A 112,914-nucleotide genomic window follows, 5' to 3' on the forward strand; every position below is an offset into this window, starting at 1 on the left:
TATATTTTTCTCAAATTTATTAATTATTATATTAATAATATTAAATATAATAAAAATAATTATATTGATAATACAAATAATAATATTTATAATATTAATAATAATGTTAAACTTGTCTGGGCCAAGTTTTTATATTTTTTAATCTCTTCAAATAAAATTTATGGTTTTTCTTTGATAGTAATAATTTTTTTTCTTTGAATTTATTAATGATAATAATAACAATAACAATAATAAAATAATATAATAATAATATTTCCTCTTTACCCTGTGAAAAAAAAATAAGAGAAAAGAAAAACAAATTATAGTATTGGATCCTGTTGGGGGCAGTACCCAACGTTTTTTGATGGGTTTTGCTTGCCGCAGGACCCAAAGCTGATGGGTCGTGCATGACCTAAAGCTGGGTCCTGGAAGACCCACGCTATGGGGACTTGTTGGCAACAAGACCTAATGTCATTGGGTCCTAGTAGCAGCAGGACCCTTCAACCCAACCGAAATTTTTGACTTACAAACAGCAAAGATAAAACGTTTTAATATAGTAAATAATATAATAATAATAATAATAATTCCTCTTTACGTTGTTATTTATGTAATCTTCACAACAATTATATCTTTATTTCTCATTTCTTATTTATCTTCAAGAATCTTTGACTTGTGTAGGACCCAATTGGGTGTTGGGTCCTGTAAGTATTTAATAATATATATAATTTAAAATTACTGTATAAAAAATATAAAGATAATAAAACATTGATAAAACTTTGAATCTCATACATGAATGTTATAAAATTAAAATATCTTCTATTACCCAAAATAAAATCTCTTATATAATACCAAAAATTTATGAAAGTATATGAAGTGAATTTAAAATTTATTGAGAGCTCTATCAACTTTAATATGACAATATTACAGAACAAAATTAAAAATTTTCAAATTTTTTTCAAAGAATTTTTAAAACTATGGGTCAGATGCACTTTTCAAGCCCCAAGTTTCTTGGATCTAAAAGGGGATGTTAGACCCAAGTTAATAATAATAATAATAATTGATATAATAATAATAATAATAATAATAATAATAATTGATTTTACCTTTAAAATCAAAATCTATGTTTTATTTATAATAGTAATATTTATTGTAAATTTAATATTTTTTTCTTGGTTCTCGTTTTGCAGTCAGACACAATCTCAAAATATTTAAAAAACAATACAAAAATATATATATATAAAAAAATAATTTAAAGTGAAGATGAAAATTAAAAATTTTGTCTACACAATATCAATATATATATTTTTTAAAAATATTTAATAAATAATACAAAAACTTCAAAAAATATTAATTTAAAATAAAAAAAATTAAAAATCTTCAAATTTCTTTAGTATGGCTTGTCAAAAGTTAATTCAAAGTAATTCAGAAATTAAAAATTAAGTAAGTTAACATTGTTGGTTCTTGCTGGGAGACAAAACCCAACATTATTGACACTTTTTGGAAGTGTTTTGAGTCTGACATTTTAAGTGAAATTTAATTTTAATTATCATAATAGCTGGTGATAAAATAATTATAAATATTTTGAAGCAAAAGACATGAAATTCATAAAGGTAGTTCAATCCAAGCAGAACAAAAGTACACATAGAAAAATGGACGTCAATGAGCAAGAGATAAGTGTAACAGTAAGCTACAAATTATTCTTAAAGCAATAAATTTGGGTCCTAGCGGATGCAGGACCTAAAATTACCCTGCAGGACCCAAAGCTATTTTGGGTCTTGCACCCGCTGGATCCAACACCCAATTGGGTCCTGCACACATCAGGACCCAAAGCAATTTTATCCAATATTGCATATATTTAATAATATATATAATTTAAAACCACTGTATAAAAAATCTAAAGACAATAAAACATTGATAAAAATTTGAATCTCATACACTAATGTTACAACATTAACGTATCTTCTATTATCCAAAATAAAATAAAATTATAATATTTATAAATTATTTTTTAATGGATTGTAGTGTTAACAAATTCTCTTATATAATACCAAAATTTTATAAAGTATATGATGCGAATTAAAAACATTTTGAGAGCTCTACCAACTTTAATATGACAATATTAGAGAATGAAATTAAAAATAATAAAAATCTTAATTTGAAGTAAAGGGAAAAAAATTATGTCTAAAAGCATTTTTGAAAGTAAAAACAAACATGCTTAAATAAGAAAATCCAACCGAATCTCAAATGAAAAAAAATTCTCATTTGCTATTTTTATGCAAGAAAAGACAAAACGGGATTCGATTTTCATGCATAAGGAAGGAAGGTTAGATACCTTTGATAGGGTTGTATTTTTGGTTGAAATGGGATGGTGTTTAAACTCCTGAAATACAGTCAGCAGGCCTTCCTCTTGACTGATTGGACTGACTCAGGGAAGGGGTGATCTCCTCCGGAGCATGCTGCATACGAAAAAGAAATGAGATTCCCTTACCTAGTTGTGCGTTAACCTATTGCCATTCCGCCCCCTCACAGGCGTTACAGTGGCGTCCACAGTCAGCCATGACCCAACACTATTAATATTTTTTGGAAGTGTTTTGGGTCTGGCTTGTCAATTAGACCCAACAACATTGAGTCCGGCTACTAAAGCTAGACCCAGCGACTTTTGGCAGAGGAGGCCACGCCTCCAGCCGCAATTCTTGACTAAAAACACAGGGAATGAATGCCCCCCAGGGTGCTACAGTGCCGTCCATAGTTAATTGAATCTTGGTCCACAATGCATGTACAAGAAAAAATCCCCATACATTTTAATACATATCAAAGCAACTGTGTAAGTCCACAGTTAATTATATCTTGGTCCATAATGCATGCATGTACAATAAGTCCATAGTGAATTACCTCTTGATCCACAGTGCATTCATGTACAATAGAAATCTCATGCGTTTTAAAGTTTTGTTAATTAATGGTGCACAAGGACAAAGATAACATCGAGGATTTGTAGGAAAAGGCAAATATACTGCATCAGAATAGTTCTATTAATTTATAGACTGGTTCATATCAATTTAAATGTCACTATTATGAAATGCCATATCAAATTTTTATAATGATATATAAAAATATTTTATTTCATAAAAAAATTTAAAATGTATCATTCTACAAAACTTTTAAAATAATTGAGCTAATTTTACAAAAAACTAGATACGTTGTCCGCGCATGGCTGCAGACTACTTTTGAAAATGCGCTCTGCTTTTAATTATAAGATAATTGAAAGAAAAAAAAACCCACTTTCTAAGCATGCAATCAAGAGTTGGTAGCATTAAAAAGTATATGATTTGGCTTTCAAGCAACAGATAAATAACATGCAAAAAACTTGCTTAAACTGTCTCAAATTTCATATAAGAATTAAATTTTAAAATGTAAAGGAACATCAATCTACATAGACATTGTTTGAGCAACTCAAAACAAAAAGTGGCATGATAAACAAAAAGAGTATGGTTTGCTCAACTTTTAAGTGAGAAGTGAAGTCCAAGCAACTGTTAACAAGTAAAGAGTAACAAATATTTATAAAAAAATTTAAAATGTATCATTCTACAAAACTTTTAAAATAATTGAGCTAATTTTACAAAAAACTAGATACGTTGTCCGCGCATGGCTGCAGACTACTTTTGAAAATGCGCGCTGCTTTTAATTATAAGATAATTGAAAGAAAAAAAAACCCACTTTCTAAGCATGCAATCAAGAGTTGGTAGCATTAAAAAGTATATGATTTGGCTTTCAAGCAACAGATAAATAACATGCAAAAAACTTGCTTAAACTGTCTCAAATTTCATATAAGAATTAAATTTTAAAATGTAAAGGAACATCAATCTACATAGATATTGTTTGAGCAACTCAAAACAAAATGTGGCATGATAAACAAAAAGAGTATGGTTTGCTCAACTTTTAAGTGAGAAGTGAAGTCCAAGCAACTGTTAACAAGTAAAGAGTAACAAATATTTATAAAAAAAATTTAAAATGTATCATTCTACAAAACTTTTAAAATAATTGAGCTAATTTTACAAAAAACTAGATACGTTGTCCGCGCATGGCTGCAGACTACTTTTGAAAATGCGCGCTGCTTTTAATTATAAGATAATTGAAAGAAAAAAAAACCCACTTTCTAAGCATGCAATCAAGAGTTGGTAGCATTAAAAAGTATATGATTTGGCTTTCAAGCAACAGATAAATAACATGCAAAAAACTTGCTTAAACTGTCTCAAATTTCATTAAGAATTAAATTTTAAAATGTAAAGGAACATCAATCTACATAGACATTGTTTGAGCAACTCAAAACAAAACGTGGCATGATAAACAAAAAGAGTATGGTTTGCTCAACTTTTAAGTGAGAAGTGAAGTCCAAGCAACTGTTAACAAGTAAAGAGTAACAAATATTTATCATTGGCCAAATAGTTTCCTCCATCAGATTCTGCGCGCGCGTGCGCGCACACACACATATAGCGAAAAAACTCCTAAATATAAACCAAAAAACTTATGCACGTGTCTAATTAAACAACCTAATAACCATTGTGTAAAGTAATGAAAAAAAATATCAACAATAAAAAAAATGAAATTGAGAAAACCAAGCAAAAAATAAAGATCAAGATATTTCACATCGCAACACGGGTAATTTACATGGTCATGTTTAATAAATTCTTCTATCAAAATAAATTTGTAATAGAAAAACACATAAAATTTATAATAGAAACTGACACACACATAAAATTTATTGAACAATAATTATATATATAAAAAACAATGTAAGGCTGCACATAACACATAAAATTTATTGAACAATAATTAAAAAAAACAATACAAGGCTGCACATATAAAAAATCTTATAAAAAAATCATTATAAAAAAATTAATCTATATAAAATTAAAAAAACAACAACAGATGAATCATGCATACCTCTCTAAAAACTAAACACACTCAATATTATTTGAAAATAATCACAATCTAATTAAAATATAAACCAAAAATTTATTTGAAAAAAATATACACAAATAATGCATTATTTTTAAAAAAATTGAAAAAAAAGGAATATATATATAAAAAGAACCAAGCCAAACGCTTATGGGCTTAGTAAGCCAAGCCTAACGCTTGGCCCAATGAAGCAATGGTCTGCACGCGGGCCTGATGTTCTGTAACACCAGGCCCTAACGCGGGTCCTTTTTAAAAGTTTAATAGGACGGACAATGCATCGTCCGCTCCAAATATTTTAAAAAAAATGACGCGTTGCCTACTCCAACCCAAAACGGGGTCTGTCGTTGTTACACTTAAAATCTCATTTTCAACCCAAAACACTTAGAAAACATCCTAGAAACCTTATTAAACCAATCCATAGCCACCAAAAAGCCAACAAACCTTCCCAAACCCTGAAAATCACCCAAAACAAAAATTCTTCTCGAGTTCAGATTTGTTGTTTTAGGTGTTATCAAGGAAAAAACACCTAAACGTAACCCTCCTCATTATATGGAACATTTTGACACAAAAATCAACTATTTTGATGGCTGAAATCTTTCATAATGATCACTTTTTTTCTTTAAGCCGGAATTCAGCGACTCCCTCTCTCTCCTCTCAATAGAAAAGGACCGAAAAAAAAAGAAAATGAATTTAGATACCAAAATGTATTGTCTTGAAATTCAAGGGGCTGTTTTATTATTAAATGAAACAGTTTGACACAAACATCTCTTATTTTAGTGGCCTAAATCAGTGCCAATAACAAGTTTTTTTTTCTACCGTCGGAATCCGGCAACTCTTTTTTCTTTCATTTCTCAATCAAGGATTAAAAAATAATAAAAATAAATTTTTGTATCAAAATGAAATTGAAACAATTTCAAGGGATCAAATTGTAGAATTTGCTTGATAAAATTTGTTAGATTTCGTGCATGTTTTTACATAACATATGCCAAGTACCATATTCTTTATGCTGATTTGCTTTATCCCGACAAAATTGTCTTTGCAAGCTAGGTAAAGGATCATGGTGGGATTTAAGAATAGGTACATGGTAATGGAAGTTTTCTTGGATCCAAATCGAGATCTTGGAGTAGATGATCCTATTATAATAACACAATATAATGTTTCAAAAGCGATTAAAGACAGTATTCTTGTAAACTTTAGGGAGTGTGGTTTGGCTTCATCCCCTGGATCGTTCCAAGGTACGTAATTTGTTGCCAGTTCAAGTTTTCCGCTGCTTGCAAACTTACCTTTACCTCACTGTAAAATCTTCTCTCACCCTTCTATGTCTGGGTTATGTGCAGTCAAGTATGTGAATCCGATTACCAAGCTATATATCATCAGAACCTCACGAGAGGAGTACCAAAAGGTCTGGTCTGCAATTACCATGGTTAGGCGCGTTGGTAACTGCCCAGTTCTATTCAACCTGCTAGATCTAAGTGGTGAGTTTCTTCCTTTTCTTCTCCCCTCTCTCCTTTTTGAGCCGACCTAAGTGGTAAGCTGAAAACTGTTCATTAGCAAATTGATAATGAAGAGAACTAGAACAAAGAAAAAAAATTAGTTAGACCCGCAAACTTCCTGCCATCTGTGATCAATTTGATGTCCATGTGGGTTCATGTGTTTTTGCAACAATATAACCTTTCAGTTAATCCCAAAAATAAACTATTTCCAATTGATCACAATGTTCTAATATGTTTTATTCTGATTTTACTTCCTTTGCGGGCATTGGATCTTTTACTCAGCTTTTCTCTTTAATTTTGCTTGTCCTTGTTGTTCTAGGAAGTATCAAGGCCTGTAAAGTTGCTGCCTTGAAGTGTGATGAAATGAAATTTGAGCACTACAAACTTGCAGCTGGAGCACCTCTCTCTCCTGATGTTAATCAGCACATGCAAAACTGTCTTGAAAAGATCAACATTTTGGAGCACTGAGCCATGTGTTGGTCGTAACCTACTGGCCTGCCAAATTTTGGAGCACTGCTTTGTTTTGCACAACTCATGAACAGTTTCAAACTGGCGATTTCTGATCCATCCCTTTCAGCTTTTCTTTGTCTTTGGGGTTGTTAAATCTCAGATGTTTGAAATCATACTAGCTGACCCATTTTGTTTCAGAGCATCATTTCAAGAACTTGTCCAGGTGAGAGTGCCTGTGAAGAACCTTTGAGATCCTCTGTACCTGGATCTTGTGCATCCTTTATCAAAGCAGCTGCTTTGTGCTTTTTTTTTTTTCATTTTGAACTGGTGTACTTCTTCCATATCGTTTTACATTTTGAAGGTGAAGTTTTATCTGGCCATCATTAGCAAAAGCTGATACACGTTTGGGAGTCCACATCTAATAATGATTATTATGAATGCTACTGAAATGTTATTGACCACAATGTATCAAATCACAGAACAATTTATTCCAAGAGTTCTATCTTTCTTTTGATATACATTCTCTATTCCTAATTTCTGTAAAACAGAAAAAATGAGTGGACAAGGAATGAATATCTCTTCCACTGGTGCTGCGGCATAAATTTGGAGAACTTATTTAGCAGTAAAGAGTCTCATAGATTGCATCTGCATTTGTGTATCTGATGTTATGAAGATGGCTTGATGACCATCACTAAACTGCTGTCAAGTGTGCTTTACAAGTGATGGTAAATATTTTCCTCTGCAGAAAATATTTGGAGAGTTTATCCTTAGTCTCATGAAATTTTTAGAATTTACTTCTGCTATAACAATCATCCATGGATATCACACATGAATAATGATTAGGAGAATTTGCATACTGACTGCTTGTTCAAATTAACGGAACTCAGTTTTCATACAGTTCTACACTTGGTGGAGAGTAAAGACTTGCCCTCAAGTTATTATTTGTGACTATACTGACGCCATGTTTCTTTTCCAAGTGAATTTTCTTTTATTTAGTTTCCCCTGATCCTCGTATCACCGGAGTAAAGAGGGGATTGCTAAGCGTCAGGCAAAGTGACTTTTTATCAGCTGGGCTGATGACCATTGACCTGAAAGTAAAGCAATGGTGTCATGTAGATGCGTAATCAACTGTTTGGTGTTGGTCGTAAAAGGCAACCTTAATTAGAATGCAAGGATCTGCTAACAAGAACAAATAGCCAAGGATGGTCGAGTTGCTGCTCTAAGGATCTAGTCCATTCTTGACAATATTTTTTTTTATTTTTATTTGCTTATGGAAAGAAATGCAAACAACAAATCTTATCAATTTATAAATCCTTAGCTTAATATTCTTACATCAAATAAATACATAATTCTTAGATTACAATGTTGACCTGGTATGATTTATTCCTCGCTGGGATTCTCTTGTTGATAACTGAGATGAACGCCTGCTAGAGAGGGTGATAGGTGGAAGACGGAAGGCAGCTATAAATCATAGGTGGAAAGATGTGTTTGCGTCCGCGTAAGAATCCTATTACTTGCACTATCATAAGGATCGAATGGGGAGAGCAATTCTTGATTACACACTGGTTCCTTTGGGACTTGTTACGATGGTGGCATACCACATATGGCTTCTTTATCGAATCATGAAGCACCCCACCAAGACTGTCATTGGCATCAATGCTATCAATCGCCGCTTCTGGGTTCGAGCCATGATGGAGGTCTTATACATATGCATATATCCCTATTCATTTCTTATTTTTCTTGTTATATATTTCTTGATCATCTTTGTCACGAACAGAAGGAAAGAAGGCACAAACGAGCAAGGGGGAAACTGAAACAGGATTTTGAATTTAAATAAATGGAACCAAACGGCTGCGTTTTGTGCAGCTTCATTTTATATTTTAGTAGGCCAGCTGGTACAGCCACGTAGTGATGCCACGCTGGCATTTACAATATTGTCTTTAAATTCCCTAATCATTGTAACAGAAAGGTGTGGAAAATTATAACAGAATTCTTAGATTCTATTCCCTGTTCTCTCTTTCTCTCAACACGTTCTGAACGTGATAACCTTCTTCTCCCTTCTCAAACCTCTTCCCCCCTTCGTTCTTCCCTTGCTTTATTCAAGGCTTCCAGTTAACCTGCAGCAAATTGGTATCAGAGCCCTCATCTTTGGATTCAACAAATGGCACCAGAAACTAGATCCCAAGATGTAAGAAGAATGGATGATTCTTTGGAAGCTGCTAATCAAAGAGTCAATGGAATAGAAGTCAAGTTGCACGCTCAGTCAGATGACCTAGCCCAGCTGAAAGCCATGATGAAGGAAATGGCAAATCAACAAATCTCTATTAAACAAACTCTGCAAACCTTGGCGGGTGAAGCAAGTTCCTCCCAGCATGTTCGAATGCCCCAACACCCTGCTCCGGCCAGCAACCAAGATTGGACAGGAGAAGGACCACCTACCTACAGGTCACGCAGACCCCGGCGAGATTTCCCTTTTTTGAAGGGGAAGAAGTGCATAAATGGTTGTACAAATGCAACCAGTATTTCGACTTAGAAGAAATTCCTGAGACTGACAAACTGAAACTAGCTTCATATTATTTGGATGGCTTGGCACTTTACTGGCATCAGAATTATACCAGAAACCTAGAAGGACATGAGGTTACATGGGCAGAATATGTGGATGCATTGTGCTGTCGATTTGGAGGTCAAAAGGACCCCTTAGAAGAACTCACTGAGCACAAGCAGGAAGGAGACTTGGAAGGTTATATCAGGGACTTTGATATGCTATGGAATAGAGCACAAATCTCAGAGAAGCAGGCCTTGGTGTTCTTCCTAGGAGGCTTGGAGGTAGAAATCAAGAACCTAGTAAAAATGTTCGAGCCAAAATCACTCAAACAAGCTTACAACCTAGCTAGGTTGCACAACAATACCCTTACATACCGAAAAATCACCCCTCATTACCCAAAACAACATAGCCAGGCAAGTTCCAACTTCCAGCCTGCAAAATTTACATATCCTGCCAACACTTACAAGACCAACCCCAGTCACCCCCTCAATCCTTCAAAACCTTCCCCACCAGCCTTGTTGCCTACTCCTACCAACCCACCCTTCAACAATAATAATGTATACCCTAACCAAAAACCTGCCAGACCTATCAGAACCAAAGAAATGGATGAAAGAAGAGCCAAGGGCCTATGCTTTTGGTGTGATGATAAGTTCGTACCAGGGCATAGATGCAGAAACCGCAAGCTATATTCCCTCTGTATAGTAGAGGATGATGGAGATAATTCATCAGAAGAAGAGGAAACCATGGAGGCAAGGAGTACAGAAAATCTCACCCCTCATCTATCTCTCCAAGCAATCCATGGCACAGCAAGATGTCAAACCATCAAGGTATGGGGAAAGATAGACAAATGTCCCATCTTAATCTTGATTGATTCGGGCAGTACTCATAACTTCATCCATGCTGATCTGATGGACAAACTTGAATGCCCCACGACAACCATAAAGCCTATGGTGGTGGAGGCAGCTAATGGTGGCACCATGTCTTGCACTTCAGTATGTAAGAACCTGCAGTGGAAGATGCAAGGAGTTCAGTTCCAGGCAGACATATATGTTATGAAGTTACAAAACTATGATATGATTTTGGGAATCCAATGGTTGAAGCTGCTAGGAAATGTATTGTCCAACTATGAAGATAGATGAGTATCCTTTTGGTGGCAGAATAGAGAAGTAACTTTAAGAGGAGAAAATCCTAGAATTGCTCAATCTATACGCCTAGAGGAACTAAATGGACTGCTTAGCACTGAAACCTTATTATCTGAAGTCAGGCTTTGCAGCTTGAGAGTGGTGGGAAAGGCTGATTTGGTAAACCCTGCTCAGGGAATACCACATGCTGGGGAAGACAATGAGGACTCACCATTACAGACTCTACTAACAGCCTACTAGCATATTTTTTGTGATCCCCGAGGGTTGCCCCCAGCTAGGAGACATGATCACAAAATACCCCTGAAGGACGAGAGCTAGGCTGTCAATTTGAGATCCTACAGATACTCAGGATTACAAAAGGATACTCTAGAGACTTTAGTGGCTGAAATGCTGGAGGCAGGCATAGTGCAGCCCAGCAACAGTCCATTTGCCTCTCCAGTGGTGCTTGTGAAAAAGAAGGATCAGACTTGGCGATTTTGTGTTGATTTTAGAGCCCTCAACAAGATCACTATCAAAGATAAGTACCCTATTCCTATAATAGATGAACTGCTAGAAGAACTAGAAGGGGCTGCCATCTTTTCGAAAATTGATCTAAGGGCAGGTTACCATCAGATTCGCATGGTCTCAGAAGATGTTTTTAAAACAGCCTTTAGAACACATAATGGCCACTATGAGTTCCTAGTCATGCCCTTTGGCTTATCTAATGCACCGGCCACCTTCCAAAGTTTAATGAATGATATTTTTCGAGATCATTTGAGGAAGTTTATTTTAGTTTTCTTTGATGATATATTAGTTTACAGTAAAACCATGGCCGACCACTTACAACACCTTAGATTGGTATTTGAATTGCTATGTACCCATCAATTAGTAGCCAAGGAAAGTAAGTGTGTGTTTGGGACACGACAGATGGAATACTTGGGACATGTAATCACCAAAGAAGGAGTAGCAACAGACCCACACAAGGTTATTGCTATCTTGCAATGGCCCATACCTACAACCATCAAACAACTTAGAAGTTTCCTAGGCTTAACAGGGTATTATAGAAAGTTTGTGCAAGGTTATGGAACTATTTGCAGACCCCTTACTCAGTTACTACAAAAAGACTCCTTTAAATGGACAAACACAGCCACCTTGGCCTTCAAACAGCTCCAAGCCGCAATGTCCCAACCCCCTGTGCTAGCCCTGCCTAATTTTGACAAAACATTTGTAGTAGAAACCGATGCTTCAGGAGTGGGTATAGGGGGGGTACTGATGCAAGAAGGACACCCCATTGCATTTGTAAGCAAAGCCTTAGGTCCTAGACAGCTAGCCCTGTCCACTTATGAGAGGGAGTTGCTGGCCATTGTTTTTGCTGTTACAAAATGGAAGCACTACCTATGGGGCAGAAGGTTTCTCATCAGGACAGACCACTCCAGCCTCAAATTCCTGCTAGACCAGAAGACTACACATGTTGCCCAACAGGTATGGCTAACTAAGCTATTGGGTTTGATTATGAAATTGAATATAGAAGGGGTAAAGACAATCTAGTTGCAGACGCCCTCTCCAGAATTTCTCACAATGAGTTGGGTGCATTAACCCTTTCATCCATTTCCACCTCTCTCATGGAAGACATTAAGAAGACTTGAGACACTGATCACAACCTGAGACAGCTTATAGCAGACCTCACCAAGGATGCTAGCTCACACTCCAACTACTCATGGGTTAATAACACTCTCATTCGAAAGGGGAAGGTGGTAGTGGGACAAGCACCGAACTTACATCATCAACTTATCAAACTCTATCATGACTCTGCAGTAGGGGGGGCATTCAGGAGCTACGGTTACTTCAAAAAAATTAGGGCAGGTGTTCTATTGGAAGAAACTCCAAAAGCTGGTGAGGCAATACGTTAGGGAATGTCCAGTTTGTCAACAGAACAAGGGGGAAAATGTCAAGCCTCCAGGTCTACTGCAACCATTACCAGTACCACATGCTCCTTTTATAGATATTAGCATGGATTTTATTGATGGACTGCCAAAATCAGAAGGGAAGGAAGTCATTTTTGTGGTGGTCGACAGGTTTAGTAAGTATGCCCATCTTATGGCCCTCATCCCACCCCTACTCTGCCATTACAGTAGCCAAGGTCTTTATGGAAAATGTGTATAAATTGCATGGGATGCCAGCAACAATTGTGAGTGACAGAGACAACATTTTTCTCAGCCAGTTTTGGAAGGAGTTATTCAAACAGCAGGGAGTCAATTTGCAATACTCTACAGCCTATCATCCATAGTCTGATGGACAGACAGAAGTGGTCAATAAATGCATCGAGGGCTACCTAAGATGCATGACAGGAACCATCCCTGCACAATAGGGACGCTGGCTGAGCTCCTGTGAATGGTGGTACAATACAAACTACCACTCCTCTACTAAGAAGACACCCTACGAGATCTTATATGGAATGGGGCCTCCAGTTCACATTCCCTATACGCCTAAGGATTCACCCGTGGAGGCTGTGGACCAGTATTTAACCCAAAGAGAAGACATGTTCAAACTCATCAGGAGCAATTTATTGCAAGCACAAAACCGAATGACACAGCAAGCCAACAAGAAAAGAAGCGAAAGGATGTTTTCTGAGGGTGACTTAGTCTATCTGAAACTACAACCGTATCGACAGAAATCGGTTCACAGGCGACCCTCTTACAAATTATCAGCAAAGTATTATGGCCCCTACACAATCATCAAGAAAATTGGAACAGTGGCATATAAACTACAATTACCTGCTACTGCCGTGATCCACCCCGTCTTTCACGTTTCCCAATTAAAGAAGCATGTAGGCAACCATGTGGTGCAGTCCGATCTCCCTATTGTCTCAGCACAACCCCTGCTACAACCACAGAAAATTGTTGAGAGACGAATGGTCAAAAAGGGAAATACAGCATCAACTCAGTTTTTGATTATATGGAAAAACTTACCCTTGACAGAAGCAACCTGGGAGGATGCTGAGGAGTTTGGGTGGCGATTCCCTCAATTCCACCTTGAGGACAAGGTTGATTTCATGGACGGGGCATTGTCACGAACAGAAGGAAAGAAGGCACAAACGAGCAAGGGGGAAACTGAAACATGATTTTGAATTTAAATAAATGGAACCAAACGGCTGCGTTTTGTGCAGCTTCATTTTATATTTTAGTAGGCCAGCTGGTACAGCCACGTAGTGATGCCACGCTGGCATTTACAATATTGTCTTTAAATTCCCTAATCATTGTAACAGAAAGGTGTGGAAAATTATAACAGAATTCTTAGATTCTATTCCCTGTTCTCTCTTTCTCTCAACACGTTCTGAACGTGATAACCTTCTTCTCCCTTCTCAAACCTCTTCCCCCCTTCGTTCTTCCCTTGCTTTATTCAAGGCTTCCAGTTAACCTGCAGCAATCTTTCAGGATGAAGCAGTACTGACCATCAGGATTTAATTGTAATGGTGCAGGACGTGTCCAAGAATTGAGTTCTCGCAGTGCAGACGCTGAGAAACAATATAATGGCATCCACCGTCTTGGCATCAACAGCCATCATGCTCAGCTCCCTTATTGCCGTTCTCATGACAAGCGGTAGCGGGGACAAGTCAGCCAGGAATTTTGTGTTTGGGGACAGGAGTGAGTTAGGGTTGTCTAGAGTTAGGGTTGTCTATCAAGTTCTTCTCAATACTGGTGTGCTTCCTGGTGGCATTCTTGCTGAATGTGCACTCAATCAGGTACTACAGCCATGCAAGTATCCTCATCAACGTGCCCTTCAAGAAGATGTGCCTTGATCATCGCCATCAGCATCTCAGCACCGAGTATGTGGCTAGGTCCGTGAACAGGGGTAGCTATTTCGGGATAGGGGTGAGAAAAAAAAAATTATTAAACCAAGAAAACTAGAAAAAAAATAATTGAAACAACCGAACCGTGAAAAAAAAATCAAAACCGAACTGAATTGGTTTTTTTACAATTCGATTTTTTTAATTATTTTTTTCGGTTCTTTCAGTTTAATCAGTTTTTCAGTTTTTTTTTTATCCTAGTTAGTTGGTATACGGTAAAAAAGATTTGGATCGTTGTGCAAAGAGAGATCGTAGTGGATTTGGATCACCATGTCTGCTGTATCAATCGAAAAACTCAGAGATTGTCACTGTATGTGATCATAAATTCAAGACAGGTCTGAAAGAGAGGAGCACGCGTCTCCCATGAGTGAAGTGGCGTGCGCGTACGGACTCCACTTTATATACAGCCGCCCATACGGAGGTGTATTTATTTGCTGGAAAGTAATATTTGCTGAAAAGTAGTTTTTGAAAAATTATTTTTTAAATTTTTATGTGTTTATTTATCATTAGAAAAATTGGTCAATAAAAAATACTTTCTGGTCAATAAAAAACACTTTCCAGTCAAAGAAAAATTTAACTTGGTTTCTAGGAAAGTGTTTTCCTTTTATTTTGGACGGAAAACATTTTCTGAAAGTGGTGAAAAATTTAGAAATATTATATTATTTGCTGATTATATCAAATTTGGTTCTCAAACTTTTAATTGTTATATATATATATATATATATATATATATTATTTTGAATATTTATTTTTTAATTTCATCCCTTAGAATTTAATTTTTATATTAACTTTGGTTTTTATTTTTATAATTATTATTTGCTTTTTTCTTATTATTTTTTAATTGAAATTTTTTATCTATCAAATTTGGTTCTGATTCTTTTGATTATTACTTATTTTATTTGAAATAATTTATGAAATGTTAATTATTATTATTTTAATTTTTTTATCTTTTAATTTTTTAATTTTTTAGATTTGATTTCTATTATTTTAATTATTATTTATTTTATTTGAAATAATTTATGAAATTATATATATTTTTTCAATTTCATTCTTATTCAACTTTTTAATTTGTAAGATTTGTTTTTTATTATTTTAATAAACTTAAAAAAAATAAAAAATTAATAAATTATTTTTCAACTCATTTTCCCTAATATAATTAAATATATTTATTTTTTATTATATTGTCAAATATTAAAAAATAATTAATTTTTTTAAAATTTACTTCCAAAAACAACTCTCCAATAATATCATTCTGGAAAGAGAGAGAGCGTTAAATTGGGCATGCCGCCTCAGTTGAACTTGAAAGGTCAAGCAAACAGAAAAAAATAAAGAAAGAAGCAGCTAGTTGAGGCGAGGCGGTGAGAAGAAGCTACTACCAATCGGAAAGCTCTTTATCATTCTCTCTGATCTTAATATTTCTCAAGGTATTCTTCACGGATTCAGCAATTCATTTTTCTTTCATTTAATCGGTAATGTATTATTTTAGGGCTTAGGTTTTGGTCATGGTTGTTTTATCTTTTTCCATGATCTTTTCCCTTCTCTATTTTTCTTTTATTTGCTAGTTGAACCCATTTGTTTGATCTTGTAATCTAGTATTATTTGTTCTTTTTGTCGAATTTCTATGATCCAGGGTTCTTACAGCCGATTAAAATGTTAGCCTTTTATTTTATTTTATTTTATTTACTGATCAGAGCTGTCGATCTTGATTACTTAGTTTCTAAAGATTCATGTAGGTTAATGATGAACAATTAATTTAGGCTTCTGAGGTAGTCCCCTGTTGAACAGTCATTTCTACTGCAGAAAAGTGAACAAATGTCTGTAAAAGGGGAAAAGGAGCGGACTGGGTATATGGGAAATAAACTATTGAGCGGACTGGGTGAATGGGAAATGAACTATCGATTGTTGTTTTAACTTGGCCGAGGAATGTATCGTTCTGGCTTCAGCATTTAGTTTCAATTAATCTATGATGATAGCATTCTTTGTCCCATTTGTAATGGCTATAACCATCACATTTCAGTTTCAAATGTGGTATTTTTTTATTTTTTATTTAATTTAAATGGATAGGGATCATTAGAAGACTTCTTTAATAACTACAATATACAATAATTGGTTTCATTGATTTTCTTGATTCGGCCAGAAATTTATTGAAAGCTGTTGAAGGTTTATGTTCTTGTGTGTACATGTGTATTTGTGCTCAGGAAATGTCTTTCCATGAAAAGAAGAGAAGTACCTACCCCAGTCTTATAGGAATAAACTCTTAGACCAATGGAACAATCTAAGACAATGAAATGAGTCTATCAATGAGTATATAACACAGTTTAACGATTACATGATGAGATGTGCCATGAAAGAGAATGAAGCCATGACTTTGCGTAGATTTTGTAAAGGCTTGAATGATGATCTTAGAAGAGAAGTTGTATTTCGAGGTGTATCTACCCTTGACCAAGGTTGTATCTTAGTTCAAGACTTCAAGTTGGTCACGAAGAATCAGTAGATGAATCATCAGGACCTTATAGTATCCTTACTAGGTCTCAATTCAGAAGTAGTGATTCTTTGTTAGGTGCTCCACCCCACAGACCTAATTCTAGTAGTGCCCAACTTTATAGGAAATTGTTAATAATCTGCTTATTCATTGTCATTTGCATGTGGAGCTTACTGCCATGAGTATTTTTTACCACCAGGTTCTGTGAGCTCTTCAGGTTCACATTTAGAAAGCGTTGCAAGGCTTTTTCTAAATATACTCAAAAGCCTTGTGGTTTGCTTCCTCGTGCTCTTTTCTGGTTGATTTGAAGTGGAGATACTGAAGTTTTTGAAGGTGAGGATACAATTATTTGTTATAAAAAATCTCATCACAAAGCTTTTATGGAGTTAAGATGGAATAATGCCAGGTTTGCCCTTTCTTTTACTTGTGAACTAATGTTTGATCTTAATTAAATATAGTTTAATAGTTTTTGGTGTAGTTTCAAGGTGGTCTATAGATAGTTATTAGATGAATTTTTTTTTTTACTTTTCTTTTGGTTTCGGTGAAGTTAACTTTGCATTTATAAATGCAAATGATGATTGCTGGAATGGTTATATTAAAGTTAGAGATGATGAGTTTGGCTGACAGTTTACTTAATATCTGATTCTCTGTGCATTGCACTGATTTTAAGGTATCGATAACATCAGTGAAGTTCACTGCCTCCTGCTTTAATTGACTTCTGGAATTTTCTTTTTGCTTGTGCATGGAGTGTGATATGCTGTGGCATTTATGTATGTATAGTTGATATCCATGACACATAGCATGTGAATTCGTTTTTGACTTTACATTCCCCCTGGTAGCATTTCTGTGATGATAAAAAATAACTGGATATAACTAACTAGGTCACTAACAACGTAGCTAAAAACTTGGAAGCATCCTTATTTTGATTCTCTCCTCTGGCGAGCACAAGCTTATCATCATTTTTTGAACACCCAGTGCATGTGAGCCGTGTCATCAAGTGCTAATCCTGTTAGACACCTCTTTTTTTCCTTCTACCTGAGCTTTACTTATCAGAAATTTCGATTTCATTAGAGACAGAACTTAAAGGCTCAGAATGGGACTATGTTGCTAGCAATTATGTTTAAATTCAGAGTTGATTGCTTACTTCAATTATATGTTGTTATTTCAGTTTGGGCCTTGGAGTTTCTCCATCCACCTTATTTGGTGATAATACATGTTTCTTATTGACAGAAATTTGGTGCCTTGTTTTATTTTAATTTTATTGGTTCAGGGTTGTGAGTCTACTCATTTACTTTGGTTGTCCAGCCATTCATGGTTTAGTTCATTCACTTCTCACCTAATTTAGTAATTTCTCCTTTTCAGGGTTTAGAATGTTCCGAGTACATGCAAACTAGTCTTTCCCGTGCACAAAGTCCTTCTCAGTGATAAAATTTGTTAGATTTCGTGCATGTTTCATAAAACACATGCCAAGTACCATATTCTTTATGCTGATTTGCTTTATCCTGGCAAAATTGTCTTTGCAAGCTAGGTAAAGGATCATGGTGGGATTTAAGAATCGGTACATGGTAATGGAAGTTTTCTTGGATCCAAATCGAGATCTTGGAGTGGATGATCCTATTATAATAACACAATATAATGTTTCAAAAGCGATTAAAGACAGTATTCTCGTAAACTTTGGGGAGTGTGGTTTGGCTTCATCCCTTGGATCGTTCCAAGGTATGTAATTTGTTGCCAGTTCAAGTTTTCCGCTGCTTGCAAATTTCCCTTAACCTCACTGTAAAATCTTCTCTCGCCCTTCTATATCTGGGTTATGTGCAGTCAAGTATGTGAATCCGATTACCAAGCTATGTATCATCAGAACCTCACGAGAGGAGTACCAAAAGGTCTGGTCTGCAATTACCATGGTTAGGCGCATTGGTAACTGCCCAGTTCTATTCAACCTGCTAGATCTAAGTGGTGAGTATCTTCCTTTTCTTCTCCCCTCTCTCCTTTTGCAACAATATAACCTTTCAGTTGATCCCAAAATTAAACTATTTCCAATTGATCTCAATGTTCCAATATGTTTTATTCTGATTTTACTTCCTTTGCAGGCATTGGAACTTTTACTCAGCTTTTCTCTTTAATTTTGCTTGTCCTTGTTGTTCTAGGAAGTATCAAGGCCTGTAAAGTTGCTGCCTTGAAGTGTGATGAAATGAAATTTGAGCACTACAAACTTGCAGCTGGAGCACCTCTCTCTACTGATGTTAATCAGCACATGCAAAACTGTCTTGAAAAGATCAAGATTTTGGAGCACTGAGCCTTGCGTTGGTTGTAACCTACCGGCCTGCCAAATTTTGGAGCACTACTTTGTTTTGCACAACTCATGAACAGTTTCAAACTGGCGATTTCTGATCCATCCCTTTCAGCAATGGTGTCATGAGTTGTGTTGGTCGTAAAAGACAACCTTAATTAGAATGCAAGGATCAGCTAACAAGAACAAATAGCCAAGGATGGTCGAGTTGCTGCTCCAAGGATCTAGATCCAGGAATCCCATTCTTGACAATTTTTTTTTTTTTTTTATTTGCTTATGGAAAGAAATGCAAACAACAAATCTTATCAATTTATAAATCCTTAGCTTAATAATATTCTTACATCAAATAAATACATATCTTTTTGTCAATATATATATATATATATATATATATATATATATATATATATATATATTATTTTTTTCTTATGGAAAGAAATGCAAATAACAAATCTCATCAATTTATAAATCCTTAGGCAGCTATAAATCATACACAAGTGGAAAGATGTGTTTGCGTCCGCGTAAGAATCCTACTTCTTGCACTATCAATTACTATTTAAAAATAATCCAACAGGTGTCACTCATCCATCCATCCATCCATGTATAAATATCCCTTGAAATCTCTGCCCCGGCCCAGTCTATCTCTCTTAACTGAGTCCACATACAAGCTCCCGTGTTACACTTGGATTCTTTTTATCCCCCCCCTCCTCTCTATTCTGCAGCCCGCATCAACAAAATCAGGGGAAATTAAGGATTGAATGGGGAGAGCAATTCTCGATTACACACTGGTTCCTTTGGGACTTGTTACGATGGTGGCATACCACATATGGCTTCTTTATCGAATCATGAAGCACCCCACCAAGACTGTCATTGGCATCAATGCTATCAATCGCCGCTTCTGGGTTCGAGCCATGATGGAGGTCGACTTATACATATGCATATATCCCTATTCATTTCTTATTTTTCTTGTTATATCTTTCTTGATCATCTTTTCAGGATGAAGCAGTACGTCTGACCATCAGGATTTAATTGTAATGGTGCAGGACGTGTCCAAGAATGGAGTTCTCGCAGTGCAGACGCTGAGAAACAATATAATGGCATCCACCGTCTTGGCATCAACAGCCATCATGCTCAGCTCCCTTATTGCCGTTCTCATGACAAGCGGCAGCGGGGACAAGTCAGCCAGGAATTTTGTGTTTGGGGACAGGAGTGAGTTAGGGTTGTCCATCAAGTTCTTCTCAATACTGGTGTGCTTCCTGGTGGCATTCTTGTTGAATGTGCAGTCAATCAGGTACTACAGCCATGCAAGTATCCTCATCAACGTGCCCTTCAAGAAGATGTGCCCTAATCATCGCCATCAGCATCTCAGCACCGAGTATGTGGCTAGGTCCGTGAACAGGGGTAGCTATTTCTGGTCATTAGGGCTGCGTGCCTTTTATTTCTCGTTCCCACTCTTTTTGTGGATCTTTGGGCCCATTCCAATGTTTTTGTCATGCGTTTTCCTGGTTTCCATGCTCTATTTCCTGGATGTCACCTTGGGAACTGGGTGGGCTGATGGTGACGAGGACGACGATGTCGGCCACAAGAACGTGGGGTCCCAAAGTCAAGTTTGATTTCTCTACTAGAGATGTACTTTATGTGTACTAGACTAAAACAATAACAAATAAAGTTAGGGATCTAGGCGGCGGCAGCAGCAGAAAGAAACAAACTGCAATTCATTTTCAATACCAAAGTTGACTTGAATTGCGTTTCAATTTCTAAAAAACGAAGAGGCCGTATCTGTGTTTTCTATTGTTATTTTGCAGACTATGCTTGTGTGCGCAACAAGTGTTCCATTTTTTCTTCTTGTTTCGACCATAAAAAGTCATAATCGAATCAGTTCACGCAACAATCTTCAGACACAAAGCCCTTCGCATATCTTCGGAGGTTAGTGTCTCTTTTATTATTGTGTGTAGAATGTTGAATTTCGGGCACCACCACAACTTGTTTGTTGGATTGTTGAGGTACTCCATTTCAGGTCTTTGAATTTTTTTAAATACCTTTTAACTTTAAATTATTATTATTTTTTTTGAATTGTTTTGTATACTGTTGTTGATGTTAAAAAAGGATTTTAAAAAGTAAAAATATATTATTTCAATACAAACAACCTGTAACACATTAAAAAAAAAAAGAAAAAAAAGAGGGAAAGGCCGAATAGCCTCTCTAGAACTGTGCAGAACAAAAACAAACACATATCCCATGTAAAATTAAATCCCATTCTTTCCCTCGGGCTATTCTACTTACCCCGAGCACTACGAAAATGGCACGCACGCTTGTCACTCTTGGTTGGCGGAGCAACATTAAAATGGTGAACTAACCTCCACTTTCCAGCTGATTCTGTAGTTGGTGGATTCTTATTAGAAGGAGGTATCTTCTAAAGTGCAGTGGTAGATGCCAAAAGTTCGTTTCTTGCATCAATTTTCAAAGAGCAAGGTCAAGACAAGACTCCTCATCCTGCCCTACTCCACTTTCCAGTACTGTGTGTCGGCCGCACTTTGCAAATCAAGAAAACCTTGTTACTAATGTTTAATCTTTCATTTATAGGATATAAATTCGATGAAGGACACTATTTTACAACCAGCACATGCTTCCCACATTGATTTATTATATGCCATTGTTATATTTTAAATCAGCACGCTCTCTGCTTTTGGCAAACTGCATGTCTTAGCATTGATTTGCAGTACAAGTCTAGATGCATCAAGTTTTGTTAAAAGAAGACGAACTGAACTGCTTATCATAAGAAAACATACAAATTTAGCAAAAAGAGTTTGATGTTTATATTGCTAACAATAATATCTACATGGTAAGTGCTACCCAAATAGGAAAAAAAAGAAAAAGAAATAAAGAATACATCATTAACTCTCTTCACCTTTACAGGTGGGCTGTTAACAATTCCAAGAATATTGATTGCACTCACTGACTTCAAAGTTCCTTCTTTGAATCTCAGTTTCCAACTGCTTCCAGCACTGTCATTAGTCAACTGTTTCCAGCACTGTTAACATTTCCAAGAATATTAATGCCTTTGTACCCCCCCTCTCGCATTCGCACACGGAGGTTTGTGGCACAGCGGTAGAGATAAGATTTTCTTGTCTCGGTTTTTTGAGTTCGAGTCTCAGTATGTATGTCTGTCACCTCTACGATATTTTATCTGCTTACTGGGATTGTAGGGTATTCAGTGAGTTTAGGGATTAGTTGTAGTACGCGTAAACTGGCCCGGACATCCCAAGTTTTTTTAAAAAAAGATAGAATTTATTCGCTAATTCATAGTATTCGACACAGTACAAGTATTAAATTACATACAGGCATACGCGCGTGTGTAACCACTGTTATACTAAGATAATCCACTGTTTCTGAAAAATGACGTAAAGGTAGTTTTTACCACAAGCAGGGAGCAATCTGTGGATTAAGAAGAAATGCTCTAACCCATGATGCACATGCAGTGTGCTTATTTTCTACCATTCAACGCCAATCTCAGTAAATTTCAACTTCAACTTCAACTTCATGTTGCATGGATCCACTCCCAGAACTGTTGCTTTCCTTCCCAGTGAAGAGGTTTTAACCACATCACCAACCTCACGAAGCTTGGTCATTGCTGCTGTGAACATACTAAAGTTCAGGCGTTTTTGCTTAACATAAACGTCTAAGAAAGAACATGCTAGCACTAAGAGCTTCTTCCCAAGGAAACTTATACTTTCCTGAGTTTCGAAAAATATCTGATGGTTGTTTATTAATCTCAATATCTGAAGTACTCGTATATCCAACAGGCTATCCCTTTTTATCTGCTGTAGTAAACCGGCTATCACATGTAGATATTGTTTTTTATCTGCTGTAGCAGAATGAAGAGTTTGTGTTGCATGTGCACGAAGCTGCCCTACTTTCTTGTTCAGTATCATGCTCCCTTACATTCCTTCTGGCAAGCTTTAGTTTCTCATGAAGGTTTCTTGAGAGCCTTAAGATGAAAAAAAGATACTAGATGGAGCATCATCAAATTTACAATCGCTGCTCTTTATTGCCAGGGAGAACCAATATAACCGAGTCTCTAAATTAAAACAAAGAAAAGGAAAAGATGATCCATATTTCTATTGAAGAAAAAAAACCGACTTCACTAAATTTAATGGTAAGGGAAAAACACTCTTTTCTGAAAAACTGGAGGAATAAAACAAGATCTAAAGCAACTTGAAAAGAAAAATTTGCTCGTGGAAAATGGTCTCTGAGCCTTTCTAAATTGGAAGGTATGCAATATTGTTCTTGCGGTGCTTCCATTAATAGCAAGGATTGGGCATCGAGTCATTGCTCTAAATGCATAATATATATTAATTAGCAGGTTCAGATATGGACTAGGAATAACTTGCTCCTTTATCGTCACAAAAGATCTCCGTTGCGCATGAGGATAAACGCTTATTACTGAATCACACTCACAAATGAGGCAACAACTTCATTTATGATAGAAAAATTCATATGAAATAAATTGGTTATACAGACACCCCAGCTTAAAACAAATAAATTGTATGAGCAGAGAGTTTCAGATCTTGCTTATTATTATTTGGATGATTTATGTTCCATATATTTCATAACGCACATCTCAATTGACATCATGAAGAACAATCTTATACGTAGTCTTTAAGCCACATGTTCTCATGACATCAGATGATGCTGTCCCTCGTACAAGAACTCTTGACTATCTCGCTTGAATCTTTCCATATCAATTATGACCTGTAAGATATTGTCCTGTAAAATATACCTCATACAGGATAGTCCATGCTACCTCATTAATCTCTGCACTAGGAGCACCATAAAGATCTTGGGCATCAAAGACAGCTACAGTGGGGAGTCCCGGTTAGTTTTTCAGATATATTGATTGCCTTTGAAGGACCTATACGAAAATCAGAAGCTGTTAAGCTGTGATGTAGAGTGGCAGAAGATACAAACAACAATCCTAACTAGCTGAAAAGTGTTTGTTTTCTGGAGGTATTGAGAAGAAAATTGCATTCAAGTTTTGCAGAGAAAATTGAGAAGAAATTCTTGTGTATTATCTCTTTTTCATTAATGCAGCAAACTCTGCTTTTATACATATATAACTAATTCCACTATTTTAGGAATCAAGATCATCTCATCCATTCATTAATAGAGGGCTACGATTCTTACACATGTAAGAAACGGCTGTAATAGAATTTTACAGAAAAAACTAACTATAACTGCCTCTTTAACTGTTTTAATAGAATTTCTTCCATTTCTTCATTCTTCTCGCTACAGCCTGCAGAGTTTTCTTCTAAGACTTCAAAAACAAGTAATCAGCTTAGCTTTCAACAGCCCCTCCTAAGTTGTTTACTGGTTTAACTCCAAGCTTCAGCCTTAATTGCTTGAATCTATCTTTAAGCAATGCTTTTATGAATATGTCTGGAGTTTTCTTCTAAGACTTCAAAAACAAGTAATCAGCTTAGCTTTCAACAGCCTCTCCTAAGTTGTTTACTGGTTTAACTCCAAGCTTCAGCCTGCAGAGTTTTCTTCTAAGACTTCAAAAACAAGTAATCAGCTTAGCTTTCAACAGCCTCTCCTAAGTTGTTTACTGGTTTAACTCCAAGCTTCAGCCTTAGTTGCTTGAATCTATCTTTAGGCAATGCTTTTATGAATATGTCTGCAAGTTGTTCTTCACTTCTGCAGAATTGCATATTTATCACTCCCTCTTGCAGAGCCTCTCTTATGAAATGATACTTTCTGTTTATGTGTCTAGTTCTTTGATGAAAAACAGGATTTCTGGCCATTGAAATTGCTGACATGTTATCACAAAACAAGAGTGTTGCCTCAGCTTGCATTTCACCAAAATCATCAAGAACAAACCATAACCAAATGGCCTGAGCAGTTGCTTCTGATGCTGAGACATACTCAGCTTCTGCAGTTGATAATGCTACTGTGTTCTGTTTCACAGAGGACCAGGAGAATGCTCCACTTCCAAAGCTGAATGCATAGCCCGAAGTGCTCCTGCTATCATCTTCACTTCCTGCCCAATCTGCATCACAAAATCCAATAAGAGTTGCTAATTGATCCCTTACGTATTCAATCCCATAGCTGAGAATTCCTTGCACATATCTTAGGACTCTTTTTGCAGCTCTCATGTGAATCTTGGTAGGTCCAGTCATGAACCGTGATAGTAAGCTTGCAGCATACATTAGATCAGGTCTTGTTGCTGTCAAATATAGTAAACTCCCTACTATTCTTCTATAAAGTCCTTCATCAGCCAACTCACTCCCATCCACCTTCTTCAGTTTCTCACCAGTGGCCAAGGGAATGGAGACTGGTTTGCAGTCATCAAGTCCAAACTTACTAAGCAAGGATTTGACATATTTGCTTTGATGAATAAATACTCCTTGATCGGTTTGCAGTATTCCCATGCCAAGAAAATGATGAAGGAGCCCAATATCAGACATCTCATACCTCTGCATCATTTCTCTTTTAAATTCACTAAGTAGCCTTTCACTGCTGCCAGTGTAAACAATGTCATCAACATAGATTGAGACAATGATCAAATTACCTTCCAGGTCTGACCTTGTATACAAAGTAACCTCACTTGTGCTCCTTTTGAATTTGCACATAGAGAGGTATGCATCAATTTCACTGTACCAGGCCCTCGGTGCCTGTTTTAGTCCATACAAGGCCTTCTTTAGTTTGTAAACTTTGTGTCCTGTATTCTTTACTTCAAACCCTTCAGGCTGCTCAACATATACTTCTTCTTTGAGGACACCATTTAGGAATGCTGACTTAACATCCAACTGAAACAACTTCCATCCCTTCTATGCTGCAAGTGCAATGAGAGTCCGAATTGTGTCCAGCCTTGCTACTGGTGCAAAGGTTTCATTGTAATCAATTCTGAATTTCTGTGCATATCCTTTTGCTACAAGGCGAGCCTTGTGTTTCTGTACTGTTCCATCAAGATGAAGCTTAGTTTTGTACACCCATTTCACTCCTTTCACAGGTTTATCAATCGGTCTCTCCACCAATTCCCAAGTATTGCTCTTCTCTATCACTTCCAATTCTTCCTTCATAGCCTCCTGCCAGGCTTTATCTCCAAAAGCTTCTTAATAGTTCTCAGGTTCTATGATGCCCATGTGACACCTTGCATATATATCTTGCAAGGTTTTCAATTTTACTGGAGTAGAGCTAGGTGAAGATTGTTGACTGTTATCACTGTCAATATTCTCAGCTAACTCTCCAACTGTAGAATTTTGATGGCAGTGTTCAACATTATCGAGATGAGCTGCTGCAAAGTGTTCTTCAGAATTTTCACATTCAACTTCACCTCCTTCAAGATTGAGAGACAAGTGGTTTTGGTTCATCAGATTTCTTTCCCAATTCCATGCTTTATCTTCACTGAAAATCACACTTCTTGAGAGAACAATCTTCTCAGATTTCAGGTCATATACTATATACCCCTTCTCATAGCTACCATATCCAACAAACACTCCCTTTCCAGCTTTGCTATCCCATTTCTGCCTTAGTGATGATGGGATGTGAGTGTAGCATAAGCAACCGAACACCTTTAGATGCTTGACTCCTGGCTTTCTTCCCGTGAAGGCTTCAAATGGAGTCTTTTCAATGACTGATGTTGTATAACATCTGTTCTGAATATACACAGTTGTATTCACAACTTCTGCCCAGAAGATTACTGGCATTTCTTTCTCTAACAGCATAGACCTTGCCATTTCATAAATTGTTCTGTTTCTCCTCTCTGCAACTCTATTATGTTGAGGGGAGTATGCAACTGTCAGTTGCCTCTCCATTCCTTGTATTGCACAGAATTTTTCGAACTCATTTGAGGTATATTCACCACCTTTGTCACTTCTCAGCTTCTTCAATTTATATCCACTTTGCAGCTCAACAAATGCTTTAAATTTTTTAAACACATTGAGTGCATCAGATTTGTTTCTAAGGAAGTATACCCAGCACATTCTTGAGTAATAGTCAATGAATGTGATGAAGTATCTGTTCCCTCCCACAGATTCATTCTGCATTGGTCCACACAGATCAGTGTGGATTAATTCCAGTGGATAGCTTGCTCTTCACGCTTTTTTTTGTCGAATTTATCCCTGTGATGTTTGCCTGATGCATAGCTTGCACATACATCTTCTACTTCTGTCAGAACAGGAAGTCCACATACCATCTCTTGGTGCTACATCTTCTTCATGCTAGCAAAGTTCAAGTGTCCCAGTCTTCTATGCCATATCCAGGAGTCCTCAGTCACTGAAGCTTTCCTTGCTGCAGGTGTGATGGACTTAAGTGAAAGTGGAAAGCATCGATTTCCTCCCATGATCACTATTGCTATAACATTGTTGAGGCTGTCATCATCAAATATCACTGTTTTGTTACCTCCAAAAAGGATATAATAACCATGCTCCATCATCTGGCCTACACTCAATAGATTTTCATCCAATTCGGGAACAAACAATACCTCTTTTATATATCTTTTTCCATGCTGAGTTTCCACAACCAATGTGCCTTTTCCAGTTGCTTGCACAAGATCTCCAGAGCCCATCTTTACTTTGCAGGTCACTGTTCTATCGATGTTGATTAGTTCAGATTCTTTAGAGGTCATGTGGTTGTTGCAGGCACTATCCACAAACCATAGCTTTCTATCTTGCAAACTTGCAGAATGGCAAGCATAGAACATGGTTCCAGTGGATACTCTCTCTTCTTTTGCATAATTTGTTAGTTGTTTGTGACTGTGACTTTCACAGTCTTTTGCAATATGGCCAAACCGATTGCATCTTCCACATCTTGGTTTTCCTTTGTGTCTACACAATCCAAAGTATTGATTTTCGCAAACTTGACACTGTGGCTTTACACTCGCTTGATTACTTCCCCAAGCAGTGTTGTTCTAGTTAGAATTGTTGTAGTTGTTTAAGTTTCTGTTTGGAAATAAATTTGATCCCCTCCTATCTTGTGATTGCCATCTTTGAGAAGGTCTGCCTTGGAAACCCTTGTGTGAGTTGTAGGCTTGATTGTTTCCAACCTTTAAACTGCTGAAGGCTTTCTCTGTTCCTGTTAGCCTATCCCTATCATCATGTAGATCCTCCCTCTTATCATATACTTTAACAGAAGCAATGCTTCTTCTGCTCTCAGAACATCAAGATCTCGTGTCTCCTTAATAATTGACACAATGGACTTATATCTTCTGCTTAGACTCATTAGCAGTTTCTGCACAATTCTGTTTTCTGATACATCTTCTCTTAACGATTTCAGGTTATTCACAGTTGCAAAGAATTTAGCTAGATATCCATCTAGGCTTTCACTTTCTAACATTCTCAGGTATTCAAAGTCAGCTCTCACTGCTTGAAGTTTTACAGCTCTAACCTTTTTATCTCCTCTGAATTCTCTGCTCAAGATGTCCCAAGCTCCCTTTGCAGTCTTCTCATTTCTTATACGTGGGAAAAGGTTGTCTATTAATGCTCCTTGTATGAGGCTTAATGCCTTTGCATTCTTGATTTTATCTTCTCTGGATGTAGTGGATGTTCGCAATGTAGTTTGTTTAGCTTCACTCTCTTCATCGCCTGATCCATTTGCAACCTCAGGTGATTGATGAGATTGTATTCCAACTTCTATTACGTCCCATAGATCGAATGCTATGAGGATTGTTTCCATCTTTACACCTCAAAAGTTGTAATTTGTGCCATTGAACTGTGGAGTTCTTAAATCTCCTCCAGTAGAATTTGATCTTACCATTTTTGAGTAATTAACAGTTTAATCAATCTATTTTTCACAGTTTACGCCTCTCTTAGGAATCAGTTTATGGGCTCTGATACCATGTTTGTTTTCTGGAGGTATTGAGAAGAAAATTGCATTCAAGTTTTGCAGAGAAGATTGAGAAGAAATTCTTGTGTATTATCTCTTTTTCATTAATACAGCAAACTCTGCTTTTATACACATTGCATGTAACTGATTCCACTATTTTAGGAATCAAGATCATCTCATCCATCCATTAATGGAGGGCTATGATTCTTACACATGTAAGAAACGGTTGTAACAAAATTTAACAGAAAAAACTAACTATAACTGCCTCTTTAACTGTTCTAACAAAATTTCTTCCATTTCTTTATTCTTCTCGCTACAGCCTGCAAAGTCTTCTTCTAAGACTTCAAAAACAAGTAATCAGCTTAGCTTTCAACAAAAAGAGCATCCTAAACAACTTCCAAGCGCAAGGGAAGGGCATGATTAAACCAATGAGCTTTCAAAATCAAACCAGTCCTGTAGCACCCCCACTTCTTAAGTGCATAACTTTCATATCAAAGTCCATAGGTCTAAAATTAATTCACAACCACCTTGCATATCAAATTAAAGCTCCTTAGTCGACTTACACTGGATAAAGAGAGAAGTTTGTGAAATGGAGAAAGGGCGTTACCCTGTGCTATGCTCCTAGTTTGAGATGCAAAGTCACTTTCCCTGTTTGTCAAAAACCTTTTCTTAGGAAAGTGGCAAAAAGATTACAAAATCTTGATTCCCCACCTCTGTACTTGATTTAAATACCATGTATTTGAAGCCCAAATGAGACAGATTAAATAAAAAAAGGGTAACAAATAGCATCTTCAAGGACTATGAATCAAATTATAAGAAATTCACACATCCAATAAAGGTTGCCAACTCATGAACCCAAGAGGAAAACCCGGTTCTCCCCAGAGAATCCTTGAATTGGATGAGCTGCTACACTCATTTATAAAGAGAAGATATCAAATTGAAGGGTGTGTTTTGGTAATCTTTGTCGCACCCGACATCGCGGCGGCCTTAAAATTGTTCATGGAAAAGAACAGATTTCTGGCATCCTGTTCTTTAATGGGGAATGGTTTGTTTTAAGGAGTCGCCACCTAATATTATGGTTACTAGAAACCCTGACTGGTCAGCAGAGATTCTATGGTACGGGACTGGTTACGCAAAAGGGAAGATATTATCACCCCTTAAACGTCCTGCCTGAGGCAGGCTGCATTGCTGGTTTTGTCATAAATTGCTAACATTTTGTTGGTTTATGCTATGATGGTTTGCGTGTAATATTTCGGACTCTGGCGCCAGTGAATATTTAACTACAGATATTTCCAACTCTGGCGTTGATAAATAGTACGTAGCTATAAAATAAATTTAAATCAGTATTTTTTTATTCCTGACTCTGGCGTCAGTGAATAAACAAATCAAATAAATTTATTTTTTACGCATACACATTTTTTTATGTAACTAAATAAAAGTAAAATACAATAAAATAAAATAAATTTACATCAGTATCTTTATTCCTGACTCTGGCGTCAGTGAATAAACCAATAAATTTACTTTATTTTATTTTATTTTTGCATGCATTTTTTTTATTTTTATGTAATTTAAATAAAATACAATGAAATAAATTTGAATTAATATTTTTATTCTGACTCTGGCGTCAATGAATAAAAACAATAAATTCATATTTATTTTTTTATTTATACATACACACATCTTTTTCTTTTTTTTTTTTACTTTTTACTTTTCTATTTTTTGGGCTGGGCCCAGCTCAGCCCAATGGGCTGGGCTAGACCCAGCCAGCCCAGCCCGGCCCGGCCCGGTCACTGGCCCAAGCCAGTGACCCGGCTGCCTGAGGCACGCATGCGTGAATTATTCACGCATGCTGTGCACAGTGGGAAGGTAATTAAAATTACCTTCTCACTGTACTTATGTAACTAAAAATGAAAGGGAGCGAGAGGCTTACCTGGACGCGTAGGAACGAAGACGATGACGAAGGCGTGGTGGCTGGATGTTCTCTTCTCTTTTTGATTTTTTGGTTTGTTTCTGTTCGTTCACGCCCTGTATAATCTTTGTCTATTTTCTCCTTCCTCCTCCTGTTCGTTCGTCTCCTCTCTGCTTCTGCCTGTCCGTATGCTTTATTCTTTCAGCTGCTCCTGAGATGATGATGAAGGTGCCGGCTTTCTGTTATTGTCTTGGGTGTGTTTTTTTTTGTGCAGGGATGTCTGCAGAGATGAAGGTAATGGCGATGACAATTCTCTATGTATGCTGGATTTCTTTCCTCTCCTTCTCTCTGTGTATTATTTCTTTGCTCTGGTTTTTTTTTGCTCTGTTTTCTCTTTCCCTTTGGGTTAATTTTTTCCTTCTTTTATAGACTCCCCAGCCACTTTCTCTAACCAGTCCTGTCTTTGCAGGACTGTTATCTTCCCCGACGAGATCGTGGGCGAGAGACGTGGTCCACGATTGGATCTTCAGCCTGTTGAATCGGGATGGAGAAGACGAACACGACTGTTCCACCAGCAACGGCGACGTTTCGGCAGCAATGGATTCTTTCATTTTGACCCCTGAACTTTGGAAATTCGGCAATTGGACCCCTAAGCAATTAAAAATTTTAATTTTGCCCCTTTTGGATTAATTTCAAATAAATCCCTAATTGGTACACTGTTTACAAAACAGTCCTTAATTCCTGGATTATTCAATTTGGTCCTTAATTAATTCTTTTAAATTTTGCCCTTTTGGATTATTTTCAATTAAATCCCTAGATTATAACACTGGTTACAAAACAGTCCTTAATTTCTAGATTGTTCAATTTGACCCTTAATTAAATCTTTAACTTTTAATTCTTTCAAAATTGATCCATTAACTCTCAAATTTTATAATTACATCATCAAATTTCAAATTTTATGTTATCTTAACCCCATTGTCAACTATATTTAATTTTTGTTATTTGTTCAAAAATTGAGTTATGATAATCTCCAAGGCGTACTTGTTGCACAACGTGCAAGTTTATTAACAATATGCGATCAGTTTGAAAAACCTCAAGTTGACTGATAATATGTGTTGGGATTTGCCATTAATGGACAACAACTTGTGCAGCCTATCCTAAGAAAAAGGGAAGCCATTGTCAAAAGGCTATAATGGTAGTTGCACCAACCATTGACAAAATGGTGCAACCCATGTGCTGACACCATTAATGCAGCCACCATACTTGTCTATAAATAGGCACAAAGAAAGCCAAGAACGTGAGAGAGCAGAGAGATTGTGAGTGCAGTAGAGAACAAGAGAGAAAGAGGGGCTGCAATGGCAGCAGCCTTGCTGCCATTGCAGCAAGAGAGCTGGGAGTTGAGTTTGAGTGAAGTGATCCTCCTCCTCCATGTATTGTGTTGTAATCCTTTCTCTATCTCTAATAATATGGAACTCTCCCGTGGATGTAGGCGGTTTTGCCGAACCACGTTAAATATTGTGTCTCAGTGTGCTTAGCCTCCAATGGACAACTATCAGTACACCACCGGTCCGCGCATTGGGGAGTTGAAATCCCCAACAATATGCAAGTTACAAGACAATTGCATTAAGAGAGAGGTTCCTATTCAAAGTAAGAAATGTTGTCAGCAATTTATAGTGCTCTAGCCTGCATATCCATCACTCTAAAGAATTAACAAAATGAATGAGATTCGAATTCGTGACCGCTCGGTCATCAAGACTCTAATACTATGTCAAAAAATCATTTCAACACAATAATTTAAGTTGTTAGATAAAATTTCAGAATATAATTTATATTATTTTCTAACATATCCTTACACTCGTATATTTTAAGTGGCGGGAGGAGGTAGATAAAGATTGGGACTCAACATCAGTATCAGCAAAAACAAATCAAACCAAGGAATTTGTACAGATTCAGATGACAAACCATGCATGAAGAATACATGCATTAGAAAATTGTAATTTTTCATCAAAGAAATACCTGTAAACACTTTAAGAATCATTGGAAAATGATTTTTAACACCCACCCACACTCTGAAAATTACGCAGTTACATGCATTTCTAAGGATCAAAGATCTAAATCTGGATTTACTTTCCATGTCCATAATCTCCTTCCAGTTTTATCTTGAAACAGAAAAAAATGCAAGCCATTAGAATGACTTCAACATTAACACCACATTTTAAATTACTTATGTAGCAGATGTCCATTCCAGGAGGGAAAAATGAAAGAGAACATTCCCAACTAGCAGAACTTTCTTTTACTTGGACCAAAAGGAAAAAAACTGCCCTCGTTAGCCCGGTATAACTTGCATCAGTAGCCTTACTGGCATCCTAATTACAGATTCCAGGCTTCATGATCAGAATCCTTGCTTATAATCCTCATTTTATACTGTTTGCAACCATAATTGTGACCGTAATACAATTTATAGAGAATATTCCTGTTGGGTTTCTGTAGCACTTACAAACTCTAGGACATATTAAAGCATTCCCATAACAGGAACTAAACCAATTCTTGAACTATACAAACTATATCTCCTGCTACCAAGGTTCCATAACTAAAACATATTATTTGAAACAGAGGGATGAGCAAATATATATACAGTAATGCGATGATTTGATTTTTAGTTAAGATTTTTATAAATAAAAACCTTCTTAAATAAAATGGGTTTAACAAATATGTTAGATCCAAAATATTTGAGTTTAATGGTTAACCAAGCTGAAGGTAATACGGGTCTGGCAAACATGTCAGATCCAAAAGAACTTGGACGTGGTAGTAAGTTAAGTTCAAAAAAATGTAAGTCTGGTGAACATGTCAAACTTAAAATACTTGGACATTACCAAGTTTTAAGACTATATGTCTAATCCTGAATGATTCTTTATAATATAAATATTTAAAACATGATAAACCATCGACATCATACCTCTCTATCTAGAACAATCGTTCATATTAAGGTAATAATTTCTTTATACTTGTTGGTGTATACAAGGTCTCTTAAGTGACCTACCATACTTACTATCTCATTAATAATATGTAAGATATATTTGTCTCTTATTAATGTCGTTGAAAACAAAGAACTTTCCAGTCTTTCCATTCTCTTAAAACAACAAGGTTTGGGGGGTATAAATACCAACTAAACCATTCAAGTAAAAGATTCATAACTTTTCATCTTTTAAGATAAAAATATATAGATTTTAAAGCATTAACCAACTTAAAACTCAAGAACAAATATTTTTATTCCTTGAATTTAAAATTCTTTTAAATCATCTATTATCTTAAATCATTTTATACATTTCCTATAAATATATTGATTTTATCATTGGAGAGTCTTTAAGTTCCTAAATTAGGATTGTTTTTGCAGGTATTCAAGCTTCTATTTTTAGTTTGGAGTTCTTTAGATTAAGAAAAAAAATTCTAAGCACTTGAATATATTGATAAATTACTATCTCAAACACTAAATAACCTTTTAATTATATATATATATATATATATATATATATATATATATATATATATATATATATATATATATATATATATATATCATCGTAATAAATCACCTAAAAAACCTTAATGGAAATGGCTGGGTCCTGCGTCAGGACCCAATTCTTACGGGTCCTCTGACATAAACCAAGGGTGATGGGTCCTGCGTTAGCACCCAAGGTTCTAGGGTCTTAAGTTTCTAAATATTATTATTTATATTGTAAATATTGTTATTTTTATTATAATTAAAAGTATTAATATAAAAAATATTATTATTTGTGTTGTAAATATTATTATTTTTATTATAATTAAAAGTATTAATATTAAAAATAGTATTATTTGGGTTGCAAATATTATTATTTTTATTATAATTAATAGTATTAATATTAAAAATATTATTATTTTTCTTTAAATATTATTATTTTTATTATTATAATATTATTAATAATAAAATAATTAATAAATTTGAAAAAAAATTATTATCAATATTGAAAAACAACCATATATTTGATTTGAAGGATAAAATTAAAAATTATTATTATTGTTATTGTTATTGTTATTGTTATTATTATCATTAATAAATTTTTTAAAAATATATTATTATTACTACCGAAGAAAAACCATAATTTTTTAAGGCATTAGCCTTAGGTCCGGATGTGAATTGGGTCTTGACCCGAAATTCATTAGTCTTGGGTCCGGATGCAGATGCATTATCAATGGTTCTGGACCCAGGGGAGCGGGTCTGCAGACCTAGGCGTGTAGGTCTGCAGACCCAAGCGAGCGAGTTTGCAGACCCTAGACGTGCGGGTCTGGCCCTAGCGCCATGGCATGACAACCTCAACGCCAGGTGTCTACAGCCTGGGGCACAACCCACCCCCTGCAGTATATGGAATTCTCTATGGCAGGGCATGACAACCCCAATATCAGTTGTCCGCAACCTGGGGTCTGCAGCTCCACCATGCCCAACTAAAATTTGCACTGATTTTTTTCCCCAAATCATCCCTTTAATACCAAATGCATCCCAATGAAAAGACAACCCTACCCTCCCCCTACAGTCTTTGCAACTCTATGTGGCAATGAAAACTCTGTCATTATATTTCTCCAGTCCACAAAACCATAAATCTTGATGAATAGGATTTTTGTTAACATTGTTCCATTTCATAGTGCAATGAGATTTGATGAACATAACTTTTCTTATATAATTTAACTCTATTGAATAAAATAAAAAGAAAAAAGGAATAACATGTAAGGCTACACATATTAAGAATATCATTTAAAAATAAATATTTTTTATTTTCAAAAAACATAGTTTGTCTATATAAAAGATAAAAACAAAACCATATATAAACTAGAAAAATCACTCCAACAATTAAACACATAACAAAAAAATTAATATTTTTTAAAAGAGATTTTAGAACAAAATAAAAGAGAGGAGGTTTTGTCTTCTTTTTTTTTTTTTAGTTTTTTAATAGGTCACGCCACTTTATTTCTTTTCAATTGCATTATTTAAAGTTATATTCTCATGGCAAACATAGTTATCAAACCCAGCCTAGGAGTTAACTCGGCCAAGGGGTAGGGTCTCGGGTTACATGAGTTCACTCGAGTCAACGTGAAAAAATTAAAAAACAAATATGAGGTTTTAATATTTTATATGAAAAAATTAAGAAATAATCTATGTGGATATATGGTATACATGTTGCAAACAATTAAGTTTAAAAGATTATTTCAAAAGATTTTTTATCCTACATTGGAAAGATACTATCTTATTCTTCTAAGTTGAAGTATTTAAACCAAAATGATTTTTTTATCCCACATTGAAAAAAACATAATTTTTTTCTTGTGAATATAGAGTATATATACTAAAGGGTTTCATTTCCCACATTGTTCTTCATGTATTTATATAGTGAACTTTGAAATGAGTTAGTAACCAACTGAAAAATATGAAAAAGAAGGGGTCTCTGGATAGGAGAAAAAACACATTTGAAAAAAAAATGGTCTCTACCCAACAGGTGGATTGATTTACTATGGGTTAATTGTAGGCCCAAATTTTGAATGAAACAGACCCGACCAAGGCCACGGGTCACCCAGAAAAATTTTTAAAAAATATTTGATGTTTTAATATTTTATATGAAAAAATTAAAAAACAATCCATGTGGATATAAGGTATACATGTTGTAAATAATTAAGTTTAAAAGATTATTTTAAAAGGTTTTTTTATCTCACATTGGAAAGATACTATCTTATTCTTTTAAGTTGAAATATTTAAACCAAAATAATTTTTTATCCCACATTGAAAAAAATATAATTTTTTTCTTGTGAACATAGAGTATATATACTAAAGGGTTTCATATCCCACATTGAAAAAATAAAACATTCTTCATGTATTTATATAGTGAACTTTGAAATGAGTTAGTAATTAACTGAAAAATATGAAAAAAAAGGTCTCTAGGTGAGAGAAAAAACACATTTTAAAAAAAAAAGGTCTCTACTAGGTTTTTGTTGGGTCACCTGAGTTCAAGGTTAACCCGACAAGTCGACTAGTTTATTATGGGCCAATTGCAGACCTATATTTTGAATGAAAAAGACTCGGTCAATGCTATTAGGTCCTGCTGGCAGTAGGGCCCACCATTATTGGGTCTTGGTGGGGGCAAGGTTCATTGTTAATTGGCCTCGCTACCAGCAAGACCCATCGCTATTTGGTTATGCTGGGAAGCGAGACTCAAAGCTGATGGGTCGTGCTGGGCAGCAGGATGCATCGATGATGGGCCCTGCTGAAGTAGGACCCTAGCATTATTAGGTCCTGCCTCCAGCAAAACCCATCACTGATGGGTTATATATATATAATTCAAAACTATTGAGTAAAAAATCTAAGCTAATGGGTTCTGCTGGGTAGCTGAACCCAAAGCTATTGGGTCTTGCTTGGCAACAAGACCCAACGCTGCTAGGCATCCGAACTCAAAGCTATCTGGTCCTCCTTGGCAGGAGGACACACCGCTACTAGGCAGTAGAACCAACTTTCTTATCTTCACTCCCCTTCTCGTTTAGCTTCTGTGTTTTCAGTCTACATCTACCCCTCTTTTTAACATTCGTAAACTCCATTATAAAATCACAATCGAATATAACCAAACCCTAAATCCTTAAAAATCCAGTGCAAAATGTCACTAATTTTCCACTAAAATAAAAACAAACATGCAATAGCACACTCCATGTATCTCCTCGTGGATCAAAAACTCATTCAGGTCTCTAAAAAATCAGGAATGAAAGCTGCTCTGCTATGTATTATTGATGGTTCCATTGTAGAAAATACTTTATTTGAAGATGGTGATAGTGCAAATACATTCCGTACTTTTAACCCAACTCAAACATTTTTAATTTTTTTAAAAAAAAATTGTTCTTGACCCGCTGCGGAGAGAGGGCCAATATGCTAGCATTTATATTATTACGTAATGGTAATTTTTTAAAATACTTTTTTTTGTAAAATATATTGAGATATTTTTATTTTTTAAAATTGATATTTTTATATCATCACATCAAAATAATACAAAAACATGAAAAAAATATTAATTTGAATTAAATTTTTTTTTTTAAAAGATGGTGCTTCTGTAGAAAATACTTTATTTGAAGATGGTAATGGTGCAAATACATTCAATGCTTTTAACCCAACTCAAATATTTTTAAATTTGAAAAAAAAAATTGTTATTGACCCGCTGTGGAGCGTGGACCAATATGCTAGATATTATATTATTACGTAATGGTTATTTTTTAAAATATTGTTTTTAAAAAATATATTGAGATAATATTTTTTATTTTTTAAAATTGATTTTTTTATATCATCACATCAAAATAATACAAAAACATAAAAACATATTAATTTGAATTAAAGAAAAAATATTAACTGATTTTTTTTGTCCAATCTCCTTGGCTCTGGCTGGGCAGCTAGACCCAATGCTTTTGGGTTTGCCTTTGGGTCTGGTTGTTGGGTCCTGCTGACAGCATGGCCCAACGTTATTTGGTCATGCTGGCAGCAAAATCCAACTCTATTGAGTCCTGCTGACAATATAAAATGTCCCATCAATTTAAGAGAAAAGAAATTCAACCAACTCAACCTCAAATAAATAAAAATTATCATCACCTAACTTTTGTACAATATAAAAAAAAGACCAATCAATTTATTATCTCTTTACCATATGAAAAAAAAATAAAAGGTAAAAAATGAAGAGGTAAAAAATAAAATTTGACATATCTAGGTCTGGTTGAAATTGCTGAATCCAATAGTGGTTGGTCTTGCTGCGGAGCGAGACCTAGCACTTATTGGAAGCAATTTTGGTTTGGCTACAGAGCCAGACGTCCCAATGCTATTGGGTTTGGTTGCGGAGACAAACCCAACAGTAATTTTTAACTAAATATAGAAGAAAACAACGCCACCCACAGGTACTACAATGCTGTTTACAATGCAAATACTTTACATTTATAATATCATTCACAGTACAATGAATTTATACACACACACGAAGATACCTCCTTCAAGCTGTGGTGGTGCCTGAAATTCAACATTCTACACACAATAATAACGTCCGAAGATACGCGAAGGTGTACGTGAAGGGATTTGTCTGAAGATTGTTGCGTAAACTGATTCGATTATGACTTTTTATGGTCGAAACAACAAAAAAAGATGGAACACTTGTTGCGCACACAGGCATAGACTGCAAAATAACAATAGAAAACACAGATACAGCTTTTTTTTGGAAATTGAAACGCAATTCAAGTCAACTTTGGTATTGAAAATAAATTGCACTTTGTCTATTTCTGCTGCTGCCTAGATTCTTAACTTTAGTCTAGTACACATCAAGTGCATCTCTTGTAGCGAAATCAAACTTGACTTTGGGACCCCACGTCCTTGTGGCCACCATCGTCGTCCTCGCCACCTACAGCCCACCCAATTTCCAAGGTGACATCCAGGAAATAGAGCATGGAAACCAGGAAAAAGCATGACAATAACATTGGAATGGGCCCAAAGATCCACAAAAGGAGTGGGAACGAGAAATAAAAGGCACGCAGCCCTAATGACCAGAAATAGCTACCCCTGTTCACGGACCTAGCCACATACTCGGTGCTGAGATGCTGATGGCGATGATTAGGGCACATCTTCTTGAAGGGCACGTTGATGAGGATACTTGCATGGCTGTAGTACCTGATTGACTGCACATTCAGCAAGAATGCCACCAGGAAGCACACCAGTATTGAGAAGAACTTGATAGACAACCCTAACTCACTCCTGTCCCCAAACACAAAATTCCTGGCTGACTTGTCCCCGCTGCCGCTTGTCATGAGAACGGCAATAAGGGAGCTGAGCATGATGGCTGTTGATGCCAAGACGGTGGATGCCATTATATTGTTTCTCAGCGTCTGCACTGCGAGAACTCCATTCTTGGACACGTCCTGCACCATTACAATTACATCCTGATGGTCAGACGTACAGCTTCATCCTGAAAAGATGATCAAGAAAGATATAACAAGAAAAATAAGAAATGAATAGGGATATATGCATATGTATAAGACCTCCATCATGGCTCGAACCCAGAAGCGGCGATTGATAGCATTGATGCCAATGACAGTCTTGGTGGGGTGCTTCATGATTCGATAAAGAAGCCATATGTGGTATGCCACCATCGTAACAAGTCCCAAAGGAACCAGTGTGTAATCAAGAATTGCTCTCCCCATTCGATCCTTAATGTCCCCTGATTTTGTTGATGCGGGCTGCAGAATAGAGAGGAGGGGGGGTAAAAAGAATCGAAGTGTACGTAACACGGGAGCTTGTATGTGGACTCAGCTAAGAGAGATAGACTGGGCCGGGGCAGAGATTTCATGGGATATTTATGGATGGATGAGTGACACCTGTGAGACTAATTTTAAATAGTAATTGACTAGTTAGGTTGTTCGCATTATATCTTGTTATTTTCTAACAAAAAAATCAAACAAATATAAAATTAAAAGTATTAAGTCTAGCTGTAACACCAGACTCAATGATAATATTTATAATATAAATTATAATATTTAACTTATCTGATCAAATTCTTATATTTTTTAATCTTTAAAAAAAATTGGTTTTTCTTCAATAGTAATAATAGTATTTTTTAAAAACTTTTTTAATAATAATAATAATAATAATAATAATAATTTTTAATTTTACCTTTCAAATCAAATCTAAGGATGTTTTTCAATATTGATAATAATTGTTTTTCAAATTTATTAATTATTTTATAAATAATATTAATTATAATAATAATATTTATAACATAAATAATAATATTTTTTATATTAATATTTTTAATTATAAAAAAATAACAATATTTATAACATAAATAATAATATTTAGAAACCTAAGACCCTAGAACATTGGGTCTTGACGTTGGACCCAAGAGAATTGGGTCCGGAGAGACAGAACCCAAGAGAAATGGATCCTCACACAAGACTCATTAACCTTGGGTCCTGATACATGATCCATCACCCTTGGTCCTGATGCTCAACCCAAGAAAATTGGATCCTGATGCCGTACCCAAGAGAATTGGGTCTGGAGGCAGGACCAAAATGAAATGGGTCGTGACGCAGGACCCATTAACCTTGGGTCTTGAGGCATGATCTATTACCTTTGAGTCCTGACGCAGTACTCAGTAGCCTTGGGTCCTGATGCAGGACACGATAATCTGGGGTACTGACACAAGACGCAAGAGAATTGGGTCCGGACCTAGTGCTTTTGGGTCCCCAAACTTATTTAGTTATGTTAAACAGTCGGACCCAAAGCTATTTTGGGTCCTGCCCCCAACAGGACCCAACTCTAATGAGTCCTACTGCAGGCAGGACTCAACACATAATTTATTTATGTATTTAATAATACATATAATTCAAAACTATTGAATAAAAAATCTAAAGACAATAAAAACTTTCAATCTCATACACTAATGTTATAAAATTAAAAGATCTTCTATTACCCAAAATAATATTATATTATAATATTTATAAATTATTTTTTAATGGATTTTATTGTTCAAAAATTCTCTTATATAATACAAATATTTAAAGTATATGATGTGAATCTAAAAATTATTGAGAGCTCCATCAACTTTAATATGATAATATAAGAGAAAGAAATTAAAAATTTTCAAATTTTTTTCAAAGAATTTTTGAAACGCAAAAATAAGCATGCTTTAATAAGAAAATTCAACAAAACCTCGAATGAAAAGAAAATTACGATCACCCAACTTTTAAACAATATAAAAAAAAACTCTCATCAATTTATTTTCTCTTTATTGTATGGAAAAAAAAATGACATGAGAAAAAAGAAAAAAATTGAAAGCATTGGGTCTTGCTAGGGGCAGGACCCAATGCTAATAGGTTCTGCTAGGGACAGGACCCACGCTGATAGGTCTTGCTCGCAGCAGGAGCCAAAGGTGATGGGTCTAAACTAGGCAGGACCCAAAGCTATTTTAGATCCAACTAGGCAGGACCCAACTTAGTATATTCTTCTTGGATCTGGCTGTGCAGCCAGACCCAATCTCAATATATTTAAAAAAATACAAAAACATCAAAAATATTAATTTGAAGTAAAGAAAACAATAAAAAAATTAAAAAAAAATTTCAAAGCATTTTCAAAACACAAAAACAAACATGCTTTAGTAAGAAAATTAAACCCAGCCTGAAATGAAAAAACAATTATCATCACCCAACTTTTGTATAATATAAAAAAAAAGTCACATTAATTTATTTCCTCTTTACAGTATAAAAAAAAAATCAATAAGAGAAAAGAAAAAAAATCAAGAGGAAAAAAAATAAAATTGGAAATATCTTAAAATATGTTTAAAAAAATATATTGAGATAATAATTTTTATTTTTTAAAAATATATTTTTTATATAATCACATCAAAATAATACAAAAACATCTTAATATGAATTAAGGAAAAAAATAAAAAATTATCAAATTTTTTTCAAAGCATTTTTGAAAAACAAAAACAAACATGCTTTAATAAGAAAATTCAACACAACCTGAAACAAAAAAAACCTTATCATCACCTAATTTTTGTAGAATATAAAAAAAGTCTCATTAATTTATTTCCTCTTTATTGTATGAATAATAAATTTAAATTACAGAAAAGAGCAAAAAATCTCAGACCTAATATCCTTTGGTCTGGCTGCGGAGCCCGACCCAATATCCTTGGGTGTGGCTATGCAGCAACACCCAAGATCGATGGGTCTGGCTGGGCAGTCACACCCAACACCTTTTTGAAGTGTTTTGGATCTGGTTTGGCAATCACACCCAACAACGCTGGGTCCAGCTGTCAAGCCAGATCAGGCAGCTTTTGAAAGAGAAGGCAACTCCTCCAGGTGCGCGGGCTGCAGAATCGCTCGCCTGAGTTTGTAGTCAGGCATGCCTGTCCAGCCCTAGCATCCATGGCATGGCAGCCCTAGCGCTAGGTATCTGCAGCCCGGCCGGGACTTGCAACCCCACCATGCCCCACCAAAATTGAAACTAACCATTTTCTCCCCAACCATCTCTTCAATGTCAAATGCATACCTATAAAAAGACAACCCCATCCTCCCCCTCCCCCTCCAGTCTTTCCAACTCTCTATGACAAGGGCAGCTCTATCATTACACTGCTCCAATCCATAGTCCTTCGTGTCTAGGTAAACAGTAACAGGGTACTACTTCCTTTTAATATATTGTACTAGTTAGGTGGTCGCGCTACGTCGCGGGCTCACCTTTTATTTTAATAAAAAAAATATCATAAAAATCTAAAACCCAAAAGAATTGGATATGGCTGCAACGCCAAACCCAACAATAATATTTATAATATTAATAATAATATTTAACTTATCTGTCAAAATTTTTATTTTTTTTAATCTTTCAAAACAAATTATGGTTTTTCTTCGATAGTAATAATAGCTTTTTAAAATTTATCAATAATGATGATGATGATAACAACAACAACAACAACAACAATAATAATAAATTTAAACTTCAAATCAAATCTATGGTTGTTTTTCAATATTGATAATATTTTTTTTTCAAATTTATTAATTATTTTATTAATAATATTTATAACGCAAATAATACTATTTTTAATATTAATACTTTCAATTATAATAAAAATAATAATATTTATAACACCAATAATACTATTTTTTATATTAATACTTTTAATTATAATAAAAAATAATATTTTTAATACAAATAATAATAATTTTAATATTAATAATATTTATAATACAAATGATATTATCCTTAGGTATGGCTGCGCGGTCAGACTCAGCTCCTTTTTGAAGTGTTTTGGATTTGGCTGAGCCAGACCCAATACTATTGACTATTGAGTCCTACTGTGCAATATGACCTAACAATGTTGGCTCCTTGTGGAATTATTTTGGGCCTGACTTGGTAGCCAGACCCAATAGCGTTGGGTTCAGCTGCCAAGTCAGGCCTAACAGCTTTTGGCAGAGGAGGCAATGCCTCCAGCCATGGCCTAAAATAGGACACATTAGCCTTGAGTCCTAACACAGGACCCATTAGCCTTGGATACCGGCGTCGGACCCAGGAGAATTGGATCCTAACGCAAGACTCATAGTCTTGAATCAAGCGGGGCTGCAAATCCCAAGGGATTTGTGTAAAACCATGGCCTATTATAACTATTATAATGAGGATAACCAAGAAACATGATGAAAATTTTGATGCATAGAGATTTCATTATACATATTAAAGTAAAAATATTTATGGTTATTGAATGAAGAAAAATAAATGATAAAATATTTGCACCTGAAGTTAGCTTGGAAATGTTAAATCTTCAGTCACAAAACAGTACAAAAACACTGAGAAATAAATGGAAATGACTAGAAACCTAGAGGCGCTAATAAAATTGGCCACCGAGAACTCCACATTATAAACTTACTAGTTTGGAAACTAATGATGATTAATATTTGTACCAAATGTTTGGGTGAGGAATTATAAATTCGGTCCTTCAACAGTACAAAAAAATAATGGAATATAAGTTGGCATGCAACCACACATGACTTATGGTTAATTAAGGGGGTATAAATGCTTTGAGTAAAAAAGGAGAAGGACCCTTCCTCTTCCCTCTAGGGCCGACCATAATCAACAAAAATACCCTCCTCCTTCTTGAAATTTCTTCACCAAAACTCTTGCATGTCCTTAGAAAATCATACTTGGATGGATAATGAGTGAGTGGGAGGATGAAAACCATCATTTAGAGGTATATAGAGAGAGAAAAGTTCGATCAAGGAAGAAGAAACTTGAAGGGGGCTAAGTTAGGGAGAAGAAAAGGAAGAGAAAAATCAGCAAGAACACACTAGGCTTGTTTAAATTCGTGAGGTAAGAAAATTTTCCTTGTCTCCACCCCTGTTTGAATGGATATTGTTAGAAGGAATGAAACCCCCAAATGTATAGCTCTAGGGTTTTGAAATATACTGATTTTGGGAACCTAATGAAACAAAGAAAAGATATATTAGATGAAAAAGTTGATTTAGCTATTAAAAGAATGCATGGAAAATTCTTCTTTAATTGTAAAGCTTAGGAATTCAAGTCTGGACAGAATTGCTATCTGACTTTCAATTATGTTTGAGAGCTGCTATTGATGTATTTTTATGCATATTCCTTATGGATATTGTGTATAAACATGTTACCTTACAATAGAAATAAAGTTTGCTTTATTTAGAGTTATGGAACTCCAATTATGAACAAAATACTAAGGTAAGGTCATGCTGGAAACTACTGGACAAAATTGTTGTCTGACTTTCAATTATGTTTGAGAGTTGCTATTGATGTATTTTGATGCATATTCCTCATGGATATTGTGTATAAACATGTTACCTTACAAAAGAAACAAAGTTTGTTATATTTGGAGTTATAGAACTACAAATATAAACAAAATACTAAGGTAAGGTCATGTTGGAAACTATTAGACAGAATTGTTGTCTGATTTCCAACTGGGTTTGAGATTTGATATTGGTAACTTTTGATACATGTTCCTTATGGGAATTATATGTAGCTGTGTTAGCTTTAAATTGAAATAAGTTTCCCTCTATTTGGATTTATGGAACATCAAATATAGAAGAAATGCTAAAAAAGGGTTAGGCGATAGGCCATAGGACAGAATTGTCGATTAACTTCTAGATGAATTTAAGGTTAATGAATGAAATAATTTTTAGCAGCCATATTCCTGAAAGTTATGCTTGAAGGTGCTAACTTTCACTAGTAATTGACCCCTCTTGAATTAAAGCTTGAGAACTTCAGTTAGGGACTAGAAACCGCAGATAGGCCATGTTGCAAAGCGATGGACAAATTTGTATGTGTGAAATGAGTGACTTTGGACATGTTAATGATTTATATGAGTTAGCTCTTATAAAACATGAAAGATATATATGTTAACATTCTAAAAAGACCTTATATATAGGGCTTATATGAAACATAGACATTGAAAATCGTCAATTAGAAACTGAATCGTGTGGATACTTGAACGCTAATACGCTAACCTTAGAAATGTGCCTAGCATATGTATGCATGTTATGATGGGGCAAATAGACATGCATGAAAGATACCATGTATACAATAAATAAATGCAGATCTATTGTACACAATGACTTGATGGAAACATAACCTAAAACTTCTCTATGATTCAGGAGAAATGACGGGGATTGGATCTTCGGTTGGAGAAGGCCATGACACAGGAAGAGCAGGTAGGCGTATCACACTTCTTTTCAATTCACATCCAATTAATGCTAGGCTACATAATTCTTATAAATTGCTAGTTACAACAAGTTCTATATTTGAATATGGATACACACACACACACTATACACAAAAAAGAAATTTAGATGGATTATGTGGAATGCATGATTAGTTACAAGCCGTTGGTTGATGGTAAAGAATTGTTAAATTGAAATTGGGAAGAGAAGTAAATAATAATAATAATAATAATAAGAATTATTACCATAGTGTTGATGGCTAAAGCTCTGTTATGAAGATACTTAGTGTCGTACCAAAAATTACAAATAAGACCTGGCAACCACAGTAAGGAAGTTGAAGTGTGATCGTGGTTTTGATATTTACTTACTATAATGAGTAACTAAGGAAATGATATGGTTGGATGTTTAGTTTCTGAAGGAAGGAAACTAAGGTTAATGTGATAATACTTAGTCACCGAAAGATTAATGACTATGGAATTGGTGAAGCTTATACTTCATCATCAAAATATCAATGATTAAGGAAGCAAATTGCAAACATGAAACATTTGCTTAGATTAGCTGCAGCTAATGACATCTAAGTTGAGATGGTCGAGAACATTTGCTCAGATTAACTGCAGTTAATGGCATCCAAGTCGGATGGCCAAGAACATTGACAAGATAAGCTTCGGCTAATGACATCCAAATTGGGATGGCCAAGAGTTTTTAAAGGAAAGCAATGAAAATGTCATGGTGTTGTTCGTAAATAGAACGATCAGAATTGAGTAATGAGTTAATTGACACTAGTAATATCCAAATTGGGAAACTTATGAATACTTGAGGAGATTATTGAAGGTTAAGATTAATGAGGTCATATTGAAACGATAAAGAAATTGTAAAAGTATATCAGACATCTGACATAAGTTAACTATATGCATTGTACTAGGATTTCATTAATACTCCCTCGTATTTTAACACATGTTTATGAATTTGATGTTGTAATAGGACCTTCATACACTCAAGATTCTTAGTAATCTTTTAGGGTAGTACTTTTATTAAGGGTATGTAACGTAACAAAATATAGTATTAGTAGCATGAACATAAGACATGCCCCTTTTGTGTAAATTGTAATGTATTGAATCTTAATCTATATAAATGTAGTAAGTTGTAAATTTCATATATTACTATGCTAATTGAAAATCCTTCAATTTATTTAAATTCTATTAACATAATTTATGTTAAGTATAAATTGAATAAGTAACATGCTTGCTCATAGTAAAACTTATCAAGAAGTATATTGATTCGATGACATATTGAGATGTATTGATGACAGAATGATATTATGATAGTGTAGTCGATAACTTGGTATAGGCTATATACAAATGAGACTCTGCTGAAATTTTAGTAGAATATATATAAAAAAATTCACACCAAATTTCCCAACGCATTCAGAAATAAGATATTAAAATTTGGGGTCATTACAATTTGAGTCTGTGCTCTAGCCACACTCAAGCTCCTTTGGTGAGGCGCCTCTTTCCAGCTTCAAGTTTCTTGGGTCTAGAAGGAGATGTTTGACCCAAGTTAATAATAATAATAATAATAATAATAATAGGAAGTGATTTTACCCTTCAAATCAATTCTATATTTTTTTATACAAATAATATTTATTACAAATTTAATAATATTAATGAATATAATAATATTAAACTCGCCTGACTCAAGTTCTTATAATATTTATAACACAAATAATACTATTTTTAATATTAATATTATTAATTATAATAAAAATAATAATACTTATAACCCGAATAATACTAATTTTTATATTAATACTTTTAATTATAATAAAAATAATATTATTTGTAACACAAATAATAATAATTTTTATATTAATACTTTTAATTATAGTAAAAATAATAATATTTATAACACAAATAATTCTATTTTTTATATTAATACTTTTAATTATAAAAAAAATATTTATAATACAAATAATAATAAATTTAAAATATTTATAATACAAATAATAATATTCTTAGGTATGACTGCGCAGCCAGACCCAAGGATATTGGGTCGAGCTGCCTAACCAGACCCATAATCGATGGGTCTGGCTGGGCGGCCGGACTCAACCCCCTTTTTGAAATGTTTGGGGTCTGTTACAACCAAATCCAACACTATTAGATCTTGTTGGGCAGTAGGACCCAACACTAGTGGCTCTTTTTGAAAGTGTTTTGGGCTTGACTTGGCAGCTAGACTCAACAACGTTGGGTCCAGCTGCCAAGCCAAACTCACAGCTTTTAGTAAAGGAGGCAACATCCCCAGCCGCAATTCTTGACCAAAAACACAGTAGAGGAATGCCCTACAGGGCACTATAGCGTTGTCCACATTGCAAATAATCTATGGCAATAGTGTCACTCACAGTGCAATGTATTTGTGTCCATTCTCACGTGTTTGGAAGGAACCCAGCAGAGAATAAACCCAAACAATGTAATTTACAGTGAAAGCACTCACAGTTTACAGTGATTCGAAACAGTGCAGTGCACAGTAAAAGCATTTATGGTCTACAATAAAAGCACTTACTATCCACAATAACTAGTCTAAAAACACTGATCAATCACTTTTAGTTATAATTAATAATAATATATAATATAATAATAATAGTGCAAGTAGTAGGATTCTTACGCGGATGCAAACACATCTGTCCACCTATGTATGATTTATAGCTGCCTCAGGATTTATAAATTGATGAGATTTGTTGTTTGAATTTCTTTATATATATATATATATATATATATATATATATTTGACAAGAAAGGTATTCCTGGATCTAGATCCTTAGAGCAGCAACTCGACCATCCTTGGCTATTTGTTCTTGTTAGCTGATCGTTGCGTTCTAATTAAGGTTGCCTTTTACGACCAACATCAAACATTTGATTACGCATCTACATGGCACCATTGCTTTACTTTTAGGATAAACTCTCCAAACATTTTCCGCAGAGAAAACTTACCATCACTTGTAAAGCATGCTCGACAGCAGTTTAGTGATGGTCATTAAGCCATCTTCATAACATCAGCGACAGTACTAATGCAGTTGCAATCTATGAGACTGATCTTTACTGCTAACTAAGTTCTCCAAATTAACTAGTGGAAGAGATTTTCATTCCTTGTCCACTCATTTTTTCCTATTTTACAGAAATTAGGAATAGAGAATGTATATCAAAGAAAGATCAATCTCTTGGAATAAATTGTTATGTGATTTGATACATTGTGGTCAATAACATTTCAGTAGCAAACGTGTATCAGCTTTTGCTAATGATTGCCAGATAAAAATTCACCTTCAAAATGTAAAACGATATGGCAGAAGCACACAAGTTCAGAACGAAAACAAGGCACAAAGCAACTGCTTTGATAAAGGATGCACAAGATCCAGGTACAGAGGATCTCATAGGTTCTTCACAGGCACTCTCACCTGGACAAGTTCTTGAAATGATGCTCCGAAACAAAATGGGTCAGCTAGTATGCTTTCAAACATCTAAGATTCAACAACCCCAAAGACAAAGAAAAGCTGAAAGGGATGGATCAGAAATCGCCAGTTTGAAACTGTTCATGAGTTGTGCAAAACAAAGCAGTGCTCCAAAATTTGGCAGGCCAGTAGGTTACGACCAACACATGGCTCAGTGCTCCAAAATCTTGATCTTTTCAAGACAGTTTTGCATGTGCTGATTAACATCAGCAGAGAGAGGTGCTCCAGCTGCAAGTTTGTAGTGCTCAAATTTCATTTCATCACACTTCAAGGCAGCAACTTTACAGGCCTTGATACTTAGAACAACAAGGACAAGCAAAATTAAAGAGAAAAGCTGAGTAAAAGATCCAATGCCCGCAAAGGAAGTAAAACCAGAATAAAACATATTAGACCATTGTGATCAATTGGAAATAGTTTAATTTTGGGATCAACTGAAAGGTTATATTGTTGCAAAAACACCTGAACCCGCATGGACATAAAATTGATAACAGATGGCAGGAAGTTTGCGGGTTTAGCTATTTTTTTTCCTTGTTCTAGTTGTCTTCATTATCAATTTGCTAATGAACAGTTTTCAGCTTACCACTTAGGTCGGTTCAAAAAGGAGAGAGGGGAAAAGAAAAGGAAGAAACTGATCACTTAGATCTAGCAGGTTGAATAGAACTGGGCAGTTACCAACGCGCCTAACCATGGTAATTGCAGACCAGACCTTTTGCTACTCTCGTGAGGTTCTGATGATACATAGCTTGGTAATCGGATTCACATACTTGACTGCGCATATTTTACAGTGAGGTAATGGGAAGTTTGCAAGCAGCAGAAAACTTACAGTGAGGTAATGGGAAGTTTGCAAGCAGCAGAAAACTTGAACTGGCAACAAATTACGTACCTTGGAACGATCCAAGGGATGAAGCCAAACCACACTCCCCAAAGTTTACAAGAATACTGTCTTTAATTGCTTTTGAAACATTATATTGTGTTATTATTAGGATCATTTACTCCAAGATCTCGATTTGGATCCAAGAAAACTTCCATTACCATGTACCTATTCTTAAATCCCACCATGATCCTTTACCTAGCTTGCAAAGATAATTTTGCCGGGATAAAGCAAATCAGCATAAAGAATATGGTACTTGGCATATGTTATATGAAACATGCACGAAATCTAACAACAAATTTCATCACTGAGAAGGACTTTGGGCACGGGAAAGACTAGTTTACATGTACTAGGAACATTCTAAACCCTGAAAGGGAGAAATTACTAAATTAGGAGAGAAGTGAATGAACTAAACCATGAATGGCTGGACAACCAAAGTAAATGAGTAGACTCACAACCCTGAACCAATAAAATTAAAATAAAACAACGGCACCAAATTTCTGTCAATAAGAAACATGTATTATCACCAAATTAGGTGGATGGAGAAAAAGGTCCAAACTGAAATAACAATATATAATGTGAAGTAAGCAATCAACTCTGAATTTAAACATAATTGCTAGCAACATAGTCCCCATTCTGAGCCTTTAAGTTCTGTCTCTAATGTAATCGAAAGTTCTCATAAGTAAAGCTCAGATAGAAGGGAAAAAAGAGGTGTCTAACAGGATTAGCACTTGATGACACGGCTCACATGCACTGGGTGTTCAAAATATGATGATAAGCTTGTGCTCGCCGGAGGAGAGAATCAAAATAAGGATGCTTCCAAGTTTTCAGCTACGTAGTTAGTGACCTAGTTAGTTATATCCAGTTATTTTTTATCATCACAAAAATGCTACCAGGGGGAATGTAAAGTCAAAAACGAATTCACATGCTATGTGTCATGGACCTTAATTTCAACATCAGTATCAGCAAAAACAGAATCAAACCAAGGAATTTCTACAGATTCAGATGACAAACCATGAAGAATACATGCATTAGAAAATTGTAATTTTTCATCAAAGAAATACCTGTAAACACTTTAAGAATCATTGGAAAATGATTTTTAACACCCACCCACACTCTGAAAATTACGCAGTTACATGCATTTCTAAGGATCAAAGATCTAAATCTGGATTTACTTTCCATGTCCATAATCTCCTTCCAGTTTTATCTTGAAACAGAAAAAATGCAAGCCATTAGAATGCTTTCAACATTAACACCACATTTTAAATTACTTATGTAGCAGATGTCCATTCCAGGAGGGAAAAATGAAAGAGAACATTCCCAACTTGCAGAACTTTCTTTTACTGGGACCAAAAGAAAAAAAAAAACTGCCTCGTTAGCCCGGTATAACTTGCATCAGTAGCGTTACTGGCATCCTAATTACAGATTAGAGGCTTCATGATCAGAATCCTTGCTTATAATCCTCATTTTATACTGTTTGCAACCATAATTGTGACCGTAATACAATTTATAGAGAATATTCCTGCTGGGTTTCTGTAGCACTTACAAACTCTAGGACATATTAAAGCATTCCCCTAACAGGAACTAAACCAATTCTTGAACTATACAAACTATATCTCCTGCTACCAAGTTTCCATAACTAAAACATATTATTTGAAACAGAGGGACAAGCAAATATATATACGGGAATGCGATGATTTGATTTTTAGTTAAGATTTTTATAAATAAAAATCTTCTTAAATAAAATGGATTTAGCAAATATGTATCCAAAATATTTGGGTTTAATAGTTAACTAAACTCAAGATAACATGGATCTGGCAAACATACCACACCTAAAAAAACTTGGACGTAGTAGTAAGCTAAGTTCAAGGAAACGTGTGTCTGATGAACATGTCAGACCTAAAAAACATGGACATTATCAAGTTTTAAGACTATATGTCTAATCCTGAACGATCCTCTATAAAATAAATATTTAAAACATGATAAATCATCGGCATCATACCTCTCTATTTAGAATAATCGTTCATATTAAAATAATAATTTATGTATACTTATAAGTGTATACAAGGTCTCTTAAGTGATCTACCGTACTTACTATCTTATTAATGATATATAAGATATATTTGTCTCTTATTAATATTGCCGAAAACAAAGAACTTTCCAGTCTTTTTATTCTCTGAAAACGTCAAGTTTAGGGGGTATAAATACCTACTACACCATCCAAGTAAAAGATTCATAACTTTTCATCTCTTAAGATAAAAATATATAGATTTTAAAGTATTAATCAATTTAAAACTCAAGAACAAATATCTTTATTCCTTGAATTTAAGACTCTTTTAAATCATCTATTACCTTAAATCATTTTATACATTTCCTATAAATATATTGATTTTATTATTGGAAAGTCTTTTAAGTTCCTAGATTTGGATTGTTTTTGCAGATATTCAAGCTTCTATTTTTAGTTTGAAGTTCTTTACATTAAAAAAAAAAATCTAAGCACTTGAATAATTGATAAACTACTATCTCAAATACTAAAAACCCTTTTAATTATATATATATATATATATATATATATATATATATATATATATATATATATATATTATCATTTGGTTCCAAGTGCCTGTCAAATATCCAGTATGTTTTCATGTATCCTAACAATTCATATTTTAGAGATCTGGATTATTAGCTTGACTAACATCTCAGGATCGAGGTTGAAGGTAAAAATAAGATAAATATGAGGTCTCGTAAGCATGAAAAGTATCAGTCCTTTGAAATAAGCAACTCTAAGATCCATATTGTATCCATCATTGGCTGCCAAAAGGATACTCTGCTTATTGCCAAGACTCGTGGCACTCGTCAGATTTGTACTAACTTCTCGAATTTCTGAGAAACTCTAACAAAATGAACTACCTATAAATAACCTTTTAGATTGAAGATAAAAAAAGGTGGCATGCGACTTCTGGTTGAATGCTGCAGGTAATAAATCTCTTTCTGATTTAGGAAATTATATTGAAGTCGGAAAGAAATCCTTAAAGTTTATAAAACACAGAAATTCCTCTCTAACATTTGTAACAATATCTAGGGCAAAATCTAATCTAATTAATGCATTATATATGCTGAAGAGGCAGTAAGCTATATCCTTCCAGAGATAATAAAATTGATAATGGAACCATCTAGGTGGTGGCCCAGTGGTAAGAGTTTGGGACCAAGAGGTTTGCTCCTTCTGTGGTCTCAGATTCGAGCCCTGTGGTTGCTCATATGATGGCCACTGGAGGTTTACATGGTCGTTAACTTCAGGACCCGTAGGATTAGTCGAGGTGCGCGCAAGCTGGCCCGGACACCCACGTTAAACTAAAAAAAAAATTGATAATGGAGAAAAGAATAGGAAAAGCTTTTGTTTTTTTTCCTTGTCTTTTTACAACTGATCACTTTCTCTTTTTATAAAAAGGAATAACATCTAGTGTAAAAAGGTAAATTTTCAAACTTAGGATCTAATTACAGTAATTACAATCTCATTTATTTGTTGAGATTTGATAGCTAAAACAATAAGGAAGCATTTGAGGGTGACCAATTTGGCTACGGGTGAAAAGGTTTTAGTATAGTTAAGACCTTTCATTTGTGTATATCTTTTGGTAACAAAGTGCGCTTTGTATCTTTCGATTGTGCCATCAAAGTGGTATTTAATCTTTTACACCCGTTTGCTTCCAATGGCTTGTTTTCCCGGTGGTAAGGGGCATAAAATCCATGTTTTGTTCTGTTCAAGAGCTGTCAATTCAACCTGGATAGCCTCCCTCCATCTTGGATCAAAATCATCTTGCGCAAAGGATTTAGGTTCACTATAGGAAGGGAGAGACTAGTGATAATTAGACAACGGTGAGAGGGAGATAATTGATCGTAAGAAACAAAGTGAGGTGAAGGATGATAAGTACCTGGACAATAAGACGATGACCCAGAGGAAAGCATAATGGTAGGTGGTGTTTACATTGATTATGTCGAAGAACAATAGGTGAAATGGTTTCTGATATGGGCGTGTTGAGTGTACGGGGCATGGATTTAATTAGGAGGTGGTGACTGCAAAGAGGTCGGTGCTGGCATGGGGTGATCATGTGAACATGGAGTAGTGGGGTTGGGCTGGATGTTAGATGATGTTACAATGTAAATCACGAGTAAGTTTACTAACGGAGAGTAAATTAACCCGAAAGAAAGGTACATGAAGGACTTTTTTTTAGGAATAAGTTTGCATTAACTTGTACTATGCCAACAGATAGTGTGTCTATGTGCGAGCCATTAGGCAAACAAACAATGTTATGGTAAGGTGTATGATGCAAAAGATTAGAGGAGAAGGATATATGGTCTCTTGCACCACTATCAATGATCCAAAGCCGTATAACATTTGGGGTTGAGGTTACCTGTCACATTGCCACAAAACTGGTTCTTACAAGTAAAACCCTTATTTGATTGTATTCCTCTTCTGTGAATTGAAGAAAGTTCTGGTTTGTGTTCTCTGCCTTGGTGGGTTTGATCATACCGTGAGCATTATTAGCTGTGAAATGTTTCTTCCTGTTTGGTGGCTTAACTGCTTTGCCATGAAATTTATGCCCTGATGGAAAGCCAATGATGTAATAGTAGTGGTCAACTATATATGTGTATCTCCCTCACAGTGTGTGCAATACAGGGATTTCCCTTCGCTATTTGTAGGTTGTCTATTCTCTGTGTTCTTTATGCTTCTCTTCACGTGCATGACGTGAATAGTGCTGTCACGAGTATCAGCAAGCTGTCATTGTTTTTCTTCTTAGAGTAGTAATGGGTAGATTTTTTTGATACTAGGAAGTGGTTGCATCTAAAGGATTTGTCCATGAATGGCTGAGTATATGTCATTCATCCAACCCCACGAGGGACTAGAGGATTCGTTCTTACTCTTCCCTTTCAGCAATCTGCTTCAAACCTGCACAATTACATGTAGGTGGATCGTTGTACGATCCTAGCTCGTCCCAAAAAGACTTGAGTTTTGTATGGTAGGCTGCTATGGACTGTTGTTGTTAACAGTGCTCCACGATCCCTCGTTTGAGTTCAAGAATACGAGAAAGATTTCCTTGTAAGAATCGTTCATTAAGATCTGCCCATACTTCAGCAGTTGTGTTGGAGAAAATCACAGTATTGATCAGGGTTGGATTGATTGAATTGAGGATTCAAGACTTCACGATTTGATTGCATCTTCTCCAAGCTCCATACTTAGGATCCTTCTCCAATGGTTCTATGATTGTCCCGTTAACAAAGCCAAGCTTGTTCTTGGCTTCCAGAGACATCATCATAGCACGACTCCAAATTGCATAGTTGTCACCTTCCAAGAGTTGAGTGACGATAGCGTGCCCAGTGTGATTTGAGAGGTGAATATAATAGGGATCGTTGAAATCTATAACCTCTGTCAACTTCTTTTCTGATGAAGTTTCTGTCATGGTGGTTAACAATATTGGCGGAAGCAAAAGTGAGCAATATCAGGCACAAGGATGGTGCTTTGATACCATAATAAAATTGATATTGGAGAAAAGAATAGGAAAAGCTTATATTTTCTTTCTTGTCTTTCTCTGTTTATAAAGGAATAACATCTAGTCTGAAAAGGTAAACTGTAAAAATAAATATCTAAAGTTTAGGACCTAGTTACAGTAATTACAATCTCATTTATTTGCTGAAATTTGATCCACAAATCAAGATTTGATTGATGTTGGTTCTGATTTCCAACAGGAGAAGACTCTAGCCACGATGGAGAAGGATAGCATAGATATGAAATACGACACTAGTTAAGCAAACTGTATTTCCTTTTCATTTCAGGTTGGCAAGAACTGGTAATTCAGAACCAAACACAGCAGCAAATTCAGGCTTAGCAGAGCAAGAATGGTTATTTTGTCAGTTTGTAACATCAGGTTGAAAGTTATCTTAGAGATTAATTCAAGCAATTGATGGTTCTTGATTTTGAACTAATGAGGTGTGATTTTCCATCATAAGCTGTCAAATATACATAGCGGCAAATCAAAAGCAGAATACATCTACAAACCCAGAAGAAAGAAGAAGAAAAGGAAAGGAACTGTTCTATTGGAAGGGTTGATGATGTAAATTTATTTTCCCTATTTCATTAGAATGATGAATTCGGTTCATCACTGTGGCAAATGTTTCTTACAGGCGCTAAAATGAAGTAATTTACTTAAAGGGGAAATTAATCGAAGGGTTGACGATCCTGCCACGCAAGTTAGGACAACAAAAGATGTAAAAAACCAATAATCTTACATTAACAATTGCACTTTCTGGCACATCTAATTATCTGGTTTATACTTGTCTGTCAACACAATTTATTTCATTTCGGATCAGACGGTAACCGGAGGAGTCTCTTTGTTTGCTTCTTTGGTAGGAGCAACATCTGATTCCTTCTTCTCAGTCTCTTTTGCAGGAGGGGTTTCCTCTTTCTTCTCAGGTGCAGCGGAGGCCTCAACCTTGTCCTCTGATTTGGCAGCAGGGGTTTCATCTTTCTTCTCGGGCTCGGCAACAGGGGTTTCATCTTTCTTCTCGGGCTCGGCAGCAGGAGTCTCTGGCTCGGCGGGTTTCTCACCCTCGTGTTTTTGCTCGGAGACATCTACCAAAGGTGCTTCAGTCTTGATCTCACCTACCTCCTTCTCCTGCATTGATTCACATAATGTGGATTATAAGACTCATTCATGCATTCACAATAAAAGATCATCAACACCAAAAGAATGAAGAAGATAAAGTTAAGGTAATTAACATACCTTAGCAACGGTCTCGCCCTCAGCCTGGTCAGGGTTGACAGGAGCGTCACTTGGGAGGGGCTCTGGAGCCAAATCATCAGAGCCCTTGAATTTACCCGCACAGCCTCCCATGATGTTTTTCACCGGTGGAATGGATGCGGGATTCTGAGGCGGCAGAGTGATTAAGATCACAAACACAAATGGCTATCGATTCCCAAGACGGTGATTTGAGGTTGAGGGATCAACTTCGATTACGATGGGGGTGCATAATATATAGTTGATTCATTTGTCCATATTTGGGACAAATTTGTTTGGCAAACCTGTGCATGACCTTTTCCTATGGACAGAATGCCTCTGTTCGGCGATTTTCATGTTGGAGCCAGACAGCCAGTTATTACAGTTAAAAACTGCTGGATTCGCTGGTTCCAAGTGTCTTTCCCTCGCTTACTCCTCTCCTCCTCGTAACTCTGATTTATTATATTTTTTCTTGATTATATTTAGAGACTGTTTTCTCACTTTAGCTGTCCCCAATCCGTAACTACTCGAGTCGAGGATGAGACAAGCAAAATTGGACTTGCTTAAGTTTTGGCCATTACATTAAGCTAGGGCAACAACCAGAATTAACCGGAAAAACTTGCATCTACAACTGGCAGTTTGTATGGCTGTTGCCTTCAGGATTTTAGTTATCAAACAATGGAATAAAGTCTGAATAGGATAGAAGAAAAGTTTGGGAAACAAACTGAAGGGAAAAAAACATATACGGTGATGGATCAATATTTTTGTTTTTTTACCTTGATCCTCTTTTCTAAAAAAATATCAAAAATAGGGTAATAACTTAGTATCTTTGGATTCGGTCAAGTGCTAAGCCTAAATATACATGGGTCTGGCAAGCTATCAGACCCACCGTCCCTGGGCTCGGCAAAGTACTGAGCCCAAACATATATGAATCTGACAAAATGTCAGACACACCATCTTCAAACATAATCAAGTGTTGAGCCTGTGATCTTTTTTAACTCTGAAAAATATCAGGCTCTATGATTACTCTAATAAGTTAGAAATATTTTACTTTGATAAAACAAAGATATTTTATTCCTTGACGAGTCAGAAATATTTTATTCTGATAATTTAGAGATATGTTGTTTACACTTTCACCCCTTCTCTTTTAAAAAAGAGGTAAGTCAAATGGACTATAAAAAGAGTCCACGATATCTCTCAAAGGCATGTTCTTTTTTTTCTCCACTTCTTATTATATATCTATTCGTAGCATTCTTCTCTAAAGATGATTGCATTTTCTCTAAAACAATATTCATTTAAGCATCAGAGAGTTCTCAAATTCACAAGAGAAGACCTTTTACAGGTATCAGGTATTATCCATCAGCCACCTTGACTAGAGGGAATGATTTAGATCATTAAAACCACAAGATTAACCTATTATCCAAGATATCATCTTAGCCCTCAAGCCTATTGGCTAATTTCGAACCTTATCGGTGACGTCGTCTGTGAGAAAGTGATAAAAAAATCATTAATTTTTCTTTCAAGAGCCAAGTATTGACATCCCTAATCACCACCAAAGGTAGATCATCAAAGAACTATTGAAACGAGACGTGTCCCGAACTTTCCTACAACTACTGGCACACTTGCTTCGTCGGTGCATCAGCAAGTCTTCATTACCTAGGAAAGTATAGGCAATAATTTGATTGCTCTAAATCTGAGGAGGACTTCCTTCAACTTGCCCATGAGCTTAGTAAGGTGAGAAAATTTAGGTTATGCATATGTCCATTTCACGAGCGCAATTGGAGCCTCGAGATTTTGAAAAGCTTTCGATAAAGTACATGTCACGACCCGAATCTCGGATCCATGACCGGCACATAGGCAAGGTTCCCCTCCAAGGTTCCATACCTATGCGAACCCAACCTAACACACAAACTTATCCTAACTCAATCAGAGTTCAACGCAGCATTAATAACAAAATCAACTTCATAATATAATTGAATTGTCTTAATACAAGAGTTTATATAAGTTCAGAGTTTTGGAGCACTAACTAAACATAAAGGAAAATGTACAAAGTACAACCAAAGAGCAGGTTCTGAAGGTCCAACAAAATGACCTGCTATCAAGCTATAAGCCTGAAAATGATAAATAATGAGATGGTGAGTTCAACAACTCAGTGAGTAGATAACATTCAATATACACACACGAGGTAATACAGCAATGAGAAATATATATACAAGTATGGCTTTAGGTTCTTATGGAAGTGTTCTCAAATTGGTCATAACAAGAAGATCATATGGTAAAACTCGTCAGAAAATCAAAATGCAATGAGCATGAGGCTCCGTACTGTGGGATGATCAGTCCACACAGGTTGGTGACTCCCCCGACCAACTAGGGTTCAGATACGATATGCACAAAGACTAACACTACCCTGTTAGCATGGGTATTCTGAGTGACATACCATAGGTTCATAATCATAATCAAACAGATATATTCATATCTCAAGGCTCAACTCATGACATCAATCAAATGAGGAGCTATCAATTCAGAATTCAATTCAAAATATATACTGGTTCATATCAAGAATTCAGATTCAACAATTGATCATGCTTTATCAAAATAAGGATAATAATCAACATATATATTATCAAGAAGTACGATCCAATTCATATTAACAAATCAAATATTTATAATATTTCCCATGCATATGGAAAATTATCCACTCACCTGACTCGAAAGCAACAAAACTCAAAGCTGATATCAAAGGAAATCCTACTGATGTCCCGCCGGTAGAATATCAGGATTATCTGAATACAAAGGAGACATATTTAAGAATGACTCAAAAGAATATATATAACCTATTTAATACACTTATCTAAGGGTGTATTCCGTAACCCTATATGTTTTTGAACTAACTAGTTATCTTTCCTAAAAACCCAACATTTAACGGTTTTCCCGAAATCTAATCCATAATAAAACAACTAATAAAATTGATAATAATTTACTAAATAACCCTTAATTATTCATCAAACCAATCTGCAAAAGCTAGTATTACAGCTAGGGACTAATCTGTAATTTATCCTATTTTTAAGGGTCAAATTGCAACTTTTGTCAAATTGAAGGACCAAACTGAAATTGTCATAAATCCATTACTATACTGAATTTCTGACCATAATTAGTCCTCATTTCTGTCCAGATCATCTCATTATACTCCAAGGACCATTCTGGAATTTTACCAAATTTTTAGGGTCAAATTGGAGGACCAAACTGAAATTTATCATAAATCCATGAATATACTGAAATTCTGACCATAATTAGTCCTCATTTCTGTCCAGATCATCTCATTATACTCCAAGGACCATTCTGGAATTTTACCAAATTTTTTTAGGGTCAAATTGTAATTTGTGTCAAATTGAAGGACTAAATTGAAAGTGTTAAATTCTCTTATCTATATAGTAATTCTGTCCATAATTCATATGTTATTCTGTTCAGAATCTCGGAATATGCTTCAGGGACCAATTTTTAATTTTCCAAAGTTCGGGGACTAAACTGTAATTTTCCAAAATTGAGGGACCAAATTGAATTTTCATCATCTTCAACCTCCAACTCAGAATTCTCACAGATTACCTACTGTTCTTGCCAAATTTCTAACTCAACATTCACCATTTACACAATTCATAACTCAAAATCATCATAATCTTCCATAATCAACTCATTAATCAATTACCCATAACAATCAACCTTATAACATTCAATTTAATTCATCAATTAAACCCAAAACACAAATTTTCAAAACCCTAACATTCATCAAAACTGAAATTAAGTTCAATTAACATACATTTATACATTTAACAACCTAAATCTTACCTTTAAACTTATTCTCTTCAACTCTTTTCTATTTCCCTTCTAATTTCCTTCTTTTCTCTTCTTCTTCTTCTTTCTCCCTTCTCTCTCACGGTTTGCTCTCTCAAATATTCAGATCTCTTTTTTTTTCTTTCTATTTATATATATCATCTCTTTATACAATTACTACAATACCCCTCATTTAATTTATTCCTACATCTAAGCATTCAAGGGCTTTCTAGCCTTTTCCTATGTCTTTATATTCAAAACATTACAGTACAAGTGGAGTATCAATTTAAATTATATCATTATAGAACTCTATTCGGCGACCTCCTAGAAGACATCCACTGGAGAAACTTTATTCTTTCATCTTTTAGGCCTAAGACTATGATCTCAGCAAAAGTATCATAAAATTGATTGTACCTTAAAGGGAAATGTATATATATAATGGTCACCAACTAAGAATGTAAATTTCTTATATATGAATTAAATTGTTTATAGTAACAATACTTTCTATTCTCCAGGAGCTCCCTAGGATACAAGCTCTTCATCTTTCCAAAGATGGGATGAATTCACTCTTCCTAGTATGATTGCACAATTACCTTGGAAGAAAGCAATGTCTTCCTAGTACTATAATATAGTTTTATCTTGGAAGTGATTGACATAATCTTTCTAATACAATCGCACATCTCTTCAATGATGAGATAAACATTGTCTCAACAACGGGGATACATATGATCTTCCCAGGACACAAGCCCCTCATCTTTCAAAGGATGAGATTGATTTATTCTTTTTAGTGTGATTGTACAATTACTTTGGATAATACAACTGAATTATGTGTGATATTATAATTATATTGCAATTGGACCCCTTCTTAATAAAACCATAAAATCAAGTGATAAAATTTGTAATATCTCTTTCAAATTGAGAATGAATAATAATTTAAATTGCATATCCATTTAGGAAAAAAAATTTCATTTTTGCTTATTTTTGTTGTATTTTGGATTCTTATGATATGATTTAAAAAAAGATGTATTTCAATTATTTAATTAATAATCCTACAAATATTTAATCTAATTTGATGGGTAAGTTTGAGTTATACACACACAACACAAGTGTAAAATAAAATGAATTTGAGAAAATAATAGGAAAGATTAATTAGTATATGGCAGCCACATGAAGGTAATCATAGAGCAAAACATTAAATAGTTTTAAATCATATTATAATTATTACAAGTACAAAAACCTTGGATGTTTTCTATATCATCATTGGCAATCATCTTTCTTTCTTTCTAGTATAGTAATAAACATTGTAGTAATTCACATTTTTCTTTTGTTGTTAATTTAAGAATTTTTATTTATTTATTTTCATGTGAATATTACAAAGGAGGAGTCTTTTGAAAGACGTGTGTGTGGTGTAAGCTTTGCATTACGAGGCAAGAAAAGCACATAAGAGCAGACAGATAAAAGTTGGCGAACAAACCTAAAGAAAAAGAAAAGGACACATGAGAGGGGCCAGGCGGCCAACCTCAAGCAGCTAAGCTAAGATTAGTATATGCCTTCATTCTGTAATTACCTTTCCTTTTTGTCTTAATTTCCATGATTTCATCTTCTTGACGGGAACTGGAATTTCCCATGATTTATCCAAAGAAGAAGATGATGATGATGATGATGATTCCATCCACATTGTTAATACATTTCCTCCTCATTGCCTCCATTGCCCTCTTCTCTGCCCCCACCGTCCGATCAGATGCCAATCCAATCCGATTACCAACCCTAGACCACAACAACAACAACGATGATGATGATGATGCGTGCGGAGAATGGAGCAGAAGATCCCCTGTCTCCTCCTGCCCTGTTAAGTGCTTCCGGCCAGACCCAGTTTGTGGCGTGGACGGTGTGACTTACTGGTGTGGATGTGATGATGCACGATGCGCAGGGACAAAGGTGACCAAGAAGGGTTTCTGTGAGGTTGGAAATAATGGGGCTGCTGCTCAAGCTCTGCTTCTTGTTCATATTGTTTGGCTCATTGTTCTTGGTTTCTCCATCTTGTTTGGATTATTTTGATTCCAATTCTCGTCTCCTCTTTCTGCTTCTTTTTGTATATCTGCACTTGCTCCATGTTTGAATATGAGAGACAGAGCTTTGAGGTGGGTTTTCCCGGCCACTGTATCGTTTTTTCTCGCCTTTTCTTTTTCTGTGAACATATAATAGGAGTTAATACACATTAATGGCATGCATGAACTCAACTCAACTATTATATTTTTCATGTTTTCTGTTGCTTTACTCAACTATTTTACGGTATTGTTCTTTTCATTCTTTCTTGATACAGCCCTGCTTTTACTAGTTATTCTGTTGCTTAATCGTGCATCCAATTTGAAAAAGCGCATCTATGCCCTCTTTCCACCATGACTCGAGATTTTGATTGCTGCAGAGTTTGAACTTCGAATCCCTCAGGCCATCCTCAGTTAAAGGTCCTGGAGGTTCCATTTTGCTGGGGCCACATTGTTTTGCGCACACTGAGTTTGGAAAACAACTATTCGGGGTCCAGACTCCAGAATCATTCTGCATACCCAATGCTTGTCGGAGAAAACTTGTCTTTGCATAGAAGCTAAATGCATGCTTTTACCCTCTATCCCGTAATGATCATCTGTTCAATGGTTGTCGAGGCCAGCGCCTTTAATAAAACACCTTCACAAGTTCAAAAGAAACAGAAACCAGCTTGATAGACAGCTAGGAAATGTGCACAAGAGTACCATAAAACGGTCATCACAACATCTGCAAAATAACCTCAACGGTTCCTGTTCTTGCCATATAAATTTGTTAGCAAAACTCTCCGTCCATTTGAAGTTGGTAATGTGAGAAAACGATGACAATTGAGCAAATAAAAGAACAAACTGAATGTTTTCCGTAATTCCCCCCAAATTACTAAGAGTGGCCTATGTTCAACTTCTCTCTTTGAAATACTAAACTTGGAATCGGACTTTAATTAGTCATACAACTGGTAAAAAAAAAAACCATGGCTGGCGGTGGTTCCTTTGTTGGATTTGTTTGGCAGAATCAACTCTATCCTCCCTTCATATTCCTTAAAACTCTATTCAGCTTTCCCCTTTTTGCGGCTCTGAAGTGAAAATCCTGGTTCGCCATTATCTCTAGCACTCTCACCCGTGGATTTGATTGCAAAGGAGGAAGCATTGTCCTCTAAAACTGTGGTAGAATCCACGGATTCAGCAGATGTGGTTTCTGCTAACGAAGAAGACCCATTACGACCACCATTGGAAACATTACCAAGCAGGCTCTTGTACATAGTGAAAGCTTGAGCCATAATATTGGCAGGATTGCCAGTAGCGCTGGGAAGCAGTATTGTTGTTCCCTGAAAAAAAAAATGAAAAGAAAAAAACATTAGAAAGTTGTCAACTAACTGCTTATCAAACTAGACAATCACATGTGCATCTGAGTAAATCTCCTTACCTCTTTGGCAATGTTACCAAAAGCTCCCACATATTGCTCAGCAATTTTCAAACTAGCTGCCTGCAAATCATGCCACAAACTTGAGCCTTGATGCACATTAGACATGGCACAATTGATTCTCTAGCATATGCTAAAATGAGTGAATCATAAATCATATATATGGTATAAAACATGTGTAAAAATAACTAATCTAAGGAATATCTCTCTTTTAGATGAGATTTTAAATCCCAATGCAACCACATCACAATCTAAGTAAAGAACCTCACCTCAACTCCCCCACTCTTTTTAATATGCTCTGACACAATGGCAATTCCTTTGGCTGTTGCTTGTGCTTTAGCAAAGATGGCTTCAGCTTCACCTGAAATATTAATGATAGGATTGCAAGGTAAATGAAAACTAGATAAAGATATGCCGTAATATTGCTTGATCAAGTCTGGTTTGTTATTAAATACTTCAGAGCAGTTAATGGATCTAGAAAACGAAATGCTAGAGGATTACATCAAACTTAACAATCCAAGGCAGCCAGAAGAGAAAATTAAGAGCCCAAATGCCCAGTCTATTTTATGCGCAACTTGGTATTAGCACTGTCATGTAAAAGTTTCAACAGATTGGAAAGTATGATTATAACAAAAATGTTCTCATGTCATGTGGTTTGTTTAAAAAACAATACTAGTGATGTTACAGCCATCCCTAACAAAACCCAATCATAATCAATGGAGTAATTCACAAATACATAAGGACATAAGAAAGACAAGGATTGAAAGAGAATGAGATTAGCTACCTATAGGATAGCTGTATCAAATAAGCCATAATATTGCCTCATGAAATCTGTTTGCTTATCTAATATTTTATAATGGCTTGTGGGTCTAGAAAATGAAATATAGAGGAGCATCAATGGATTATTGCACAAACACGGACACAAGAAAACTAACCTTGTGCTTTGTTAATGATAGCTTGTTTCTCTCCTGTAGAAGGATGGAGTTTCCATAAAGAAATAATGGTAATTAGATGATGAACATTAGAGAAGTAAAGTGTGCTCTATTTCAAAACAGTACTAGAGAGGTTACAACTGTCTCTAAAGAAACTTGTAATCAATGAAATTCTTACAGCACATAAGAAAACTAACCTTGTGATGCCAAGATCTCAGCACTCTTGTGACCATCAGCAATATTAATGTCGGCCTGTCTCTTTCCTGTTAAAAATCATCAATACAAAAGTTAAGCATTAAATTGGCAAATGAAGGAATATTGCAATGCCTCAGGACAAGGAATAAATGATTTTAAAACAGGTTGCCTAAGATGGTTTAGTCATGAACGACAAAGATTTATAGATAAAACTGTGAAAAAAAGTTATTGCATTATGTAAGAGCAAAGATGTGACAGGGGCAGGAAGAAAATGTGACAGGAAGGAGCGTTGGAAAAGGACCTAATTGTGAGGAGATGGCTTAACAATTCTGTAAAAATGGATAAAAATGATGCATGCAAGCAATTGCAACAAAGTTTGATTAAAGTACAGTTTAGTTAAGCTGAGCAAAAAACGGAAAAATTAAACTTCATTTACTACCTTCGGAGTCGAGAATTTGAGCTCTCTTTCTACGTTCTGCTTCGGCTTGCATCTCCATAGCTTGCTTTACTCCACGTGGAGGAGATATATCCCCTGAAGAAGAGAAGACAGTGAAGCATTTACAGCAGATGCAACAGAAACCTAACATAGAATATCAAATTAGATAACTGCGGCGGGCTCACTTATTTCATAGCGAAGGCACCGGAGACCCCAGTCTGTTGCAGCCACATTAATGGACTCCTGCAGAAATGATGGCAGTTTTACATAATCAACAGCCTTGGAATTATTGAACGAGAAACATTATCCAAACAATCAACGCCTTTTCTTCGTCAATAAATAAATGAATGAATGAAATGCAACCCGCTTTGAAAAACAGTGAGAAAACAAGTGAGAAAGGTGAAAGAAGGGTAGGGATAGCATACCACAATCTTTTCATTGAGAGTGTCTCTTTCTTCAAAGGTCTTGTCAAGAGTAATCTTACCAAGCTCACTACGCATAGTGGTCTGGGCAAGTTGAACAACAGCATAGATGGGATTCTCAACACCATAAGAGGCAAGTTTAGGGTCCACAATCTGTTCAATAAGATTGTTTTTGGTATTGGTATTAATAGCTGATTCAATAAATAAAATAAAAAGAAAAGAAGAAAGGGGACCTTGACATAGAGGACGCCATCGATGAGAATGCTGACATTGTCTTTGGTAATAGCAGACTGATCAGGGATCTGAATAGCCTCTTCCTTCAAAGAATGAACATAAGCAATTCGGTCCACAAAAGGAATCAAGAAATGAATCCCAGATGGCAGCGTCTTCAAATACTTTCCAAATCTCTCTATCACAAACGCCTTCTTCTCCGGCACAATCCGTATCCCCCAATTCACAGGCGCCGTTATCTCATAACTATTATTTATTTAATTAATTGCTAAACAAACAAACAAACAAATTGAATCCAAAATAATAAAAGAGGTAATGATGTAAGCACCTGGTGAAGGGGTCGCGGCCGGTGCGGAGGAAGCGGACGGAGAGGCGGTTGTTATGGGCTAAGTGAGAAGACGGAGGGTGAAACAAGGGAGAATTAGAGGAGGAAAGGAGGGTTCTGGGAGTGGTGGTAGCCGACAAGGAGGAGAGGTGGTGGTGGAAGGCTCTAACGCCGTGGTTGATCAAAGAAATACTACTGCTGCTACTTCTTCTCCACATTTTTTTCTTTTTTTGTTTGGCTCTGGTAGCTGGGCTTGGCTTGGCTTGGTGTTGAGAAAAAAATAAAGAAAAGAAAAGCCCTAGTTAAACCTTTTATTTTTATTTCTCTGCTCCTTTTTCCCCAAGAAAAGAAAAGTTACTCATCTGCTGCGAGTGACTGTGGCTGCTGACCCTCTCCCCAGGCCTGTAATTTTTATTTTGTCAACTTAATTTCTTGTTTTTTTTTTAATTTTGGTAGAAATTGTGTTTTATAATTTTTTTTATTTTTTTTTAAATAATTTTTGTAATGTTCTTGAATTGTTTACTTGAATTTAAATTTTTTTGAATTGTTTTTTGCGAAATTATCTCTTTTGTTTACCCACTTAGAATTTATGAGTTGGTTTTTTCTTTAGATTTAGAGTTTGGATTTAGGGTTCAGAGAGAATGAAAACACTGTGAAGCAGCATAAACACACAACCATTAAAAGAAAATAGAAAAAAAAAGAGAGAGAGAGAGCCATGATGCGGTGAAGATCAAAATGTTCAGCAGCATCTTAAGTCCGCCATCAATTATAACACATTCCTTCCTTCCCTTTTGCTAAAAGCATTTTCAACTTGCAATTCACCGAAAGCCCGCCCGCCCTTGAGCTTGTTCGTTATAAATTCCACAGCTTTAACCAGCTCGTTGCATTTCTGTGCTTGCTGCTCTCTCTATGGAACTGGTTTTGGTCACCCTTTTGGTATTTGCTCCAATCTCAAGAGTTTATGCTTTGTTTCTTAACAGGCCCCCCTGAAAAGGTTTTCAAAATATCCGGATTAATCCAACTGCTTAACTTGAAATTTGATGGGATCAGGTTTGGTTTTGGATCAACAAAATATCTTTCCAAGTTTCAAATACTGATGTTATCGTAACCGTAAGAATACGCTTATTTACAGATCTCTCTTTTGTTGTTAATTCTAGACATATTCTCTGTGTGATTCTTAAGAACAATGATGCGGATCAACATCGTTCCTTCGTTGAACTTGATATTATAGATAGGAGAGTAGCAAATTCTGATGGTTAGACATCACTTTTCTTTCTCCAGCGATTGTTGAAATTGATCCTATGCGTTACGAGGGCAATTAAAGCTTGTTTTCTTTCCATATCTTTGAGGCCCACATACGTTTGGTACATCCTCTTTCTTTCCATGTCCATCATGGACTTCTCCCTCTCCCGGTTCCCTTTTTCAACACTACAAGAGTCCCACCGCTCAGGAGGAAAACCTATAACTAATCAAATAATGCGAGAGCAAGATCTTTTGAGGCCGATGGTCCTGCAACAAAGATACAAGACAAGAAGACATGATAAACATAGACAGATTGAATGATCTACCTGACCACGTTATCCATAAAGTTCTGTCTTTCCTTTACCTCAAACAGGCAATCCAAACTTGTGTGCTTTCTAAGCGATGGAGATTCCCGTGGACTTCTCTTCCCTGTCTCAAATTTGATAGCTACCGTCCACAATAAATCACGCCTAAGGACTTCTCAGATTTCGTCACCAAGGTACCGTCTCACCGTGATAATTCCTTCACGGTTTGTACTTTTGAAATCTATTCCAGATGGATTTATCTTGAGGACGTTTATTCATTACTCATAGACCACGTAATTTCCCAGGATGTTAGGCATTTTCTTTATGTCTGTGAGTACACGAAATCTTACAGTCTAAATCATTGAAAACCCTTGAATTGTCTTCTGTTGCTTTCTATCGTATGCCTGAATCTCTTGCCTTGGGTTTGGCAAATCTGACCTCCTTGAATCTCAACCATTGTTTAATATCATATGAAACCGATTTGTTCGATGACCCTTTTGCTGCTTGTTCCAATCTCAGGAGTTTATGTCTGCGCCATTGTAGCTTTTACCGTCTTAAGGTTTTAAGAATATCCGGACTCCAACTAGCTAACCTAGATACTCAAGGCTGGTTCCATTCTAATAGTTGTTGTAACAGGATTGAGATTTTCACACCGAAACTCACATCCTTTCGCTATAGTCATTCACGTCCTGTGGATTTCTCTCGGCTCGACCTCCCCTCCCCTCTCTTAATTTTGCTGATATTCATGTCCGTCGACCATCATCCGATGATTTGGAGCGCAACTGAAAGGAGACTCGGAACTTTATCGATATGTTCAGAGGGCTACACAATGCACGATTTGTAAGGATATCTTCTGAGACCATTGAGGTCCTCAATTTGGTTCCTGGCTTACAAGCACGACAGACCTGCCCCTTCAAAAGATTGAAGTCTTTGAAAGTGCATGGCGAGGATAACTCGTTTGTGATACCTGATCATGTGCAGATCTACTTACTTGGTGATGAACTCCCTGAAGAAACCTTACACATGGAAGGCAGTTTTCTTGCAGAACCGGGGGATCATACGGATCACCTATCCACATCCCTGCTCGCGGATCTCACAAGACTTTAATGGCGCTTCTTTGCCTCTTTCAATCTATGTTATTCTAAGGTTTTTTGTAATATTTTGAAATTGCAAGAGCTTATGCCTTATTTTCTGCCATGTGATCTGTTAATTGCAAAGTTCAATCAACATCAGTGACTTCATTTGTTAGTTAGGATGCTGAAAAATTTTTGCCCTTCAAGATTTTGCGGCATGTATATAACTTCAAATCAATTCATTCTTATGTACATCTATTCTAGAAAGAACTATATCAACAAAGAATTAATGAGCCTTTGCCTCCCATGGGAGGTAGGGGGCATTTTAACTGCTAGACTTTCATGACCAATTACATTACACATATTCAGCTCGAATGACGCTGAAAATAAACCTTAATATCCTAAAAAGATTGATTTTAATAGTTTCTCAGAACTCCAAAATGTTGAGATTGGAATTCATGAAAAGACGAGCCTGTTCAGTGTTTCAGGAAAGCTTCTTCTTTATTGAACTCTTTCCAAAAACAAATTTCACCTAACGTTTCTATGATGGTCAAAGATTTCAACCAGAACTTTCCCAAACAAATAAATGGCCAAATTGTAGCAAAAGAATCCTTCCTATTTCATGGAAACACAGATTAAACTAGAGTTTTTGAGTGTGCCAACAAATATGGTTCAGTTTTAGTTCTTACCACCAGTACACAACTTCATAGGATTAAAGGAAAAAAAAAAACCCATGCACATTGCGTCAGATGAATTCCATTGAACAGCAGTGGCACTTTCTCATATCATCCTTTTGGCTGCTGTATACTGCTTTATATGCCTTTGCTTCATAAGCCTCTCTGCTCAAACAAGCAAAGTAAGCAGAGGAAACTATCGAGACGAAGTCCATCTGTGACATCAACTTACTCCTGGTGTTGATGCAGCTGTATCAAACATCAAGCTCCACCTGCATGAAAGTAAGAGGATTTAAGAACCCTATTTCGAATATGCATAGCTAACAATAATTCAAAGTAGCAAGCAATGTGTTTCAAGATACATATCTAGAAATTTTCCACGTTGTGCAACTTTCAGGTTGCTATCTAGGAAGTCCATTGATTTCAGATGTTATCGATACAAGCAAGTGATAGATTCCAGCTCCCCAAACATGTACACATGGTATTCCAAATTTGAGGATGTTGTGCCAGTGTTTATGAAAGCTGAAAAGGTTTCGATCAATTCACTACTTGATTGAGATCAAGGAAACAAACATCGAGCACAATCTCCTTCTCCAGGCTCTCCCAAAAAAAAATATGGAAGAAGCTATTACTAATATTCTCTGACCAGCTTGAATTACTGGATGAAGGGGGACAAATTCAAACTCTTTTCTATTGAATTTGAAGTTTTGGAAAAACATAATACACTAAAATGCTTGGGACAGTGCACACATAACTTAATAACACAATTATCATGTCTAACCAAATCCTAATTAAGAACAGGTGCAATTAATTAAAGAAATGCAAGGCAGATTAATTTTCAGCATTTTAGAATGTCAGAACCACCAGATAACATAAACAATGTGGATACAAATCAACTATATATCTAGCTTAGGAAGAAGGTGACTGATGACATGCCAGAAAAATCAATAACATTGAATCAAACAGCTGAAGAATATAATCAAAAGTCAAATTGTATGTAGGAGATAAAAAAAGTGGACAGATAAGTACCTATAGGTAATCTGCATATATAGTTTCGGCGAGAGGAGTGCCACCAAGTAAGTAGGTCATCACATGAGGAGGCACAAAAGGTTTATTGTTGGGGGCAACTTGCAAAGACTTCAATCTTTTAAAAGGAGAAGGTTCTTGTTCTAGTAAACCAGGAAATGAACCAAGGACCTAATTACAAGAGACATGTAAGAGATAACCATCAACAGCTTTTTCAAGAAACTGAAAAACAAGGAATCATGTTTGCACCTCTGGCTGTCAACAAAGTACGTGAATATAATTATTTACAGCTCTAATATCGATAGAAATGTTGCAGATTAATCAATGAATTCTTTTGGCAGCAATGTAAACTTCTTTTAATTGCTTCAATGTGACTAAACCTTTAACACAGTGCTGAATACAATTACGGCTCTAATATAGTGTTCGAGCACCAAAGCAGAAGAACTAGAAATATCTAAGTTGATGCACAAGATATGTACATATAAATACCTCAATGGTTTGAGAATGTAGCATGACTGATTGAGCATTGCCAAGCCCTTTGAACATATTGATCAAGCCCAGATACGCCTCTTTCTTCTTGTCTTGCTTGGTACAAACATGAACACGGGCAATATTAAGGGAGGGAAGGTGGAGTCCAGAGAAATCCACTACATGAGAGAGTTTGTAGACGAAAGAGATGAGCTTTGGTGCAAAAATATCAATCCTATACAGTAATCCTGCTAGATTCATATATCCAAGGCCTACAATTTCTAGGTTAAGTAACTGGAGCCCAGATATTTTCAAGACCTTTGACGACAGAAAACTGCAAGAGCGTAGGCTTAGATTTTTCAATTTCAGGCAACTAGCAAAAGGATCATCGAAATCACTTGGATTGGTAAATGAACAGTGGGAGAGACTCAAGGAGATGAGATTCGGGAGAGCAAAACCCAAAGCTTTAAAATTGAATCCAGATAATTGTAGGGTTTTCAACGATTGACATGTTAAAAATGCAGGCGGTAAAGAGAAAGATCGGATAGTGGAATGACCATAATTAATGACCATATTCTGAATGTGATGGGAAACTGCATATTTTATGACCATATCCAAGAGAGAATGATGGGGGCTCCAAGTGGAATAGAGTTGAATCTTGTAAACATTGCTGTCCTCACGAGTAGATAATACTCTACTCACGAATCTATTGAAAGTTACGAAGTTCGTGAAATCCATACAGGTTCCATTGAAATTGAGATCAGTAAGTGAAGTCCACAAGAATCTCCACCTTTTGGACAGTACACTTGTCTGGACAGCACATCTGAGGTCAACCAAGGATAGAATTTTATGAATTATGCTATCAGGTAGATCACTCAATCTGTCTATATTTTCGCTTCTGCAGCTACTTCTAGCTTTATCTTCCTCATTTTCCATTCTTCTGCTCTGTTTTCTGACTCTACAACAACACAACGTCCAATTCTAGGCTCCTCAATTTTCTCAATAGGCTGCAGCGAGTTGGCAATGTATCCAACGCAGGATGCTTGGTCTAGCCTGATTCTGAACAGTAGAAGAATGTAAAGGTGAGCCCAACTCTTGACATGAAATTAGCGAGCAATCAAAACTAAAACAAAGAAAAAGAAAACATGAATCTCATATAAATAGATAAATCAATGGTAACGGTTGATCATGCTACCCTAGATTAATTACAATGAATGATATTACGATACTAAATATTCAAAATTTTATTTTTTTAGAATATATTTTCTTAATCAAACATTACCATTGATGTAGCCAATATTCTATTATCCTTAACACGAGAGAATTTCAATCCAATAAGCCATTTCTCTCCCGTCAATATCCTTCATTGTCTTGGTATATTTATAAAAACGAAATATTCTACATGCCATTTTAATCTAAGTATTCCATTCAACTTAAATCCAATTATCCAAAATAGTTGATAATCAGTTGCAAATAAGAACTTCATAATCCTACCAACCTGAAAATCTGTCAACAAGCATGAACCCAAAAGAAACATTTCTAATATTTTAGGGATATTAGAAAACCTAAAACAGATGTTTTTGAAAGTTTTTTTTTTTTTTTGTAAATACATTAAAATAATTTTGTTTTTATTTTAATTTTTTTTATATATTAGCATGTGAAATCGATTGGAAACCATAAAAAAATTAATTTTAAATAAAAAAAAATTCAAATCCGTTTGGAAATGTGTCGTAATATGACCGTCTTCAATCTTTACAGCACACTGCCTGCTTTAACTGTACCAAAAACCCACCTTTTCCTATCTCAAAAAACCCATCAATCCTCAAAGATTATCTTCCAGAATCGATTGTTAAAACAAAGAATAACTTATCTCTAACAATTCCTCACCAAATTAAGCAAATAATACCTCAAAAAAAGGAAAAAGAATCCCAAATCAATGCAGGTATAGAAAAAGAACATGAAAAGGCATTCCTTACCAGAAATTGAGATTGCTTTTGATAATCAAGCTGTAGAGTGAACTGAATTATTTCATTCTTTCTTCGTTTTATTTTCTTTCTTTTTTTTCTGTTCACTCTCCGCCGGCTCTGCATTTGTCTCTTTCATGTCCTCGTAGCTACAGAGGATTTACTATTAAATAAAATTTCTTTTTTACCCTTTCATATTTGTTCCCACCAAGCTCCAGCAGCACCCCACGTATTAATGCCTTTTCTTTTTATTTATTTTATTAGTTATATGACCGCTACCGCGAGTTGTAATTTTTTAAAAACAAATCATAGGCATATAAGCTACTTTTAAGAAAAAAATTAACTATAAATCAAAAATTTTATATAAGTATTTAATTAAATAAATTGATAATTATTTATATAAATAAATAAAATTATTAAAAAACAAAAAAAACTAGAGAAATTAAGAGATGAATATAAGTTAAAATATTTAATATTACAATAAAAATCATTTACTCAGCTATGTTTAATGAGTTTATTTATAAAAATTAATTTGTAATAGAAATTAACATACACATAAAATTTATTAAATAAAATAAAAGAAAAAAATTCAATGCAAGGCTACATGCAATAAAAATATTATAAAAAAATAAATGTTTTTATTTTTAAGAATAACTTTAATCTATATAAAATATATAAAAAAATTATAAATGAATCACAATAACCTTATAAAAAACAAAACACACTCAATATATTAAAAAACATTGTCATCTCAAAATGGCTAGATAAGCCAAAACAATCACAGAAAAGGTATTAATCAAAATATAAATACAAAAATATATTTTATAAAAAAAACATAAAAAAACACAGAAATCTAAAAAAAACAAAGAATGAGGTTAGACACTGTGAGTGTGGTAAGTCAGGCCTAACGTCTGACCCACAAAGAAAGGGCTTGCGTGCGGGCCTGTAAGTCCAGGCCCACGTGTGAAGACCTTTTTTTTAGAAGTTAATGGAGCGAACAACGCATCATCTGCTCCATTCTTCGGCAAAAAAGATAAATAGACGACACGTCGTTTATAATTGTCCAAAATCCAGCTACTGTGGTGGCAAAAAAAATAAGGTTCTTGTATTTTCAATTGAAAAACCTATTTTCAATCTATCTTTTATTTAAAATACCTAGAAAACACCCTTAAAACCTTGTTTAACCAATTTATTACCTTCAAAAACTCAAAAAATAGTCTCAAAACCCATTATCAACCCAAAATCCAAAATCTTTCAAAGCTCAGATTTTTTTTAGGTCTTTTCAAGGTAAGAAAACATTCAATCTTAACTTTTCTCATCATATAAAACAATTTGATATAAAAATCGACTGTTTTAGAGATTGGAATCGTTCCCAACGACTTTCTCTCTCTAAACCAGAATCTGGCAACTACATCTCTCCCCTCCAATAAAGGATTAAAAAAATGAAGTATGGTACCAAAATATAATGTTTAAAAATTATAGGGATCAATTACCTACTAACTTAAAAAGTTGGAGGACTAAAATAAACTTTTCAAACACATTGCAGAGCTATCATCCATATTAGCTATGTTTTTTACTTAAGATTTTTTTTCTTTCAATTCAACCCTCACTCCTAAAAAATATACACAATTAGTCTTCCATTTGAGTTCAAAATAGCTCAATTGTGTAAAATAGAAAATTCGAGGACCAAATTAATTTTTTAAGAAAATCTCACTATTATGTTCCACTGAAAGGAGAACAATAAAGATGGATACATGAAAAACACATCGTGATTTATATTATAGGTAATATGTTGAAAAAGAATAGAAAAGGAAACGAAAATGCTGAGAGGATGCCATCTCCTTTAGATAATTTACATCGTGGAATTATGCTTCCTGCTCCAACATAATTATCAATGCATAATTATTTTTATTGTTACTTTTATTATAATCATCCTTGTGCTACGGAAGTCTAAGTGCCAGCGAGGAGAGGAGAAGCAAAAGCACGTTGAATTTGATGAGATACTCAAGTTCGTGACCAAAGAGCCTTTGTTCTTGGAGAAGCTGCGAGAGTTTGCAAAATTTGATTGGGTTATTCTTGAGTTATGATGGTCTTTCTTATGCAGACAGTCTTTCCATGACCAAGAACCCGAGATTCTGCAGTAAAGATGTGCTACTTCGGAATTGTTGGAATGCTTGATTGAGGAAATGGATCACGAAGTTGGAATGCTAGTCTTTTTGTGCATTTCATTGTCACAACCTTGAAGACCGGTAAATAAGATGGCTATTGGGGAAAGAATGTCCATCAATAAGCTCTTAGTGTCTCGGATGAGAAGTTTTCACATCAGAATAAAAAAGGATAAAACCCTTTTGCAGGACCACATAACGAGACATGAAGCTTAGATAAATAGGATAAGAGCTTTCAGACATGGCTTGTAATCATTGCTCCGTTTACATGTTGCAGCAAAAAGGGTTTTTTAAGCTCCCTCCAACCAGTTGTGGAGTGAAAGAAATCTGGTTTATCTTACCGAACATAAAATATGATACAGAAAATGCATTTATTGTATATCTGTACGCTTAAGTACTGAACTGGAGTCGGCCTGCTGGCCTTGACTAGTTTTCCTCCAGAGTCTAGAGGTAAGCTTGCGGATCCATTTCATTTTGCATGCATCATTGTGAACATGAATTGTGCAGCAGATCTGGCTCGTCCTTGACAAGGTTATGGTGGATTATTATACTAGATAACCTGCTGCCATATCCGCTGTTCACGGAACTTTGCACATCAAGCCCACAGAAAAGCGTTTATATTGTAGAAGTGAATATCCAGTCCACAACTGTCGCAAAGGTTCAGAAACTCACTCTAATTGAAAATTCCGGAGCAGTGAGCTGTTTTATCCAAATATGAGCTCATTCCTGAACCTCCACTTGACATAGCCATAACTGGTGCTCAACTCTTATCATGGACATCTCTTTCGCCAAGAAGTCCCCCCCTGCTCTCAAAGGTAAATACAAGTCAGGATCCAAACTTGGGTCAAATGGGGCAGATGTTGTCAGAAGTCCAATTTTAACTTGTTTGAACATAGGCAGAAGCATCGCAGAAGTTGTCTCGTGCAAAGCTTCTCCAGAGAGAATTCACAAGAAATTAGGAAAACCAAACATGGCAGCATGCAAAGAACCATAGCATAAGATGAAAATAGAACTTCTAACAAAACAAAGAAGTGAAATCCACTGCAAAGAGGAAGTGGTTAAAGACTCAAGACCAAATGAAAAGAAGACTTTATGTTTTTATCTAATTAACTCCCATCTTATAAATTGCAAGGTGACTAGATGGTTTGGCTTCTCATCCCAGTGAAAGCTGGGATAAAACACATTGAACTCATATTTCAAAAACTAATAACCAGTACAACCATGTCACTGCTTGTCATTAATGTGCATTTACAAGATCTCGGACACTATTATCATGCTCTCTCAGAAGCCTTAGCAGTATGTACACAACATTACCAAAAACGTGGGTTTTCTAATCTGTTTCACAGGAAGATCTTCTTTTCGAGGTCTGGTTATTCAGCCAAGGATGGTTCTCTGGCTGGTTCCACCACCAAAGGCTCTAATCTCTCAGCTTCGCCATTTCCTTTAGGTATGATGAGACCATATCCTCCAGCTTTTCTTTTGTAAATGATATTTATCTCACCTGGACTCAAGCACAAAGCAATTCAACCTCTATATAACAAATTGCAGAGGATTAGTGAAAAACAAATTGAAATAAGCAGCATAAGTTCCTACCAGTTTCTTCATCCCTGAAACCATAGAAATCATGATGCACATGTTCCAGCTGCTCAATAGCTTCCGACACAGTCAAGGGTGGCATGTCAAAATACTTCGTGCGAACAACCTGAATTGGGTTTAGAGAGTGAGTCTATTCCAAACAGTAAGGGATGATATGGATATAATTTCAACTATTGATATGGAGCATCAGAACCAAGCCGTAAGGAAGAATTTTCAGTGCCATGCCATTATTTGAAAAGATTGAGACTGAAATCTTTATGTGGACAAAAATAGATTTTTGTGAAACAATTTCCTTTTGTAGAGTCTATAAATGAGTAGCTAGCAAAATTAATGCGGCATTGGCCATGGCACAAGGTATGATGCTAACTATCTGCAAATTAGACATGCCATACTGGTCATCAGATGGTGGAATGGAAAGGGCTATTGGTGGCGAATAGAACCATTCTATGACCACATTCAATGAACTCATATGTACTGATGAGACCTAAATTTGGTGATACGAAACAATGCAAATAACCAAACACAAGCAAAAACAATAAACGGCAACCTAAACCACGAGATCAATTTGATCAAACAAAAATTTAAAAAAGAAACCTCTTCAATATAGTCCTCATCTTCTTGCTGTGAAACTTCATCTGCATCATCCTCCACAACAACTTGATGCATTGGCTCCCTAACCTTCAACCTATTAAACCCTTTCATGTGTCTACCATGATCAGACTCCTTGTCCTTGATCTTCCTCAACTTTCTTTGAATAATAGACGACACCAAATCAATACTTGCATGGATTGTCTCTGCATCCTCCTCCGCCCTCACCACTCCATGCCTCTTTGTGAACAAAGTCACCTTCAAATAAAAACACCCCATGAAAAAAAAAAATCACCATTTTAAAGCAACCCAAAGAGCAAGAAAGCTAACTTTCAATTCAATATGTGAATGGTACCTCGCATCTTCTAATCCTTGGACCTTTCCCCAACTCTCCACCTCTAACAGACAACCTTACATCAACTCCCCTTACAAGATGACTACTTTTTTGAACTGCCTTCCCTACTTTGTCTTCCACGTGTTTCTTCACCGTATCAGATAGCTATATCAAACCAAACGTTTTGTTACATTCACAATATGGACAATTAATAACAGAAAAGATCAAAACTTTAATCTTTATAGAATTCAAAGACAGGAAAAATCAGAAATGCAAACGCAGTAGTTAGACTTTTTTGAGAGTAAACCTCCAAGTGTTTGCCTTGAATGATTAATTTGACAGATGAAAGTGGGCCATCCCATGACATCCTAATTGAAGAGCCACCATGGCTCAAAGGGATCTTTGTTTTCCTTCTAATCTCAACAAAGTTGACATTTTTGCCTAAAAACCTGGACTTTAGAAACACTTTTGGGACTTGGGTTTTTGTGGAGTTTACAAAAGAAGAAGCTAGTGAAGGAGTAGGAGTTGTTGATGTTAAAGGGGCAATTCGGTTGTTAAAGCCTGCATGCAAAGTGCCTACAAGAGAAGCCATTGGCAAATTTTCTTTCAGGTTTGCTTGGATTGAATGAAGGAATATAACGTGTTTTTGCCCTTTGGAGAGGTTTCTCACTTTCTTACAAGAGAAATGGATAAGGAGACACGTCGGCTGATGGATATTCCATATTGGGTTTTGTTGGTCCCCGCTAGATGTGGACTGAATCCTTAGGTTCATGAACCCAAAGCTTCAATCTTTATGTGTTTAGTGGATAATTCTGGAAGAGGACCCACTTTTTTCATTATGAAATGGGCTTGTGGGCCCAATGTGTCGGTGCCCATATCTTATTTCCTTGTGTTTGAACTTTGAAGGGATGACCTAGCTCTGGTCTCCAATTTCTTCTGTACAGAATTTGTGACAAAAACCAAAAAAAAAAAAAAAAGGAAAAAGAAAAGATATGGAAATATGTATAATTAGAAGGGTCTGATTATGGGCAGCTTGGTGGGTTTTATGCCAATCGAGCTCTAAATTTTAGTGATCAAGTGCTTAATCAATTGACTTGTTAAGAGAGGAAACAAACCTTTTTAGTAAGTGCTTCTGGTCCATACAAAATAATAATTTTTTTTAATGTTAATTCTAAAATTTGAATTTAAAAAATCAAGAAAAAGAGCAAAAAATTCTTAGTAATCGAAGCTATCAATTGGGGTTAGGCTAAACCATTGTAATATCAAAGTATTATTGAGATCTTGAGTTGCTAGCAACCATATGGCAGTGTTTGGTCATGTGCAAAGAAGATTATATAATTATAACTTATCGGGCTCTAGATTTACTTTCTAGAGGTCATTAGTTTGAGATTTACAAACTTTAGAACCACTAGAGGCTTACATGATCGTTAACTTCAGGACCCGTGAGATTAGTCGAGGTACACACAAGGCCCGGACACCCACGTTAATAAAAAAAATTACACAATTATATATGTTACTTGAAATTTCCATAATACTATAGCTGTTTTGTTTTAAGATGCATAGTTGGTGCAAACAAGTAAGACTTTTTATGAACATGAAATATATATATATATATATATATATATATATATATATATATATATATATATATATATATATATCATGCACCTTTACAATCAAATAGTGTTGAAAACCATGATATTTTTTTGTGTTTACAAAACTTGTTAGTATAATTTGTTTTCGCTTTTAGTCCGGCTATTTGTGTAACCCTCCATATAAAAAAAAGGAATTTATTAAATCCTGAAGAACAGTCTTATATTAAGAAAATATTCTTAAAAAGGCCTCAAGTTTTGTTTTATTACTGTCTACACAAGAAGCCTTTCCTTGTTGTAAACAAACCATGCAGCATATCACCACCTCCAACAAGGGCCACGCATACAATCTCCTGAGTTATGTTCTTTAACTAAACATTAATAAATATAATCTTTGCTCTTTAACTAACTATTTTATTTATTGTTGTATTTATCTTTTCTATACCAAGTAAACACTAGCTAGAATAAAAAGAATAACACGTTTGCTTTTACTTATTTATTATTAAGTATTTTCTTGGGATATTGTTTCAGCATGAGTTTTTAAAAATCTTAAATTTTTTATTCTGCACTTTTAAATTAATTAATTAATTAATTTTGACGTTAATGTATCGTATTCTGGCATCGAGAATAAATTTTAAAAGATGAGAGAAACTCTTGCAAGCAAGCAAGCACCCCCGTGAAAGGAAGAGAGAGGAGGCCCTTTGGTTTTGATGCCATTTCCGTCGACAGTAGAAGGAAAGACCAAATAAAAAAAACATGTCATTCCTAGCTGACAATGTCAAAGACAAAAGCCATAACCACAAATCAAAACCATTCTTAATGCTCTTCCACGTGGACAAATCCTAACCATGAGATGACAACTGTCTCCTTCAACGCACCAAGAAAAAAAAAATATCTTAAGACCCCAACCCAGCAAACAAAGTATCCCACACTAAAGAAAGGAAACCAATAAAAAAATTTTAAAAATAATTTTAAAAAGCAACAAGCAAGACAGGAAAAAAAAAAACGAAAGCCATATTCCCTTTTGATCCATAAACATGGACCGTACACTACAGGCATTTAGATATTTTGGATGCTCGTAGGGATGGCACACCGTGGATCCTAAGATTAGACGGGATAGGCAATAGACTCTGTATCACAACCATTGGATCTTGGCCTCATAGCAGAGGTGGTGGGTTTTTGTTTTTGTTTTTTTTTTTGATGATGAAAAAGAGGTGGTGGGTTATTTCAGATATTTCTTAGAATATTAAGGAAGGATCAGTTTTTTTTTGTGTTTTATGCTGCACCAAGCCACCAAGAAGACCACGAAAAACCGCGCACGCACACGCAAAAAAAATATCGAGGCTAAAAAATGTTGAAACTTTAGAGGCAGGGAGAGGTTGTAACATCATGGGAGTGGTAGTGGTTAGTAGTGGTGAAGAATTGGAAGTGAAAACAGGAAGTGAAACAGAGGAGGAGAAACAGAGTAAAGAAGAAACAGAGAGTGAGACAGGAGAGGTGAAGAGGAAGAGGAAGAAGAAAGAAGGTGAAGGTTCAGATAATGGGTTAGTGAGATGGGAGAGATTTTTACCAAGAATGGTATTAAGGGTTTTGTTAGTTGAAGCTGATGACTCAACTAGACAGATAATTGCTGCTCTTCTTAGAAAATGTAGTTATAAAGGTAAGTTGCTTGGTCTTGTTTCTGAATTTGGTTCAATTGCTTCTTCTTCTTCTTCTTCTTTTTTGAATCTTGTGTTTATTATGTGATTGGTGAACTGGGTTCTTGTTCGTTTTGATGTTTATGTTGATTTTTTAAAGCATGATAATTGTGATGTGGGCTTGTCTTTGTTTGATGGAGAAATGGAGAATCTTTTTTGTTTGTAACATTATGGCTCTGGGACTCAAGTTGCAGGCTTTTTATGTGTATATGTTGGTCTAAACTTGATCTTTGAAGATGAGGTCTGTTAGTTTTATGTGAAGGTTATGATTTGAGGTTAATTTATTGTTAAGCTAGTTATTGGTTGCCATGGTTTCCGTTTTGAGATGAGGAAAAGATCTTCTTTGTATTGCAATGAGAAATATGTTCTCTTTTCTTTTTTATTTCCGCCATCTATTAGCTATTCTGGTTTTGATGGATAAGTTGGAACCAGTACAAGTAAAAACTGGAAAAGTACAAGTGCTTTTAATCAGTTCTGATGCATCAGGTAGCGAAGGAAAGCTCTAAAAAGCCAACATACATGCTCATAAATGAAGTCTAGGCTTAATTTGAGAGGAAAGAAAAATAGCTAATCAAGATTTGAATATGAACGAGCCTAAATTGCCCAAAAACAATGACCCTGGAGCTCACAACGGGCCCGAAGCCAGTGGAATGGTGGATTTTGACCTTAAGAGTGACATTAGGAAAAGCTTTTCATGTATATCTTGCAAGACTCTTACTCTGAGTGAATCAAAGGTTATGGTCATTTCAATTAGACATTGTACCAAAAAAAGAAAGATAATTATCATTTAGACCTTCTTGAGTTTCCTAAGCCATTCATGTTCTCTTCAATGCTTTTATATGTGATGAAGCTTGTCTGATATAAATGTTTAACATGGATTCATTATTGCTTTGAGATCCATGACTTGCTGGGTCGGGCTTCTAAGGAGTATTAGCTGATTACTTCCTTTGAATTTTTTATTTTATTTCTACTTTCTAATGCCACAATATATTCAGCACAAAAATAGGCCACACACTAATATGATATTCTTAACATTTTATAGCATGCTCCATTTTGTAAGTACTGAGATGATTTTCTTCTCTTTTTTCTTTTCTGTTGAGCAGTTGCTACTGTTTCTGATGGCTTAAAGGCATGGGAGATACTGAAAGAAAGACCACACAACATAGACCTCATATTGACCGAAGTGGATTTGCCTTCAGTATCTGGATATGCTCTTCTTACTCTTATTATGGAGCACGAGATTTGCAAAAACATTCCAGTCATAAGTATGATAGGAAGAATTAATTTCTAGATGAATAGAAATGACTTGATTATCTCCCCAATTATAAGGGAACTTACACCGATGTTTTTGGGTGATTTGGCAGTGATGTCCTCTCAGGATTCAATTAAAACAGTTTATAAATGCATGTTGAGAGGTGCTGCTGACTATCTTGTTAAGCCTATTAGGAAGAATGAACTGAGAAACTTGTGGCAGCATGTATGGAGAAAACAATCTGTATGCCTTCTTTGCACTTGATCATTTTTATATTATTTTCTCTTCTTTTCATTTTAGTTGAAGGTCCATTCTATCTAAGCCCTAATCAGTTCCTATTTCTCAGTCCCTTGGTGGAGGAAATGGCCCCCATGATGAAAGTGTTGGACAGGATAAGACTGAAGCAACTTCTGAAAATAATGCTGACGGCAATCATTCAAGTGGTGAAATGGCTTCTATCCAGAGAAGTAAAGAGCAAGCGGTGAAAAGGAGTGATTCTCAGGTTAGCACTCTTTTCATGTATCAGACAGCACATGATGTACTTGGTGCTTGGCTTAGCATGAAACCTATCTTAAAAGATGTTGCTTTATTCTTTCATATGCTTCTGTAATAAAAGCATAACTATCATACTACCAATACATATTTCTTTTATAAATAGCGTCAAGTGATGATTTAGTATTAAACTGAAATAAATGCATTTCAGTTCCTTTTGTGGTGAGTTTTGTTTTGTATAGTCGAAAAGGCTGGGAAAATTTCAAGCCAATCCAACCTATTCAGGTTAGGTTGTGGGTTCTTGAAATGTTATTTGGGAAACATGAGTCCATTCTTCAGTTATAGCCTCAACTGAAACCCCTTTGTCAGGTTTAATTTGATTGAGAACTCCATCTTTTAAATCTTTAGTCATTGTTTGAATTCATCCTCTTAGCTGGGCCATTAATTTATCTCAATCGCTTATTCTAGACTTATTCAGATTCCATATGAGAATCTTCTTTCGAATGGATTGACTGTCCATCTAGAATGCTGAATCCCTTAAGTGAATTTTGCTCCTGGGATAATTGAATAGTTCAATAAGCTCCAACGTATGTATCATCAGGGACATGCATATCTGCATCTAAGAGTACATTTATGGTTAAGAGAAATTTCCTACCAGTTTAGGTTGGCTACATGAGGTTTGATGTAGAGAGTGCATGTTTCCTTTCTCTTGCAGAGCTCTTGTACGAAGCCAGGCTTGGAAGCTGAGGGTGCCCACATGGAAAACATGCAGGAATTTTTGCAGCCAGTATGGAGCAAATTTTCATTGACTGACACGAATATGCAGAAGCACGAAGAGCATGTGAATTTGGGTCAGAAATTGCTTGTGCGTGATAGTGAAGCTGAAGGTAAAAATACTGAACAATTTCATCTAGCAATATCATATTTGTTAAAGTCTGTAAGGAGAACTAACATTGTGCATGTTTCACTTAAATTAGGTTCAGCTACAGCTGTCTGTGAGGATTCTAATAAAATTACGGTGGACAAGGAAATTACTCCAGGAAGTGGAAGAGTGACAGCTAATATTGCCATCGAGGGCTGTGACAAAATTGGTGCCCTTGCCAACTCTCCTAGAGAAGCCATTGACTTCATGGGAGCATCTACGAATCACAGTTCTTTCAATAACGTCGAAATCCACTTTTGTTCTTCTCCACATTTGGATCTTTCCTTGAGAAGATCTCATCCTAGTGGGTTTGAGACTCAAGTTACAGAAGAAAGACACACTCTCCGGCATTCTAATGCATCAGCCTTTACGTGGTGAGTTCCTATATCTACTTACCATATCTTTGATTCATTTTATGTTTAAGCAGTTACTAAATTATCAGGAGATAAACTGATATAGTCTGTAGCATCTGCTTTCTAATGCATTCACCGATGTTCTTGCAGGTACACTAACAGGGCTTCACAGCTTCCACATTCAGCACTGGCAAATACTGGGAATCAGGAAGAATTCAGGGCCAATTATGACGGAAAAATATCCAGTAATGTTAATGGCTACAACTCTGATGCCTTGAGCCTAGCACCAAGTACTCGAAGAAGTGCTATCTCTCTTGCTGCTGGTCAAACCAAGGAATATGAAATTGTAACTTCATCTTCCGGTGAAAAAGTATTTCCGATCCACATTCCTGTGAAAGATACAAGGTTCAATAATCTATGCAACAGTTATGGTGCTGTGCTTCCCCCAATGATGAGTCAAAGCTCAGCTAGCCAGAAAGAACCCATCCATAAAGTGAACCCATTTCAATGTTCCAATTATGGGAGCACCTCTGTACAGCTCTGTGATCGACTTGGTCAAAATGCTAATGATTCCATCAATGGTTCTCTACAAAAGCAAGAAAACAAATTGGATTCTTTGGAAGGTAGAGAACATATTTCTTCCGCCACTGATCAGAGTGCAAGTAGCAGTTTCTGTAATGGAGCCGCAAGTCACTTTAACAGCATAGGCTATGGAAGTGCTTCTGGAAGCTACAGCAATGCTGATCAAATTGCTACTGTCAGTGCTGCTTCTGAGAGCAAGAATGAAGAAGGTGTTTTCACACATAATTCAAACTCTCATCGATCTATTCAAAGAGAAGCAGCTCTAACCAAGTTTCGCTTGAAGCGTAAAGAGAGATGCTATGAAAAGAAGGTATGTCATCTTCTCCACTGCCACAGCAACTAATAATACTATTAGCATTGATTCTTGCTGATTTCAGTGACGAAGTGAGAAACACTTTTAGTTACACTAAATTAGAACAGAAAATATGCGATTCATTGTGCTCACAAGAATTTTATGTGCAGGTTCGGTATGAGAGCAGAAAAAAACTTGCTGAGCAGCGTCCTAGGGTAAAAGGACAATTTGTACGTCAAGTGCACATTGATCCTTCACCTGCTGAAACTGACCAGTAGAGTGGGAGTTCAAGTGATAGTATGATACTGTAATTACAGTCAATTAGAGTGGATTCTGTGATAACTTAGACTTAAATTACCCGGCACTGATTGTTTCTGCCTTTTGCTCTGTGAAGTCTAGAGGGAACAATATGTTAAGAGTATGAGGATGTTCCCGACATCACATTCATGCTGAGCTGATTTCTGGATATGACAGCTTAGTTTTCTATTTCGCAGGTTTTTCTTCCGCACATTTTGCGAGGAACATCTTATCTTAATTTTTTACTGGTAGGTTCTGTTACTTCAAAAACACGTAGGTATCTAGTACATGAACTAGGAAAAACTGCCATCTTCACGTCTCAAAATATAGTAGGACCAAACCAGCTCATCTGCACCTGGCTTCTTTTTTGTTTCTTTGGCCATTTTCCTGACTACATTGTATCTTTCAAACCAATGTATTACAGATGCTGTAATTTGTTTGATTAAGCTAGTAATAATAGCTTTGTAAAACTGCTGTCTCAGCTACACAGATACTATAAACAGGTTTATGTTTATGCCTAATGGCTGTGAACAGTGTCTATTCTTCTTTGTACATAATATGAAATGAGTTCTCCACTAAGATAGCGGCTATAATTTGCGACTCACTTAGAATGCCTGGAGGCTGGAGCAAATGTAATAGTAATTGAGCAAAATCCATTAGGGTTTCTATTTTCAACGGCTCTGATTAAATCAAGCCATGGTTTATGGTGCAGTCTTTTTGTTTAATCTGTCTGAAAGCTTTTGAATCTCTTGAAGGCTGGGTAAACGTGCTCTCACATCGTTGTCGAAGAACTTGTCCTTCGTTTGTTTCCCCGAGTAGGTCAAGATTTTAGGTTGAATGGACTCTATTGTTGTTTCCCGTGACCAGGACAGTAGGCAAGCTCGGCAGTCACCGATGCAACGATCACAAGTGATTCCTGTTCCTGTGGGCTCAAGTGTGCTTAACATGTTGCATTGGTTCCTTCTCTCTCCAAGAGTGTTTGGTATGGTGAAAGTGAAGTTACAAAAAAGAGGAGTTAAAAGCAGAGGCCATTCAGGTTGCTTGCTTTTTCTCGACCTTTATTTACTGTGCCAAATGGCTCTCTACCAACCAATACCCTTTGAAGGATAATGATAATGCAATGGTATATTCCAAATGTTGGAAAATACGTGGGCTTGAAAACAATTCAATTCAAGGGGGGGCACTGCCATGGATGGGATGTGTTTGCTGTGATTTCAGGATCTGATATAGCTTTTTCTGATTGACTGTTGCCTAAATATTGCTAGCCCACCACCACCCTAGAAAAGAACGCAAGGCAGGATTGGTGGAAACATAACATTGTCCATCCACAACTACTGCCTCTCGGAGATTTCAATCCTTATCTACCCAAGTTCTTAACTTTGCTTTATAATAGAAGTTTCATCTACAACTGTGAATATATGATAATAAGAAAATGATTACTAATTAAGAACATATCAAATTATTATTTCAATGTCCCTTGCTATTATATATAATACATATATCTCCATCATACATTAAGTGATATATATAACCGTAAGTTAGATAGTTGATGAGTTCTTTTTTAATAGGTTAAGCATACAATTCAACACTATACTTTATAACGGAGAAAAAAGCAAATTCTAGCCAGAAAAAGAAGAGCAGATGAGAGATCACTAGGATCCTGGGGCCATCTAGCTTTCTTGTTTGATTGGAAGACAAGAAAACAGCAAAACATAAGAGCCTTTCAAAAGTGAACCTAAGAGGATAAAACTACTCTTTCCCTTGATTTCAAACCTCTAATGCCTTGTGGGCACTGCAAGTAGGGTCAGTGGTTCCTAGCACTAAATATTCCTTTGGAGATCCTGATTAGGGGGTCCCATGGCTTCATCGTGCAAGGCTTACCTGACCAGTGCACTGATCAAATGATTGGTATTCGTGGCATGCATCGACGGCAGCGATACACGACAACGAATTGTCAAACGGCTGAGATTGTAACAATCATGACACTGACTATATATAGTTTCTCAACATACCTTCTACTATATCAACCCTTTTCTCAAGTAATAAACAATGGCAGCCGCTTCCTGAAAGCTAGTTCAGAGATTCTCCACGTTTTCTCTTCTTTGAACTCTCTACAGTGCACAGCTCAATAAAACAAAAGACACCCACAACTTGAAAACTCTTAATTAGTCAATCTGTGGTTACTTAAACGAGAATATTATCACCGTCAACTTATAATATCTTAATCAAAACTTCATTTTCAACACAATTAGTTGGCTCTTAGCCTTTTACTAGAACACAAGCTGAGCAAGTAAAGAGAGTTATGGAGAAGCCACTAGGCCATTGCATTATTGCTTGCGTACATTACATACTTATCACCACTACTCCACAAGAAAGGCTACTGGCTACTACACTATCGAGTCTTGCTCTTTTAAAAGCCTTACTTTCCTTACAATTATCATTAAAGTGTTTCCAACGTATCCTATCTTGTCAATCACCATGTTAGATATACGATCCTTCCCTTGTAAAAGCATGCATACAATAAAAACCTGAAAAGTAAAGGTTGTTGAGAAAATGCATGAACATTGTTTGATAGAGGTTCCCAATCTTAGATACTGGGACCCCAATCAGATGTTCAATGTCCCTCATTCTGTGAGTATTTAACCAAAATAAAGCAGAAACTGAAAACAATAGCTCTTCTGATAGGAATTATAGGAGTAGCTGTAATAATCCTGATATCCTATGTACCTGAAAAAGGACTACTTTCATACTGCTCTGGTAAGGTTATAACTTTGAACTGAGCTTGGAAGTGCAAATGACATGGTAAAATGATCTATCAAACGTTAGTGGAAAATGATCAAACAATGACAAAATGAGCATTATTATGTTATGGGGACGCATAAATTCCGTAGAAGCAACTACTTCCTACCCTAACAAATATAAAATAGCTCATTTTAACAAATATAACAATGACATGGTAAGAACTTGGGACTAAGAGGTTTGCTCCCTCTGTGGTCTCAGGTTCGAGCCCTGCGGTTGCTCATATGATGGTCACTGGAGGCTTACATGGTCGTTAACTTCAGGGCCCGTGGGATTAGTCGAGGTGCGCGCAAGCTGACCCGGACATCCACGTTAAACTAAAAAAAAAAAAAACAAATATAAAATAGCATGCACCTTTTGAATTTCTAATTTCATATAGGAAAGTACTATTGACTTCCAAGGTAATGAAAACCAAACAAGTCAGAATGCTTTTTTTCTGAAAAAGGGTAGCCTTGTCCCACTTCAATTTGGTCTTGGCTGTGCATTGTACATTATATGATCCGTTACATCCAGAGAAAGCAGGGAGCATGAGTTGAATGATCCAATGGTCGAGATGCATGCTTGACATATTAATGGAATTTATAACCATTGAGTTAAAGGTAAATTCAAGAAGCTTAGAAGTAAGTGTCTATTAGCAACTCCCATAATCGGGATAAGCACCTGTCAAAATAATTGCTGCTTTGTGTGTTTCCCAGTGCTCCTTTTATTAACCCCGTCATTTCTCCCTTCCTTAGCCCTGTAAACTTGCTGTTCTCCTCCTCTCTCCTTCCCTCTCTCTCTGCTTTGCCTCCCTGCTGCAAATGTCTCAAGTCTCCATAAAATCTCCAAAACACTGTGCTAAGCAAGGACTTAACTTCGACAAGCTCTACAAAAAGCTTTTCTTTGCCTTCTCAGGAATCTTTACCACTCTTCTCTTACTAATACTGATGATCTGGCTTATCCTGCGACCTGCCAAGCCTGAGTTCACTCTCAAAGAGGCTGATATCTACCAACTCAGCCTCTCTGGTCCTAACCTTCTCAACTCCTCTATCCAACTCACCCTACTTTCTAAGAACCCAAATCAAAAGGTCAGCATTTACTACGACGAGTTACAAGTTTATGCTGCCTACAAGGGTCAACAGATAACTGTTGACACCTTCGTTCCCCCATTCTACCAAGGACATCAGGATAGCAATCTATTAACAGCATCTTTGGTTGGAACTGGATTACCTGTGGCTCCATCCTTCAATTACGAAGTGGGGCGTGATCGAACTGCTGGAAAACTAGTTCTAAATCTAAAGGTGAATGGAAGAATCAGGTGGAAGGTCGGAACATGGGTTTCAGGGCCATACAGAATTAATGTTAATTGCCTTGCTGTTATGGCTCTTGGACCTACTCTCCCAACAGGACCTTTGAGTTCAAGGCAAGGGACTATATGTTCCACCACTGTCTGAATAAGATCCGCCAGGCAACAAACTAAGCTGCTTGTGAGTTACCTCGCACTACCTGCTAAGTAATTAAGTTCGAGTTCTAAATGTTTTTGCTTCTCCTAAGTGTTGTAAATTAATTATAGTACCTGATAAGACTAAAGTTAAGATGATAGTGTCACTGAAAGTTCGTGGATTATGCACTTTATCTTTCATCATTGCAACTTTGATGTCGCTTAGCATGTGATGGTTGAGAGTGAAAAAGCAGGATTCCAGAGATTCTTTTAAGATGGGTTTTTATGGATTGAAGAGAGTTTTGAGGGGTTCTTGTTTCAACTTTGCTTCTTTGCATGTCCTCTGAGCAGAAAGAAACGGCGAGAGAATGATAGAGATGAGAATCTGAGGAGAAAAGGAGATAAAAGGCGGGAAATTTACACTCTACCTTTGCTAAGAATGAAATATCCACGTCAATCCCTCAGCTTTAATACTCACAAGATAACATTATTCTAGCCACAATTACTGGGTCCCTATGGCCATTAGATTTCTGGAATCTTTTCTCAAATTCACTTTCTTTCCTCTGGATTTCAACCATACTCATGTTGTGGAATTGGATCTGTATGCTAATGAATATACTAAAGAACATACTAATTCCAGGTAATGGAATTTGCTGTCTCTGAAAGAGCTGAAAACACTATATTAATCAAACACATCTGACGCTACGAGTGAAGATTGAATTCAAGATACCGATATTTATTTCCCTTCTTATCCCAGCTATCCTCTCCCCACTCCCCACTCCCCTTGTCCATGTAAAACAAAAATCATTCAAACTATCCAAGGTAAAATTGTAAACCAAAGCTAAAATATGTTTTACACCAGAGGCCGAACTTTTGCATATAAAGACAGGAATATACTATTATAAATTCTTCCCTCATGGAAGGACAAGGGTTTAAAGGAAGCACATACAAATGCCACCAGCTTTAATATTGCAATTCTTTTTTCTTTTTTTTTTCTTTTTTTTTTCCATTTGGTACCTTTTATTGGCAAGGTCTGAATATCACTGCCAAATATAAGCCAACTATCAAACACTCAATGCCATTTTGTGACTAATAATTGATGTTGTGGTGAAAGAAAAATGTGATACAGACAAAGATAGCTCCACCGCTATTTTTCTTAGAAAATATAAAATTTAAAGAAACAAGAAACATTTATTGCCACAATTTTCAAAAGTGATCAACCTTTTCAAGATCTCAAAAGCTAGCTACTTTCAACCTCATATACGTTTCTGGTAATTAATAAACCTTGAGAACTTGCTTTAACCAGGTTAAATGCAGCACAAGCTCAGCTAAGGGGAAGAGAGGCAAACATGAAGCAAGCATTACTGTTAAATGCGGTTGATAAGCCTTTCAGCTCAAAATATGGCATCTATTCCAAATTAAAGCACTCTAGGACGACACCAAACAAACTTTCATATTCCTTTTTCTTTGAAAATCCTTCCAACCCATCAACATATTTAAAAACTCAGGTTCAAAAGCAACTTAAAATACCACCTCCACACCCCTCTATAGCCAAACCTTCAATTTTGTTCCTAATTCTCAAGCAGCAGCAGCACCACCACCACCACCACCACCACCAAACAGGTAAATCATCTCCACCAAAACCAGTTGAATAAAACAAAAATTACACTTCATCGTAGTTGGCAAAGAAATTCCATGGTTACTGTCCTACCATTTTGGGGTTCTCCACAGCATAAATTTACAATCAAAATGTGCGATTGAGGGAGGAAGAAATATGGAAGCGATATCCATGTGGAGAGATAGATAGAGGAGATGAAACAGATTGAGCTGGAGAGAGAGGACATGAGACACAGATACAGTATCTTGGGGTCAAATTTTCATAGATATATTCGAGTGGTATTTTTTCGAAACACAACTACTTTGCTAGTTGAACTCACTTGAAATTCGATTAACTGAATTTTATGGCGGAAGCTTTCCTTCCAAACAGACTAGAAAACTAGAGAATATCTGTACTTTTGTCTAAAATGGTAGGTCATAATCACCAGCAGGCTCCAATGTGTACAGCATACATTCCCTTCAATGAGTTAACAGCACATGCAGGTATGTCTGCTTGTGCCCCATGGGGGGGGGGGGGGGGGACCTAAACAGCAAAAAAGAGGTTTTCTACCAATACTCCATTTATTCAGATGACCTGAAAACAACTGAAAGTGTTTTCTTTACATAATGTTGTGCTTGGAAATCACTAAATTTTAGCTTTTATAAAGGCTCAGCTATAAAAAAAAATGAGCAAGCATGTGGAGTCACACTCACACGTGTATCATTCCTTTCCATATGTTTGTTCACTGAGAGAATCAGCTGTAAAAGGTATAGGGAAATCCCTTTGAAGAAGCAAATTCTCACAGTTTTAGGTGTTGAGGAGAGAAACACCATGCACGAAGCTGAGCTGGTTTTTTGTCAATGACACAGGAAGCTGTTATGATACAGCAATTGTTGCATTGGGGCATGCACATCCAACTCCACAGTACTCTTATGGACTGAACGCTCTCACCACAGGAAGGAGCAATTCCTAGCTATTAAAAGCTTGCTGTGTTAATTGGTTAGCCCTGCAACTACAATCCTAAACTAACACTACAGGGATTCTGCTCTAGGTCATTTGCGGCCAAAGTTAGACACTCAAAATTTCCATCCAGAACCCTGCCACCATCGCTCAATTACAAGCCTAAATCTTGCCATCATCACTCAAAAACAAAGAGCCTCAACTCATTCTATAATTGCAAAGCTATAATCACCAAAGGGTACATAACCAAAGGACTGCCAAAACTATAAGGTTCTGAAATTATAAATTGATAAGAAGAATGATTCTAATATTATCAATCTCAACGACATGAACCAATAAAAAAAGAATCATATCAATTCAAAATGAATCTTGTAATATCTGATATTCATATCAATCCCGTAAACTAAATAATAACAATACTTCATAAAAAACTAAGACTAGTATAATATTGCTATTCATCATCTCATTTGTCTCAAAACAACATGATCGACAATAAGAACCATTATCGGATCGTGTTCAAAAAATAACAAGCTGACCTCAATTGCCATTCAAAAACTAAAACTGATAATCCATCAAGAATGAACTGAATCAGAACTAACCCATTTCCAAAAATGCTTCTTAACAGACACAGCTTTCTCAGCAACCCTCTTCTCCTCCGAATCAGGATACTCTTCAGCCTCTTCAGTACAAAACTCTCCATCAGGCAATCCATTCACTTCTACATCCGCTGAATACAACACATACCGTGCCGGCAAGCCCGGATAAGACATTGAATTTCTCTCCTCAACTTTCTCTTTGTAAGAACCATTCACAATATTAATACTAACTTCATTACCATCCTTCAAGATTGAACCGAGTTCTTCATTTATAGCACGAAAGATTGCATCTTTAAAAGACTCGTTAGGCTTCATTTTCTCTGATAAAGGTCTGCACCTATTTCTAACACTGCCATCGGATAATTCTTGATGGGATTCAATCAAAGTTTGATTCTTGTTGATGATTTTAACAGTAACTACATTAACTGTGCGAATTGGAGGAGTAGAGTCAGCTAAAAAGGTCTCACCTTGAGAGATTTCGAGCCAGAGATTGTGGATATTTTTGGTGCCTGGTTTGATACCCCATGAGGCAAAGGAGTCCGATGGTAGGCGAGGTTTGAGCCAATCAGAGAGAGATTGTGGGGTAGAGAAATGGTGGCTGTTTTTCGTCTTTCTAGAGACAGACATGGAGGGAATTTTCAGGAATCTACGAGGGCTTGATGGGAAGGAGAGAAAAGGGAGTTTGGGGAAGTGGGGTTTGGGGAAGGAGGTTAAGGTGGTGGTGGAGGAGGAGGAGGAGAAGAGGAAGAGAATGGAGAGTGCTGTGAGGAAGAGGTCAGGGAAAGTGGTGGTGGGTTTGGGGGTTATGTGTATTTGGTGCGGTGGTGGCGGTGGAGGGGGTGCTGACATGACAATTATGATGCTTGTGTTGTGTTGTGGTGCGCAAGGTAATTAGCAGCGTTTAGTTTTTGTAAGAGATTGGGTTTTTGAGATTAGGTCCACTGCGAGAAGGGAGAAGGGAGAAGGGAGAAGGGAAGAGGAGTTTGTGTGTAAGAAATGGTGAGAAGCAGAGGATTGGATTTGAGCAGAGGGCTGCTTTGAGTTTCGGATCAGATAATATCCCTTTGTTGGCTTCTTGGTTGATGATGCCCTCTGGTGTCAATGGGTCCGCCACTTCATAGAAGGTTGTCAATTTTATTTTGATAGGTATTTTTTTAATTAAAATAAAATATTTTAATTTTAAAATGTTTTTACGACGTGCTGTTTTAAAGTTATCCTTTATATATATATTTTAAAAAAATATTTATTTCAAACTAAACGGAATGAAATTAACAACCTTCATAGTATTATCATAATTTTTTAAAATTTTTTTTATTTAAAAATATATTAAAATAATTTTTTTATTTTTAAAAATTTATTTTTAATTTTTTCATATTAACTCTCCAATAGAAATGTCTTCTAATTTATTTTTTATTTTAATTTTTACCTTCATTATTTAAATTATTATTTTTCATTTTAAATCCTGCTGTGTAATTGATTTTTTTTTTAATTTTCATTCTTCGGTATTTGATTTATTGGAGATTGACCTTCACAGTTTTTTCATATATAGTATTTTCAGTCTAATGATCCTGATCACATGTTCGAAAAGTTAACACAAGTTGTCATCTTTGTTTTTAGCTTATTTTATTTTTTAATTTCATCATTTAATATTTTTTAAAATTGCTTTATAGTTTTATTTAATTTTTTTATCGAGTTATTTCATTCTCATGACTTGAACCATAATTTATTTTTTATATTTTAATTAATATCCCTTATCTGTGAGTTTTTATTTTGTTTATTTAGAATTTTTTTAATAGAGTTTTTTTTAATTATGTATGTATTTATCTTTTAAAGATAGTATTTTGATTTATTTGTTTTTTATATATTTTACATAGATGAATTTTATTTTTTAAAAAAATATTTGTTTTTATATAATATTTATAATATATGCAGCCTTGCATAAATATTTTGTTTTTTTTTCATTTTATTCAATCAATTTTATATTTGTGTCTATTTTTATTATTGTTTTATTGAATAAAAAATTAATTTTAATAAATATATTCAATAAAAACAATTAGTTAAATGTTCTATACTGTGAGATTAAATATCTTGAATTTTTTAAAAAAAATTAAAGTTATTATTAATAATTTTATTTATTTATTTATAAAAATAGTTTTTAAATTATTTAATTAAATAACTGTAGAAACCTTTTAATTTATAATTTTTTATATGAGAAAACAAGTTGAAAAAAACCTATAGTTCTAATAAAAAAAAAAAAGAAAGATATCTCGCGGTAAAACGTCGACCAAATAGCTAGTAAGAGCATCCAAGGACTCCTCAGCTATAATAGCCAGCAGGTAGAAATTTTTGCAGAGCACTAAATAGCTCGCCATTTTAGATTTGTTAACATAACTAGCTGTATAGCGAGTGCTGTAGCTCTCTCCAATTTACAGCGCTAGACGAGAGGGAATGACGGGTAAGAGCATCCACGCTCATGCTACCCAAACTTAATCCTTAGCTGTAATAGCTGGTATGAGTGAAAAAAAAATAGCATTGTTACTCTCTATTTGGCTACCTATTCTTACACTATGAACAGTACTCGCTATACGTAGCGAGTATTGTAGCACTCCTCGATTGGTAGCGAGAAAGAAGGTGATCGCGGGAAAGGAAAGAGTGGAGGATGGGGTTGTGCTTCTAGTTTCTGTTTCGGTTGCTGCGCAGTCTATGGTGGTGGCTGAAATGTTTTGGTGTTGTGTGGGATGAGTTGGAGCTATTCGAGCTGGGTGATTTACATGTGATTTTGATTTTTTTTTCTTTGGATTCTTCAATTGTGTTTTTGACTTTTAAACTTTTAAAGATTTCCTTTTTAATTTCTGTTTTTACATTTGTAGATCTTGAAGCTGAACCACACATTCTAGATTTAAAGAGAGAGAGAGAGAGAGAGAGAGAGAGAAAGCGATTAGCAGCAGCAATGGAGGTGGAATTGAAAGAGATGCTTAACGATCTTGATTATTTGAAGAAATCACTGTCAAATCCTTCAAACCTTGCTTCTTCATTTCATAAGGTAATGGGATTGCATGAATTCTTTTCTCTACTCAAGTTAAATGTGTTTGGTAATATTGTTTTTTGAAGTTATATGAAAAATCATGTTTGTGCTCGTTATTTTGAAAAACTTGTGAAGGTGTTGGGTAATCGCCTGTTCCCTAGTGATTCTTTTGTACTGCTATATTTTTTGTTCCCCAGTAATTCATTCATCAATGTTTAACCAATCAATGTTTTATTTAGTTGGATATGTGATAAACTTAGTTTCTGAGTTTGTGAGTGTGCAAGTGAAAATATTTTTTTCTCATGTATGTTGCAAGCAATAGATTCGACGGGGATGTTTGCTAAAGAGGAAATGCAATTTGGGTGGTTGAATCTTCTGTCAAGCCTTTTGGTAGGCTTGACATTCTTGTAAATGCTGCAACCAGCAATTTTCTTATGATATGAACACTGGAGATGGCTAGGAGAGCCAACAAAAAGAGTTTAAGGAATGGCAATTTATTTCATTGTTTGGATGATGTTCACTCTGAACATGTTTTAAAGAAGATTTTATGTAAATAATAATCACTAATCATTTCAAAAAATAATAAAAAAATTCATGACTCTATTTTGAAGAGCATGAATGTGATATCATTTTTTAAATAGCTTTTTAGCAATTTTTTTAGCTAAATCTTAGGTAAAATGTAGAGAGCATGGTTCTTCTAGATGCTCTAAAAGGGTTGACAGTAGCATACCAGGGTTTCTTTTGATACAAGCGTTATTTCTAGGGAACCTACTGGAATAGAATCCAGTCTTTTGGCAAGTCTGTTACGTAAAGAGGGTGAGGTAGATAATAGTGAGAATAATGTGGGCAATGACAACTTTCATTCATCATACATTCATTATGTTTTTCAATCCCCTTCTCTGTTACAGCTATGCCATATATATATACAGCATTCCTTCTAGATTACTGGCTATAACTGATTCCCTTTATTCTGGCCTGAGAGCACACACAAGTCGTGTGCTTGAAGTCAGTAATTTGGAACAGTGCCAATTAAATGAAACGGAGCGTTTAACCATGACTATAACGACTATAATGACTTTTTAACAATTGAAATCTACCCGCCTTTCCTTGGCTTAAGTTGTGCATGTAACAGCTATTCCCTCTTCAAAAACGACCTTGTCCTCAAGGGAGAATTCTGGAAACCGACATCTAATGTCATCAGCAAACTCCCATGTAGCATCAGACGGGGCAAGACCCTTCCAGTTGAGTAAAACTTGTGTAGTGGCCTGGTTACCCCTTTTTACCATCCTGCGATCTAAGACTGCCTGTGGAATGATCGTGGGAGATGAAGGAGTAATAGGCAATGTGGACTGCACTATCTTGTTCCCTATGTGTTTCTTCAACTGTGACACATGAAAAACTGGGTGGATAGAAGCCGTGGGTGGTAACGGCAGCTTGTAGGCTACAGTACCAATCTTTTTTAAAACTGAATAAGGTCTATAGAATTTCGAAGCAAGTTTTTGAGAACTTCTGCGTGCTATGGATTTCTGACGATAGGGCTGTAGCTTGAGGTAGACTAAGTCCCCCGGAATAAACTATCTGTCACTGCGTTTGCGATTGGCAAGTTGTACCATTTAATGCTGAGCCTTGAGTAAGTTGTCTTTGATTTGCGCAAGCATCTCTTCCCTCTGTGTGAGCAGTTGATCGACAGCCTCCACTGTGGAATCTTTAGGAAAGTAGGGGATGTGTAGAGGAGGAGGAAAACCATATAAGATCTCGTAAGGAGTAGACTTAGTGGCTGTGTGGTAATTGGTGTTATACCACCATTCAGCAAGAGGCACCCACTTGGACCATTGATGAGGACTGCCACCAGACATGCAGCGTAAGTAATGCTCTAAGCACCTGTTCACCACTTCTGTTTGACCATCAGATTGTGGGTGGTAAGCTGTAGAGTGATGTAGATTTACTCCCTGGTGTTGGAATAATTGCTGCCAAAAATGACTTAAGAAAACCGGATCCCTGTCACTGACAATTGTAGCTGGGAGGCCATGCAGCTTATAAACATTGTCCATAAAAACTCTGGCTACTGAAGAAGCTGAATATGGATGAATAAGGGCCATAAAATGTGCGTATTTGCTGAATCTGTCCACAACCACAAAAATGACTTCCTTACCTTCTGATTTAGGAAGGCCCCCAATGAAATCCATGCTGATATCAGTAAATAGAGCAAGAGGAATAGGTAAAGGCTGCAGTAGCCCTGGTGTTAGCACATTCTCATGTTTATTTTGTTGACAGATACTGCATTCCCTCACAAATTGCCTAATATGTTTCTGTTGCTTCTTCCAGTAGAACAAACTGCCTACTTTTTGAGCTGTGACCACCACCCCTGAGTGGCCTCCTGAAGCTGTGTCATGGTATAAGGCGATCAACTTGTTATGCAGTGCAGGATTGTGGCCTACCACAATTTTGCCCTTCCGGTTCAAGTGATTGTTGACCCACGTATAGTGAGGATGGGAACTTGGGTCATGCAACAAATCACGTATAATGTGCTTGAGGCTAACATCCGATGCCCAGGTCATTTTGATTTCGTCCATGATAGGAGTGGAAATGGAAGTCATGATCATGGTGCTTAATTGTCCGCTAGGGATCCTTGATAATGCGTCTATAGCTACATTATCCTTTCCTTTGTGATACTCAATCTCATAATCAAACCCAAGTAATTTAGTAAGCCAGAGGTGTTGAGAAGGATACGTTACCTTTTGATCCAGCAAATGCTTAAGGCTAACGTGATCAGTCCTTATGCGAAAATGTCTTCCCCAAAGGTAATGTTTCCATTTAGCCACGGCCTGTAGAATTGCAAACATCTCCCTCTCATAAGCAGATAGAGCTTGTTGCCTAGGACCAAGAGCCTTACTGAGAAAAGCTATAGGATGTCCTTCCTGCATTAGCACAGCCCCCACACCAGTGCCTGATGCGTCAGTTTCAATAACAAACAGCTTGGTCATGTCGGGTAAGGCCAAAACTGGAAGATTTGTCATGGCTTGTTTTAAATGTTCAAAAGCAATTGTAGCCTCTTCATTCCACTTGTAAGAATCCTTCTTGAGGAGCTGAGTTAGAGGTTTACAGATGGCCCCATAGCCTTTGAAAAACCGTTTATAATAACCTGTGAGTCCTAGAAAACCTCTCAGCTGTTTGATGTTTCTAGGAAATGGCCAATTGACAATGGCTTGGATCTTGAGTGGATCGGTGGCTACCCCAGACTTGGTGATCACGTGGCCCAGATACTCCACTTGAGAGCTGCCAAAAACACACTTACTTCTCTTAGCAAGGAGACTCTGACTTCTGAGTATCTCGAATACAATCTGCAACTGTTCCACATGTTTTTCCAAGGTAGGGTTGTACACCAAAATGTCGTCAAAGAAGACGAGAATGAATTTTCGTAAATGTCTTCGGAAGATGTCGTTCATCAAGCTCTGAAAGGTAGCTGGTGCATTGGTTAAGCCAAATGGCATGACCAAAAACTCATAATGGCCATTATAGGTTCTGAAAGCTGTCTTGTGTATGTCTCCAGCACGCATCCTTATTTGGTGATAACCAGCCGGTAGATCAACCTTAGAGAATACAGTAGCCCTGCCTAGTTCTTCCAACAATTCTTCTACAATTGGAATAGGGAACTTGTCTTTAATTGTCATTTTATTAAGAGCCCTGTAATCCACACACAATCGCCAAGTGTCGTCCTTCTTCTTTACCAAAACCACTGGTGGAGCAAAAGGGCTGGTGCTCTGTTGTATAATGCCAGAATCCAGCATTTCAGTTACTATTTTTTCCACTGTATCTTTTTGTAAACCAGCATGACGATAAGGCCGGAGGTTGACTGGTTGGGATCCTTCTTTGAGAGGAATAACATGGTCATGTGTTCTCAGAGGAGGAAGTCCTGTTGGCTCTTTGAAAATATCCTGGTAAGAATGTAACAATTCATCTATAGTTGAATCACTCCCAAGACTAGGTTGAAGGGTCGCTGTCATTGAGCTGATGAAATGATCACTGTCTCCCACTACCCTGAGATTGCATAGATTGACCTCCACGAGCTGATTTGGATTGTTTATCAGGCTATTGAATTGTTCAAAGCCAATAGTCTGGAGCTTAACTGGAATGTCCCCTCGCAGCAATATCTCGTGCCCTTGCCATACAAAAGACATCCATAATTCATTGTAATTGGACAAAATGTTACCTAGTGTAGCCAACCATTGTACTCCAAGCACCATGTCACAATTGTTGAGTTCCACGACAAATACATCTGTAGAGAACTGGACTCCTTGCATTTTCCAGAGAAAATTCTTGCACACATGGGTGCAAGTCATCTGGCCACCATTTGCTGCTTCTACTGCTAATGGCCGAATTGAAGTGAGAGTGCAGCTCAATCTCTTTGCCACCTGAGTGTTGATAAAATTGTGTGTGCTTCTAGAGTCGATCATGATAAAGAGTGGAGACTTGCCAACCTTACCAGTCACCCTTAGGGTCTGAAAACCTGAAGTGCCCTCTAAGGCATTGATGGATATTTGGGGTGTGAAGGTGTTAGGATCAATCTCACTGCCTTCTTGGACCTCTTCTTCTGCAACATCCTCATCGTCCAAAATACATAGGGAATACACCTTTTTATTTCTGCATCGATGGCCGGGTATGAATTTCTCATCACACCAAAAACACAATCCCTTCGCCCTCCTCTCATCCAGCTCTTTATTTCTCAGGGTCTTTGTAGGTCGGTAAGGTGTGTTTGGAGATTTCTGGTGGTAGGGGATCGATTTTTCAGTGTTATTAGTGTGGTAGAGAGTGGTTTTAGTGTTGTTTTGGGCAGTGAAAGGCTTCGATGGATTAACACCAGTAGTGTGATATGTGTTCTTTGAATAAGAAGGATGAGGTTGTCTGTGGCTAATGGTGTTCTCTTGTAGCCTAGCTAGATTGTAAGCTTGGTATAAGGTCTTGGGTTCAAACATTTTGACCATATTCTTAATCTCAACTTCTAACCCCCCAAGAAAAAAAACCAACGCCTGTCTCTCTATCATCTCTGCCCTATTCCACAGAATATCAAATTCCTGTATATAAGTTTCTAAATCAGCCTTTTGCTTAAGATCTTTTAGTTCCTCTAGAGGGTCTTTTTGGCCTCCAAAACGATAGCATAATGCCTCAATGTACTCACTCCACAGGACCTCAGGATGGTGCCTAACAAAATTCTGATGCCAATACAAGGCTCTGTCATCCATGTAATAGGATGTTTGTTTGAGTTTTTCAAAATCATTCATTTTTGTGATTTCAAAGTACTGGTTACACCTGAATAGCCACTGATAGACATTGTCTCCATTGAAACTAGGAAAATCATGTCTAGGTTTGTATACCTGTTGAGGATGTTGATCTGCTTCTCTGGTCCAATTGTTCCTGGTGGCTCCATTGGAACAACCTGGCTGCTCACGGTTAGCAAATGGTTCACCTCTTCCCAAGCTCAGCTTCTGCAGAAAAGAGCTTTGCTGGAATGTCAAGCCGCTGATCAAGTCTTTGATCTCCCCAAACTTAACCTCATGGCTCTCCATTTTCTGGCCATACACTTCCAATAACTTGGTTACTTGCTCATATTTGGCTGCATGCTCCTTGTTGGCAGACTCAAGCGTCTCCTCCAAGCGCCTTAGATCCTGTGTTCTGGTGTCTGGAGGCATGGCTGGTGTCTAAGGTTCGCAAGCTCTGATACCAGTTGATACAAGTGTTATTTCTAGGGAACCTACTGGAATAGAATCCAGTCTTTTGGCAAGTCTGTTACGTAAAGAGGGTGAGGTAGATAATAGTGAGAATAATGTGGGCAATGGCAACTTTCATTCATCATGCATTCATTAAGTTTTTCAATCCCCTTCTCTGTTACAGCTGTGCCATATATATACACAGCATTCCTTCTAGATTACTGGCTATAATTGATTCCCTTTATTCTAGCCTGAGAGCACACACAAGTCGTGTGCTTGAAGTCAGTAATTTGGAACAGTGCCAATTAAATGAAACGGAGCGTTTAACCATGACTATAATGACTATAACGACTTTTTAACAATTGAAATCTACCCGCCTTTCCTTGACTTAAGTTGTGCATGTAACATCTTTCTTGATTTGAGCCCCCCTCCTCATTTCTCCTCTTCCCTACTTCGTTCTTTGTTGGCTTAGAAGGCACCACAAATAGATCTAGATGGTTGGCACAGATCCATCTCTCTCTATGTTTTCTCGAAGAAAAGATGGTGTGAATTGATTTTGAGAGAGAGACTCTTCAAAAGTCCAAGGTGTCGAAGTTCAATTCTTTCTCTCAAAACTAGATTGTGTTCAAGGTTGTTGTATATGAACAGACAAAAAGGGTTTTTAGGAGCTAGATTTGGTTATGGGGAAATGGGTAGAAGAACATATTTATTTTGGGTTCATTTCTATAATCCTGTGAAAAAACCGGGGATTGAAATTTTCAGATACCATCCCGCAATAATCAATTATTATGATCTTGAATTGAATTACAAAGAGAAACGTGCAATTCTTGCTCTGATGTGTGAACTGTGCTGTTGTTCTATACAAGGAAATATATGTAATCCTTGTTGTTTATCGGTGTCTTAATTTAAGTCTGAATTACAAAGCTTGAGCAAATATTAGGGCGTGGGTGTTCCTCTTAGAGTGCGTTTCTTCTAATGTAAATCTTTAGAGGTCAGCCCTGTTTCCTATAATGTTCATTGGTTGCTCAAGCTATCTGTTTTCAAGCCGTGATTTTACTAAAAGCACAGCTGATTTAGTAGAACTGGAAAGACAGTTTTCCTGAGCCTATGCTGTGAGGCAACGAATTATGAAACTTTTTCATCTGGTGCCTACCCAGGCACAAAAATTTCCAACGTAGAAATGTGGTTAACACTTTTTGAATCTTTGAAATTGATGATTGGCTTTTGAATGCTTTAATGGGACATTGATGTACAGTCTTAATTTTGTGTGAGATCTTAATATATACGAGGCAATATGTCCCAATTTCTCTTTTTTTTTGTGATTGCTCTGAAGAATGTGAATGTCGCCCTTTTATAAGTGGCAATGGCTTGTTTCCTTGTTTGTGTAATCCATGAAGGGTAAGTAATTTTTTTGCAACTTGTGTTTTCTATATAAAACAATTCCTTCTTTTTTTTTTCCCTGCAAACAGCTTGGTCTCGAACTTTTGTTTAGAACATAGGAAAAGTGAGGCATAAACTGCGATGCTGGGCTGTGCTTTGTCAGAGTGGATGAATCACTGTATTATATAGGAGAGAAAGTATAACATATGCCTATTCACGAATCATGAGCTGCCTGCTGCAAAGAACTTTTGTTTATTTCCTTGTGGTGATGGAATTGTTTTTACAAAAGTTTAGCATGTTGGATCTATTCCATGAGCAAGATAATATCCTTTCATATATAGTTATGTCTATTTGATGAATAGTGAACACATAGAATGCATCTTTTTGCTACTTCAGAAAAGATAAGAGAATGTTGTTGTGAGATCCAATCCAAAGGAAGCATGCCATATCTTAAGATCACATGAAGCCCCGACTTGTAGAATAACTGTTGGATCATGGACATGACTTGAATACATACACGATGCTGTACATTCTTCCATTTCCAATGCATGCAATCAATGCTGCCCAGCATGGAGCTATATCATTTCTGTTTGGTGACCTCATGTACTCCTACTTAAAATATTGCAGTGACTGCCTTCACAAAATGCTCAAGACTTTTTACTGAGGTGCTTTCGGTGATCTACAAATATTCATTCGTAAAATCTGCAGAGGCTTCACGCTCAAGGATTCTCATTGATGCTACAATCTTCTGAAAGGATGATAATTTGAGAAATTCACAAGCATCCCTTCTTTGAACAAAGTATGGATCATATGCTTTTACCGCATATTTAATACGAAAAAAAAAGTGGACGACTCATCCGAAATCTTCTTCGAAAGAAATGTGGAGGATGTAAAGGAGCTTTAACAAAATAGTGATATTCAAGCGTTATATGACCTTCAAGTCTCTTGCGAGGATTGGAAGGACCACGTTGTCGTGAGTGACAATCATCTCTCACTAGCTTGTTGCTCGTTGCTGTAAATAATTCTAAATCAAGAAAAAACATTCCAAGTAAGAAATTCTTAAAAGCCATACAGATTGGATGAACAAAAAAAATATATAAAAAATATAGTTGGGATGGACAAAGTGAGAGAAATGATGAATGAAAATAAAAGTTTAAGTGGGTTTTTTTTATAGGTGAAAATATAGCCGTTGTTAAGAACATGATCGTTGAAAAAATATAGTTATTAAAATACAAGTCGTTAAGAATATTAGAATATAGTACTTGAATTATAAGAATAATAATTATTAATTGATTTAAATAATAATAATAAAATATTCATGATTTTTTATTTAAAAAAATATAAATATGATAATATTTTTTATTTTAAAATATTCATAATATTTCAAAAATAATAATAGTTATTTTAGCTAAAATTTAGAGAGGAAGAGCATTTCCAATGCAAAATACTATTTTGAAAAGTTAAATTGATAAAATAGCATTTTGAATAGTATAAATATAGTTTTTTTTATCATATCTATTTCAATGGAAAAAAGTCATTTAAAGAGCCATTTATATTGGAGTAGAAGAAACAAGTGTTTTATTATTTCTTAATAAGTTTGATGTTATTTTTTTTCTACATGACTACATTTAATTGGTTTATTTTTTTAGTGGCTCTACTTTGTTGGTTTTGATTCTTTGAAAAGATATATAAAAATAGTATTTATGGAAGAGGAAAAACATTTTAGCATTTTATTTGATTTTTTTTTAGAATATGTAAAATAAATAAAAAAAATTAAAATATTAATTTTTTTATTTTTAACTATTCATTTAGCTTTTTCATTGGAGATGGTACAAGGGTGTGGATGCTATGTGGCAGAAAGCTTCGCAGTAGCCCAGCCACCAGATTATCTAACTAACTAACAAGTTAGGTAGAAAGCCACGTGATCCATCCCTCTCCTACGTAAGCTTGCTCCGAAATTCGGTTCGGTTGAAGGAGTCTGAACTGTTGAATTTTCACCTTCTCCCCCACGCTCCTTGAAAATTCACAAATCCCATCTTCAAAACCAGGAGAAACCCAATACCCTGTTGACCCCAACGCCATAACACCCCAAGAAAACACAGAGATCCAATCTCTTGCATGAACGATGGAGAGCTCAACCCAAGAATCCCACCTAAGATCGGAAAACACCGTAACCTATGAATCTCCATACCCTCTCTATGCCATGGCAATCTCTTCGACCCCATCTCGCACAAACCAATACCAACGCATTGCCTTGGGCAGCTTCACTGAAGACTACAACAACCGCATAGACATTGTCTCTTTTGACCCTGAAACCCTCTCTGTCAAAACCCATCAAAATCTCTCTCTTGAACACCCTTATCCACCCACCAAGCTCATGTTCAGCCCTTCCTCTCTTCACAAGTCCAATGACCTTTTAGCCTCTTCTGGTGACTATCTTCGCTTATGGGAAGTTAGAGACTCTGCTTCTATTGAGCCTGTTTTTGTGCTTAACAATAGTAAGACAGGTGAGTTTTGTGCTCCTTTAACTTCTTTTGATTGGAATGATATTGAACCTAAAAGAATTGGTACTTGTAGTGTTGATACAACCTGTACGATTTGGGATATTGAAAAGGGTGCTGTTGAAACACAACTTATAGCTCATGATAAGGAAGTTTATGATATTGCTTGGGGTGAAGCAAGGGTTTTTGCTTCAGTTTCAGCTGATGGGTCAGTTAGGATTTTTGATTTAAGAGATAAGGAACATTCTACTATTATATATGAGAGTCCTAGACCTGATACACCCTTGTTGAGATTGGCTTGGAACAAGCAGGATTTGAGGTATATGGCCACCACGTTGATGGATAGCAATAAAGTTGTGATCTTGGATATTAGGTCCCCAACAATACCTGTTGCGGAGTTGGAGAGGCATCGTTCGAGTGTGAATGCTATTGCTTGGGCTCCGCAGAGTTGTTGTCATATTTGTTCTGCTGGTGATGATTCACAGGCTCTTATTTGGGAGTTGCCTACTGTGGCTGGACCTAATGGGATTGATCCAATGTCCATGTGCTCTGCTGCTTCTGAAATTAACCAGCTTCAATGGTCTGCTGCACTGCCTGATTGGATTGCTATCGCGTTTTCAAATAAAATGCAGCTTTTAAAAGTTTGAGGTGAATCAATATCAATATTCGTTTTTATTTTATCTTTGATGCTAATTTTCTTGTATTATCTTCAATGTTAAATTGTAGTGTTATGGAAACTTGAGCGTGGTTCTAGTTAACAATTGAATTGCTCCTTACAAAACTACAAAGTACCCTCTTTTATGCCTGTCTACCATTTTAGTTCATGCATGCTGTTTCACAGTTTGGTAGAATTGTAATTTACCCTGTCCATGCTGTTCAGAGTTGGATGTGCAAATTTTGCATCTTTCGGTACTTGCCCCCCCTAGCTTCTCTCAGATTCGAGGCTACTTTCAGGTTCTTAGTTTTCAGTTCGTGTTGGGTTTTAGGCATTTTGCACAACTCCAGGACTTTCATTCTCAAATGTTTGCTCGGTTGTCCATGTTCCCTTTGCTCTATAGCCTCACCTGCAATTTTCCCCTGACATTGTTGTTGAATGGCTTGGTCATGATCCAGTATCTGGTTGGGTAATATTTATGGCCATAATGCATGCACCTCCTTCAACAAAAGTCACCCTTTCAAGTCTGGTTCTTCCTTTAGTTTTGGAGACAGATTGATTGCTAGTGATGAAGGATGAGCAGGGGTGGCTCCTGAATGGCCTTCCCATGTTTGTGTCAAATCAGATTCCCATTTATTTTGTAACGGATAAATTCAAGCAGATTTTAATTTCTTTGTGGTTCATTATGGAGAGTTTTAAACATCAATGATTCCCTTCTTCAATCAGGTCAGGTTCATGGACCTATGTTCCTTATTACGCTGATGCAAAGCTTATTGTTGTGTTCTGGGTTTTGTGGTTTATAACAATTACATAGGCACCTGGTTTTTAGCACTTCGTTCGTACTTCTCCAATCACTCAAAACTGTTTCATCTCATGGAAAATTCGGCAACTGTTATCATAGAAAGTAGGGGTGAAATGTTATATCACTGTAAAGGTTACCTTTGGCTGCTCTGCTAACTTTCCTCCCTAGATGTTAAGGATTTTCTGTTCCCACTTGAAAGAGCATAGCATACCATAATTTTGATTTCAATACTGAGGATCAGTGAAAGTCTGATTTATCGAAAACTTCCACGGCAGTGATCATTCATTGATGCACTTCAGTTTCTTTACGAGGATGAATCTATAACAGAATTTGAAGTCGATGCGTGTAACTCCTAGCGTTGTAGTTTCTGCTGCCAGTTGTGATCCAGTTTTGATTCAAGTGTGTAACTGGAGATTGAAAATGGTTATTTCAAGCGTAGTGGTGGGAACTTTTTCCAGTAGAAAAGGGCTTTGTGTGGTCATGCAATTCCAGTTGACTGGATTCATTACCTGATGGGTTCCCTTTTAAATGGTGAGAAACATGCTGGATAGCATACAGGAGTGGAGGAGACTTCCAGTGCTCAAATGACTATGGAGAGGGATTAAATCCTGCAATGCAGCACGCCATTATATGCAGCAAGTCTTGCCTTGTGATGTCACAACAAGCCCAAGTCCAGATGGTAAGCCACATAAGAGTTTGAGCATATTTAAGAATATGGTATGAATTTCTTTTAAAGTGTTTTTTATTTAAAAATATATTAAAATAATATTTTTTTATTTTTTAAAAATTATTTTTGATATTAGTGCATTAAAATGATCTAAAAACATCAAAAAATATTAATTTAAAATAAATAAATAAAATTAATTTTTTTAAAAATTACTTTTAAAACATAAAAATATACAAGAATTTAATCTACTGTGAAAAAAAAACCCTTTCCTAACTGAAAAACGTATCGACAATATCTTGCCTTACGTCTAGCCCAACAATTGGAGGATTGAAAAAAGAAAAAGGCCAATTCACTTTGTGGCAATAATCAATAATATCTTTGCAGTGGCGGTCAAAGTAATTCCCTGCAATAATCAATAATCATCTTGTCTCTGTTTTTGATTTGTTTTGTTAAATTTATATTCTTTAATTTTTTTAATATCTTTTAATTAAATTAAACTTAGTGATTTTCATCATTCAATATTTAATTTATGGATGTTGAGTTTTTTAGTTTAGTTCAGGTCTATAATTTAATAGATTACGAGTTTGAAAGATTAACTCGGATTTACAAAGTTCACCCGAGCTTGCTTGGTTTTTTCTTGTTTTTTTTCTTTTTTTTTTTCAGCTTTTTTTCGGTTTCATCCACCAACATTCTATTATTTTTATCTATTAACTCTCTAAGTAATTTTTCTGTGGTTTTGAAAGTAATAAGGGTTAACTCGAAATTTTTTTCCCATCTTTGTTGAATCTAACTTTTTTAAAAAGAATTTTATTTTTTAAATAAATTAAATTAATTATATGAGAGTAAACATGAGATGCGTGATTTACGATGTTTTGTTTTTATTTTCTTTTTAGGTACTGCTATGATAATATGTGTGATTTTTTTCAGTTATCAAAATGTTAGATTTTTCTAATATTTTTTAAAACATTAATAACACATGAACATATTTTTTTACATTAAAAAAAAAAAAAAAACTTGACTTTCAGTGTAACACGAACCATTTGCATAGCGCTAGTAGGATATATTTCTAGATGCCGATTCTGATTAAGACATCCAAGTTCCGTGAATGCTTTTTGGTCACGAAGTTTTCCTTTTATATGCCATGTTCTGGCAAAATTATATATATATATATATGGTAGAGATTGATTGATTTCAAGTTGGACGAGGGTGACAACAGAGATGAATAGAAGACACGTAATAAATCAGCTTTCTATAATTGTTGTGGAAAATGACCAGATGCTTGATAGAGTTTCAGATTATGATATAATGTTATATTATTATTATTATTATTATTATATGATTGGGATCGAGCATCGGTGAGGTTACGGTTGCATCCACGTTTCTAAATAAAAAATATTATTTGATATTTTAGTTTGGAAACGCGAGTACAACCACCGTAATTAGTTGCACTAGAACCTTAATCGATTAAGTTAATGGAAGGAAAGAAAGGGACATTAGTGATATAAATTAATTTTTGATAACCATAAGATAGACAGTGATTGTTAACTAGGTGGCATGGCCATGAGAAATGAAGAAAAGTCACATGGAGCAGTGCACCACCACATTTTCATGGCAGATATATAGGGAGGAGAGGGGGACCTTCTAAAAGGTAAGAGGCAGGCAGATCATTTCTGTCAATATATTTTTCAAACACTAGCTAGCTGGTGGCGCTTTGGTCTTTTTTCTTTTTCTTTGTTTTTTATTTCCTCTCTACGGACTTACCAAAGCTTGTGTCATGGAGATGAGGTCATGTGCTTGCCTCCATGATGATGCAATAAATCTTTGATCACATGCTTGGCTTTAATTTAACCACAATTAATGGGGTGGTTGAATTTAATCTTGAGAGGTGTAGTTCAACTGGTCAGATCCTGAGTTTGCTCTTTAGAGGTTACCAATTCCAGTTTCATAAATTTCAAGGTCACTGGAGGTTTATATGGTCGTTAACTTCAGGGTCCGTGGGCCGTGAGATTAATCAAGATATATACAAGCTGACTCGGAACACCATGTTAATTTAAAAAAAAATTGCACATTGATTCATGGAATTTCTTAATAATTAATTGAGTTGTCGCTTCCAAGAAACATTACAAGGCAACCAAGATGGTGGAGTGATTCCGTGTTTAAGTCAATTAATGCTTCAATCATATATATTCAAGTAAAGAAAGACTTGATGCATTCTTCGTTGATTGTATATATACCCGTATTTAGATTAATAAATTTATTTTAGGGTTCCTAGAATTAATTGAAATACATATAAATTAATTTAAATATTATATTAATAAAAAAAATAATTAATAGTGCAAATTCCGAGTTGAAGGAACACTTTGAAGCTTTGGATGGTCTCCACTCAATAGAGAGAGATGTTAATTATAGGCGGCTTGAACTTGGGGGTGAAGTTTTTGGACAACGAACGGTATAAAATATATAATTTGCAATAGAGTTCGATTCCAAGTAGATTATTCCTTGAAAATCTTGGATTTTCACGTGTTTCAGCATATGTGAGCACATTCACCAATGAAGCATGAACATGGGTGCAAGATATGAACACCATACGATGCAATATAATGATATAATTAAAGGCTTATAAAATCTTAGTATATGAGGATACGTTGTTCTTCTTCCAAGTATATTATATATTATACATTGTCTGTCTTAAAATAACTAGAAATAACACTTCAACTATCAATATAACTAATGATAATACAAAGAAACAGGTAAACTGTTAAAATAATTCAAATCAAATAGAAAAAAAAAAGCTAAAATTCTCAATAATCTTTTTATTATGAGTGCTTAGAGTTAACTTGAATACAAAGAAATTATATATAGATTAAACTGAAAATATTATTCTACATTTAATAAATAAAACTAAATAAATAAATATTATTTAACTTAAACATCATGATATATATATATATATATATGCGCTTAACAATTAAATAAATTTGGATTTGTAATTAAAAACCAAATCATCTCAATAATTATTATGATTATGTATCAATGACACTGGATCGATGATATTTATTTTCTTCCCTTTTAAATCAAGTTATTATTACTTATCTCCCTTTTCATTTTTTTTAAATTTATGATAAAATAATATAGTTTTTTTTTAATTTATAAATAACAATATCATATTTTTATAATGAAAATTAAAAAAAAAAATCAAAACACTTCATTTTCATTTCTTAAATATCTCTCGTCTAATAAAAACATTATTATTTATCATTACTGTACTGATAAACATTATTGAAAAATAACAATTAAAAAAGCTTTATTTAGTTCAACATTTAATAGTATCTCAACTTTTATATATATATATATATATATATATATATATATATATATATAAAAGAAAAATTATATTTGAACCAATTTTTGTTTCTTCTTAAATACCAATTAATTTAAGCTTAAAAAGCATCATATATATCCAAATTCGAACCGTGTCCTTAAAAAATGGAAGAAAAGGCGTAAGAAATAAAAGTTCAACCGAAGATAATTAGATGTCGCCTAATTAAAAAGATGGCCCGGACACCCCACGTAAATAAAAAAAAAAAAAAGATGGGTTGGAATGGATGCCATAAGTGAAGGAACGACCGCCACAGTGCCGCCATGTCTCTTTATTATTGGAATGGAAGTGTGAACTGAAAGAGAAAAGGTTTCACAATTGGCGGCGCTTCCCTCACCACCGTCAACAAATATTTGATTAACCAACAGTCATAACCACTAATAAATAGAATGAGAGGCAACATTCCATTAACCAACATTTTGAACCAAAGTACTCAAGTAGAAAGGGACTTGGCCTTGATTCGCCTATTTGAATCTTTTAAATATGTTTTTTTTTCTTCTTAACATGCCTTTGAGATTATTAATTGTGGTCGTATAGGTTATGGCGGTTTAATTAAGGATGTGTTTAGTAATACGGTTCAACTTATTTTTTTGAAGTGCTTTTTATATGTGTTTTTTCTGATGGTTTTGATGTAAAGAATTAAAAATAAATAAATTATTTTAATATATTTTCAATTGAAAAACACTTTTAAAAAATACCGCATCACTGAACACACACTAAATATTAGGTAATATATATTGTCAAATTAGTTTTATGTTAAGTAAGCTCTTAATTTTTATCTTTATAAATAATTTTCAAAACATTTGTTTTTTAGAATTTTAACCTACATCTCTTCTATCAGTTGTTAAAAAGATTAAAACGAATTGTTAAATGCCTTAAAGGCCAGAGAAAGGATGTCTATTAAATGAAAATAAATAAATAAATAAATAAAAGCATTATAGACATCAATAATATATATAGTAATGTTATAAAATTTATAATTATTTATTAAAATTTCTTAGACTTCATAACTCTTGGTTTTAATCTTTTGATTTTCCATGACAATTAGATTTCTAGTGTCTTTTAATGTTCTCATTTCTTCTCCTATAAATAAACTACTTCTCTTGTATTCTAAGAATTGAAAAATATATATAAGAAAATGTATGGAATTCTCTTTTAAGTTTTCTTTTGAATATGCATTTACGTACTTGTTCTTTATTTTTTTTAACACATTATCAGCACGGACACTGTACTTAATTTATATTGAAATCTTGGCATGCATGAACTCTTATGTTACGTGGCTTGTATCAATTCAATATTTCTTCTTTTCAATATTGTTTATACTTTATGGAATATATTTGGTTCTGTAACTTATTTTAATAACTTTTCTTTTCTTTTTATTCATC

The 112,914-nt window shown here is 35.7% G+C and overlaps 13 protein-coding genes, 2 long non-coding RNA genes and 1 pseudogene across 33 annotated transcripts; 8 read left to right on the forward strand and 8 right to left on the reverse strand.

Annotated features, from left to right (window-relative positions):
• The first annotated feature begins 5,910 nt into the window (after positions 1-5,910).
• On the forward strand, positions 5,911-7,394 carry LOC7464486 (probable ribonuclease P/MRP protein subunit POP5). The gene is made up of 3 exons (XM_006374006.3): positions 5,911-6,170; positions 6,273-6,410; positions 6,748-7,394. Exons 1-3 carry the CDS (start codon positions 5,993-5,995, stop codon positions 6,894-6,896), a joined length of 465 nt encoding a protein of 154 aa, XP_006374068.2. The 5' UTR covers positions 5,911-5,992; the 3' UTR covers positions 6,897-7,394.
• Positions 7,395-8,390: 996 nt separating this feature from the next.
• On the forward strand, positions 8,391-21,054 carry LOC18105469 (uncharacterized). 2 transcript variants are annotated; one of them, XM_052447498.1, is made up of 2 exons: positions 8,391-8,575; positions 20,207-21,054. In XM_052447498.1, the coding sequence occupies exons 1-2, from the start codon at positions 8,414-8,416 to the stop codon at positions 20,774-20,776; spliced, it is 732 nt and encodes a 243-aa protein (XP_052303458.1). In that variant the 5' UTR covers positions 8,391-8,413; the 3' UTR covers positions 20,777-21,054. The 2 variants fall into 2 exon arrangements, with proteins under 2 accessions (XP_052303458.1, XP_006374071.1); XM_006374009.3 differs by lacking the exon at positions 8,391-8,575 and adding an exon at positions 19,617-20,083.
• On the forward strand, positions 15,643-19,526 carry LOC7464462 (probable ribonuclease P/MRP protein subunit POP5). 14 transcript variants are annotated; one of them, XM_024586380.2, is made up of 5 exons: positions 15,643-15,815; positions 17,073-17,279; positions 18,398-18,589; positions 18,692-18,829; positions 18,964-19,526. In XM_024586380.2, exons 3-5 carry the CDS (start codon positions 18,412-18,414, stop codon positions 19,167-19,169), a joined length of 522 nt encoding a protein of 173 aa, XP_024442148.1. In that variant the 5' UTR covers positions 15,643-15,815; positions 17,073-17,279; positions 18,398-18,411; the 3' UTR covers positions 19,170-19,526. The 14 variants fall into 14 exon arrangements, with proteins under 14 accessions (XP_024442148.1, XP_024442149.1, XP_024442139.1 ...); XM_024586381.2 differs by having other exon boundaries at positions 18,402-18,589; XM_024586371.2 differs by having other exon boundaries at positions 15,644-15,815; positions 18,236-18,589.
• A 2,586-nt stretch (positions 21,055-23,640) lies between the features above and the next one.
• On the reverse strand, positions 23,641-31,461 carry LOC112324317 (uncharacterized). Its single transcript, XR_002978109.2, has 2 exons — positions 30,916-31,461; positions 23,641-24,075 (listed from the first exon to the last, which is right to left on the reverse strand). It is a non-coding gene; the product is annotated as an uncharacterized LOC112324317 (long non-coding RNA).
• Positions 31,462-39,079: 7,618 nt separating this feature from the next.
• LOC7464465 (uncharacterized) lies at positions 39,080-49,980 on the reverse strand. Of its 2 annotated transcripts, none has more exons than XM_052447441.1 (2): positions 49,604-49,980; positions 39,080-39,849 (listed from the first exon to the last, which is right to left on the reverse strand). In XM_052447441.1, the coding sequence occupies exons 1-2, from the start codon at positions 49,664-49,666 to the stop codon at positions 39,280-39,282; spliced, it is 633 nt and encodes a 210-aa protein (XP_052303401.1). In that variant the 5' UTR covers positions 49,667-49,980; the 3' UTR covers positions 39,080-39,279. The 2 variants fall into 2 exon arrangements, with proteins under 2 accessions (XP_052303401.1, XP_002321941.2); XM_002321905.4 differs by lacking the exon at positions 49,604-49,980 and adding an exon at positions 39,970-40,241.
• Positions 49,809-51,464, reverse strand: LOC18105471 (probable ribonuclease P/MRP protein subunit POP5; annotated as a pseudogene).
• A 5,170-nt stretch (positions 51,465-56,634) lies between these two features.
• On the reverse strand, positions 56,635-57,578 carry LOC7464487 (uncharacterized). The gene is made up of 2 exons (XM_002321906.4): positions 57,308-57,578; positions 56,635-57,199 (listed from the first exon to the last, which is right to left on the reverse strand). Exons 1-2 carry the CDS (start codon positions 57,416-57,418, stop codon positions 56,891-56,893), a joined length of 420 nt encoding a protein of 139 aa, XP_002321942.1. The 5' UTR covers positions 57,419-57,578; the 3' UTR covers positions 56,635-56,890.
• Positions 57,579-62,549: 4,971 nt separating this feature from the next.
• Positions 62,550-63,389, forward strand: LOC7464488 (uncharacterized). Its single transcript, XM_002321311.4, has one exon. It carries the CDS (start codon positions 62,756-62,758, stop codon positions 63,185-63,187), a length of 432 nt encoding a protein of 143 aa, XP_002321347.2. The 5' UTR covers positions 62,550-62,755; the 3' UTR covers positions 63,188-63,389.
• A 510-nt stretch (positions 63,390-63,899) lies between these two features.
• Positions 63,900-67,486, reverse strand: LOC18105472 (uncharacterized). The gene is made up of 10 exons (XM_006374012.3): positions 67,133-67,486; positions 66,807-67,050; positions 66,577-66,726; positions 66,337-66,394; positions 66,155-66,247; positions 65,718-65,783; positions 65,524-65,556; positions 64,858-64,949; positions 64,592-64,651; positions 63,900-64,493 (listed from the first exon to the last, which is right to left on the reverse strand). Exons 1-10 carry the CDS (start codon positions 67,345-67,347, stop codon positions 64,215-64,217), a joined length of 1,290 nt encoding a protein of 429 aa, XP_006374074.1. The 5' UTR covers positions 67,348-67,486; the 3' UTR covers positions 63,900-64,214.
• A 2,858-nt stretch (positions 67,487-70,344) lies between these two features.
• On the reverse strand, positions 70,345-74,073 carry LOC7464467 (putative F-box/FBD/LRR-repeat protein At4g03220). Of its 3 annotated transcripts, none has more exons than XM_024586445.2 (4): positions 73,894-74,070; positions 71,939-72,976; positions 71,453-71,620; positions 70,702-70,945 (listed from the first exon to the last, which is right to left on the reverse strand). In XM_024586445.2, exons 2-3 carry the CDS (start codon positions 72,851-72,853, stop codon positions 71,453-71,455), a joined length of 1,083 nt encoding a protein of 360 aa, XP_024442213.1. In that variant the 5' UTR covers positions 72,854-72,976; positions 73,894-74,070; the 3' UTR covers positions 70,702-70,945. The 3 variants fall into 3 exon arrangements, with proteins under 3 accessions (XP_024442214.1, XP_024442213.1, XP_052303245.1); XM_052447285.1 differs by having other exon boundaries at positions 71,939-73,040; XM_024586446.2 differs by lacking the exons at positions 70,702-70,945; positions 71,453-71,620 and adding an exon at positions 70,345-70,695 and having other exon boundaries at positions 73,894-74,073.
• Positions 74,074-77,190: 3,117 nt separating this feature from the next.
• LOC7464490 (ribosome-binding factor PSRP1, chloroplastic) lies at positions 77,191-79,251 on the reverse strand. The gene is made up of 5 exons (XM_002321909.4): positions 78,872-79,251; positions 78,586-78,729; positions 78,237-78,488; positions 77,640-77,748; positions 77,191-77,547 (listed from the first exon to the last, which is right to left on the reverse strand). The coding sequence occupies exons 1-5, from the start codon at positions 79,154-79,156 to the stop codon at positions 77,417-77,419; spliced, it is 921 nt and encodes a 306-aa protein (XP_002321945.2). The 5' UTR covers positions 79,157-79,251; the 3' UTR covers positions 77,191-77,416.
• Positions 79,252-81,182: 1,931 nt separating this feature from the next.
• Positions 81,183-86,564, forward strand: LOC7464491 (two-component response regulator-like APRR5). Of its 2 annotated transcripts, none has more exons than XM_024586875.2 (8): positions 81,183-81,816; positions 82,957-83,118; positions 83,218-83,348; positions 83,452-83,607; positions 84,313-84,484; positions 84,581-84,893; positions 85,023-85,764; positions 85,917-86,564. In XM_024586875.2, exons 1-8 carry the CDS (start codon positions 81,546-81,548, stop codon positions 86,022-86,024), a joined length of 2,055 nt encoding a protein of 684 aa, XP_024442643.1. In that variant the 5' UTR covers positions 81,183-81,545; the 3' UTR covers positions 86,025-86,564. The 2 variants fall into 2 exon arrangements, with proteins under 2 accessions (XP_024442643.1, XP_024442642.1); XM_024586874.2 differs by having other exon boundaries at positions 81,185-81,816; positions 84,575-84,893.
• Positions 86,565-89,489: 2,925 nt separating this feature from the next.
• Positions 89,490-90,584, forward strand: LOC7464468 (NDR1/HIN1-like protein 26). Its single transcript, XM_024585892.2, has one exon. It carries the CDS (start codon positions 89,643-89,645, stop codon positions 90,273-90,275), a length of 633 nt encoding a protein of 210 aa, XP_024441660.1. The 5' UTR covers positions 89,490-89,642; the 3' UTR covers positions 90,276-90,584.
• A 2,571-nt stretch (positions 90,585-93,155) lies between these two features.
• On the reverse strand, positions 93,156-94,512 carry LOC7464470 (uncharacterized). The gene has a single exon (XM_002321911.4). It carries the CDS (start codon positions 94,262-94,264, stop codon positions 93,392-93,394), a length of 873 nt encoding a protein of 290 aa, XP_002321947.3. The 5' UTR covers positions 94,265-94,512; the 3' UTR covers positions 93,156-93,391.
• A 1,228-nt stretch (positions 94,513-95,740) lies between these two features.
• On the forward strand, positions 95,741-103,893 carry LOC112324341 (uncharacterized). The gene is made up of 3 exons (XR_002978145.1): positions 95,741-96,188; positions 96,286-96,458; positions 103,615-103,893. It is a non-coding gene; the product is annotated as an uncharacterized LOC112324341 (long non-coding RNA).
• A 1,483-nt stretch (positions 103,894-105,376) lies between these two features.
• Positions 105,377-106,837, forward strand: LOC7464471 (protein TRANSPARENT TESTA GLABRA 1). The gene has a single exon (XM_024587039.2). The coding sequence runs from the start codon at positions 105,651-105,653 to the stop codon at positions 106,671-106,673; it is 1,023 nt and encodes a 340-aa protein (XP_024442807.2). The 5' UTR covers positions 105,377-105,650; the 3' UTR covers positions 106,674-106,837.
• Positions 106,838-112,914: the final 6,077 nt, after the last annotated feature.

The sequence above is a fragment of the Populus trichocarpa genome, chromosome 15, assembly GCF_000002775.5.
Source record: "Populus trichocarpa isolate Nisqually-1 chromosome 15, P.trichocarpa_v4.1, whole genome shotgun sequence".
NCBI classification, from domain to species: domain Eukaryota; kingdom Viridiplantae; phylum Streptophyta; class Magnoliopsida; order Malpighiales; family Salicaceae; genus Populus; species Populus trichocarpa.

What these genes read in the sequence shown, in the direction of transcription:
- LOC7464486 (XM_006374006.3), top strand. Translation starts at nt 5,993, where the DNA reads ATGGTGGGATTTAAGAATAGGTACATGGTAATGGAAGTTTTCTTGGAT. An exon ending in ATCCCCTGGATCGTTCCAAG is followed by an intron (nt 6,171 to 6,272) that starts GTACGTAATTTG and finishes GGTTATGTGCAG; the next exon opens with TCAAGTATGTGAATCCGATT. An exon ending in CAACCTGCTAGATCTAAGTG is followed by an intron (nt 6,411 to 6,747) that starts GTGAGTTTCTTC and finishes TTGTTGTTCTAG; the next exon opens with GAAGTATCAAGGCCTGTAAA.
- LOC18105469 (XM_052447498.1), top strand. Translation starts at nt 8,414, where the DNA reads ATGGGGAGAGCAATTCTTGATTACACACTGGTTCCTTTGGGACTTGTT. An exon ending in GGGTTCGAGCCATGATGGAG is followed by an intron (nt 8,576 to 20,206) that starts GTCTTATACATA and finishes GTAATGGTGCAG; the next exon opens with GACGTGTCCAAGAATGGAGT.
- LOC7464462 (XM_024586380.2), top strand. Translation starts at nt 18,412, where the DNA reads ATGGTGGGATTTAAGAATCGGTACATGGTAATGGAAGTTTTCTTGGAT. An exon ending in ATCCCTTGGATCGTTCCAAG is followed by an intron (nt 18,590 to 18,691) that starts GTATGTAATTTG and finishes GGTTATGTGCAG; the next exon opens with TCAAGTATGTGAATCCGATT. An exon ending in CAACCTGCTAGATCTAAGTG is followed by an intron (nt 18,830 to 18,963) that starts GTGAGTATCTTC and finishes CTTCCTTTGCAG; the next exon opens with GCATTGGAACTTTTACTCAG.
- LOC7464465 (XM_002321905.4), bottom strand. Translation starts at nt 40,131, where the DNA reads ATGGGGAGAGCAATTCTTGATTACACACTGGTTCCTTTGGGACTTGTT. An exon ending in GGGTTCGAGCCATGATGGAG is followed by an intron (nt 39,850 to 39,969) that starts GTCTTATACATA and finishes GTAATGGTGCAG; the next exon opens with GACGTGTCCAAGAATGGAGT.
- LOC7464487 (XM_002321906.4), bottom strand. Translation starts at nt 57,418, where the DNA reads ATGGGAGGCTGTGCGGGTAAATTCAAGGGCTCTGATGATTTGGCTCCA. An exon ending in AGGGCGAGACCGTTGCTAAG is followed by an intron (nt 57,200 to 57,307) that starts GTATGTTAATTA and finishes GAATCAATGCAG; the next exon opens with GAGAAGGAGGTAGGTGAGAT.
- LOC7464488 (XM_002321311.4), top strand. Translation starts at nt 62,756, where the DNA reads ATGATTTATCCAAAGAAGAAGATGATGATGATGATGATGATTCCATCC.
- LOC18105472 (XM_006374012.3), bottom strand. Translation starts at nt 67,347, where the DNA reads ATGTGGAGAAGAAGTAGCAGCAGTAGTATTTCTTTGATCAACCACGGC. An exon ending in ATGGCGTCCTCTATGTCAAG is followed by an intron (nt 66,727 to 66,806) that starts GTCCCCTTTCTT and finishes CTTATTGAACAG; the next exon opens with ATTGTGGACCCTAAACTTGC. An exon ending in CTCTCAATGAAAAGATTGTG is followed by an intron (nt 66,395 to 66,576) that starts GTATGCTATCCC and finishes TCATTTCTGCAG; the next exon opens with GAGTCCATTAATGTGGCTGC.
- LOC7464467 (XM_024586445.2), bottom strand. Translation starts at nt 72,853, where the DNA reads ATGGAAAATGAGGAAGATAAAGCTAGAAGTAGCTGCAGAAGCGAAAAT. An exon ending in TACATTCTCAAACCATTGAG is followed by an intron (nt 71,621 to 71,938) that starts GTATTTATATGT and finishes TCTTGTAATTAG; the next exon opens with GTCCTTGGTTCATTTCCTGG.
- LOC7464490 (XM_002321909.4), bottom strand. Translation starts at nt 79,156, where the DNA reads ATGGCTTCTCTTGTAGGCACTTTGCATGCAGGCTTTAACAACCGAATT. An exon ending in TTCAAGGCAAACACTTGGAG is followed by an intron (nt 78,730 to 78,871) that starts GTTTACTCTCAA and finishes GGTTTGATATAG; the next exon opens with CTATCTGATACGGTGAAGAA. An exon ending in CAAGGATTAGAAGATGCGAG is followed by an intron (nt 78,489 to 78,585) that starts GTACCATTCACA and finishes TTTTATTTGAAG; the next exon opens with GTGACTTTGTTCACAAAGAG.
- LOC7464491 (XM_024586874.2), top strand. Translation starts at nt 81,546, where the DNA reads ATGGGAGTGGTAGTGGTTAGTAGTGGTGAAGAATTGGAAGTGAAAACA. An exon ending in CAAAAACATTCCAGTCATAA is followed by an intron (nt 83,119 to 83,217) that starts GTATGATAGGAA and finishes GTGATTTGGCAG; the next exon opens with TGATGTCCTCTCAGGATTCA. An exon ending in GCGTGATAGTGAAGCTGAAG is followed by an intron (nt 84,485 to 84,574) that starts GTAAAAATACTG and finishes CACTTAAATTAG; the next exon opens with GTTCAGCTACAGCTGTCTGT.
- LOC7464468 (XM_024585892.2), top strand. Translation starts at nt 89,643, where the DNA reads ATGTCTCAAGTCTCCATAAAATCTCCAAAACACTGTGCTAAGCAAGGA.
- LOC7464470 (XM_002321911.4), bottom strand. Translation starts at nt 94,264, where the DNA reads ATGTCAGCACCCCCTCCACCGCCACCACCGCACCAAATACACATAACC.
- LOC7464471 (XM_024587039.2), top strand. Translation starts at nt 105,651, where the DNA reads ATGGAGAGCTCAACCCAAGAATCCCACCTAAGATCGGAAAACACCGTA.